This window comes from Homalodisca vitripennis, chromosome 4 (assembly GCF_021130785.1).
Source record: "Homalodisca vitripennis isolate AUS2020 chromosome 4, UT_GWSS_2.1, whole genome shotgun sequence".
Lineage (NCBI taxonomy): Eukaryota > Metazoa > Arthropoda > Insecta > Hemiptera > Cicadellidae > Homalodisca > Homalodisca vitripennis.
The window spans coordinates 149,007,998-149,152,176 of NC_060210.1; the positions used below are offsets into that span (position 1 = coordinate 149,007,998).

General features: G+C 32.7%; 5 protein-coding genes across 9 annotated transcripts in view; 2 read left to right on the plus strand and 3 right to left on the minus strand.

Moving 5' to 3' along the window:
• Window positions 1-376: 376 nt before the first annotated feature.
• LOC124360314 (vang-like protein 2) lies at window positions 377-20,105 on the minus strand. The gene is made up of 9 exons (XM_046813820.1): window positions 19,376-20,105; window positions 15,956-16,070; window positions 12,335-12,542; window positions 8,410-8,667; window positions 7,806-7,957; window positions 6,966-7,178; window positions 5,068-5,242; window positions 3,506-3,714; window positions 377-2,775 (listed from the first exon to the last, which is right to left on the minus strand). The coding sequence occupies exons 1-9, from the start codon at window positions 19,522-19,524 to the stop codon at window positions 2,557-2,559; spliced, it is 1,698 nt and encodes a 565-aa protein (XP_046669776.1). The 5' UTR covers window positions 19,525-20,105; the 3' UTR covers window positions 377-2,556.
• A 7,906-nt stretch (window positions 20,106-28,011) lies between these two features.
• Window positions 28,012-63,581, plus strand: LOC124360315 (regulator of G-protein signaling 7). 2 transcript variants are annotated; one of them, XM_046813822.1, is made up of 14 exons: window positions 28,012-28,154; window positions 37,390-37,557; window positions 38,657-38,753; window positions 39,137-39,187; window positions 39,677-39,783; window positions 41,167-41,218; window positions 42,563-42,786; window positions 43,828-44,021; window positions 46,731-46,844; window positions 49,869-49,994; window positions 55,460-55,646; window positions 57,301-57,393; window positions 59,191-59,236; window positions 63,404-63,581. In XM_046813822.1, the coding sequence occupies exons 2-13, from the start codon at window positions 37,435-37,437 to the stop codon at window positions 59,206-59,208; spliced, it is 1,386 nt and encodes a 461-aa protein (XP_046669778.1). In that variant the 5' UTR covers window positions 28,012-28,154; window positions 37,390-37,434; the 3' UTR covers window positions 59,209-59,236; window positions 63,404-63,581. The 2 variants fall into 2 exon arrangements, with proteins under 2 accessions (XP_046669778.1, XP_046669777.1); XM_046813821.1 differs by lacking the exon at window positions 59,191-59,236.
• Window positions 63,582-74,152: 10,571 nt separating this feature from the next.
• LOC124360316 (heat shock protein 70 A1-like) lies at window positions 74,153-76,595 on the minus strand. Its single transcript, XM_046813824.1, has one exon. The coding sequence runs from the start codon at window positions 76,406-76,408 to the stop codon at window positions 74,501-74,503; it is 1,908 nt and encodes a 635-aa protein (XP_046669780.1). The 5' UTR covers window positions 76,409-76,595; the 3' UTR covers window positions 74,153-74,500.
• A 10,311-nt stretch (window positions 76,596-86,906) lies between these two features.
• Window positions 86,907-104,112, minus strand: LOC124360317 (copper chaperone for superoxide dismutase). Its single transcript, XM_046813825.1, has 6 exons — window positions 103,762-104,112; window positions 103,335-103,542; window positions 91,994-92,189; window positions 91,102-91,168; window positions 88,908-89,089; window positions 86,907-87,708 (listed from the first exon to the last, which is right to left on the minus strand). The coding sequence occupies exons 1-6, from the start codon at window positions 103,774-103,776 to the stop codon at window positions 87,552-87,554; spliced, it is 825 nt and encodes a 274-aa protein (XP_046669781.1). The 5' UTR covers window positions 103,777-104,112; the 3' UTR covers window positions 86,907-87,551.
• A 2,471-nt stretch (window positions 104,113-106,583) lies between these two features.
• The window catches only part of LOC124360318 (protein crumbs-like), an 83,632-nt gene continuing 46,036 nt past the window's right edge, over window positions 106,584-144,179 (plus strand). For all 4 annotated transcript variants that reach the window (XM_046813826.1, XM_046813828.1, XM_046813827.1 and 1 more), the window contains exon 1: window positions 106,584-106,860. In XM_046813826.1, coding sequence (XP_046669782.1) covers window positions 106,830-106,860 — 31 coding nt within the window. In that variant the 5' untranslated portion in view covers window positions 106,584-106,829. The remainder of the gene's footprint in view (window positions 106,861-144,179) is intronic.

Below are 144,179 nucleotides of genomic sequence, written 5' to 3' on the forward strand. Positions count from 1 at the left end.
TACTGCATGAACAGTGGATGTCCACAAGATATGTAGTTACGCTGTCAGAGCAGTGTTTGTTCTCATATTTCCATGCTATCAAGTCAGTAGACATGATGCATGTGACATATATACTGCATGAACAGTGGATGTCCACAAGATATGTAGTTACGCTGTCAGAGCAGTGTTTGTTCTCATATTTCCATGCTATCAAGTCAGTAGACATGATGCATGTGACATATACTGCATGAACAGTGGATGTCCACAAGATATGTAGTTACGCTGTCAGAGCAGTGTTTGTTCTCATATTTCCATGCTATCAAGTCAGTAGACATGATGCATGTGACATATACTGCATGAACAGTGGATGTCCACAAGATATGTAGTTACACTGTCAGAGCAGTGTTTGTTCTCATATTTCCATGCTATCAAGTCAGTAGACATGATGCATGTGACATATACTGCATGAACAGTGGATGTCCACAAGATCTGGGCTAACAGCTAAGTTCAATAATACCTTATATTAGTTACATACAGCTAGAAAACTATACTTAGTTAGTATAAAGACAAGATTGGGAGCATATAACAGAATTCAAACATCATTCTAACACATCTAATTTCTATTATTTACTAAAACAATACTGTGTAATACAAGAGTTAACAGTAAGATCTTTTCAAATCTATGAAACATAGAAAAATCCAAAATAAAACATATTAAGTACCTGTTTCCTGGTAAATAATTTTACCATTCATAAAATTACCTGATACAGGCTAAAAAATTGATGTAATAACTAATAGAAGTTTGTTAAAGGTGTTTAACATAAACAATGTAATTAAACTAATAAAAATTAGATAATAAAATATAAAATGTTATAAAAATTTAAATCCAAAAATTAAGTTAACAAACTTATTATAGTATAAAAATATAAAAGTAAACAAGTAAAGGATTCAGTCTTGGTTGCAAAGAGATATTGTTACAACCCAAATATTGGGCATCAATATTTGATGATGTTGCCGAATTGAATTTTACTAATTTACATCTTATCTTAAATCTATCACCAACTAATAATGTTTCAAATTCAACCACAATACAAAAATTGGATCTATTGAAAATTTAAAATAAAAATTAGATATCTTGAAATATACTCAGGTTTCAGACCTTGTGCTTATACAAATACATGTACAAATCAAAACTCCTCTAAAAATGTTCACTTTAACCATTACATTTGTATTTATCAGTTAACTGATAACAATAAAACTGATTTGTCACAAAAATCAGAACCATATTGCAAACATATTGAAGTTAAATATTTAACTGACTTTAGTACAGAAGAATCCTGTTTAGATGACACTCTGAAAAAATTTCTGTTTGGATTAACCGAGTTCATTGTACAATAATTTTCTTAACCGTCATTATGTTTACTTGTAATTGTCTACAATAAATTAAAGTTTTGATTGTTATTGTGCAATACAAAGTACTGTCACTTATTTGTTACTACATTTATTGTTGGAACAAAGCTGGTTTACAAGAATGCACAACACCAAATTTTAGAGTTACTTATAAATACATGCCTACATGGTAAGAGGAAATATGGAACCTCAAATTCAATATTACATCAGTCCTAACACATTTTAAAGCATCTTGTACCTGTTGTTATCATAATATCAGAGGTGTTCCTCACACAAACCAGAATAATGTATTGAACTAAACTAAGATTATATCATTTTAAAATAACATAACTTATCTATATGAACTATTTGTGGTTGGAGGTCGGTTTGAGGTGCCTATCGGTCTGTTTACAAATGTTGAATTGTTTATAATAAATAATACTGTGAAAGCAAACAATTACATTTTATTTTTTATTACTAAAGATAACCAATAATATCCATTGTTGTTAAAGATAATTTTTCTTTAAATAATCTCTACTTTTGTGTTTTATTCTCTAGCTGAAGGTGCTCAGATTAGCTATATTTGGCTAGTGGATCTCAATGTAACAATAAGGTATGAATATACCTATGATTGTTTCTGAAAAGTATGGTTTTCTTTCAATACAAAAATAAGAAATATACAATAATAAGTGTTAATATAAAGTATTAAACATATAAAACTATGTACAAATATTAGAATAAAGAATTTGGGCATAATACAAGGCAACTCTTTAAGACAACTGGCCTTCTATGTAGAAACGAAAAACAAAAGAAAACAAATAACACTATGAGGCTCAATTTGAAACACAAGTTTTTTTATATTAATTGTAACAAAAAAAAAGTTTAATTCTTCATTGAATCAATCAATTTGTGTATTGTGGCTGAGAAAGAATACCTGCCTAAGAAGGAACCCCAGACATTGAGGTCAGATAGAGTATTTTGTTACATACGAGACGATAAGGAAACGTGAGTGATGTACGTAGTAGAGTATATACAAAACAGATGTCTTAAGTGAAGCACTTATCATCATTCAGATAAAATATACAAACCCTTGTTCTTGTTCAATACCATAACCCGTTAACAGTACGAAGTGCGCTAGTAGAAGTGGGGCTGCATGTTAATGTGGACATCCCCACAGTGAGCGTGGGGTCAGACCGACGTCTCAGAGTTGAGTCTCAACACAAACTTATTGGATTTGGGGTCCACCACCTCCTCCGTGAGATTGAAGTGTGGCAACTCACGCACCTGACACAGCAGTGATACGTCGTTCTGTCGCAACTGGAATATGGTGTTGGGTCCCAATGGCCGTGACAGCAGCTCGTCACAAATCAGTGACCATGATTGTACACTTTTCTGTTCCTTTTCATTCTGCAACAAAATATATTGGAATGTGATAATTTTTATAGCATTGTAAATAAATAACACAAAATAAATGGGACAAATCAATGAACAATGTTAAATATAAATTAAATATGTCATAACTATAATAAATCTCCACTGTTTGTAAATACCAGGTAGGAGTACGCCACACCACATGTCATGTAACAGCTTCGCTGAGGTTGGATGTACATTTTCTAAGTCTATGGCTATGGTTAATTCTAAAGATGTCCATCTGACAGACAGACAGACCAAGAGACAGACAACCATACAGAAGAAAAGAAATATTTACATCACAAAGCAGACAAAAGAGAAATTGTGTTAGCCTACTGAATAATAAGCTTCAATGATGTTCAGCCAAATCACATTGATGGGCAATAAATGTACCATAATAGAGCTCATTCTTGTATATGTACAAATGAAGTTTCATGCAAAAAGTAAAGTCTATGATTTATGGCTTTCTTCAGATATCTTGCGGATAGTTAGGCAACATCTATTACACATTACATGTTCAAATTTCATATGGTACATTAACACAAATTTATATGTAGTTACATAAAAATTATTTATAAAGTAAAAAAAATTGTATTATTAATTAGTATTAAAAAATTTGAGTGAAAAAGAACTAAAACACTTTGGAAAATGTATTGCCACATCAACCAATTTCCCAACATCTTAGTTATTAAGGTTATATCTAGAGATAGAGTGAAATGATCTCTACCTGCAGAACTGGAGCTGGGATGAGGAATGGCTCAAGGAAGGCGCGAGGCGATAGATCGTGGCTCAGACAAGAGGCAAGATGTGCGAGGATAGACTCCACAGTATGTCTGGGCTGCTGCCGAGTCACCCTCAGGTACTTTTGAAGTGCTCGTGCCAGAGATGGGAACACAGCCTGCGCCGCTTCATGTGGGTCCATTGGAATTGCAGGCACTGTTAATTCACAAATTTTGATCAATAACAAATTTTTCCAAAACCCATCAAACTTATTACTAAAAAGAGTGTAATATACATAATGATTACAGAAATTATGCAATAAAAAAATTAAATACTGTGAATTTCAAAGCCAAATCTCTCTATTCGTCTAAGATGTATAGGCCTTCATTAACAACATCAAAATGCATCATAAACTACAAGATTTGAACAATAGACACTCTGTATCTGGGACTGTTTGGAAATGTAAAATATAAAATAGAACAATGCACATTTTAAAATATTACTACAAAAATAAATTACTACTGTGCATAACTTTATTCTTGACTGAAACACAAAAAGATGTTACAGTGAAATGGTACACCTGAAAATATACTACAGTTACACAAGTTCTATTTATATGAAAACATCATTTTGAAAAATAATTTACCAGCGGTAATGCTATTAATATCTAAGACAGCATGCTTCATGTGGAATTTAAAGCACTTGATACCTTATCGTCTTTGATTAAAGTTTTAGATAACAGCATCATTTGTTTCCCGCTTTAGAAATGTTCATACAATAATTAGGTATGATTTCAAAAGTGATTTGACTGTTGTGATTAAAGAGAATATCACTGCTATTGAGAAAATGATAAAGGGATCCAAGATCACCATACAAAAATATTAGAACTCCCTGTAGATCGGTATGCCAAGTGTATGCCACTATTCTTCATGAACACTTCGATGAAAGGAAAGTTTCTTATCGGTGAGTTGGCCACACTGGCCAACTGAACCATATTAAAATATGTGTGAAATGAAGTCAAGAAATGCTGAATAAATAAATGGAGCACTGGTGATGAGTCTTTGATTTATCAGTTTCACTGAGAAACAAAGCCTCAGTCAACAGTTTGGCTCTTTCCTGATGATCCTTTTACCAATTGCAAGTACCTTCAAAGTTAAGAAATAATGGTCAAAATTAATATGAACATATGTCAATGTCATTTTTGGAAACCAGTGTATTACTGCTGAATGGTACACCAATACTTACATATTGTATTAAATTGTAAAACATTATTTGATAAAGGATATTTTTATCCAAAAACATTAAAACTGTTCACTTTACATGCAACAAAAAAGAGTTGTTTGAACCAATGTTAGCTTTTGATGCAAATCGTACAATGTGAGGTGTCCAGACATGTGATTAGAGTATGCTTCACATGTGCTAACAGGTGAATCACCAACAGCCTAATGAATAAAACACAAAACATTGAGTTAATTGCTCATAAGTCAAATATTCACAAGCATAAAATAAATATTTTATTGATTTATTTACAATATGGTCTATACACAATACCACAAAGTTACCACTAACCTGGCTCATGATGAAGGCGCTTGATATGAGTGAAAGCCTCTTCAGCTGCTGTGATGAGTCTTGCTCTTCTTTTTTTAACTCGTCTTTCATAATCATGTTCTTCATAAAAACGCTCATTATGGCTGGAGTCTCGCCTCCTAGCATGAGCAGTCAACACTGCCCGGGACTGGCTTTGCTGTTACAGGTTCAAAACAAAATTAGTACCATTTTATTTATTTATACCTTATTTAAGTAAATAATGCACATCTTTTATTATTACAAACTTACTCCTTTAAATGCTACAGGCATTTCCCAACGTCTTATGCATAAAGTATTTTCTTTAATTTACAAGCCTTTATAAAAATGTTTCTACTACAAAACTATTCAAAACTATTCTTTATTTTTTACACACTAAAGTAAAGATTATTATAACACATATCCCATTACACCAGAAAATATTTAAAAACCATTTTTGAATGAATTTATTACAAAATATTTTTAACTCATCAAGTTTTAACCAAAAGAGTGTGTGCCTAATATATTTTTAGATTTTTGGATTATATCAAGCGAAAATCATGGAAACTAACTAAATTTCAAGTACGTTTTTCTACAGCAAACATAAAATTGTAATGTAAGGGAAAGTTAAAATTAACTTCAAAACATGGCTTCAAAATTGGTTCTTTCTTAAGTTCGAGAAAAATGTAAAATACATATCCAAATGATATTATTTTGTTATTTTATAACAGGATGGCCACTACCAGTTTTCCTGGTCGAACATTTCTGATTCTCTAGTCCATTTTCAAATTAAATATAAAAATGTATTAAACCGTTACACAGAGTACAATAGTGACAGTTTCTCATCAAGTAATTTTCAGGAAATGCCACAAATTGCGGTAGTCCAGCAAATTTTGTCCCTAGCGGTATAAGCGAGAAATTTACTGATAAGTAGATGCAAGAGACTCACGGCGATGCACAAAAATAAACATAGAAAATATTAATTATACACCAAATAATATTAGTAAATTTTGTTATATATATCAATTTTTCATACAAAAAATGAAATAATAACACGTTAGCAATAGGTAATTTGTGTACTAATGCATAGTTATCATCCGTGGTTAGACTATTTGGATTTGAGATTCAGGTTCGACACATTACTAGTAACAATCTTTTATTTTCTCAAATATGTTCAGTTGTTTTACATACATTAATGTGCCTTTATAAATTTAGCATAGTTTAAATAGCTTTTAAACTATAGATTAAAACAATTTTGAACTATAAATAGCTACAAACTATATATTTTGCAAATTTACTTTTAATTGTTGCTCTATATAAAACTACGCACAGAAAAAGAAATATCGGTTTAAAAATGAAAGTAATAAATCGTTCTGACTCAGGTTGCAATATTTTGAAATTGGCTTTACATTTAACAATTTTGAGTCAACCCCCTCTCCCCAAAATGAAATTTTGGGGAAATGGGTAAAGTTATTACAGTGACTAAAAAGTTCACTTCTATTTCCTAGAAAGGTGTCCCGTGGTCAATTCCTCCATTTTCATCCATCAAAAACTAAACGGAGTATATCCATATTCTAACTCACATTGTATATACAACTCACACAGACTATATAAATTGCTTAGATTTTAAAAAGAAGCTGAAACCAGGTTAAATAGCTGTAATAACTTACTACAATAAATATTATTAATATTGGTGACTGGCATTGTATGCATAATCTAAGTTGGGAACACAGTGTGGCACTTAACATGTTATTTGCTTCTCTACTTGAAAATAGCTTAAATACAGTACACCAAACCATTCATTTAATTCCCTTGTTTGTAAGATGGGTTTACATATTTTGCTTATTAGAAGGCGTTTTAAGTTGGCTGGATTTTTAATGCTTTCATCGACAATCGATACTCACAGGTATTGTTGTGTTATTGATTCCATCAACATCATAAAACTTGAAGCTAGACGACTGCTTGCGAGATGACTTGGAGACAGGTATGCGCTCCAGATACGGGTTATAGATGGGGAACTCTGTGTAGTAGCGCTCCAACACCCACACAGCCGCTCGTTGGATACTTAGCTGACCGATGCAGTACGCTCTGCTCTCCCCGTCTGGGCTTCTTACAACCTGCACACACATTACAAAACCATCTAACACTATACAAAATGACTTACACGTTTACATGAATAAGAATTATCTTGTATAGTACATTATCATTGACATTATAGCAGTAAAAATAGTTAATTGTTGATTATTACTTACTGTAATCACTTATCATTGAGTATTGTACGAAAGTCCTAGGAATTTAAGTCACTACTTTTTACTTAGTTTTTGTAAAACAAGCCAAACAGATCTGTATAACTCTAAAAATAGAATTTGTATAAATTATCTCACAAACCCTCTGGCATTTATTACATGGTAACATCATCAATATTCCAGTACTCCTCCCATCATAGAGAATTTTCCCCTCCTGACACTGAATATTTATCACATCTGTTTATGTGAATTAATTGTAATCTTCTAGAAACCTAAAATATTGAATCCACAATGTTCTATTATACTAAGGTTTTAATTTTCTTAAAAATTACTATTATTTATTCGTTGGTCTGCTATTTAAATTGAATTGTATTCTTACAATTTTAAAAGTTTTAAAAAACAATAAAATTAATCAAAAATTATAGTTTTTTAAAATTATTTACGGCTGACTGAAACTGCACTCTTTGAAGAACAACTCATGTACTAGACAAATCATACCTTGATATAATACGTAGGCTGTAGATGTCTAACTTCAATCAGTACGACTGCCAAGTAATGAATAAACAGCAATGTGTCAGTAAGGTTGGAGGAGTAGGCAACCAATGCCCTGTACTCCAACACATCCTCTCCGGTTACTGACGCTCTCACACCTTCAACAAAACATTATTATGGTGTACAGCTTTACTGTATCTCAGGATAATTCAGAATAGCTAACAAAAAATAAAAATTACTAGGTCATAAACATATAAAGATCAGCTAGCAATACCTTCACACACACACACACACTCCTTCACATTTCTTTGATAATATTATTGATATCTCCTCTTAAATCAATGTTTTATGAGACATAATCATAACATTCGAATAACAAATCACTCTAATACCTCAAAATAAATCTCTTATATATTTAACATAGTCTACAAGTTTCCCTTTTTGGTTGCATCAACTAAAAAATAGTCAATACACTGTGGAAAACGTCAAAAATGTTCTTATATCACTGCTTCCACAATGTCTCATTAATTTAAAACAAAACACGCTTCCCACATTCTCTTTACAAATAATATTTGTTGGAGTAGGTATAAGAAATTTGATTTGCCATTACCTTCAGTTATCTGTACAATGTAGAAAAGCCAGTAGGAAAATATGCAGACCAGAACGAGTAGAAGCACAGTAGCTCGGAAGAGAAAAATGCGAGGCATGGTGGAGCGAGGCTTGCGCAGGAACACACCCCATGTGCCAGCTGCCAGCAAGACCAGCTTGAACACCAGTGACACAAGGAGTCCCTTGCACTCAGCCCCACAGGACAGTAGCTGTTGCCGCTGATGTGCACTCATGTTGGGCGCCAGCTCGGGGAAAAACCCTGCACATGAGGTATTATGTAAACATGATAGTTCAGAAGAGGAAGAATGCAAGGCATTGTGGAGCAATAATGTATACTGAATCAAGAGAAATAAATTGTAATGTCAACCTCGTAAGATCCTGCTGCTGTAGTAAGGTACTCTGTGACTAAGGATGAGACTGAACAGTGTACAAATGTACATATGCAACTGTTACGTATATAGATGCACGAAGTACGTTCTTAAACACCTAATCAAAAAGAGTGAATTTCCAGTACAATTTGGTAATATATCTAATAATGATATTAAATTTATCTACCATTTTTGTAGGGTAAAAAATGAGCTATTAAGAAGTCAATATATATATTTAATTTCTGGTAAAATCACAATTTAACACCCTTGTTATTATATAGTGTCACAAAATCGACCGCCTGTATTTGAAATTGGCTGTCACAGTTTTGTATAGCCCAGTGATCTTTACTGCACAACATTTATTTACCTATATCATCTTGAACACCCTTACATGCCATATTTGCCTAGGCAGCAGACTGTTCAAGTAAGTGCTCTTAACCCTTTAAGGGGTATGGATGTCATAAGACGTCTTCCTTTGACAGTCTAAAATGAGTAATGGATGAAATAAAAAAAAAAAAAAAAATACCAAAAGGAGTAAAAAATTAAAATCTTTAAAATCACTTAAAAATGTTTATTTACATTGAAAGTTTAATAAAAAAGGACTATGTGTTCAACAAGTCAATATTTCAGTACTTTTTCAAAATCAAATGTCTTATTTCCTCAGCAGCAAACTCAATCAGTATTGTCTGCCATTTGGACAACAGTAACAAACTAGATGGTTGTTTAACAAATATGTCACTCTCACAAGATAAATATGGCCACAGTATGCAGTATACAAGGAATGGCTAGTATAATGTGGCATATTCTGACAGCAAAGCGATGCGTGCGCGACGCGACCTTGAGTCGGTGGCTTCTACCGGGTTTCTACTGCGATCTGGTGGTAAAATCAGATTACAAGTAAATGTGAGTACCAACAAGGAAGTTAAGTATGTTGCGGATAGATGGAACCACTTTACAGACTAATCTACCTAAAGGTAATCAGTAATAGCAATGCATTTACGATAATACAAAAATACAGAGGCTAAACGTCATATGACATCCTTACTCATTATGTAGCGTTTACACGCACTCCTTAAAGGGTTAAGTAAAACTTTAACATGTGAACAACAATACAAAAAGAGATGTGCTAAAACCAAAGATTACAATTTTAACATGTACTTAAAATACATGTCACGCAACAAAACTAAAAATAGAAGTTTGCCATATAAAACTGTAATAATACCAAAACAACATACAGACATAACAAAACAAAAGTTAATGTTTGAATCTGAGTTAAGCTTCCAGCTGAGGAAAAAGTTTTCTACACTTTTAATCAGATGTCCAAACAGACTACGGTGACTGAGATACTCAGAGAGACTGTAGAAACAGTTTTAAAGAAGAAATTCAGCAGCAAGCTTTCTGAGACATGACTCGTGTTTTATATGGTCTGGGCAATTATTACACATTTTTAAGCAGATGTGCGATAAACATTTTTCAAAACATGTGTTTCTGTGGATGGGATATTGCAAGATGTTAGAATTTCTGATTGAATAATTATGATGGTAATTCCTTTCAAAACATCTACGGGAGTGTGGTTTGACAAATACGAGCCACAGGAGGATAAACAATGGAGGAAGTGGAAGTATTTGAGTTTTTTTATGCTGCTTACAGGTTTCCCTTGGTCCTAATCCACAAAGAATTCTAATATCTCTTTTCTCCATTCTGAAGACTCTCAGTGCTTCCATGCAATTTCTCTCAAATATGAGGCCGTAAGAGATGAGTGAGTAAAATTACTCAAAGTAAACCTGTCTCAATAACTGAGAAATCAACAGATGAAGATAGTAATGCAAGATAAGCTTTAATGAGGTGAGGGAGTAAAGAATTGACCTACTGCTACATTTTGAGTACATTGCAAATACTCATTTTTTCCTTTGTTTCATGTGTATTATTAAAAGGATATGAGCATTAATTCCACAACAAATATTACAAATATCTATAGATCATTTAATATCTTAGGTTTACAGAAGAAACTCAAGATGAACAATGATCTTACAATATGAACATCCTGAACAACTCTTGCAGTTAGCATTAGTTAGTTAGCTAACTCAAGAGAGTTAGCATTTGGCAATACAATACTTACTCTTTTTTTGAATCAACAGCATCAAAATCTATCAGTACACTGATAAAAGGTGATAGAATGCTCATGTACTGGCAATTTCATTGATTATTAGACGCTGATCATTCTCAATTAGTTCACAAATAGCACAAATTCTATACTGGGACATCTATTGTGACTTCTGTTTTCCAATGTTACATACACTTCTTTGAACTTTTTACCCAACTCATACACTAAACACGTGATAGTCTTATTCCTAGACTGATTAGTCAGTCTAACAAAAATTTCAATTGGTTTGACACCTTTTTTTGTTAAATATTTATAATAATGTCATGTGCAACTGCAGGATTAATTTTGTGTTTTTTTTTAATTTCTAGACATGGCTACAACGACAAAAAACAGCATTGATATTGCATTTTTCTAGTTTTTCCCTACCCTAGCTCCCCACTACCACTATTACTGTATGGCATTCTGCTTCAAAATGTACACTTTCTACCGCAACAAAAATGTTGTTTACATTTCACTGACCCTCATACATGAACATTACAAAATTAATGTCTACATAACAAAATGTTTTATAAAAACAGGCAGAATTGTGCCAAGTTGTTGTCAGTAGAGGGTGGATCAAACATCAACAAAACTTTTACACAATATCTTTTATAACAACCAAGTGTATGAGTGGACTTAAATGTTCAAAGACAGGTGTGAAACGGTGGAAAACGAGTCACAATAGGCGTCCAAGTACTAGTTTGACTGACTAGTACATTTGTGCTGTTCATTAACTTCTTAAGAGTGATCAGCATCTAACAATTAATGAAATTGTCAGTAAAATAGAAATTACCCTTGGTAATGTGCATTCCATCATCACAGAATATCTAAAAAGTTTGTGCAAGAAAGGTTCCAAAGCTTCTGACTAACTAATAAAAAAAGATTCAAAAAGGCATTTTCCAAAGACTTCTGAATCGATTTATTAGAGAATGGAGTGTTTTTGTTTTTTGTTTTTTTTTTTTTTTTTGTTTTTACCGGATAGTAATCTTTGATGAGGGCCTATCACTACACCCCTGAATCCAAAATGGTGAATTAAAGACTATGCTCGACCTGTGAAATCCAAACATGGCTATCAGCTGGAAAAGTTCTCAAAATATCTTCTTTGACTAGGAAGCCGTTTTTCTCACTGACTATTTATGTGAACATCCTAATGTAAACACTACAATAATACGGACGTCAGGGTTAAAAATCACTCATTAGTATTCAAGTCTGCTTTATATGATTTTGTAAATCATGCTTGCATTGTAAAGGTGTGTATCATAGCAATAATTAAACACACAAGTAACTAAACTCACAAGCAATATTCTCTTCAAAGTCCTCATAGAAATCGGAATTAATACTTAATTGTAAAATAGAAATTTAAACATATTTATATACTCTATAGCACATACAAGTAGGATAAGACAATTGAGAACCTAATTTAGGCAGGACGACCATAGCCAGAGGGGAGACGAATGCTACAGCTGACAGGATGACAGTCAACACTGAGCCCATGTAACGGTGACAGAGGAAGCCCATCCCAGTGTCAGGATCTGTGGGCCATAGACTCACGTCTTCCACCGATCCCGACTGCTCCGATGTGTTGCCTGTCACTGCTGTCGTATTTTCACCCCAATTTTCATCCTGAAACAGATGTTTTTAGACATCAATACAATAAGATCAATTATCTTGTTAATTTATCTACATTTGTGAAGAGTCATTACGTGTCCAGAATATTTCACCATTAAAGTAAATAATTAATAGTCAGTAATAATTGTGATTTGTATAATGAGATATAAATACAAGGGAGTATCGAAAAGCTTCTAGAAGAGCTTTGCTGTGAGTGGGGCTTATGCAGTAAAATATTCTGCTGCTATGTATCAGCTCATTGCCATTTTAGTGCCGTCTGAATAAGTGACCTGGCTTGTTCTGTTCTGTAGTAACAGTTTTGGCTGTTGTTTTTTTGTGCTATTTTCTTTTTTTATGATAGCTGTTTTAGGTGAACAGCATGCAGCTGTGTATTATTGTCTCCTGCTCGGTAAAAATACCGTTGAAATTGTTTTAATGTTGAACACAGCCTACAAGATGCCGCTACGAGGAAAAACTCGTGTACAAGTGGTTTACTTGGTTTAAAAATGATGACATGTCCTTTGGTGACAAGCCTCGTTCTGGACGTTCATCTACTGCCCAAACAGATGAAGAAATTGTGCTTGAAGAAAACACTAGAGATTAGTGGGTTATCTTAGAGCTTAGTTCAGAAAATTTTATCTGAAAATTTAGGAATAAGATAAGTCCCTGCCAAGTTTGTCTTACGTTCCGACTTACAATCAAAAAGAATGTCGAGTGAAACAGGTCGTGATTTGAAAGAAAATTTTAAACCCGAAACTATTTGTGTTCAAAATTAAAACCATTTCAACGATATCTTTACTGAGCAGTAAATGAAAATTTACAGCTGCGCACTTTTCATTCAAACTTGACATCTTAAAAAAGGAAAATAGCACAAAACAAACAGCAAATACTGTCACTACAGAAGAACAGAACAAGCCAGGTCGACATTCCAGGTGGCACTGAAATGGCAACGAGTTGCACTGCCGACACCTAGCAGCAGAAGTTTATACTGCATAAGCCCTGCTCAAAGCAGAGCTATTCCGGGAACTTTTGGATATCCCTTGTAAATTTTTAATTGTTGAAAATGTTAATTTTATTACTTAAAAATATTTTACCTCATCTGAATATGTACGAATAAAAAAATCCAATTACCTTAAATCCTGTATAATTTTAAAAAATTATTAAAATATATAAAATTAAATACTACCAAATTACAAAACTAAATAACAAATTTGTGGAATTTCAAAAAGATTTCAGTGTACTGTAGGATGAATACATTTTTTGATCAATCAGATATCTCATAGAACTACAAAACAAGTTCCCATCTCAGTTTACTGTCATTAAGTAATGAAATGTAACAGTAGGTAGGTTACTAGGAGGACCTAGAAGTAGAATTTTAATTGTGAACTATGAAAGTAGTTATCAATTTCAAATATTATTTACCCTCAACTCTTGGCAATGTTACAACAGTTAATTAGATAACTCATATGTAATTTTATTAAAATCTTTTTATTAATTACTCAAATTTAGACAGTAATACAATAAAAATACAAAGTGCATGCCAATTCTAAATTGGCAAATGGAAGGAGGGGTTGTGAGAGAGAGAGAAAAAGAGACTAAAATATATAAAAATATGGTTTTCTAGCACTAAAAATAAGTGATTAAAAACACTCAGAATCTGTGCTCCAATTCTGATCAGTTTTTGCTACGAATGTCAGCATACCAAACATGCTCTGTGATTAAAACATACCACTAATGGAACAAATTTCACTCCCAGCAGCATCATTTTCCATTACTTACCCACTCATCGGTAATCTCCAACAATAAGTAACCTAATCACAATACAATTATAACAATGTATTACAGCTGCGACACAATAGTCTCGATCAGTGTAGGAATATCTGGCCTTACACATAAGGTTAACCTTAGAATTTTGCATGTTGAGATTTATTTTCATGGTGATTTACATTTTAGGCTACAGTTTCATGTTAATCTTGGGTAATTCTTCTTCGAAAAATATGAGCACAAAAATTTTAAACTAATTTAAACCATGAATAATGTTTAAAAATAATAAATTAAAAGTTAGCTGTTAACAATAGGGTTCTTACTACTTAAAACTAACTGTAACTCTAGTTAGATTTTAATTAGAGCTTAAATCTTAATTTTGGTCTTTCAGATTGATGTCAGTAACTTTTTTTAATCTTACACTTGAAATTGTTGATAGGGCTTAACTACTATATGACAGGTTGTAGAGTCTTAGTTTTAATGGGTGATGGGAATAAAAAGTAGTAGCCTACTTGCTGCTGCATTATGCTGATCTTGTAGCAATTACTTTGTTTACAGTGAATAAAAATGAAAGTGCTACTTACTAAGGATAGTACTTTCTTCAAATTTTCCGGACCTGGTAGTATTTGCTCCAGAGTCATGTGACTAAAACAAAAGGTATTATCTTGCTATAGAAACTGCTTTGTATTTAGAGTGTGACGTAGGTCAAAACTTTTACAGTTTCAGGAAGAATGTGTAAATTTTTAACTGCTGAGTTTCTGCCTGAAAGTGATGACACAGGAAGCTTTGACACAAAATTATTAAATTTCATCTCGTTGTGGTTAATCTAGAATTTTAAGTTGGAGTGGCTGAACCTATGTTGAAGTCCAAGATTTTTTTGGATGCTATTATACTTGATATTTTTGACTTTTCAATGAGGTTTTTTCCGAGTACATTCAGGACCTCCAGCTTAATTATTGGACAATCATCATAAAGTGATTTTGAGTGTCTCTTATGGCAATTGAGCCTTATATGCTTATCTGAATTGGAGAAGGAGCCAGAAGTCCAAAAATGTAGAGTAACTGTGATGTAGTAGATGATAAGGAAGTAACAACAACCATCTGTTCTGGACACCCTGTAGTATCAACTACCTGGTGACACATTTGTTTTATTCACTTTGTTTCAAATTTCTATTACTTCATAGTAGTTGATGCGAATATATTCACTTCTTTTTATTCACTTCACCCAATATATACATATTTATATTAGTCAATGTTATGTTATAAAACATTTAAATCTTGTAAATGATTTATTTTTGATAGTTTAAAAACATTTGGTTAGACGATTTAATGATAAAAATCTTGAAATTGTTTAATTTCTTACTTATTTCCCTCAATGCCCACTACCATTATAATTACAATTAAGAAAATAATTTACTATAATTAAATACAAAAATGGTAAAAATACATTTTTATTTATAAAAATAAATAAGAAATACATTATATATCTCCATTATACATTTAATAATAATACATTATGAACTGCATACAATTAAATTACTTTAAAATACAATAATTGCAACAAATAACAGTAAAACTTTAATAACATTACAAATGTATTTCCAGATAGTATAACATGTATTATTATACTTTAAATTGTGATCATTTTATGTATCCAGAACTAACCTGTGGCAAGATCTGAACTTCAATTACTTCTTGTCCATCTCTATTATCATCGGCTAATGTAACCGCAGTCTGAAATGGAGCCATGATTTCACCTTTTCGTTGACTTTTACTAGTTCTACAAACAAACAAATTTAATTAATTATTTGGTTTCATTAAAAAAGTAATCAACATATATTACACATATTTAAACCAAGAAACTATTAACTTTTCTTAATATGCTAAACTGCAGGTATTTAACCCATTAATCACTTATTAAGGTACTGTTCCATGACATACGAAGCCGTATTAAAACAACCAACACAAGATAGCGACTTGGTGGCTATTATGTGTGTAAATATTTCTTTACTTTTATTATGGACTCAAGTTAAACAAAAAACAAAAATACTATGGGTACTTTGGGATTATACCGACCACACCTAGACATTAATCGTTATTTGACATTTTGCTTCTACAAATTACTAGATTAGTGTAGAACAATATTTCGTCAATATAAAACAGGAATTGTCTTATCGCAAACCTTATAACGGGATCTCACCCCATTAACAATTGATAATCGTTGTAAGTTTGTAATTTTGTAATTAAAGAGTTGTTTTTTCGTTCTATCATGTTTGTTTCTATAACTTTATATTTTTGGGTTCTTCATACTGGTGTGGTCGGTATAATCCCAAAGTACCATACTATGTATATGTAAACTGAAAAAAACACAGAATTTAAATCAAGGTACAATACTATATTTTTGCACTTTTTCTGACTATTTGGGTAATTGAATTGTCGTCAATATGATATTTTGGTAAAATTATCAACCTGTGTTTTATACTATAGAAACTAAGTTAGTACTTATACTTTGGATAGTTACAAATTATTATATTCTTTTCTACATTTATTTAATTTGCTAAAAAAATAGTAGCTCAGTTAACGAAATCAATATAAAATTAAATTTTTGTGAGACTTTACCAAATCCTTAAGCTTACTAACAGCCTACCACTTTGCATGATTTAACTTTTAGTGGAAAGTATTTTAAAAGTGTTAAGGATAGCAATACTAAACAAAATAAGTGAGATGAGCCGATTAAGAAAAATTCCTGCACAAAAGTAAATCCCTCAATATAAGAAATTTGGGCATTTTAGTATTAACCAAAGGACACTATTTTTTAAAACTTTGTCTGACCCGTGATCTAAAAAGGCTGCAGTATAATAAGCAGCTACCATGACAATCAAATCACAGTACCAAATTATCAATTAGAAATACCTAAACTATCTAATACAAAAATATTCTTATTATAGTTATTTACAAATACTTCTGGCTTACTATTCGTAATGTACTGTGTTATTTGTATCACAAGCTGTCAGACATGTTTATCTTAAAAATAGTAAAAGGTAATAAAATGTTAGACTTTTTTACATTTTATAAACACACATAGTCTAGCCTATATCTAGTTTTTTTGTTCATCATTAAATTATTAGGTAAATCTTAAGATCAGCGACTACCGCTCCGATCGCCGTAATTTTTTGCATACTAACACAGGTTAACGTAATTTCACCCAAAAAAATAGTCCCGATTATTGCTAACATATAAAAAACCCCTTTTTTCGGCAGTACAATGTTGGCAATACAAAACACATAAATAACAAGATTTTCGACTATCAAACTAAAAACAATGGCTGACCATGGTTGTTTTTATGAGTTGACAGTAGTCACGTGACAAACAGGAAAGTTTCCGATTGGCCAGGCGGATCATGTGACCTATAGGACGGCTTCGATTGACCGCCAGACGTAAACAAACAAACCCACATGGACAAGGAATAATTAGTGAAGTTATTGACATGGCGTGCGATGGTTCTTGTCACACGCTAAAAAGACCCTAGCTTGCCTATAAGATTCAAAACTCAGATGCTTGCCCGCTGCGCAGCGCTTTGCGCTGCTTGCTCTTTTAGAAAAAAATTAACTCGAGCTTGCAAAGTCCAAGCCCAGATCACGGCATGACTGCTTACACACACAAAACTCAGACAGAACTAACGCAGGTTTCATTACAGGCAAAAGATAAGCGGTGTGCGTTTATCACTGATAAGATAAGACGAGTTTATGCTAGAAGTAGTACCTGGACTACTGCCCTACGAACTAATAAGACCAAAAAAACGAATAAATGCACTGTCAGTCCAAGGTTTTTTTTTTTAATTTTATTTTTTTCAAAATTTTTTTTTGGGGGGGAGTAAACGGCTACGGCGATAATCGGGACTATTTTTTTCGGTGAAATTACGTTAACTGGTGTTAGAATGCAAAAAATTACGGCGATCGGATCGGAGCGGTAGTTGCTGATCTAAAGATTTACCAATTATTACCTTATGTTAGATATAAAAATATCTGAACCATAGCCTATTGTAATTTGAATGACCTAGGTATATAACATAATAATTTCTTTAGACAGTTTTGTTTAGGTACTTAGGATAATCATGAATATCGACGATTTGATTGTGGTGGTGGACGCTTATTATACTGCAGCCGCATTTTCAGTAAAATTAATAATTTTATGAATTTTCAAGAAACCTCCTGTGGAAAACTTCAAATACACCTATCATTTACAATAAACATAGTACTCATCACTGGGAGGATTAAAAAATCGGCTATATAGGCTACCTTACTTAAATACCAAAATCCCAATTAATGATTTGAACCATGAGGGGTAGGGTATGATAAGCGGACCCGGTTTTTTATATCAAAATTGGCAAACGATATTACTTAATCAAACCATCAATATAATCAATCGATACTGATTAATTATTTTGAACAATTAACTTTTAATAATCTGTATCAACAGCTGTAAACACTTTCAAATAATACTCGTAGTATAATGTAATATTTCAACTAAATATAGGCTAAGTAACATTTGATTATTAAAAATGGCAGTCAATTTTAGAAAACTACATGACATTGCTTTGAAAGATGATAAGACATTCTTTTGTGACTTCAACATGTGGGACTCATACCAAAAAACCCATTATGTGAAATTTGTGGGAAAGAAACAACTGTAACTGTGAGAGGAGCAAATATGGTCGTCTTCAGTTTTCCTAATTTTGGTTATAATAATTTGTTTGATCACTGTAAATATTAAATTCATATTTTAATTTAAAACATGATTGTTATTGAGGCCTATAGGTACTTTTAAATTGATTGATAGTCTTAGGATTTGACATACAAATATTAGGTATCGATGATTACATTCTTCGATATAAAAAAGCCGGGTCCGCTTATCGTACCCTACCCACCATAAGAATTGTACAAAACCATCTAACCCTCGATCATTTTTGGCCTAACTTACACTACAGATATCTTATTCTACAACCTATAGATGCCCACGATAGGCCTAAAAAGCTGAAACTAAACATATAACTATACATATAAGAATATGTGAAATGTAACTTACCTGTTACTTCTATGGGAATGGCTTCGATGACTAGAACGATGACCATGTGATCGTGACCTTTTAGATCTTGAACTTTGTTCACTCAAAGCAGACTTTACAGATTCTGTCTCCATTGCTTGGTTAATTGAACATTCCAAAAGATCATACATGGAGTTTTTCTAATAGTGTTGCACACCTTCATTAGAAGAGTTTTCTATTAAAATATGCGTTTTAAACAATGAAACCCATGAGCTAGTTATAAGACAATTTTAACATATACACAATTAGAAGCAGACATAACCACCAAAATTCTTAATTAGCTAAGTGCCTCCCTGGTATAAGTAATAAAAATTACTAGCTCATCCTGAGCAGGAATATAATAATGTACTTTAAATTTTAATATTATATCGTAAGGCTTCTGGTTTAAACGTTTAAAAGTTGATAAACATAAATGGGTCCACTCTTCTATTCAACCCAAAATCCATAGATGTCTTCGGCTATACCTCCAACAATCACCAGAATTTTACACTATTTCCAATAATTTCACATCACCTATTCAAGAAAATACTCACTCAATGTATAATAATCACTATTATTTGAGTTTCGAAACACTAAAATATTGAAAACACCCTCCCCTCAACTTTAGTATTCTTTAGTGCTCACCAGTCCCGTCAATTCCCTTCCATAAATTTCTGAAATGTCAAGTTGATTGTGTAGTGTGTTCAGTGTTCACAATTAATTCAGCCCACCAATGCCTGCCACCACCAACCACCAATGGCCGATAGGCATTCGGCAGTCTGAGCTCAGAACATACAACCAAATATTTTAATAGGAATAATATGATCCAATTCTGAGATTAATCAACAACGAATCCAATCCAATGCTTATCTAGAGAGGAAACATTGTTAAGGTAAACCTGGATACCTATATATTTTACTCACGTTTTAAATTTGATCAATAGTGCGGAACACGAGGGCCAATTTGCATATTATAAGAACATCATTATATCTATGAAATAGATATATTGTCATTCACAGAGTATAGTATAAATTCAAATGGGGGGTAGAAAAAGGGATCCAAATTTAAAAGATTGCCAAAATTTATGTGGTCTTTACATTGACTTAGGTCATAAATTTAAGTAACACGATATTTATAGACATTACGAAGCAAGAAGTATTTATTTACTATGAGAAACTCCATTTAAAATTGAGATTACGACTGTTTGTTGCAATAGCTGTGTTCATTACTAGGTTACTGTAAATAAACTAATATGAAGCAAAATAGCTTAGTGTCGAGAACGACGGTAAAATATCTAACCTAAAGTGATAGTGATACAATGGTGTTGATATTACACAACTGTAAACATATAAACTAAACCAACAAAAATAATAACAACTTATAATAAATAATATAACAACAACAGCGATAACGGTAATAAACAGAGACAGATGTAACCGACAGTAAAACAACTACAAACAACTCTATAATAACATAAAGATAACTATATGTCAACAAAATATAATAATAATTAGAATATTAGGAACGAACAGTTGGACATAAAATTATTTTAAAAGCACCGACCATAATATAAACTGCAATCAATGTACAAATATTGTTCTGTAGTAGTATACTGAATACTTATATAAGTGTATAAAGATACAGTCAGTTCCTGCTGGTATCCTGAAGGATGGTCTTGAGTTTACGCTTGAAACTGGTGCTGCTGTGGTTCTGAAAGACGTCGACATAGAGGGAAACAGCATTGCCCAACTTCAAAAGTCTCGGGAATGGGAGCATGTTGTAGGTAATGCGTTTGGTGAGACCGTTTGACGAAGAGGTCTTAGGATATTGTGTTGAGCAGTATTTTGAACTTTATGAGGGATAATAACTCGGAACAGCCCACCTCGCCGATAAGTATCTTGTAGAGATTAAATCAGTCCACAATCTTACAACGCAAGTGGAGAGGATCATGTCCGAGCTGGACCTCAATTTCAGAAATGAGGGAGTTCAGGTGCCGATAGCCTAATTGCAGTACTATGAACTGAAAGAATCTGGGCTGAAATGATTGTACTCCTTTGGTGAGTGAAAGGTAGGAGTGAGTATATTTTAATCCTAGAGTAATAAGTCGCTATAAGACGAGGTGTGAGGCGAAAATTATTACAAACAATAAATTAGCAGAAAGCCATTACCATTGGATCCTGTCCGAAGAAAGACATTGTTAGCATCAATATTATACTGCGAATGCTGAGTTTAGCTCCAGACCTTCCGCTTAATGTGGCGTCCGAAATCTGACGTTTTCACAGACTTGGCTCATAGGATCTGGAGTACACATCTGTCTGAAGAGATCTAAAAAGAACTCGGCAACGGAGAAGCTTAAAACGAACTCTTGGAAGCGTAAAGGTGGAAAGGGTTGATTTAATGCGAACTCCAAATTCCAGGGTCAAGTCTGTGTGACAGCGTCAGAGATGCTGCATAGAGTGGAAGGTGAAATTGGGCTAAACCTCAACATTCCCACCATAGCTACGTTCGTACTACTACTAGAAGAAATACTTGTAGAATACTTGAAGTGGCATTGCCGTTGGTAAATAAATATCATACTGTCGAAATAAGCCCAGGATCGTATACTGGTTATTTCAAAGTGTAGTAGACTTCATGATGTGTATTCAACTCCTGGGTATAAACAATACACAAGTTTTTGCAAACACTCCGATTTGCAAACTGAATTGGTTTTATAGAGTTCCTTGAGAGGCTAGTTAGGAAACACTTGCGTTTTGTTTAATTGGGCTCCGTAACACTAATACTGCAGTTTATCTTTCCTCTGACTTCTTGGTTTTTAGTATCTTCTGTGTATACAATCTTAACCAAATCTATATGCAGATGGTAATGTGTCGATTTCCGGACTAAGGACCCTATGCAAACGTGGTCGGTTTTCCAACCTTTTATTTGTTTAACTATTTTGGTGATATGATACTGTGGTGTGTATTAAAACTGTTGATAATTAAATAACAGTTTAACAATATCTGTCTGGAAAATTTGCGGTTAAGCCTGTTTATGAGAGTACAATAATTTTAAGAAATAAAAAACGAATATTTAAATTAAATCCTTATAATATCTTTAGAGCAAATAAATATACCTATCTTCGTTGATATAATAATTTGTTAAGAACTGAATAAAATACTGTAATTATTTATATTATGTGTATATCTATGTGCATTAAACCCATTTGAAATAAATATTGTATGTTTTATGAAGCTAGGATTGAAAACAAATGCATTTAGGGTGAAAGTACTAGAGTCTCAGAGTGAAAAGAATTTTCATTATTTTTAAGGCACTATTTTGGGGCCTTTTTAGTGAAGATTACTTTATAAAACATGCCATCGTAATGTGATCCTAAAGTAACGTTCTTACTGTTAAAATGTTGTCAAAGGGGTTGAAATTTTACTATAAAACCTGCTAAACATGCAAAAGACTTTTATTAAGTGGCGCACCCACAAATGTTCTCTAGGCGGAGGTGTCCGGAACACCGGGGAGTCGGGGATATGAAAAACCCTCCAGGTCAGTAGGGGGTCCGAGGGAAATTATTTTAACTTTAGGTCCTAAAATCAATATTTTACATTACTTCTGAAGTAATAAAAGAGGGGCATATATCAGGGCAAAGTGTATAAAGTTTAAGGTAAACCCACTCTACTACCAATCACTAGGAAGCTTATAGATATATACTAAAGTATTCTACAACAAATACAGTTTATGTGAAGCATATTCAGCTAAAGCAAAATTTAATCACACAGTTACTGATGACCCTCATGTCATGTGCAATCTTTTGCTGGCTTCTTCGCCTCAACTTTCAATCCCAGGGATGACACAACTTTAGACTTTCATTTTGCTAGCAACTTCAATGTAAATCGCTTCCATGTAAGTGAGGAAAGAGTACGGAAGGAGCTGAGTCACTTGATGTCAACAAAGGTAATGGTCCTGATCTCATCCCACCTATAGTTTCTCAAGAAATGTAGCGTTCCGCTTTCAAAGCCTCTCACCAATTTACTTAACAGACTATTTATGGACGGCATCTTTCCCACAGGCACTCAAGTCCAGTTATGTTGTGTGCCGATTCCTAAAACACCAAATGCTACTGATGTCACCAGCTTCAGGCCAGTCGTCATCCAGCCTGCTTTGCTAAGGTTGTGGAAGGTTTAGTGCTGGAATTGATATCTAATGACATAAAGAGTATCATTGTCCCCCAACAACATGGGTTTTGCAAGGGTCGTTCCACCCAGACCAACCTTGTCATCTACACAGACTATATTCTTTCTGCGTTTAATCGAAGACATCAAGTGGACAGCATTTATTTAGACCTTTCCAAGGCATTTGACAAGATTAGTCACTCACTTCTGATTTCCAAGCTCGAAGGATATGGTTTCTGCGGACTCTCTCTAGAATGGTTCAAGAGCTATTTAAGTGGACGCTCGCTGAGGGTCAAACTTGGAAACCATTTGTCCTGAAAGAATTTCCTCCCACCTCAGGTGTCCCACAGGGGTCCAAGCTTGGCCCTATTCTTTTCAACTTGTTTTGTCAACGACATCATCAGCCACCTATCATCGGAATATCTCCTCTTCGCAGATGACCTCAAGATATTCAAAGAAATCTACTCTCGTGATGACTGTCTCAATCTTCAACGTGATCTGAACCTAATTGCTGAGTGGTGCGATGATAATAAGATGGTCATTAACTCAACCAAATGTCTTACAATCACCTTCTGTCGTCTGAAGAATCCTGTTGCTTTCATTACAACTGTATCCGGCGACATCAAGCGAGTGACCTCGATAAACGACCTTGGAGTAAGTTTGACTACAAATTTGTCACCCGATGCACACATTGATGCGGTATCTTTGAAGGCAAACAAAATGCTAGGATTCATTTTTTCGAATGTCTAGAGGGACGTTCGGTGACGAGACACTACTGCTCTTGTACAAGGCTTTAGTTCGGTCTAATCTGGAATATTGTACTCTTGTTTGGTCCCCCTCATTACGGTTCACAAACTACAGAGTATTCAAAACAAATTTTGCAGACTTCAAGGAGTCCGAGAGGTATGCCAGCCTATCGGGAGGTCTCTGTCCCCGCACTTGAGCAGGAATTTCTTCTGCCTACGCTGGAGTGCAGAAGGAGAATGTTTGATATTATTTTCCTGCACAAGCTTATCAACGGGGCGATCGATTCACCAGAGCTTCTGAGTAGGATATCCTCTTGGTGCCTGCTGGAACCAGATCCAGGAATATGTTTTTCAACCTGCCACCACTCAAACAATTACAGCTATCACGGTCCTATTGCTCGACTTCATAGGCGTGGAAACAGCATTCCTTCCGATGGTGATATGTTTTATGACAGCATCGCACACCTTAAAAAGAGACTGCAACAGTAATGAGTGATAGAGTTTTTTCCCCTTAATATCAGTTGGAGATGATGTTTGTGATTTTTCACTATTATAACATTATTTCACAAATCTTAATACTTATTTATTATTCCACTGCATAATTACTACTTTCTGTAATTTAATTAGTTGTTATTTATTTTGTTGATGTTATATTTAAGTTGCATGAAAATGTTGTGAAATTATTGTATATTGGCGGATGCCGTTGAAATAATAATAAATAAATAAATAAATAAATAAATCGTAGCATAAATAAAATATTGAACAAAATAGATTAAATCACAAATCAAAATCAAAACAAAATATTGATGTCTACTCTCGATTACCGTAACCGTTACCGTAAATCGAAAGTACCTGGTACAGATTGCTGTTATAGGTACTATTAGGCGATATATTATTTAAAATAAAATGCTCTTGGAGGGGGACGAGTCCCGTTGCCTGTCAGAACGCCCCTGCTCCTATTATTGGATGGGTCTTATCAAACATGGCATTGACTTTCCATAGCTTAATACGGCCCCGTTGTATTATATTACCATAATACATAAAATATACCATGCACGATATTCCTTTGTGTGTGAAATCTAAATAAATAAAATCAGTATTGCAAAAAGATATACATACAAATGGAGCGTTCAAACATAAATAAAATATAATTTTATACAACTACATAATAATGAATAAGCAGCCCTTGGCGGTAACAGAAAGTCATTTTTATATTTTGATAATAACACAAACTGCCAACTGATCTATATAGAAGTCTATAATGTAAAGTTGTTATTTTAGTAAGAATAAAATATATTACGCATGATTGTATTAAAATATTCTGGGAGATCAAGTGAAACCTGAATCATTTCAAACAGTTGTATTTAATGTAGAATCTTGGAGCATTGGAAAAACTAGTTATTGTAGTATCACTAGATAAAGAAATACGACGTTTTCCAATATATATTTTTTTATTTTGTGCAAGGCCTTTCTGAATCAAAGATTCCATCATTTGTGAACTGCCTGATGATGGAATCTTTGATTCAGAAAGGCCTTGCACAAAATAAAAAAAATATATATTGGAAAACGTCGTATTTCTTTATCTAGTGATACTACAATAAGTTGTATTTAAGTTGTTACTTGGTCTAGACTTTTGATTGTTGCAACGATTAACACTTTGTAGCCTGGGCTCTTAATACATGTTTCGGCGTGGCTCCCTGGGGGTTTTATGATGCTTTTAAAAATTCTGTGTTATTACAGTAATTATGTTATAAACTCATACTGTATATCATTTTAAAGATAGAGAAACATACTTTTTTTACAAAAATAAGGTTTATTTTCTAAATAAAATTACTGCATAATATTGAATGTTACGTAAAAAATACAAAAAAGTTTTTGCTACATAGCTTGTTAGTTCAGGTAATTTGCCTTAGTGTGGTAATTTTTAAAACACAATGGTACACAAAGTGGCACTGTATAGTCTGAGCAACGCCAGGATGTTTCCTTCCTTCCAGCTTTGCTAGTTGCTTCCTTGTTTTTTTGTGAGCATACTTGCAGTCACGAATTGCATCACTTTTGATTTCATCACCCAGAAAATAATAAGTAAAGAATATAAAAGAAAATCGACGGAAAGTCGAGAAGAAAGAACAAAGCGAGTGTAAATACAGAACAAAACACACTGATAACCTCACATTGTTTGCATTTGCCTTTACTTCATTCAGTAAGAAACTAAAGTTCTAATTATTTACAAACAGTTAAATTCACATTTAGAATACATTATAATAACATTTGCTTCAGTATTTGTCGGCAAGATTTGTAGAAACTTAGTAAAACATCACTAAGACTCACAACACACAACGTGAAACACTACAAAGCAATCTGACGATACCGACGATCAGCCGCGGCGCGTACGATCAGCCGCGGAGCGTACGATCAGCTGTCTAGACTCGCTTGTAGTACGATGATAAATATACGTATTTCATTACTAAAACCAACAAATACGAACTTAGACAACCAATGAACATAATAAAAATGTTTGAATCCAAAAATAAGATGACTGAGCTAAATAATACTATTAAATAACACGACCCGAGCGATACTCGGGCGCCGGTAGCAGGCGCTACCGACGCGGCCCGACCTATACTCGGGCTCAGGGTACAAAGTGTTAATATCACAACATATTCAATTTCAGAAATAGCGTTCCATATGGATAGATTCTGGGTCCTCTCTTCTTGGTTCATGTAAATGATATAACCAAGAAGATTCAAATGGCAAACCTTCCTATGTTTATGTACTTATGACACTACTTATGTTACCATGCGCCGTGACTTGAGGACCCTTGAATTAGACTTATTTATCACAGCAAATGGTGCCTAAAGTTTTCGGAGAAAATTGCTTAAAACTAATACCCCAAAAAACCAAAAGCATTTACATTGGAACTCACCAAAAAAGAAAACAAACAATAATTCCTGAACTCCTAGCCTATGCATAGGTGATTCGAGATAGTTGTAGCAAAGCCAGCTGAGTTGCTAGCACTGATATTGGTCCATTTCCTGGACTGAAGTGAGCAGATATCCAAAATTAAAGGAAATTTTTCAAAACACACACACACACACACACACACACACACATATATATATTTCCACGCAGATCTTATTGCAGTGAACGTTTCACAGCGTTGGAGATATTAACTGTTCCATTTGTATGAGTGTATCTAGTATATCAAGTTAAAAATTTTAAACATCTTAACGAAGCACACTGTCATAACACTGGATTAAAAAAAACAGAGTTGCTATTTATCATAGGCTCATTCTTAAAAATGTATCTGCTTTTAAAATATTTTAAGCACTACCTTGCAATCTGAGAACTATAAACTGTAACAACAAATTAAAGAATTAAATACAGAAATATTTTTATTAATTAATGTTTTTATAGCTTGCAACAATTTTTTATTATTGCAAAAAGTAAAATATTAGCTTTCCTTCCTCTAATCAGACCCCTGGTCCCTCCTAATACGACCGTATTGTTTTGATCATTAGAAGCCCAATTATGGGCCAACTCCTTTGGAACACACAGTATAAAACTAAGTAAGTATTCTGGAAGATTTAGTGTGTAGACATTTTCCGTGGTAGAGTTCCCTTTCTAGTCGCCGTGACGGTCGTATGTTCTACCTCGTGTGTTGGTTGTATCTTCGCCATAAACTAACAGCACAGCTCTGCTACAAATCTTGCAAAAAATTCGAAGAAGTAAAACTAGCAGACCCAGTTCTGTCTTCTGCTAGAGAATATTTGTCAGGGAGAACGCCATTATTTTTCAATGCGAAATGATTGTGAAGTATTAAACAAACCGTTTACAACATCACAAACTGTGCAGTTATATCAAATACACTAGATGGTGGTAAGTAATTCTCTAGCAGAATTTTTCTATTTACATTATTTCAAAAGATACAGAGGAGAATTATTAAGTAGCTTGACATAATTATATTAGAACAAGATATGTCAATAATTGAAGATCACTTGGTCTCCTTGCTAGAAGTAAGATAGGCATATTAATCTTTAATTTTAGTTAGGTTATCACCTTTAACGTCTTATAGAATACCTTTATGTATTCTAAATTGCAGAAGTATTTGAGTAAAGGAGGAGGATTGAAGTATATAACTAGAAGGAAATAAAAATAAGTTTACTTGCCTATGATGATAAACATTTTATTTTAGCTTTGATTACGTGTTTTGATTAAATGACAAGTTATATTAGGCCTATGTCGTTCAAAACTGAATTAGTAGTAAGCCATAGTTATCTACAGAATGTTTAACTATTGTGTTGATTACAGCATTTGTATTAATATAGTAATCAATGATGAAAAATGCAAGTGACAAAATTGCTCTAAATAAGTTTTAACTTATAGATAAGACGGCCTACATTATTAAGACTTATTATTCCCTACTTTTTTTTGTAGTAGAACAATGTGTCAATAATGAAAGCAATAGTAAATTTAATAAAGGTTTCCTTCAATTATATATATAAAACTAAAATAAAATTTTTATTGTCATAGGCAAGTAAACTTAATTTTATTTTCTTCTAATTATATATTTCAATCCTCTTCATTTACTCAAATATTTCTGTAATTTAGAATACGTGTTTCTATAAGACGTTAGAGTAGGTTTCCTTCATATATATATATATATACTAGCAGGTGCCCGCGGCTTCACACGCAATTTCCCGTTGAAAAACAGTACACTATATTCACGTATTCTTTTTCTATCACATTCTAAACATTGCTGAGATAATTGATAGTCGTTCCTTCGTGAGCCTCTTGGGCGCATTATGAACCATATATTTCCTGCCTCTACCTTTCGTGGTTTTTACTAGGTGTTGATAAGTTATTCAGAACAATTAATTTATATGGATGAATCTCGATAAACTAATTAGGTTATAAAGAATCAAATTCGGTCTGTTAAAATTAATTTTCGGTCTAAGATATTTCTAGTATTATTGAGGAGTGTGCCTTCAAGAAAATGTATCAACGAAAACCAATTTCGATCATAAAGCGTCTTCTTTCGGCTTACCTTCGATCTAACCAAATTCAATTACAAACCTTATGTGCAAACATTCACGGATTTGTACAATGAGGTTGTTTTCATAATAGCTTTAATAGTTTTTTCATTGCATTATATAGTTTATTGATCATTGGTGGAATATAAATTTAAAATTAGGCAATGATGTCTTCTATGCAACCTGCATTACACTACTGATCAAGCACTATACAATAACAATTTTCTAAATTTTAAATGTAAACAAATGTTTCTGCCTCTCTGATGAACTTCAGCTGAAAGTATTAACAGCTGCTGTTAAGTATCAGTTCGCTTTGTATTACGTGTCGTAGCGCAGTCTGTCGGATCCAATCTAAAACACTCCAACATCAACAACAATTTATAATTAAAAAATTAATTAAATAAACAATTTAAATTGGACCAAATTGTGAATCTAAACCATTCTCGAATTCCATTGAAAACACACACAAAATTTAATCAAAATCGGTCCAGTCGTTTAGGAGGAGTTCAATCACATACACACGAATACAAGAAATATATATATATATATATAAAGATGTGTGTGTGTGCGTGCGTGCGTGCGTGCGTGTGTGTGTGTGTGTGTGTGTGTGTGTGTAAATAGATAGGTTAAATTGTTTACCCTGTTCAAATCCAAAATTCAAAATTACAAAATGGCTCCAACATAGCTTAGTCAGACCTACTTTCTCCACTATATTATGACCCAAACTTGCACCATTTTTTTGTCACATAAATTTAAGGAATTGACAAAATAGGACATATAAAGGTACTTTGGGATTATACCGACCACACCCAGACATGAATCGTTATTTGACATTTTGCTTCTACTGATTACTAGATTAGCGTAGAACAATATTTCGTGAATATAAAACAGGAATTGTCTTATCGCAAACCCCTCCACACCCTCAGACAGAGGTCAAAGTCGAACAGTCTAGTAGATAACGTGATTGCAGAGTCTCGCCGCCCGTTCAGCTGGTGCGTCGCTTTGTTGTACTTCCGTGTTTTACCTCTACATTTCTCCAAACACAAAAATTCAACAAAAACAATCATTACCAAACTAAAACTAAACTCTTTATTGAAAAAAACACTCAAAACTTGTTTTTATTCTTGATCACACTCCGCCACCCAAAATGCGAGTGCCTCCGGCCATCAGCGCGGGCTTCGGCAGCACCGAAGGTGCCCGCGCTGATGTCGACGAAAGAAAAACATCCCTCGAGATAGTACCTATCAGTAAAATATCAAATTCTAGAGGGGCTGATCAGAAATATAAATTGAATTGTAATGGAAAGGCAATTATGTATACCGTGCAAATCATGTGATGCCGCGCCCTTCCCTAATCGGGATTATCGAGAAAGATAAGATAACAGCGACAACAATACCGATCACAATACCTGGAAATGCTTGTAATTATGTAATTAAACAGTTGTTTTTTCGTTATATCATGTTTGTTTCTATAAATTTATATTTTTGTGTTTTTCATACTGGTGTGGTCGGTATAATCCCAAAGTACCCATATAAAAAATCTAAACATTATTTGATACTAATATCAAATTGCTCAAATTTATTTACAGCATAAACTTATAATTAATCTTACAACTGGCTTTAAGCATTATCGACGCATTAACTACATTTTCAAATGCCATTACACTATTTTCGGTGCATTAACTATGTTGTAATATGTTCTCTCACAAATTTTTACTTTGTTTTTAAATTAAATATAAAAATTGAAGGTTTTGTAATATACCGTAAAACATTCTATAGTTCTATTAAATGTTATTAGAAAATTTAAAACTTGGATGTTCACATTTCCGATCGTGATTTGCTTATATAATTGCCGAACACATAAAATTACTGAATGTTTATCAAAATTCCCTGTAGAGAATTCACATTCCACACGATCGTTTATTGTTATTGGAAAAGGTCTATTCTAGTCTTTCAGAAACACTGTTACAATAGCCTGTAAGCAAATAAATGTTTTTATAATAGTTGTTTGAAAAGGTTATGTTTGATAAAATCTCAAAAAGAGCTTCACTAATTTTTTTAATTTTTTTACTCTATCGTTGTCTGGAAGTAGTAAAAATCACATCAAAACAAAAGGAAAACGTACCTAAGCACCAGTATTGTCACTGATGGAGATAAAAACTCTTATTTTATTTTTGTACTGTTGCACAATCACCAAATCACCTAGCAGTTAAGAATTACACATTGTGTTGTTGCCACAGTGATTTCTTATTTGTTATTACACTATTCGTCAATACCAGTGTATTGTTTGCTATTTATTGTATCTTTTAGATTTTTAATTGTTTAGTGTGTATAAATAAACGTTTGTGAAGTGTTTTATAAATTATTGAAGTGAAAAATGTTAGGTTTTACCTGCAGGTTGGCCTATCTCCATATAAGTTCAATATTTTTTTGCTGAGTAAATAATTTATAATACATTTCAAAATGAATGTTAATTTGAACAGTACTAGTATTAGGAATGTATTGGATAGTGATTCAGAAGACAATGGTGGTTTGGCAGATACGGATGAAGTTTTATCTGACTTGTATAAACTATTGCCTATTGAATTAATTGTGCCTGATTCTATTTCCTTTGAAAATAGTAAAGATAAAAATACATTTTTGCAAACTTATATAAATTTACTTTCTATTGTCGTATAAATAACTGTTGGATGAAAACAAAATAGTTACCTAAAAAAGGTTAGGCCTTTATTTCATAGTTTTTATTTTCGTAAAAATGTTTTTTAAATTGTAGCTATATAAAAAATTTGTGTAACGTAAACTTCTATAAATATAATTTTTTCTTCTACACATATTTACATTTTTGCGAGAGCGCAATAAGAGAGTTTTGCAGATTTTGTTGTTTTTATAGATATATTATTAAAAAGTACCAATAAACTCCTTTTACTTAAATATTTTTTTATAATTTGTGAGTTAGATAACTTATATCACAAAACTTTTGTATATTTTGGACTTATTCAAACAACTTTCACATTCAAATGTTGAAGATGGAACTTTTATTAGCTATCCTTAATTTATTCACTACATTGAGAAAACACCAACTAATACAAATAACTTTTTTATTTTTGTGGTGCCTGCTATCGAAAGACCTCACACAAATAAAAAGTTATTAGTATATCGGTTGGTGTGCTCTCAATGTAGCTAATAAATTAATAGCTGTAAGGTTGTCAGGTTATAAATTAAAGAAAAAATTATTTTTTACTGCTTTTTTATTTTTATTTTTTAAAGTAAAGTTCAAATTTTTCAATATTAAATTCTTTTGTTATAAACTACAATTATTTCCAAAAACACTGATATTTTTAAAATGTCTGTATCTTAATAAATAAGCAGTATCAGATATTATAAAAAAAACCTTACAAAATCACAAAAAGTGCCTGCTGTTTTGGGGAAAATAATGATCAATTCTAGGGTTAAAGGAATTGTTTAACAAATCTTAGTGTCATGAAACATACATTTAATCATATTACAGGCCTACTATATTAGAAAGTAAGTTATGGCTTGTAAATATAGTAATACAATTTGCGTGACTTTTGTACCTATTTTACAATCTTACTCTTGTTTTACTGAAAATTCTACTATAATTTACTCCAAGTAGAGCAAACAGACTTAATGCCTTATCTAAGTTGCTCTAGTAATCTGAGTTGCTCACAGCACAGCAAATAAGATAAACAATATGAAAATATTGGTTATCCATCCCTGTAATGTATTTAGTTTACACCTGTTATAGTTTTACATATTAACAACTAGTTAGAGAAGAAAGTTCGTTAAAAAATATTATTTCTTGAACACCTCAGAAAGATGGTCTTAGTAATTTTATCAGGAGAAAGTATTTTTTATTCAGTCTTTAAATTGGCAATACATTGGTGGAATAGCCAATTCTTTGGTTTGAGTCAAATAGTGAATTCATGTATCATCCACAGTTGATAGAAGTTTCTCTATTTCATTAAATAGCTACAAATTGGCCTTCAAACATTAGTTTTTGTCTTATTTTATGTAAATGTATGTCTCATTGTGTGAATAATGTACAATCTGTACATGGTACAATCCTGAACTTCTCAATACATTAGAAAAGTTTCCAAATTAATAAACTTAATCTTGACCGTATATTTTTCAGATATTCCAAATATAAACTATGTAAATCTTCATAGAAAAATTATTTAGTTCTAGATGATTATTTGGCCGCAGTATAATAAGCGTCCAACACTTGAATTAGCGATATTCATTATTATTGAATCATCGACATTCATGAGTAACGAATCCTCGATATAAATACTTAAACTAAATTACATTATAGATATTTCAAAGTACGTATAGCCTAGTTCAGCTTTTTTTATATCTTAAAAGTTAATAACTTATGATGAATTAAAAGAGCTATATAGGTTATTTGAATATATATAAAATGTAACAGTAGCATTTACTTACTTTTTACTATTTTAAAGGATTAACGTATCTGATACAAATAAAGCATATAGGGCCATTGTTGCGGCCATTACAGATGGGCAGTATTAATGTGTGTAACAGGTTAATCAGTGATAACCTATTACATGGATACTGTTATTTCCGTAACAGTTGGGCTGAAAGATTTGGTATCTCATAACAACTTTCTGGTATTAGGTTACTCAGTACCTAACCTAACCTGTAACAGCTGAGGTGACTTTATGCAAGCATTGAGGCTAGGAATGAAATATTACGCAATGGAATAAATATGTGACTAGTAGTACCAAAGTTTAAAAAAAAAAAACATTTACAAGTGGTCACGTGATCTGAGCTTGAATTTAGGTTCTATCTCAAGAGATGTTTTTCTTTTTTTGCCAGAAGTGTAGGCAGCACTGAAGTCCATGCTGATGACCAGGGGAATTTCCATTTTGTACTTTCCCAACCTCAGATCACGTTGGACATTCTGGGACTTGAATATATGTACTATATATATAAATTTGTGACCTTGGGTTATTATAAAATTTTACAAAACCCAAAAACATTATTAGAATAACTGCTTTTATCAGGTATTGTCCTTTTTTTGAAAAAAATACTATACAAATTTTGGTTTCTACTAACCATAAAAAATAAAACCTTAAGTTTACTCAAAAAATTTATTATTATAGTGTTCTCTAGTTTATTGTAAATGAAATGGTACCAAATATAGTTAGGTTTATGGTTTATAATATTCTATAAACAATCAGTGTTGGGCGCTTATCATACTGCAGCCGTTTTTGAGATAGTGGTGTAAAACTGTACCTTTAAACACTCCTCCTCTCATTCACTAACCCCACACCACGGGGACTTTTTAGTATGTTTATCAGGTTCTTTTTAAATATACCAATTATTTTAAATATTAGAATTTTGTCTAATTTTGTTAACTTGACTGGGCTATTTTAAGTAATGTATAATGATGATTATTATGTACATGAATGATAATAAATATTTTTTGTCAAAATACTATAAAGATAAAGGTATAAAGATTTGTATTTTATTTTATTCAAAAAGTATATAATTTAAAAATGTGTCCTCGAATACCTTACTAAGTATTATTTTAAATAATACAGTAAAATATAAATATGGGATGATAATATTTTTTAAATATTTCTTACATCCTTTTTTAGATGTAGCCAATTTTTACTCAAAAAATTAAAATACATTTGGTATTGTTCTCCTAATGAATGTATAATTTAAAAATCCTTCTAGGTTACATTTATGATTAGTAAATTTCATGTGTGGCTATTTTCTCAAAATATACTGAAGAAGCATTATTAGTTTATGAGGTTAATCCTTATAAACACCACAAGACTGCCAGAGCAGTAATACCTGTCCTGATTTGGGTATTTGTTCACTAAATAGTAGTTTTTAGTATTATAATTCCATATTATTTCAATTATGTACTTTGTCACAGTAACTTTCTCTAATGTTTGGTAGATCTATAAGCTTATACTTAGAAATAAATTCAACTATCTTCATCTAGAACTTGTTTGTGACTTGGTGACATAATTTATTTATATAAAATAACTAGGTGAAAGCTTCAAAATATCAGTTAATAAAAAAAGTGATCATAAAGACAGAAACAACCAAATACACTAAGGAAATGTCCAATCATTCTCGAACAATTCCAAATCTAATACATTCAAAAAAGGAACTGATTAATTGATATTTCATAATTCGCAGCACATACCATAGTAAGCATTGTTTGGAAGTTTGTTTTTTTTTTATCACAGTGTCAGTATTTCATACTGCTTAGATAATTTTGTGTGTTTTTACAGCAGGCGAAAGCAGAAACCCCATACTTGCAATAATTAGTTGTAAAAAAAATTACAAGAAGTTTCATCAAATAACTGTTTAGGTTTAATTGTTGACCATAATATATTGGCCAAGTTAGTTAATGGAGAACTTCAGGAATAATAAATGTACAGTAAGTCTTAATTCTATTTTAAAGACACATTGAAAATGCTCTATTTTTGTTATGGAATCATAGCTTTTGTTATCAGCTTTTTTCTAAAAAACAATCTAATCAGAATTCTTATTCTCCAAAAAAAAAAAAAAAAATATGAACAATACTAAATGTATACATTTTACCAGCTTTTTCTTATTGGAAACTAAATGCTTAATATATGATCAAACACTCCAATAAATGAAAAATTTTTATTTTGTGAGGCCTTTCGTGCTCAAAGAACACATCGTCAGACACCGTTACTGCCTTTAATCTAATTAAATATTAATTTTTATATATACAGTAGACATACTTCCTGGCCTTTAAAATCTTATCTCTTTGTATTTTTTCAAGTCAAATGTTTTTTATTTAAATCTAAATTGTTTGTATTATTACTTTACTTTTATTTCAGTTTTGTGGGTCTAACGATGTGTTCTTTGAGCACGAAAGGCCTCACAAAATAAAAATTTTTCATTTATTGGAGTGTTTGATCATATATTAAGCAATACTAAATGTAACCTGATATCTTTGTTCATTTGTTCAAATATATATATATATATATGGATATTATAACCCCATATGTGGGCTCTAACTTATGTCCATCATCACACTGACTTACATGTAAAACATCTACCTAATGCTAATATGATACAGAAGTTGGTTCATACACATATAATTATAATATCATACCAGGCATAAGAATGAAACTGCTACTGCTACTCATTACTGCAATATTATAATTTTTTAATCTGGCACGAGAAAGGAGTTTTGGGATTAGCTGCAAAAGTTCTGATTTGAAAAAATATTAATGAGTACAGATTTTAAAAAGTCTTTAAAAATATTATGTATGATAATTAAATAGTTTATACTTGAAGAATAACGTGATGTTTAATTCAATTCCTTTCAGTATCACTGTACCTGCTATAATGTGCACTATTATTTTACTGAAATAGTTTTGTCCACTTAGTGGGAACAAACGTCAAAATATGGAAAGAAGTATATTCTCATCATATTAGACACCTACTTGAGGATGAATCTTCATATATTACTATGAGCTGGGAAACACAATTGAACGGAGCTAACAACTATTGTAAATTCACCTTTTAACCTTAACTTCCTTTGCTCTTGCAAGTAGTTCCACTTTCACTGTTCTACAAGCTTATTATTTGTGATCATCAACCCCTTAAATCTTATATTGTTTTGTTCTGGAGATGATCGCCATAAGTTAATAACATAAAACTCTTTAGTCCTACCGATGTGGATAAAAGTTCTTTTTAAATTTTATTAATAAGCATATTATCTTTGTATGTCCTTAACAGTATTTAACACATGTGGATAATGATGGAACTAAGGCTGTCCCAGATCTCCTGATGAGAATTATATCATAAATCTGATGCCTGAATTATTCTATTTAATGCATCAAACTAATGTATATAATAATATGTAAGTGGTTTCAATATTGATTAATTAAACACAATGTTGTCCATAGTGTTATGGTATTAAAGTAAAAGAAATGTGATTAGTTTTTAAGCAAAGTAACTTTAAAATTAACCCTATAGTGCTGACGCTCTGTTTTTTTCAGAATGTTATACTTTCTTGAATTCATTTTAAATATGATTTTACAGCCATGGAAAATTGAGTTGTAAAAGTCAAATGCAGAAACATTGAGTATGGTCACCATGAGCTCCGAAAAAGCCGTCAGGCGCAAACAAGATACAAATGGGGGACAACAGACCACTGCTCCACACACTCCCAACTCTGACGACACACCCAATCACCTGGTGTATAAAAAAGTAGGTAGCCTCTGTCAAAATATTACTTTGTCAGCAAACATAATTTACGTATTACCTTTCATTTTCAGCATTATTGTTATATAATTCTAAATGTTTTGCATGTTTCAATATGAACTAGCCGTGTTATAATTGGTGTAAGCTGTTACATTAAACTTATGAGCTTTAAATTAAACTGTATTTAAACTTTTTGCATGGCAGTGATGCATATTTGGTAAAAACCTTACAAGTGTCTACTGTTGAATAATGTTATAAAATAGGTGTCACCCTATGTTTTGTCTAAATATGGCAGTATCTTTTTTCTTTTATTCCGTTTGAGTTCCTATCAAATCCGGTGGATCGATGTTCTTTATTACTCTCCTTAAAACCGATCTTTAATTTATTTGCAATTCTATAGAGTATGGTTGGTCAGGTTTTGTTTTACTGCACAGGACATACAAGCTCAAATTTCTGCATAATACAAAGTATTGCTATTCAAAAGTAACATAAATTTTGTACAAAATAAAATCGGTTTCCAATTTTTTTTCTCTCTTGTCCTAGAAGAGTTTTCATATAATTAACACTAAACCTATTATTATATGTTTCAAATTAACTAACTTTAATCAATTTAAACTGCAATTCCGAAAGGAAATGTATTACTTAAATTATAAATAGTTTGTAGGAGTTTGTATACAAATTAAAAATACAGAAAACCATTTTTAAATCATGAATTAAAAATACAGTTTACCGATGATGATAGCATTTTAATTAATCACAAAACATCACTGATATTTACAAATTAATGATGGATTTTTTACAACAGATGAGGAAAGAGGAACCAACTAGATAGCTTATGGTTACAAAATATTGTTCAGCGACATGTATCTTCCTATGGTTAATAAACAATACTCTTTTAAAGAGGTTTAAAATAATTATTTTTTTGTACATTTATTATCATTAATCGAATTATTATGATTCATTCAGTCTTATTAATTAATTATTAATTATTATTTATTAAATTTAATCATAACAGTTTTTGTAAGTTAGATGATTTTCTTTAGTAAATGCTTACTTACAAATTAAAGCTGTGAACATTTTTCACTGATTGTTTGTTTTTATCCAGATGGAACAGATTGTTGAAAAAATGCAAGATGAAAACTCCGGGGTTCCTGTCCGTACTGTAAAAAGTTTCATGTCCAAAATACCTTCAGTGTTTACTGGTAAGTTAATTCAGCAATGTTTACTGTAACTTGGAAGTAAAAGAATTTCAATTTTATCTTAGGTAAAATTCATTACATTTTGATCCAGTTATTTTTCATCTTTTTGTTTCTAATTCACATTTATTTTAAGTTTTAAATGTCAGCGAGCTAATGAAATATTGATACTTACTTTAACTGATTGTCACCTTTTTAAAATATTAAAAGGTTTAAAAACATTGAGTAACTTTTGTGACATTGACAGTAATAAAATTATGAATTTGGCATATATAAATACATATTTTAGTGAATGAAACATACAAGTTTATATTATATTAGTATTAGTTAATATTTCTGTAATGTATTATTCTTCATTCTTCTATTTACATTTTGACACCATTTTTCAGGATCTGATCTTATTCTTTGGATGATAAAGAATTTGGATGTGGAAGATCAAGGTATAGTATACTAGATGCATAATATTGGTTACAAGAGCATCTTGTTAGTTTATTTAGTTAAACATATTTTAATGTACTAACCATAATTAATTATTAGTAATAAGTACACATTGCTTATTAAGATTAGAAAACAATTTTTGTAATTAGAGTAAACAATAAGCTAGTAATGGCTGCCCTATGTGATTTTTGTCTCAGATACTTGTAGGATATTTTAAAGAACTATACATAAAACTAATTTTCAGATAATTATTTTCTGTAATACATTGTGTTTTTTAAATATAAAAAACTAATATCTGTTTTTCATGAAGTATAAAGAAAATGTTTGGTACTCACACATGTATTTTTCCTCCATACCATATAAACCTAGGTCTCGCACATTAAATGTCTGCTTCCATGCCTTATAACGTAATATTATATTGTAAAATTCGTGGTCCTTAAGCCACAAAAGACCACTATAAAAAATCTTATAATATTATTAATATTTTCCAGGTGAAGCCCTTCACCTTGGGCACTTGATGTCAGCACATGGTTATTTTTTTCCTATCGATGATCATATGCTTACAGTGAAAAATGACAACACATTTTACAGGTTCCAGGTTAGCACTTCATTGTATTTAGAGACTAAGCATGTTTTATGTCCAGATTACTTACTATTAATAGTACCTATGAAATTTAAATAAGTTTTTCAAGTAAACCGATTGATTATGAATCTAACTAAAACAAGTTATAAAGAATTTAGTACTTATCAATGCAAAATTAAATCAGAATTCAGAAATTGACGAGGAGTCTCCAGTGAGGCTGTAACATTGGCCAGTATGCTGATATGGGAAAACGATTTGTATAAAATAGCTTCAAAACTAACTCAACTTTATTACGCTCTATGTAGGATGTCCGAAATATGCTCAAATGAAATTTTAAAGTTGATATATTTTAGATATTTTTTGTATGTACATTAATACAATATTTAATTTAGTGCCTCCTCCCATTAATCATTTAAATTCATTTTTAATAATACAAAAAAACTATTTGTGTTATTTTTAAATTACTTTGGAACGAATTTATAAAAGTCCATTTCTCTCATTTAGAAATCATGACTGTTTACAGTGCATGTATTCTTTATGATAAAATATTCTAAGGTATAGATTGAACCAGTCTGGTGAGAACCACATGTACAATACTAGAAGTAGAAATAATATGGCAGTTGTTCAATACAATTTACTTTTTTCTGTAAAAAAATACGTAAGAGCTACATTTTTAACTTGCTATCTAACAAAACAAAATTTTGTTTAAAGTTTGTTGTTGACAATGGATGGTTTGAAAGGATAGTAAAATTTCATTGTAGAACATATATGTTATATTAGTATTATTAGTGTTATACTTTTTGTAACATGTAATTATGGCAAATGTCCGAAATCCTAATATCCTTTCAAAATAAAATCATTGAAAAATAATAATAAATTTAAAACTAGACATAAATGTTATCTAACTGTTTGTAATATTCCTTTTCCGAGATTTATGAATTTCACAATTTAATTTAATGCTTGTAAGAATATACATTCTTGGTTGTGTGAAACTAATCGTGTACACAGTGTGTATCTAATAAATATAGTTTCTGATTCTGTCAATTAAACTTTTAATTTGAAAGGTCCTACACTGGTTGATAACTGTAGTAATATTATGTAATAACAATCATAATTAAAACCAAATAGGTTGTACCAGTTGTACTATTTTAAAAAGTAAATTTTAGTATTCATTAAACTGTTGAAATTTTTACAGGATAATTTTATTGTGTTTTTAATTGCTACTTACGGTATTCTTTATTTATTATTCAGCATTTATTCCCTTTATAATCAATAAAGTACTATTTTTTTCCTATTTCAAGGAGTTCATTTTTATATAGTTTTAACCATTCAATAAAGTTACTTCTTTTCTCCATTTTGTGGTGTGTAAATAGTAACAGTATTATGTCTGTATTGTAGACACCATACTTTTGGCCTTCAAATTGCTGGGAACCCGAGAATACTGATTATGGTAAGTACCCTTTTAGATAATTTTTATTTTATCTATACATTGTATTTTTTGTTGTACATAAATAGATTCTCTCTAAATGTAAATATATCAATACATTTTTACGTACATAGAATATATTCTGGAAGCTCATTTTATAATCTAACATTTCTATTATTTAAAAAGATGGTGACTTGTAATTTTTTCCTCCCCCAAAGGATAAATTGATTAAGTATAGTTCAGATGAAAGTATTTGATGAAATATAATGGACCGACCCTCTGTATCATTGTCAAGGTACCGAAAGTTCGTCCACCTCAAATCTCTTTACCTGCAATGCTGGACTGCAGTCTGTCCCACAGTAGCACTGTGTTAGTATTTTTTATCTTTGTTTTTTCTGTATTGGATATATGTATTTTTAAAACATAATAGAAAGGAAAGCTATTAGGTATACTCAGTGTTATGTTGACACATTAAAATACACAAAGATAAAAACTAAGTAGGTGATAGCAATAAATCGTCACTAAGTTTTTCGCATTCCGCTAGTGACGAAATTTGGTAGATTACCGCATTTCTTGCAAATACAACTGGTTATAATAAACCGTCACCGTTGCATTCAGTGAAAAGAAAAAAGAAAAAGAAATACGTAAGGGTTAAATATAGTATTACAGTTATTATTCGGTTTGAAAATAGACTAGAGAATCAAAAATCTTTTACCAGGAAAAATCGAGAATTTGAGAAAAGGTTTTGAGTGGCCACCCTGAAATATATATAATTATTTAATTTACATATTCCATCAGGTTATCTTTAATGATTTAAAACATTTTCTTTGAACTATATTTACAGAAAGTTACTTTATGATATAAAAGAAATGTTCAATAAGTTTTACAACAGTACTCCATTATCAGAGAATATATTTAGCAACACAGGAATTCTTTTACATGTAGCAGTTTTATCAGTAACAAACTTGACATTTATTTAAAAACAAGAGTCAATTGATCAACACTTTTACCCCCATGATAGGTTCTTAAACTGTTATGAGTTGATGCCTTTTAAGATAAATTAGTAACAGGTTTAATTTTATTTTGAAATAATTGAAAAGACTTATTCTTGTTGACTGCATAAGACAAAAATATCAAAGCATGATAAAAACTGGTTTTTTGTATTAACCAAAATAAACAATAAACAGTTCATAATAATAGTGGTTCTTATTATACCTTTAACTGAATTTAAACTCATGGATAACTTACCCATAATACTGTACTTTATCATTTCTCTAATAAAATACAATCCAAAATAATTGTTTTTTCCTAGAAACTCGAATGAACTGTCTTTTCTTAGATGAAATGTCCAAACCACTTTTGTTCCAGCTGTATATCTTTGCAAACGCACCATGCAGAACAAGACAAGGCTGGAGTTGGCTGACTACGAAGCTGAGAGCTTAGCTAGGCTACAGAAGATGTTTTCCCGGAAATGGGAGTTCATTTTCATGCAGGCAGAAGCTCAAAGCAAGGTCGATAAGAAAAGGGACAAACTTGAGCGCAAAGTTCTTGACAGTCAAGAAAGGGCATTCTGGGATGTTCATCGTCCAATGGTAAATAGTTTGCAAATATTAGTTTATCAATGATTTTAGTGATTAACGTTTTTCCAAATTAAATTAATAAGTTATTAAACAATACTGTTTAAGTTTGTTTATCATCAAGTGGTGTCACATAATCTATACAAAACTAACTTGGTTCATAACAATTTTTTTTACTTAAATCAATTTATTACTTGAAACTATGAAAGTAGAAGTAAGATACATTTTGCAATCACCCCTCCACAGAACATTACTTACTATAGTTCGTAAGTAAACAAGTTTGGTGTATTTAGGATTAAAATTTAGATGGGGAAGGCTGAGTTAATCTAGAGAGTCTTGGGAACACCATAAGCAGAGGAAGTTCAGAGATGCTTTCCCAAGAAATATTTTGAAAATTAAGGTCAAAAATCTAAAGTTTTAGTTTCTTATTAAATTAAAATTCTAAAAATTGTACTTTTTTGAGCTGAAACGAAAAATTACATTAAATAGTATAGTTAAAACCCGAACTACTTAATAAATTATTATTTCTGATAAAGATGAATTCAGTAGCATAATTTATGAAAATGTAAGATGTAATTGGCTGAGTGTTACTGAAGCCTATCACTTGAGGGACTGAAAAAATTTCATTTTTATTCATATATCTGTTCGCATGATATCTCAAAAACGAATGAGATAAAGGCTTTATTTCTGTATAGACAACACTGTGTTACGACAGTGCATGTCATTCCTTTGGATTTGGATGAGCATTAATAAACATTTTACATTGGTTTTATTGGTAACAATGATGGCAACAATAAAATAGCAGAATACATATATATGTAAACAAAATTACTATAATCAAGAAAATATGTTTCTTTAATTATAATCGTTTTGTACGTTTTTGTCATTTTTAGCAGAAAAAGTACAAAAGGTATGTGGGGTCCATATAATGGATAAGCACCATATGTTTCCAAATTTTCAAGTTGTATTGTTATGTCAATGATTGTTTACTAAAAGTGTCAACCAATTTCTACATGTAGATATCAAAACTTGTAAATTTTACTTTTGTACTTGCAGCCTGGCTGTGTGAACACAACGGAGCTGGATATCAAGAAGGCGTGTCGCATGAACAAGACAGTGGCGGCACCCCAGCAGCCTTCTTCCAATATGGCCAACAGTTCAGCCACTGTTGAAGCCCTCAACAGAGAGATCTCCTTGCTGAAAACCCGCATAGATCGGAGGAATTTCAAAATTTCGAAAGTTGCTGAGTCGTAAGTGAATTGGTCATTGATTTTAAACATACTACCTATTAAATATACTGTGTGAAGTTGTTTTAAAACACAGGTAACTCTTCCAGCGTGTCTAATGTCTACAAACACAGAACTGATGTATTCCGAGGTTCGGCTGATGGTTGCTGGCTTGTGGAGGAATGGCGCGTCTAACGCGAGCCATGGCGCCATCACTGAAGCTGTAAACCCAAGCGCTAATCTCGAAATGGTCTCCGACACAATGAGAACGGAGTTCGTATTCAATAAGCCATTTTCTGTTGACTTCTACTCCAGAGATGAGTGGAAATCGCAAGATAACATCCCAACAATAAGAAAGAGCTTTGTCTGGTACATGGATGGCTCGCTTATTAAGGGTAGAACTGGATATGGAGTGTTTAGTCAATCCCCTAGAACTGCCCTTAGCGGCAGTTTGGGTCGGAACTGCTCCATATTTCAAGCCGAAATCTATGGTATCCTAGCCTGTGCCAACCTAGGCCTCACCAGAAGGTACCAGGGAATGAACATCTGTATAATGTCAGACAGTCAGGCAGCTCTTAAAGCTCTTGACTCCAACAGCATTTCATCCAGGCTTGTGTGGGAGTGCTTTAACACTCTCTGCAAGCTTGGATCACGCAACTGTGTGCGTCTTGGTTGGGTACCGGGCCACACAGGCATAGGTGGCAACGAATGCGCCGACAGGCTTGCCAAAAGCGGAGCAAGCATGCCATACACCGGTCCAGAACCGAGTTGTGGTATAAGCAAGTCAGCCGCTTACCAAAGTATAAACAAATGGTCCAGGAAGACACACCGCTTGCGGTGGCAGAGTCACCAAGGGCAAGCACTCGGCAAAAGACTGCTTGCCGATTCTAGCTCTCCGGATTCACCAGATGGCTGATGGGGCTGGGCAGGGATCGGGTTAAGCAAGTGATTGCCTTGATCACTGGACACGGCCACTTCAGGAAACACCTAAACACTCTAGGTTTACGAAATGAGGACTCGGAGTGTAGACTCTGCAATAAGTCTGAAGAGACTGCAAAACACATAATACTGGACTGTGAGAGACTGGGAGCAAGGAGAAGGGCTCTTTTCGGTGATAAACAACCAGGCGACGAACCAGATGCTAGTATCGGGGAAAAGCTTCTTAGCCTAATTAAGGGCACGAAGATAGGCTTACCCCTCTAACATCAAAGGGGCACACAATAAGCTCAGGTTGACGTGTGAGGATCTATGAATCCACCCCAATATCCCAAAGGAAAAAAAAAAAAAAAAAAAAAACAGAACTGACAATGCTTGAAATGCGGATATCGTCTATAAACGCAAAAAGCTTTAATTTTGAAATGGCTAAGAATTAGTTCTCAAAACATCCATAAGAGAGCAGGTCAATATTCCTTTTGACTGTTGGCACTAGACAAAGCACTTTGTGGACGTTTAACGGTCGCCATTTCTCGTATAGCCAGACGCAATATACGCCTATAGACACTTTCATTTTATTCAGCTGCTAAATTGGGTGTGTGTTGGAAAACAACCTTTTCATCGCTTTTGAAACAAACTGTTGTTATTCTAATGGTGTTTTAGTTTGTTTTTACTGAGTTGTAGTTATTTGTTTGATATAATAGCTAATCTAAATGATACACATTTTGATGAATTTGTAAGTAATATTATGAACACTTCATTCTCTAGTGCGATTGATTTTTATGCTAGGTTATAATCTTTTAATAACCTAAGTGAAAGTGATGAGGACATGAATGTTAGTCAACGGTCTGTTTTATTCAAAAATTATTCAGATTTTCCAATTTTATCATTTTACTAAGAACAACGTAGTTTGAACGCATTTTTTTTTTATTTTGTGTGCAATATTTTGTGGATGTTTTGTGTTTTTATATTATAACAATTTGATTAAACAACTCAAATTTATTTATAGTAAATAAATAAGGTTTTATAATATTTCAGTTTTTCCTCTATAAGCGTATGAATTTTATATTATTGCATGTAAATATTTATGCAAATTTCACCAAATTGATTTATTTTTGTGTATTAATCATGCAAAAACTTAAGTTACAATTTCCTCATTGTAAATACCCTATATAAATGTAGTGTAACCTGTCATGTAGTGTTTCTTTGTGCATTATCCTGCAATGTAGTTTGTTCTTAATTTCAAATGTTTTCATTGCTTATAAAAATGTCAGAAATATATAAAGCATTTTTATATTTTTCTAATAAAGGTAATCCCAAGGAATCTTAAAGGAAGTTTTTGAAAATATTTTAGTGTTAGGTAGTAAATTTAACTATCATTTTAAGGGTTAATATACCTCATACTGTGTAAAGAAGAACTGAGTCCTTAGCAAACTCTTCTAGATATACTGGTATACTATATTACATCAGGTACCAGCTTCTGATAGCTCCCAGCTCCTACAATCTTCCTGCCCCCGGCAGGTCCCAGCCTTTGACAGCCCCTCAACCTCTTCCAGGTCTCAGCTTCTGGAAGCTTTCAACCTAAATAATTTTCATAATTTAAAGATTACTCTGAATGCATAAACAAATATTTATTCAGGAAAACAAAAATAGCTTGGATTAATGACAAATGTAATAACACTTTTGTAGCTCGTTGCCTTATTTATATTTAAGATTGGTTGTCATTGTTAACATTTTTATGTTACAATATTTTTTATTATTTCTTAATTTATATGGTTATAATTTAGGTTTATTTTTCAGGTATATTAGCTATTTTGAGCAGTATGCAGAATACGATTCATTCTTCACTCCACCAGAAATAGCAAATCCTTGGATCTCTGACAGTCCTGAATTCTGGGATCAGTACAAAGAAACGTAAGTCATTGTTTCTTAAATTTAATCTTGAATATGTTTTCAAAGAATATAATTAATTTATATTTAAAATTACTTATAATTTCTCACTAAGTTTATTGTTATTTTTCTTATTTAACCCTTTGAGTGCCAACGTCCGATTTTACCGAACGTTCGGGAAAAAGTAACTAAAAATTGTAACCTTTAATATTTTTAAATAATATTATATTGAAATGTTTGTGAAGAATCGTTCTTTTCAAAATAAATTGTTATAGTACACTTCCGATCAAACTTTAAATTATGAAACTCACATATACACATTTTTGGTTGCCATAGCTACCGAAAACAAAGTGATAATAGTTTGTTAAAAGTTGTATAACTTACTCATTATCGAAGATAATGATATAAATTTTTCAAGATTTACAGACAATTGCATACACTTTCCAGTGATATGGACTAAGAAAAGGATATGAATTTTTTTGGTCATAATAATTTGGTTGAAAAATTGAATTTTAAAAAATGTTTGAATTTTTTTAGGTAAGTCCAATTTTGGTATTCCTAAATTTAGTGTTATGGTAACTTTGTTATTTTATGTTAATTAAACAGAGTTTTCAGAGAAAAATAAAAAAAGAATCATGTTGATAGCTTATTAAATAATCGAACTGTGAATTTTTTACTAAAACCTTGCAAAATTCCTGCAAAAGGGCTGGCACTTTTAGGTACACCCACTAGAAAAATACCTGGCACTTTTCAGTATACCCACTCAATAAATACTTGGCACTCAAAGGGTTAAGGATGTGATTGGAGAAGTTTTCTAATTGTTCATTATGTTTATTATTAGAGTTTTTTTTTAAATAAAGGGATGATTGGTTCTTAAACAAAGTCAAAGTCAAAGTCTTTATTGCACATTACATTTGAACATTATTACAATTTGTAATACAAACAGGTGCATTGTCATAATTTAATAAACAATGTTAAATTTAAAAGTAAAACAGTGAAATTTCCTAAAAGTAAGACAGAAGTATTCAACATACACACTTATTATGCTTGTGCATGTTCTGGGATGTTTATATAAATTTATTTATTTAAAATATAATTGTCTTGTCATTTAATAGCTCATCTGTACTATAATAGGCTTTTTTCAATAATATTTTTTTAATACATTTATGAAATTGAGCTTCTTCAAGATGTTTTAATGGTGTTGGAAAACTATTGTACACACGAATACCCATATATAAAGGACTTTTCTCTAATAAGGTAGTTTTATGAATTGGAAACAACAAAAGATCCTTATGTCTGGTGTTATAGGTATGCTGGTTTGTGTATGAACTATAAAGATTTGGATGTTTGTGGACCAGATTTAAAATGTCCAATATGTATAAACATGGCAGTGTAAGTATTTTTGCTTTTTTAAATATAGGATGGCAGCCTTCTCTGAAGTTTGCTCCCATCATTGCTCTTACCACTGCTTTTTGTACCATGAAAACTTTTTCAAAATCAGGAGATGATCCCCATATTACTATACCATACTTAAGAATTGACTGAATATATGCAAAGTATACAATTTTACATGTGTTTATAGATACGGATTCTACCAAAATCTTCATTGCAAATCGGAACGAACTCAATTTGTTTACAAGGTGGTTTACATGGCATTTCCAATTTAAGTTTTTGTCAATTTTGATACCTAAAAATTTGTGAGAGTCCACTAGATTTAATCCAGAATTTTCTAAGAAGCTATTACCATTGTTACTAGGTCTGAAATTTATTATATTGGTTTTAGTTTGATTTAACAGAAGTCCAGTAGAATTAAACCAATTTTCTAACAACTGAAAAGTTCTTGTTATAGATTCCTCCATATTGAAAAAGTTTTTTTTCTGTAATAAGAACATTTGTATCATCTGCAAATAAAATAAATTGTTTGTTTGGTATGTCGATTGGTAAATTATTAATATATATAAGAAAAAGGGTAGGCCCTAAAATAGAGCCTTGAGGGACACCATAAAAAATATTTTCCCAATCTGATGTGACTCTATGCGAATTCTCATTGATAATGGTTCTTTGTTTCCTGTTATTTAGATATGATTGCAGATAATCCAAAGCTAGACCCCTAATTCCAATTCTAGACCCCTAATAACAATAAATAGGTTTTAAAAACTTGACTCAAGATTATATTACAGGAAATTAAAACAAAATTATTTTCTAGTATGTCATTGATTAGAATGATCTGTGTAACACAGCATTAATCGACTAGTATTAAACTATCAAGAATCGGGAAAAGCGATACTACAATCATGCTGTGATGAGACGATCTCGTTACGAAACATTGACTATGTATGTGTAATGTTGTCTGCTAGATAGCAGCACTGGGTAGGCTGTGTATTCTTCCTAACACTATCCATCATTTATTTAATGTTTCTGGTTGGCTTAAATGTATGAAACATTACTTTTGTATTACTGTAGCAAGCTGATATTTGTTGTTGTTTGGATAGGGGATCACTCACAACTGTAGTCTGAGTTGTGTAAAATGGCATGTCTGCATAGCAGTGGAAGCTAAATGTTGGTCACTGTAAATAATGAAATACTACTGTCTCTAAAGAAGAATTAATTGACATTTTTAATTTAATTTTTATAAATAACACTGGATTACTTATGAGTATTATTGTTCAGTTCGGTACACTATTGATGTTATTGCTGATGGTAAATAAAAGTGAGATGGAACAGAGATTCTGCTTTAGTTATGATTGATTACAACAGAGTACATAATTTATCGAGCACTTTATTGGACTATAGAAAACAAAATGATAAAATGGGTGTGGCCTGTAGCCTTTGGTTGTTAGAACTTTCCATACTAAGTACAGTTTTTGCTGGAAAGGGTTAATTAACAGTTAGGACAAGAGAATGAAACAGATGAGGGACAGAATTAAGACACCATATTCACATGAGTTCAATATATGTCTTTCAACACTGTTTTTTCTAGACAAATTAAATGTCTTATCAGAGGTAATTGAGTGTTGAGTTTTAATATATTTATTGATGTGTTTCTAGGAAAGATATTTCTGCAAGAAGAGTAAAACGTTGGGCTTTCAGTTTACAAGAACTCCTTGCTGATCCAGTAGGAAGAGAACATTTTATCAAGTTTCTTGACAAGGAATTCAGTGGAGAGAACTTAAAGTAAGGCTGTGTTTTTATGTGGTCCTTATTTTTCACACACTGACACATAAGTATTGAACTGAGTATAAATATAAATACACGTAAAATAAACCAACGAGCCAAAGATAAATCAGGGAACTTGTTTGTCAGTTAAGAAGCAAAGGTTTTTAAACATCCAATACAATAACATGCATGCCTGATTGTTTTAAATTTTTGCTGTATTTTAGGCAGGTACACTTTTGTGTATATAGCCTAATCTACTGGCTGAGGTCAATAATCAAACCAAACTAAGCTGCATGAGTCTTTAGAAATTGCCTTAATAACCTTTATTTGCCTGAAATAGTTTAAAAAAATATTCCAGTGAACATCTTTATGATATATGAGTACAATCAATTCATAACGATTCACCCAAATAAATCAGTTATTAACTATTAATGAATACATTTTTAGTTACACTTTAAAATAATAATGTTTTATAAATATTATTTGGCTTAAATAAACTCTACTATCATTGTGCGTTAAATCCTCAGTCACATAACTTGTTTTTGATTAATGTGTTGATTAACTAGGTCAAAAAGCATCTAGTTTCGGCGCTTGTAATCTACTTCTGGTGTAAGGGGAAGAGTGTAATCTTTACGAAGTTTATGCTACATTTCATAATTATTGTTCATTATAATTGAAAGTCTTGCGTTATATAAGTCTTGTTGTTTTTTTTTAATTAAAGTCTGAGAAAGAATGGTTCACTAAGGCATGTTAACCCTCTAGCTGGTATGAAATGAATTTTCGTTGCCAAAGACCCGTCCGATTTGGCAACAACGAATATTCGTCGCCAAAATAGACATGTACAGTTATTAAAATTTTAGGCATTTAAGGTCATATAAATGATTTTTATTTTATATATTCTGGAACAGAATTAACTATAGTACCGATTTACTGTTCTTACTTCGATTATTGTCTTCTTTGTTTACCGTAAAACATCGTTCTCTATGGACAGCTGACGTGAACGTAGTACGGGTCAACCACATTGTTGTGAAACTGTAAACAAGTGCCGGGTTTTGTGTTTGAGGTAACGAATCCAATAGTATTTGTGGAAATAGTATTTTATAGTGTTTTAGTGTTATTATTGTTTTTTTAGCTTTCTTAGGTTATAGTTTTAGTATGGGTGAAAACTTTAGAGACCGATAAATCTAGTGACGCTGAGTGAAAAATGAAACTTTGTATATATTGTACATATGTAAATAAGGTAAGATTACAATTTATTATTTTATTTTATTTTTGTTTTATCTGTCATACTTATATAAGTAAAAATGCAGTCATGAGATTATGTTTACCCTCGAAAAATAATATTTATTTAGAAATCTACGCATTTTTGAAAATAAGTAAATATGCGTGATTTTTCATACAAAGCCCTGTAACACATACGTTTTGAGGTAAAAGTTACAATAGTTATATATTTTTGGAATCAGGACAAAATTTTGAATAAGTTATACATTTACAGTTTTGATGTAAAGCTTATTGCTAAGCAGTTACACAACGGAATATTTACAAAAATAATGTCCAAAAAAATGTTTTCTTACATTTTGTAAAAAAAAAAAACAAAAATATGTTTCCATGGAAACAATAAGATATTGTTATTTTAATGCTCTCCATATAGTTGTGAATACATTGACATATAATAGTTTATATTTGGACTAACAGTTATGAAATGTGATACATTATAAGAAACGTCTGCGAGGCTGTTAAAATAGAGCCGCCAGTACAGAGTGACACCATTGCCAGTCCTAGGGTTAATGAATACTCCTGTGTTTTTCCTTAAGCCACTTTAAAAATACAGTATCTCAATGTCAAGATAGCCAACCAATTTTGAGTACTTTGTGTTCAACCATTCATAGCTTTATTCATTTAGGACTGTATTTTAAGTTAGATTGTTACTTTGTCATTGCTGTCTGCATTGCACTACTGACCAAGCATTGCATACTTAGTCTATATATACAGGGTGAGTTTTTTAAAGTGATCCAATAGCTAACCTTTTAATTACACGACTTAGCACCACACTTTAAATTTGGAACTTGCTCAATTTCAAGTTTCACGCAGGGATACACTTTCAAATTCTTTGAAGATGGCCGCCATTTTCCAATATGGCGGTCAACTTTAAAATCTCTTATGGAACACCCTGTATTTTATGTTGTTTTTAAATTCTACTCAACAAAATAATACATTTTTGCTTTTGAGAGTTTTTCAATATCTAATGGTTCAGGAGATACGTGGACTGGAAGTTTTCATAATTTTTGCCAATATGGCGGCTAACTTTAAAATATTTTATGGAACACCCTGTATTTTATGTTGTTTTATATTCTACACTACAAAATAAGACATTTTTGCATTTTAGAGTTTTTCTATATCTCTAATGGTTCAGGAGCTACGTGGACTGCAAGTTTTCGGACTGATGATAAAAACTTGCAGTCCACATAGCTCCTGAACCATTAGAGATATAGAAAAACTCTAAAACGCAAAAATGTCTTATTTTGTAGTGTAGAATATAAAATCAACATAAAATACAGGGTGTTCCATAAAATATTTTAAAGTTGGCCGCCATATTGGCAAAAATTATGAAAACTTCCAGTCCACGTATCTCCTGAACCATTAGAGATATTGAAAAACTCTCAAAAGCAAAAATGTATTATTTTGTTGAGTAGAATTTAAAAACAACATAAAATACAGGGTGTTCCATAAGAGATTTTAAAGTTGACCGCCATATTGGAAAATGGCGGCCATCTTCAAAAAATTTGAAAGTGTATCCCTGAGTGAAACTTAAAATTGAGCAAGTTCCAAATTTAAAGTGTGGTGCTAAGTCGTGTAATTAAAAAGTTAGCTATTGGATCACTTTAAAAAACTCACCCTGTATATATCGGACAAATAGTTTACGATTCTATAAAGGACAAACACACAAACATTCATTTATATATATATATATATATATATATATATATATATATATGTCCTTTATAGAATCGTAAACTATATATATATATATCTATATATATAAAAATGAATGTTTGTATGTTTGTCCTTTATGGAATCGTGAACTATTGGACCGATCATGATGAAAATTTGTACGTATATGTATTTTTCCACGGAGAAGGTTTATAAGCTATGCCCATCCCTTTCCCGATTCAGGATTCCGCCCCACTGGTTACAGAAATACCCATAAGAAATGCATTGCAGCAAACATATGTTAACGTCTTTTCAAATTTTTAATCAGCTGTTCTTTGTAAACATATATTACACTTATAGTTTTAAAGCATAGAGTAAGCTTAAGAGAAACGACAAATTTTGTTTAAACTGTTTTTGCAATCACTGTTAAACATAGACTTTACTATCCAGATAATACAATTCAAATTTGACGTAAAAATTCACCTTTAACTGCAATATTTATTTAATATAAACCATGCTCATGCTTGATCAGAAGAGTAATGCAGATATCATAATTACTATCTTACGTTGGCTACAAATATAAAGAATGTTATAAAATCAACCTTAGTTGTTTTTTTTGACAGAAGTATGGTTCTCAAAACTCCGTGTGTACATATTCTCTCGATCGAGACAACAAAGCAAGCTCAATCGTGGCATCGGAGATATAACTAATTTAATCTAAAATTTATTATAGTAAAAAAAAAATTTACTAAGTAATATAAGGACTTCGGTTCTTAAGATTTGCGTGCGAAGCCGTGGGTAACAGCTAGATAGAGGCAGGAATATGGTACATACCTTCATAATACGCCCAAGAGGCTCACGAAGGAACGACTATCAATTATCTCAGCAATGTTTAGAATGTGATAGAAAAAGAATAAGTGAATATAGTGTACTGTTTTCAACGGGAAATTGCGTGCGAAGCCGCGGGCAACTTTTGCAAAAAATTATTGAAATGCGCAGCAAAGCGCGCCGGGTCCGCTAGTATATATATATAAATGAATGTTTGTGTGTTTGTCCTTTATAGAATCGTAAACTATTTGTCCGATCATTATGAAAATTTGTATGTACGTGTATTTTTCCACATAGAAGGTTTATATGCTATGCCCATTGATGTAACTTGCCACCAGGAGGCACTGCAATAGATAAAAATTTTCAAAGCGCCTGCACATTATAAACTGCAATTACAAGACAGTTACGTATATTAAATAGCCAGACACTATTTGAAGGCGCTAAATTATTATGTATATTTGTCTTTAAAATAACTTTCTGGTTGAACTTAAAGCTTGAGGTTTGGACCACTTTATAATAAAGTACATGTACGTGTACAATGGCTGTAAACATACACGTTTGACAAATTTCCTTGGTTGTGACAACAAGACAAACTCTACATCGGCATTGGAAATATAATTCACTTGAACCAGAAGTGCTCATATACAGGCAAAGTTTACGAAAAGCGTGCGAAGCCGCGGGAAATAGCTAGTATTTTATAAAATTTAGATCTAAACAACTGCTTGTTTTAGCCTCTGTGACAAACTTCAGCTGAAAGCCTCAACAGCTGTTTTGTGTCAGTTAAATTTGGAATATGTTTCATGAAAATCATCATTATTTCATTGAATTTAAAAATATTCTACGAAATTTTTTCCAATTTCTTTTTATAAAAACTTTCCTTGGACTTCAATAAACATTTTTCAAAAGAAATTAGCCTTTTTGACCCAGCCGTTATCGAGATTAGCGCTTAGCAACACATTTAGCAATCATTTTTATTTATAAGATAATATTCTTTATTTACATATTCATAGAGAATAGTAACAGCATCCTTAAAACTAACAATATTAAAATTTGTATACAATAAATTGGTCTTGTTTTTTCCATCAAACATCTCTTTCTAGATATTCTTCAATGGCGTAGAAGAGATTTTCTAGCAACCACTTCTTTACTTCACTCCTGAAAGCCTTTGTGTTACTCTTCTTCAGATCTTCTGGTAAATAGTTCCACAGCTTCATACCCATGTATGATGGCTTCTCCTCAAACAGGGCAATTCGATGCACAGAAAGATGAAAGTTTTCTGCCCTTTGAGTGTTGTAATGATGGATGTCACGACCTCTTGGTATTCCGTTATTGTGGACAAAGGTAACTGGTTCCAGAATATAGAGAGCCGTGACCGTCAATATTAATAAGTTGACAAAGAATGGACGACAACAGTGCTCTTATTCTGGATTACTAAGATGCGATGTAGGTTGCCTATTGAAGAGTTTCCCCATACTAAGATACCATAACGGAGATGAGATTCTAAAAGAGCATGATATGCTATTTTAGCCGTGGCAGTGTCTGTAATTTTTGTTAATTTTCTTATGACATAGATCCCAGTATTTAGTTTCTTACACAAACTGTCACCATGAGCTGTCCAGCTGAGATCTTAATTAATTATTTCTCTTGGAATTGTTTGGCTTGCACAGATTATATAAACTGAATGTATGGTTTATAATTGTTAAAGAATTACTATCTTTTTTTAGGTTTTGGGAATCTGTACAGGAACTGAAAGCGTTACCTCAAAAAGATGTTTTACAAAGAGTAAATGAGATTTGGGCAGAGTACCTGGCACCGGATGCTAGTTGTCCAGTCAATGTGGACTCCCACTCCCATGAGATCACTAAGCGAAACATGGCACAACCCGACAGGTGGACATTTGACACTGCGGCTGTAAGTATCACTTTACAAATGTATAATATAAATATTAAACATTTTCATTATGTTAGATTTAATTAGTATATGAGTCAATTATATTCCAAGTAAAAGATCTCCAGTGTAAAGTTGTGAGAAATTTTGAAACCATAACAGTATTTAAAGGTATCTTTAGGGTGTGATCTTGAAAGTTAAATTATATTACTGAAATATTGACAATTCATCATACACCAATTTAACACCTTCACTGCAGCCAGTGATTGTGATGAGAGAATAAAATAGTATTTGAATACCTCAGAATAAGTTCAAATACTTTTGAAATATGATTTCTCTGGAAGAATTCAATTCAAACCTCCAGTATTTGTTTATTGGAATAATAGTATTCAAATAAAATATTTAAGAGCTATATTTGCATTCTACACAAGTGTTCATTGGAGGGTTTTAAATTAATATGTATCTGGACATTAAAAATAAACTTAATTATAATAATTTACCTCAACAAAATGTACTTGTACATACATACACAGTTCTAAGAAGCCTGCTTCTGCCAAAAAAACAACTAAGATTGGTTTTATAACAGTCTTAAAATCTGCAATCCCAAATTAAACAGTAATTTTGTCCTTGATATCGGCATTTCACTGCTTACCAAATACTGCATTCTAAATGTTTGCTTACCGTAATATTTGCATCTGAAGACCATATGTCAGTTGTAATACCAACACTATTGCTTTCATTGAACATTTCCCTAATTGAAATAGTAATTTCACTGATCTATATTGGAATTAAACTGTCAGTTAAAATCTTTCTAGATAATAGACAGTACAGAGGCTGTAGTTTACGAGAATACTCTACGAAACCCTGATTTTCTACTACTGAGAATGGTTGGAGATTTTATTCAATCATTTTGACTAAATTTCTGTCAATCGACACATCCAGCCTTAGTAAGAGTCCCTGATTTAGCAACCAGGTTTAGTTGTCGAGATTGTTTTTTTTTCTTACAATTTCTTTAGTCAATGAAGAAACAAACCTTTTTGAGGCACTGTGGTTGGTTTCACATTCACTGCTAGCACCTTGTACAGGTACAGGATCAACATATATAACATTACTTACTTTAAGTGCATTTTCATGTTACTAGTGTCACTTTGGTATTTAAACTGTTTTTTTACATATTTTGCAAATTATGAAATATTTATTCACTATCAAAATGTTCCCACACAGCTCTAAGCTTTCGGGAGGCATATTGCAAAAGCACTAACACAAACAAACACACATGAACTTATCTAAAATTACTAAACTACAATACTGTACTGTGTTACATAAATTTCCACTACTAGCTGACAAAGAGACAAAGACAAAGAAAGAGTGAAATAACAAGGGTTTATCCGATTCTTTTAAGTATTTGATTCTCTCATCACTACTATACTGAATGCGACATACTACTCTCAATCAGATTCTGCAATGTAAGGTGGCTGCTGCAATCAACATGTTATGGAGAGAAATTGTACTGTTTTTTTGTAGTTTTAATTTGGATTCCTATCAAATAATTTTCAATGTGAATTTGTTAAAATTTGTATTGGGCTTCTTAAAAGTGGTTAAATTTAAGAAACATTATGAATCACTTTGTAAACTATTCTATTAGCAAATGTTGTAAGGTAACTTCTGTTGTTTACAGGCTCATGTGTACCATTTAATGAAGAGTGATAGTTATTCTAGATATTTGCGCTCGGAAATGTACAAAGACTTCCTGAATGGATCAAAGAAAAAGGTGAGCTTTAAAAAATCTTACCATTAGAAATTATTTTTCATGACATAACCAATAGTTTTAAAATATACCCAAGCCAACATAAAGATCATAACTTGAAAAAATTAAAGTGGTTAATTTGCTTTTTAAAATGTTTACCAACAATTAACTTAGTATTTTGGTAACAGTATAAAACTCTAAGAATACCGAATAATACAAATTTATTTAGCGCACTACAAAATTTATTAAATACAAATAAAAACTGTACTAACTAAATCATTTAAAATTTATTGAGAAAATGATTATAAGGTCTTAAACAAAACAATTATAAATAATTAACACTTCTGGATCAAAAACTGATACAGAAAAATTGAAAATGTATAATCTAATTTATTGTTAATTGATTTTTCAGTTTTTGTATCACTATTGTTCATCGTTGATATGCGTATTTTTCTTGTGGAGCAATGGGTTTACCACAAGGTTTCCTCTTATTTTCGTGCCACAATCATTTGTTTCCTATTGAATTGCATCTTTGTGCTTTGATCATCCCTTGTCACACAGCATCACATTATTTACTGGCCCCTCAGTTTATTAAATTTGTACAGCAGGTCATGTTTAATCATTCTAACTTTTTTTGTATTAAGATATCTCTGATTTTACTTACATACTGGAAAGAATCAATGAAAAAACTATACAAGTTATCAGAAATGAGAAAAATGAGTGTTGGGATCAAAATTTGTCCAAATCTTAAACAACTCAGAATTAAATTTTAAAACCTAAATTAATGAGCTAATTGTTTTATATTGTTTGTGAAGATTACTTTTTATACTTTAAAAATCAGGTTTTAAATTAAACTAGTATTGTAAATAAAGTGAAGTCAATAGAACAACTTTTCTGTGGGCTCTTGAAATGAAACTTTAAGGCTGAAAAACTTCATATAATATAAACAAGTGTTTTGAATAACAACACAAGAGTATAAATATATCTTTTAATCTCGTGTTGTAAAGTTTTTTTTATTTGTTCCATAACATTTTCGTAGAATTTTCAAAATTATATTTTTCAGATTTAACTTAAATATTTTATTAGAATTAATATTTGTTCTAGACTCATTTTTATGTTACAAGAAGACTATGTTTGTATTGTATATTAACAGTAAGTTGTTCTTTATCTTGCATTGGTATAAAACGCATATACGTAGTTTAATGTTATGAAATGAAATGTCTCTATGTTATTGACAATATTTATTCATACATACACAACTCATGATAAATTCATATTCAGTTTTCTTTTCATACAAAATGTGTAAATAAAGTGATTTTCTCAGTGAGTAGCTATTAACTTCTCTTTGAGAATATAAGGCAAGAGATATTCCAGTAAAGCTTTGAAATGTTTTCATTTTCCAACACATTTATTACCTCATGAAGCTCATTAACCAATAAATGCCTTTATTTACTTGTAATATTTTTTGCATTTATGTCACTAGATCATAAATAAACATTCTTTATATTAAATATAAATAAGAGTATTTTTCCTTTAATATTTTAATAGTAATATTATTTAATTTACATAAATAACTATTATTAATAAAATAATTATTTAATTTTTGCAAGGCATTTAATTAATTCAGAAAGATAGCAGAACTGAACAGAAACTTGTGATTGTTATTTACAATTACACACACATGACTATGGCAAATGTCAAAAACAATCCTGTTGCCTTTGTAAAACTAGCAGTTGTTATTCAGCAATATCCAGTAGTTCAGCAATAGCTCCACATACGTTTAATTCTTATTACTGATGTACATGTGTTCATTTCCTTTAGAAAAGGAGAACTAAGTAAGAGAAGTGGACGACATTTAGAGGTTCAGGTCAGAATCTGGTTTCAGTGTTTTTTTTTTTTCTATAGCATGTTGCACATCACACATACACTCAGAAAATATAGTTATTGTATATACTAACTGATGCCTAAATCCTGTATTTTCAGAGGACAGTGAAAATATATATTTTCTCTATTACCTAATACAGGGTCATCGAAAAATAATGCCTAGATTTTAAATAACTGTCATAAAAAAACTATTAAAGGTAATTTAAAGGTTGTAGTCTTAAAATGTGCGGAAAGAAATAAAATTTTTTTTCATACCTTAGTATGTTTCAATGTGAGCACCGTTCGTTGCCCTGCAGATATCAAGTCTGTAGTCAACTTCCTGCCATGTGCGTCCAATCATATCTGGCGTAACAGTTATGATTGCGGAAGAAATTCGCTCCCGAAGATGGTCCAAATCCCGAATCTTTTCTGCGTAAACTATATTTTTTAAGCTTTGGAAAAAGAAATCCAAAGGGGTAAGATCAGGACTTCTAGGAGGCCATGAAATGGGGGCTGCTCTACCAATCCAACCGTTTGGGAAGCGTGCGTTTAGTGCAGCGCGTACCTCGCGATGGTAGTGAGGTGGAGCCCCATCTTGCATAAAAATTATTCGCTGTCCAGTCTGTTGTTCGATATTGTCTAATTGGGGGAACACAAACAGTTCAAGCATGTCCAGGTAAACTAGGCCTGTAATGGTTTTTTCTACAAAAAAAAAGGTCCAATAACTTTGTCATGAAATAACGCGCACCACACATTGAGTTTGGGAGAATCAGGCACATACTCGTGGATTTCGTTTGGCTGTTGCGATCCCCATACACGGCAATTGTGACGATTTACACATCCATTTATGTGAAACGTAGCTTCATCACTAAACAACACTCTCTGTAGAAAATGTGGATTATCATCAATTCCATTTAACATAAAACTTGCAAATTCAGTTCGTTTAGGGCGGTCGGTAGGTTTTATTTGCTGTTTTATCTGAATTTTATACGCATGAAGTCTTAGCCGTTTGTGCAGTACATTTTGTATTGTTGTTTTTGGAATGTTTAGTTGAAGACTTCGTCGAGCAATGGATTTTTTTGGGCTCCTAACACAAGATTGCCGGATACGCTCAACATTCTCTTCTGATGTTCTTGGTCGGCCTGGTCTAGATTTTTTGCCGACGGTCCCTGTTTCCCTAAACTGGTTAAACCATCGAACGATAGCTTTGTTATCAGGTGCTGTTTGATCCGGATATGTTCTCCGAAAGAGCCGCTGTACACTGACAATTGACTTTGACTCCGCGTACCAAATCACGCACTGTGCTTTTTGTTGCACGGTCAACATCGTACTGAGCGGCGGCGCGTCTGTGGCCGGCTGACCTTGACGATTGCGCAGCTTGTCTGCGCATCACAAAGACAGGGAAACACAATCAGACGAACTAAAAACAAAACTTGCGTTCACCAGTTATCGTCCAGTGAAAGAATTACTCATTTAACATGAAAGGTTTTGATGTTATAATTTTATTAAATCTAGGCATTATTTTTCGATGACACTGTACTTAAATTTACATTTGAATGAGTGAAAATTCCCTGTAATATTTAGTGAGTTATCATAAATTATTTTACAGGTTGCATGAGAGTTTTTTAAGTTGGTAGTAGTTTAAGTTTGTGGGAGATTTCTTTACAATTTTTTACCTTGCCAGTAAAATGAAAAACTGCCACTAAAAAAAACTATAGAATTCTGCTGATTGAGATAACGTAGATATCATGTGCCAAAACATACTAACTGCTAATAGTAGTGATTGATTTCACTTTTTAAGCTAATATACTATTTTATGCTTCATAAAAGTTTATACTGTCGCTACTTGAAATCTACTTAAAAACTGAAATGAACGGAATTTTTGTAATTAACTTAGTTTCAAAAACCTTTTCACTTTAGTACTATGACACATCGTAGCTTACATATTACTACTACTCTTATATACTAAAAGTTTAAATGGCCACCATCTTAAAAAATCAAGAGGAAATTTGCAATTGCAAAATTTCTATTGTTTTATAAAATTATATTTTCATTCTAACTACATTTTTAATAGAGATATGATTTTTGGAGATTACCTAACCTCAACCATTTTAAAGTTTTCTAGGTAAAACTATAGTACATCTAAGGTGTCCCTTTTATCAGGATAAATGAATGTTTGTGTCAAGTTTCATCCAAATCAGTAAACTATTTCAGGATTATTGTGTTTAAAAGAAGAAAACTTTTGAATTAATGGTTACTTTTATTTTGGAATTACAAGGGAAGTAGATGAACCAAAAGTTTCCCTAAGTTTAAGCTTGAGACATCACAATATATAGACTCATAGGAATCTACCAAAAATAATGTTTTAATTCATGCTTTACTACCAGCCAATCTACACATTTTTATCTTTCATTCTAAAAGTTCTAGAAGATGTTCACTTATAATACTGTATTATTGCTATTACTGAACACTATTACACTTTTTATACCTAAAATTATTTTTACTCTAGAAAAGTTACAGGTTTAGGCATCAGTTAATATTCACCTATATCTTCACAATTTATATAACACTTTTATACTGCATTTTTATTTGTTCATATCATTAAATTATATTGGTGTAACTTGATTTACCTTTTCTAAATTGTATTAGTTTTACTGAGTTTTCTTTACACAATTTATAATTATTGATCGAACACTAGTTGTAAGTCTCCATGGTGTTAGCTACAGTAGGATTTATTTTGGAGCTATGTAACATTATTAACTCTGTGGATAGTACTGTATTATTTGTGCTTAGAATAATAAATAGCCTACATTAAATAAATTTTGACTTAGTTTATCTATTTGGTTGTTTATTTCTTCTATACTATTCTATATTATACTTCTATTTATTGTGGATTAAGGTGAGTTCACTTATTGCTGTGTATTTCATAAGGTTTGAATGGTCATTGTTGGTGATTTAGTATAATTTGGTTAATTCATTTCAATATGCCAGTTGAAAAAAGATTGCTTCCTTTTGTGTGAAATTATTAAGCTTAGATTTTGATAGGAGGTGAAGCTTGTTAAAATGTAACTTATTAGAATTTGTTACAAAAGTAAAATAAACAACTTAACAAGTTTTCACCATATTCAACAAGTAGACACACCTGGATTAGAAGCAAAAGGTTATAGTTTCACCACTTATTTTGATTTAATGCCATGTATAAAATAACTGCAATTTACCTGAAAATTTAGAAACTTGTGTTTTTTTTTTTTAAATAAATAGAATAAATATGTTTTGTTGATCAGGATTTCAGTACCTCTCTCCTAAAGTATTTGTATGTTTATGATCCTATATTATTCTACATTACTAATAGTTTATGAAATTTTTAGAACATATACAGGCTGTAAATTAAGTCAGGAACCGGCCTCCTAGATATCAAACAATTACAGAATAAAACACTTGATTAAGAATATAACAATTGGTTTTATCATTACTGTAGTACAATAAAAAAATCCACATTTTCAAGTGCCTTTTAGGTATTCATCACATCAGAGAGACATCCCTGAAAGAAAGTCTTGAAAATCTTAACTGCAAGCATAGATTGAGTTTTACATCAAATTAAATTCACTTTGTTTTAGAACACAATGCTGCAAATCAAACCTCAAAAGGTTTATTTTAGCAAAATGGTGGTAGTTTTAAATGTTTTAAAATTAATTTCAGTCTCTGAAAAACATACAATTATTTTGACTACTTTGGATTTTGAGATTGGATTAATAAACTGAAACAATGAAATACATGTGAAATGTTTATTTTATATTTACGTGATTAATCTATGGGTATATTACTAGTTGATAGGAAACTTAATAGGCTTAACTTGAAAACTATCTTTTAGGGTCACTTGGGTGAAAAAAACACATAAAATTAGACATATTTGACGCATAATTATATACTTTCAATTGTACTGCAATCTTTCTCAACCTGTAGAGACCATTCTCCACATACTTCCAGTGAAATAGAAAATTTCTAATTATGTGTAAAATATGTGTACTCTTGTGTGTTTTTTCAATCAGTAGACCCTAGAAGACATATTTTTCAAGATGACTTGCTGATTTTCCTATCAACTAGCAACAATCCGTGGCTTTCATCCATATTAATTCAAACCTAATCTATGGATATGTTTGTTCTGTTTTAGACTTCAATGAAAGGTATCCGATCAATTGTTTCGTTCTCCACTCGCAAAGAAACTGCCACGTCGTAGAAAGGATTTGGATCAACTCATCAAGTAACTCAGCATTTATGTAAATTAATGATATTTTATATTATATCATGACAATCAGGCAATTATATTTTTACATTATAAGTTCTCGCTAGCATTGTCATCTTTTAACAAGAATTATTCGTGTTATAATTATGATCATATCATTTCTGAGCAAGTTATAGTAGAGACATATCTGCTAGTCTTTTTTTTAAAGTATTGACTTAGTTGGACTTTTATCCAGAAAATGTATAAAGAGATGCAAATGTTTAGAACACTAAGAATAGTGTAACAACTCCGTCGTTCTCCATTTAGTTAATTTATATGCTTGTTTCACACAGTATATTTCATATTTCTTTTAAACATTCATTATTTTAAAGATGTGGTGTATTAGCCATTGTTTTTAGTCCCAATTTTTTTTACCTTTTAAATACTTTTCTAAATTTAAGAATTAGTTTTTCATAATTAAGTACTTTTATAATTGAAAGGCAGTCGCGGGACTGACCAACATAATTGACTACTTCTTGTAACGGGCTGTAAAAAAGTATGTTTAGTTATTAAATGGTTATTTTATAATAACATGAGACAATTGAATTTATCCTTTAAAAAGTCAATTTATGATTTTTATGCTTCTTCAGAAAAATTTGTATTAAAATCTGTTTTTACGCAATTTATTTTTTAAGTGAGTGTAGGATGATGCCCAATGTAATTGAGTAAAGGTGATAATTATAATCAACAGAAAGACTCATTTTCTTCCAGGATTTAACTACACAAGATTTTATTATATATATATATATATATATATATATATATATATATATATATATATATATATATATATATATAAGAGGATGTTTGTATATGTAAGATTGATAGATAAACTATTTGACCGATTATAAGGAAATTTGTATGTATATGTATTTTTGAGAAGGTTTATTTGATATGACCATTGATGTAACTCACCCACAGGCAGTGCTGCAAACGAAAAGTTATAGTTTTAGTTTTTTTCTAAAGCGCCTGCACATTATAAACCAATTACGAGTCAGTTACCAGTTACGTATATTAAATATCAAAACGCTATTTGAAGGTGCTAAGTTATGATGTATATTTGTCTTTAAAATAAATTTCTGGTTGAAGCTTGAGTGTTAGACCACTTTATAATAAAGTAGCATGTGTCTTCTTATAATTTTGTTGTAGTTCGCAAGACACCTCAGCCTACCAAAAATTTTAAATCGTCTATAACTCAATTTATAAATATGAGCAGTAATGACCATCATGAAATAATTTTCATTATTTTATAATTCATCATTTCAGTATTTTCTTGATTAGAAAAGAGACAAAATTAGCAAGGGAACAAAAAATACTAACAGCTAAATAAATTACAATGATTATAAATATACACTTTTTAACATATTTTCTTGCTCTTGGGAAGAAGGCAGGCTCAACATTAGCGTCGGAAATATAATTCACTTATACAGGTGCTCGTACAGGTGCAAAACCTATGAAATTACGTGCAAAGCCGCAGGTAATTGCTAGTTAATAAATAAATTAGTAGATTTATTCAAAACAATCCATAGCCTGTCAAAGAAGTAGTCACTTCAATAAGGAGCGACAGTAAAATCTCACTAGCACGCCTGGATAGCCACTGAACGGAGAAACGCCCGTGGCCTGCCTCACAGCAAAATGGCCGATAGTGATGAAATATTATTGAAGAAGGAGACAAAAGACTAAAATTGTGATCAACAAAGATATTATTATTGGTACTTATTGTGTAGATATTATACATCAACAATTCAATTTAATATATTAAAAGGGTTCTTTAATATAGTTCTACATAAAGATTCAAAAAATGTTAACTAACTCAGCATTTAAATCACTTTTGTTGTAAAAGTAAAAAATAAAATTTAACTTTTCTTTTAAAAGAGTTGTAATAAAATTAAAATTAAAATTGCTCACAGTAGTAAATATCTGGATAAACTGTCCATATTCTCTACGTTATTACTTAGCTTAGAAAAAATTCCAGTTTTAGTCTCATGTAACTTGCTCATTTAAAAAGCCTGTGAAAACTGTTTATTCTGATAGTTGATTTTGATATAAAAATTAAGATTAAATCATTGTCATGTTGTAACATTTTATTATACTACAGAGTGATTTTAATTAAAATCAGTATTTATTGTATTATGGCAAATACAAAAATATTCTCTATTTTTAATATAGTCTTTACGTGGTTGTTACTTTGTTATAAAAGTAAACTACTTAAATATCTTTTGGAAAACAAAGACATTATCATATAAGTTTTATTCTTATTTGTTTGTATATTATATGTAGACTTACATAAATAATATGTATAAATACATATGGACAATGTAAGGCTTTTACATGTTTTTATTATGAGAACATGCATTTAAAGGGTGCATTTCGTTTTTTATTAGTTAAATCTTTTGTTTTATTGTTATTTTAATGGCTGAAACAAACTTTGAGGCAGCAGTGAGGAATTAATTACGTTGTTTTATTACTTTACCCCTTGAAAACAAGCCAAGCCTGTTATATCCTACATCAAATCTTATATATTCCTTCATTTGTATCCTATTAAAACTTCATTTTTCTCAGTAAAACTAAACAGCGAAAAAAAATTTCTGAAAATTCACAATATGAATTATTACATGAAATTCCTGCAATTAGTATCTGTTAAATTATCTATCTGAATCTCTTTACTGAATAAGAGTTTGTTAATTAATTTAAACCTAGTAAAACAATTTAGCCTAGTTTGGGAGATGGTTTTATTATATTTAAGAAGTCCTCGGTTCAATATCAAATTTTAAAAACGAGTCATTGAGATGCAAGTTTCAAAGTATTGTTTTGTCTAGCCAGTTTTATTAAATTTATGTAGTTTTATTGTGCTTGCCTCTTATTTTACACATTACCAAAGAAGTTTATTTTAGTACTTATCATTAATATTTAGGCAATTGTTTAAGTATTTAAAATTAATTATTAGTATATTAAATTCAGTATGTTCAAATATTCTGTTAGTTAGGATGTTAAGTAATCCTGTATCCTTGAGATATTATTTATGTGATATTTAGTTTTGAAAACATAATTAGTGTAATTGTAATGATTACAAATATTGTATATATTAGAATATAGATATGTATAACAGTAAAAGTTTGATGGTACATTCTTGATATTTTATAGGTTGTGCTCATTAATAAATTCATGTACAATTGTTTTTATGAGAATTAATTATAACATATTATTATAAATATTTCACCTTTCAATGAAATTTATGTTTCGAATGCAAAACATCCTAAACCTTTTTATGTGATTTTTATTACATGCATGGTTTTCAATAACATGTATGGTGTTGAGCTGAAAATACAATGAACACTTGCGCTGTGATGTACTTATCCGCTCTACTACAGCTGACTTCAATGTTAATTCATCTTTTTTCCCAGTTTTCAGATTAATCTAGATTGATTCTTTACTAAAGTTAGTTAAGTGGTTGTGAGATTACTTTATGAAAACTATTATTGAAAAGAAGTGCACATACTTTCTTATGGAAATGTAGGTGTAGTGAATGATATTTATACCACTATAAATTCACAAACATTTACACTGAACAAGTTGATTAATATTCATTTAAACAGACTGAGCGATGTAGAAATTTTTCACCAGATGTGTATGATATTGGAACCAACTGGTATTGCACTGCTAATTGGTTGCTTATTGCAGGGGTAAGCAATTAATTCCAGAATGATTTACATGATCCTGGATGTTCATGAATCAATGATAATTCAATTGTGAGGACCGACTGATTACAGAATTAATAGGAAAATATTAATAATCTGTAAATCTACTTTACTTTGGTGTTATTTATTTAAGTGTTATATAGTATTTTCATTTTAATCTTATGTAATAAACGACAGATTTGTTTTGTATCTTCAAATTTGTCTGTAAAATTTAGATAACTGCAAGACATTGTCTTTTAAGAGACCTATTTTACTGCCCATTGTTAAAGATTGTTATTACAGATTTTGTTGTTTAAGTTTTTCCATAACCTATATCTCATTTCCTGCACTCACTCTTCTGAAATCCACTTGAATAAATAAAAGTATTTAATTCATTATGCAAGAGTAACGTGATATGAGTCAGGGGGTGGAACGATCATGAGATAGGCTAGAGAGGAAAGATAATCAGGTGAATAGTTCACAGGCATTACAAGAGGATAACTTATTTATTACACAGCACATTTCTCTTAAATAATAAAAAATAATAACAAACTTTACAAAATAGCTTGCTGGATACGAACTTTTGGGTTTTGAAACACCTACTATTCCTTGGTACATTGTATCATAATCATGTAATAGTGGACTTTTTTGCAAAACCTTTACCCATTTTTAAGTTTTAGTGACAAACCTAATAATCATATTAAATAAAATAAATACAAAAATAAAAAGTAACATCAAGAATAAAGGAAGTAAATAAGATATAAAAAATACCAACTAAAATATCAGGAGTTCTGGTTTTTCTTTTTTATTTTTCTTGAAAATTATATACAATTTGAGATAAAATTGTGTTCTAGAAGTAGTATGTGTTAACTGCTGATTTTATTTTTATTTGGCACATTATAGACTACCATCTAAAGTTGATAGTATTTTAGTAATCTATCTACTGATTAATTGAATGAACAGATTTTGGTTTATTTATTATTTATGTAAATTACTCCCTCATTTGTTTGGGGAGATCAGAAGTTTACTTAGTAGATTAACTTATTGGCTCAAAAGATCAAGCATTTTATAATCTGGAAATACTGCATGTTTAATATATCTTGAATTAGACAGTGCACATTTACAGTTGAGTAATATTTGACCAGAGAAATGCCAGCAACATTCTCCAACACTGTACACTGAGCACAACCAGAAAACAATGCCCAAAACTGCGGAGCCAAAAACTGCGTATGTTTAGACCACCGAATTTGTAATTGTATTTTAATTATATAGTTAAGTCTTAATATGTAAATAGTTAGAACTGTATAGTGATAAGGAAGATTAGAGCTCAAACCGTCAACACTAACTAAATCGGCACATTTGAACACAATAATCACTGGAAACAAACGTTATGTTCTTCCAGATTTTTAAAGTGTGTAGCATATTCTGTGAATAAAGTACTGAAGTTAATATTCAAGTTAATTATGTATTATTAGTTTATTTCTTATAACAGTGAAGTATCAATATTGATACTCTGTGGTATTGTGTTAGATTGGTAATTGGAAGGTCAGTTCATTCCTACTGTTAGGATTATACTCGAACGGGTCAAGAAAGGATGGTATCAGTTGAGTATCTATAACTTAAACATAAATGTTATCAATTGTATGGGTCTAATATAAACATAATTGACAGTTCATCTTCACTGAAATTACACTATGTTTTAAATTGTGACTTCCTAGTCATCATGCTTGTAAACATACATTTAAATAAAATTATAACCTGAAGACTTAAAATTACTTCTATTAATTTCCAGGTATCATTATTATTTATCATTATCATATTAACTAACATTCCCTCACCTGTAAACACGTATTTTGAAACCTCCTAATGCTTTGACAATGTTCATTGTTTATGATAATTAAACAACTTGATATTTATAAATAATAGGTAATTACTTAAAACCTGTATGTGTTCATTGTTAACCCTAGATTTGCTGTTCACTTGTGCAACTGCAGTGAAATGAACACAATGAGCTCTACACCTTCTGTTGGCAATATAGATGTAGTACCATACTGTTAAACTGTTGGATGTACTGTATTATTCTGTGTCCATGACTAGTCTGTCCTACCTGTGTTATCTGATGCGGGTATAAGAGGCTTCCTGCTGTTTCTTGGTTGGCAATGGGAATATATTGACTGTCTATCACTGCCAATCTTCCTTTTTAATCTCATTAACCGTACTGTGTAGTCACTTTATAGGTTTTTTTGTGATTATACTTAATTTTAGCATAGTTGTTTATGTTCTGTAATGTTACTTTGATCCTAATAAAATATAAGCACGCCTTCTAGTCAACATAGAAGTGTAGACAATGTTAAGGTTTCAGTTAAACTTATATAATGAAACATTACAATTTTTACAAAATTGTTATAAGAAAGAACAATTATTTTTAACACATAAACATTCCTTTGTGACTAAATTGTAAACATTTACATAGATTATTATAAAGAATGTAAAATAAGTATGTGTAAGTTGGGCATAGTGAATTGAATAGACAGTAAATTCCGTTTTCCCAAGGACCTGTTAATTTTTTGAATTTATGTTTTCCTGATATATTAAATATTACTTGAAAAAATATTTAAGTAAAATTTAACTATAAAAAAATGGGTCATGCTGGTAACTTAAATTACACATGAACTTTACACTTATTTAGTCCAATTACCATATGGACTAAACTCAAGACATTAAATTTAATGTTTTAATGATATATTTTATCAATTAATTTTATAGTAACAGTAAATCTTCTTCAAGAATTAATTACCTCAGTGGTATTTGTTTATTTACAGAATAAAAAATAATAAATTTGATTTCAAACAACTGTTCAAAGGTGAAATCCTGATGAGTTTTGTTATTGTTTTTATTTCTTTATGAATTTTCTACATGCCTTATTGTCCCAAAAGTTTCGTTTACTCCTTTCCACTCTGATGTTGCTGATCCAGTGACGTTGGTTACGTTCTACTCTGGCATCGAAATGTTACCGCTCTGCTCTGATGAAAATTGTGCTTCATCAGATATTGTGTTGATATTCTACAACAGTATGGCTTTATTATAGTATCCCGTTATTGTTGTAACCTGTCAATCTGGTTATCAACTTTGCCAAAGCTGTTCTAAACTTGATATTAAAAAATGGGCAAAATATTTATTTATTTCCGGCCTGCAGTAACATAAAATATTAGTTACAACTCTATGTGACCAGTCAATAAAAGGGAGAAATATTGTTGAATCCCAAATTGGAAAATTAGAGAGGAGCTGAATTTCTATATATAATTAGTATGACCCAATTTGAGGAGCATTTCTAAAAGTATCTATCCCTCCCTTTTGTGCTACCCCTATAAACTTTGAACATGCATTCTTCAAGCATGTTGGAGTAAAGATCCAGAAAATACGAGTGGAAAAGGTCAAGGTCGGAAAAGGTCAAGGTCGTGTCTGTCCACAACAGATGTATGTTGTATTTCATTGAGGGAAATAATACAGTTTTAATAATAAACTGTAATTTTTCTTGTTATACCTTTATGAGTCAATTATCTCCACTTAATCATAAAAAGTCAAAAATGTAAACAAGTAACTAATGTTGGGTTGTGTATAACTATTACCTCGACTGTTAACACTGGTATTGAACACATTAGAATAACACTTTATACTTGTCTACATGGTGTAAAAACAATAATATAAAATTAAACTGTATACTATATTGGATCACAACCATTTTTTATTAAACATTTTTTTATTTCGCAGTACTGAAATCAACAATAAAAAAAACTTAAAACAAGTAACTAGAAAAATTTATGTTGACCCGTCTAATTCTAATTGTTTGTGTAAGTTGACTGATTTACCATTACATAAATCGTAATTCAGATTGTTTAGTAGACCCTTTCAGTAAATCATCTTTTATATTTAAAAGAAGTTATTAGTTACACACCTTCTGAGTTATAATGTGTATTAATATAGATTTAGTAAAAATGGCTATTATGTATGATTGTCAACTATGTGTTTTGTTTAAATAAGTACTTTATATTCGATTATTGTATTTAGTTCCTTAGTGGTAATTAATACGTAATTGCGTAAGTACTGCAGATATTTGTAAATAAATTTCCATTCCAACTTAGGAGCAATTACAGTTGCACACTTATTAAGGCACAATATTGAAGTAGTTGAATAATGTTAAAGCTGTAAGTAGCTACAACATTGTGATGTTACCTAATATTGAATGTTATGTAAAAATAATATTTTATTGAGACAATTTTAAAACTAGATTTATAAATATCTGTACATAGAATTAATCAATCTTTGAAAGATTAATTTGTAAAGTTTGCACAATTGTGCAGGAATAACGTTACATGTTGTCCATCATTATATTTGTCTGTAAAAATAAATCTAGTCTCAATTACCATGAATTGAAAGAATTAATTACTTATTTCTTGCCTTTGAACTTCCTACCTACATAGCCTTTCATATTTCACTTTATTCCATTTCTTTTATGTCATACATTTATAGTATTGAAAAATAAATACAGTACATTTTTGTACTTAGTATTTTTTAGTTCATCCCATTTAAAAACCTTGAACTAATATGTTCTTCTTTTTAAATGTTAACTTTTTAACCCAGTGGCGTTTTAGCACTTAGGAATTCCTATTTTACAACAAATCACAATAGTTTGGTCAAATTACACTGAAGTTTAATTCATTGTAAAAATGAAAAAAACTTATACGATTACATACAAATAAATACAACATTTACATATAGGGTTAATAAAAAGCCTAGAGACCCCATGTTAATATTATTTTTTTTGTTATTTTTTAACAGCAGATTTTAAATATAGGGTTTCTATGGAAAATGTTCAATTAAATAAATATTTCACTTGATTGCATGATATAATATGATCACCACAACAATGTAATACATCCTGTTCAACTCCATGATGAAGGTAAAAAACAATATGACTCTGGTCAGTGTGTCAGGTAATCCCACAGCTAAACATTGATTACTCTTATCCAGTATAGCAAGACAATGATGGTAGTTAAGCTAATAAGCCTCTGATGATAACTCTTATTAAATTGGGTAACATATGTAATCAGTAAAAGCAACTGATTACATTGGACAAAGCCTATAACTTGTGGAATGTAGTTTTCCTGCAGTTAAGAATTCTCAATTCTTTTAACTTTTGTTATTTCCTAGGATTGATATTTAGACCCATAATTTGCTTTGATTTTCCCTTTTAATGTCTTAAAAATGATAAGTCACTGAGTGGTGCCTAAAATTTACAATTTTTAGCTGCTCCAAAAGAATTTCTGCCTAGGTTGTGTGTAGTTAATTATGACATCTAAAACTTTCAATTGGCCGCTATTTTGTACTGAGTTAAAATAGAGACCTCTAGTTTGCGTTGTTAATTTTATTCTATCAGGACCTTCAAAATAAGAGGTAACTCAATAGGGCATATCTTTGAAATTTTTATCTGCCCCCAAAATCCCCCATTTTGGGTTTATGAATTAAGTAGTAATTATGCCCAAAAAGTACTTCATAACATGACATAAAGGTGTGAGGTTTCTAGTGTGAGCCACAATATTAACATGGGGACTCTGAGGTCTCCAGCGTTTTATAAGTAACCCTGTTAATTCAAAAAGTATCAGGAGCTCTATATTTTTTAACCTTTTACAGATAAATAAATAATGACTTGCTATCTTATCTACTCCTAAAAATCTACTTTTTTAAGCAATTATAAAATTTGTATCATCTATGGTGGATGGCTGCCTGCAAAGGGTCAGAATAAAATCTTAAATCAGAGCATAGATTGAGGTGTACATGAAATTAAAGCTCTTTTTGAGTAGAACAATATAACACAAACCTGATCCCAAAATAATTATTCATTTAGACAGTTACAACCATTTGAAGTTTTCTTTTTTAATATCAGGATGGTTGATATGAAACAAATAAGGAAATTACTAACTAATATTTTTGTGATTCTATTTATAAAAGCAAAACTTTGGACTTATAAAGGACATAAAAAACTTCTTTTTGTGCAATCAGGGACTTTCTACCTCCTCCCTATAGGAGTCTGAAGAAACCTTAAATATAAGATAGATCTATGTGCAAAACATTTTAAAGTCCTTGAGATAGAAGAATAGCATGACACAAAAAAATCTAATTTGGACAACCCTAAAGAAAGGCGGCTATTAAGAATTGTTGAGCTTTGAATAATAAATACAAATATTAAGACTGTTTTAAAATTTTAAATAAAGGCATACTGAAGCATTCAGTTTCATTCAGGTACTACACTGCTTACAAGCTACCCATTTTAGTTTCACATCAAATGTATGCTATTTGAGTAACATGTTTCCACAAAATACAAAAGTGAGCTTTTTAAAATTACAATTTTTTAGGTCATGCTTTTTGTCACTGATTCCAACAGACACTTGAGACATTACTATGTACCACAATAAGTCTTCTAACATGTGAGGTAAGTTAAGGTTATTGGCACAAGGAGAACTGAAATATATTCTCTTCATCAAGTGCCAACAAATCTTAAGCCATAAGGTTAATCATGCACAAAACATTTCAAACTAGTAAACATGTGGTAATTATTGATAACAACTGAAAAAATAGTAGATCAAAACAACTTTATAAATACTGAGGGTCTATGTTGTAAATGGCGTAAAACAACTGAGAGTCTATGTTGTAAAACAACTGAACTGTATTTTAAATTAGATTAGTATGAGGTCTTAACAAATTAATACACTTTCAAATTACTATATTAATACAATCAAATTTGTAAATTAATAATAATCTTATTTTAAATATTTCTATTTTATTTCCTTATTTTGAACTCTGAGGTAATTAATAATTCTGATTCTGTCCCTTTAAAACACTTTTTTTCAACATGAAAAATTTTTAACAACGATAAAAATAATTCAATAATTGTTTAATAGATCCATGAAATCCAAAAATTCAACTTTGTTGATTTTATAGTGGTAATAGCAATGGAAGTCCATTAATTTGTCAAGACCTTATACTAACCACAAGTACTGTAACTACTCTTTAGTCTCTAAATTAAAATACTGATTGCTTCTTAATGTACTGTTGTATAAATTTACTGAACTATTAACTGTTTTGGTTAAAAGGAAACAAAAATAAAAACACTGTTTTAAAAAATACTAAAATTTATTGATTATACACAATATTTACAAAATATACACTATTACATATAATAATTAAACACAAATATCACATTGATTTAACTTATAGGAACTTATGAACATTTATGACATTTTATGGTAATTTAATCAACCTCTTCGATGGTAGGTCCATTGCTGGCTTTACTCTGATGTCCTTGAGGCTGGGTTTGTCCTGCTCCATGGAGTTTTGCCATAATAGGAGAACACTGTCGCTGTAGCTCCTGCAGGCGATGTTCATACTCATCCTTCTCTGCCAGGCTGTTGTTGTCAAGCCATAGTAGAGTTTCGTTACACTCTCTTCTCACAGTTGTCTTATCCTCCTCACTCAACCTCTCTCCTGCCTCGTCCAAGGCCTGCTTCACGTTGAAGGTATATCCTTCCAGGTTGTTCCTTGCAGCAATCTTTTCCCGCTGCTTGTCGTCCTCCTCCTTGTACTTCTCTGCCTCGTTCACCATCCTATCAATCTCCTCCTTGGACAGCCGACCTTTGTTGTTCTGGATTGTGATATTCTTGGATTTACCGGAACTGTTGTCCTTGGCAGAGACATTAAGGATACCATTGGCATCAAGATCAAAGGTAACATCAATTTTCGGCACACCACGAGGAGCAGGAGGAATTCCAGTCAGGTCGAAGGTACCCAAAAGGTTGTTATCTTTGGTCATGGCTCGCTCACCTTCGAATACCTGAATAGTGACAGCTGGCTGGTTGTCTGCATAAGTGCTGAAAGTCTGTGTCTGCTTACAGGGAATTCTTGAGTTCCTCTCAATGATTTTTGTCATAACTCCTCCTGCTGTCTCAATGCCCAGAGAGAGAGGAGTTACATCAACCAGCAGAACGTCTTGAATCGCTGAACTCTGGTCTCCTGACAAAATGGCAGCCTGGACAGCTGCACCGTAGGCCACAGCTTCGTCTGGGTTAATGGACAGATTGAGTTGTTTGCCTGAAAAGAAGTTTTGTAGAAGACTTTGAATTTTAGGAATTCGAGTTGAACCTCCCACCAGAACTACATCATGAATAGAAGATTTGTCCATTTTGGCATCATTCAGAGCTTTTTCTACTGGTTGAAGAGTGTTACGGAACAGGTCTGAGCAGAGTTCTTCAAACCTCGCCCTCGAGACTTTGGTGTAGAAGTCGATTCCCTCGTAGAGAGCGTCAATTTCTATACTGGCCTCTGTGCTAGATGAGAGGGTTCGCTTGGCTCTCTCAGCTGCAGTCCTCAATCTACGGAGAGCTCTTGGGTTAGACCGCATATCTTTGCGGAACTTCCTCTTGAACTCATCTGCCAAGTGGTTGACGAGACGGTTGTCAAAGTCTTCACCTCCTAAGTGAGTATCACCAGCAGTTGCCTTCACTTCAAACAGAGATCCTTCATCAATGGTCAAAATAGATACATCAAAGGTTCCACCTCCAAGATCAAAGATTAAAACATTCCTTTCACCTTTCAGATTTTTATCAAGTCCATAAGCAAGAGCAGCTGCTGTAGGCTCGTTGATAATCCTGAGAACATTAAGACCAGCAATTGCTCCAGCGTCTTTCGTGGCTTGTCTCTGTGAATCGTTGAAATATGCTGGTACAGTAATAACAGCATCCTTCACGGGGCCGCCAAGATAGGCCTCTGCAGTCTCCTTCATTTTTGTTAATACCATTGAGCTGATTTCTTCAGGTGCAAAACTCTTACTTTCTCCCTTAAATTCTACTTGAATTTTTGGTTTTCCATAATCACTGATTACTTTAAAGGGCCAATGTTTCATGTCTGATTGAATTTTGGGATCATCAAATTTCCTCCCGATTAGCCTTTTGGCGTCAAAAACTGTATTCTGTGGGTTGATGGCTACCTGGTTCTTGGCGGCGTCCCCGATGAGTCGCTCGGTGTCGGTGAAGGCGACGTAACTGGGTGTCGTTCTATTCCCTTGGTCGTTGGCAATAATCTCCACTTTTCCCTGCTGCCAAACACCGACGCAAGAGTAGGTCGTTCCCAAGTCGATTCCAATAGCTGGCATTTTTCCTGGCATATTCACTCACTAGTAATATCACGATCACAAAATCGAAACACTTGAAAACTGTAAACTCGCTTCGAGTACTCACAACTGCACTGAAGTCTGATTCAAACTGAGGAGACAGCCGCGGCTTTGCGTATTTATAGATAGCTGATTGGCTCTAGAAGCTTCTCAGCTGTTCCACTCTCTCAGTCTAGAGCTACGTTCCCATTGGTTCTCAGAGTTTCTAGAAACCGTATCTGATTGGTCGACGCGCTAGACTATTGATTTTGGCGTCGCGAAGTTTCTAGATGATCCTAGACGTTCATTTACGTTAATGTCAACAGGTCATTTGACATAATTAAATTGGGTTATATATTTTATTTTAAATTCGTTTATACAAACGAATCTACAAATAATCAATATTGTAACAAAAATAGCTGTTTGTTCTGTTTTTTGCCATTAAACACTCAGTTTTAGTAGTAAGTCACCTATTTTTAAATTGTATATCTAGTATTTTCATATTTAAAAAGCGAAAACTAACATTTTGAGTTTTATTACGAACAATACTGCATAATAATATAATATGAAAGGCAGTAATTACTTAAAAATTACTGAATTGACTGAGCCATAATGTAGGCTATACGAAACTGTAAAATAAAGAATAAAATTTATATACAAAAAAATATATAAATATTATCTTCAGTTGTGTAGTATGCCACATAAAAATATACAAACAAAATTGTTATCACATACCACAGAGTTGTCAACGTTCTTCTAATTAACTATTAAATAAAGATGTAGCCTTGGCTGTAAACACAATAAATCAACAACAAAATTATAGATTTGTTTCTCAGAAGTATTTAATTTAATATTTTAATTCCATGGCCATAAAAGTATTATACAGTCACATTTTTTACGTTATTTGTGTAATGAAACATAAAATACTCTATGGCAAGAACTAATTGTCATAATGCCATTCAATTTTCACAGTAGGCTAAGTAAAATAAAGTCTATTCTTTCCCATACCATGTGTAGATGAGCAAGGCCAATCCGAATGTTGTATAGCTTAATTTCACTTTGAATGAGTTCTATGATGATGCATGCCCACATGGTATTTGGCTGAGCGTCATTGGAGCCTATTACCACAGACAATGGATACGTTTCTATAGAAACGTATCCATTGTCTGTGCTATTACTAAGAATAGACTGATGCAATTTCTTTCATTTCTCTTTAGTCTACCGTGAGTATGTACAACAAATTATTTTCTGTCCAACTGTCTATCTGTCTGTGGATTCTCAAGATTGAAATTAACAATAGATTTAAAATTTTACAAACAATCCCAGCAAAGCGAAGCCTGTTGTACGACAAACGGTGTAGCATACTCTTCTTGTTAATATTTTAGGCAACTGTTAGACTGAAATTATGTTTTGAAGATGGGTTTGAAATGTACACAATAGGCTTAAGAGCTAGCTATACTGATGGGTATCTTGATTGTAAAATACAAATCTTGATTGTAAGCACCTCTTGATGTGTTAAACTTCATGCACTTTTACAACCTTATTTTTAGTCATAGAATTCTGGGAGATGTCTCATTTTAAAGGTATAATTAACACAGACTTTTTGCCTGGAAATGTAAAGTACCCATGGAAATAACACGGCTTGTATAGTTAGTTATAAAAACATTTTCTTGTAAATTTGGTTGTCACAACAGTTGTCCTTATATTTTACTAAGGGAATACTTTACTGGTGTTGTCAAAGGTAATGTGTACATTTCGTAAACACAATCAGATAGCCACTACCAGTCATACAAAATATATTAAACTAACCGAGTTCAAAATTTAATATAATTATATTATTGATACATTTTAACTATTGACTCAACAGATCTAAAATGCCAAGTTATACTTAAAAATAGTATGTTACCGCATATCAATCTACAACAATACTGCCTGTTTATTTACATCAGTTTTAAGACAAATAAAAAAAGCATAATAAAAGCAATACAGTTCAAGTATTACTGCCAGCAAAGTTGTGTAACACTGGTTTGTACTATGTGTGTTTAAATTGTAAGGACATTCACGCATAAGAAAATATTAATTTCATGAATCTTTTCATAAATAACATGATTTGTGGTGAAGTATAAGTAAAATTTTCACAAATCACAATTACTGTAAGTATTACTCAAACTATCTTTACTTGTTTCACTCCAAAAGATACAATAGTTTTACCAAACAAAGTTGTATGATAAAGTAACCTTTTAATTTTTTTACAAAATGTAGCTATACATACATGTTGAATTGACTCTTATAACCAATGTTCATTTGAAATAAATAAATACATAATGAAAATTAATTATTCCATAGATTTAAACGAGCAAGTTAAAATTTTCAGTAAGACATTATTGTGAACGATCCACAGCAGGTATTGAGGATGAGGAAACACATTGGAACACTGAAAATTGAAATACAAAAATGTAGTTATATCAATTATTTGTATTACGAATAATTTGGGAAGTATTATTTGCAAACCAAACATTTTGGTGAACGAATTACATATAAACAAAAAATATTGATTTCGAAATGGTGAGCCCAAATGTCAAAAATCAAGTTGACATTCACAGAACATATTGACTGTGGTTATAAAGGAGGTTATAATTAATAAGATGAAACAAAATAAGATAATAATCCATTAAAAAGAAATAAAATTCCCATCATGCAAATTTTAATTTTTAAAAAACTTCACATGTGTTTTTCACATTTGCAGATTAACCCACAAGATGTCAATGTCATTGGCCCATGGCTCTGGATACACCGGTAGGCAACATTGGCTGAAGTTACCTGAAGCTGATAGAGGTCATTTTGAGATGGTTATTAGTGGTTTACCCTGCATAATCAATAAAATAACATGATTTAAAACCAAAAAACCTCTTCAACTCAATTCTTCCCACTAGTTCATTATTCACTCCCCAACATAATGTATATAGTTATTTGAAAAGGTTCGTTCACATATATAATGCCCACATTCAGAGTTTCTTACAGTACCTTTAAACTACTGAGATTTTGTCCATGTATTATGAACATATTTAAAAAGGTAGTTATTAAAAGGCAGTTTTTAGCTAAAATTGCCCAATATTGCCTGTCTGAAAATCATGAAATGAAGTGGAACAAAGCCAATATAATTCACAATAAAGACAATTTTTCAAACAAAAACTAATTTATGCTTGACACATAAATTAGCAAATCAATCCTTAAGTTGACCTTCTGTTGAAATTAAGCCACTTTGGCTTCGGAAGAACAACTAGAAAACTTAAATAGATTGTAATAATGATAGAAACCTCACCAAATAAAATTCAGACACACCATGACTTTGAGACCAAGAGCACACTTAACTTATTCATGGTTTTAGGTGTAATATTATGTTCATAGTGCTTTCAAGTTACCTACTGATTTAATATTATGCATCGTTATACTGTTCCAGTTTTATTCTGATGTCTGCAGTAATATTGCACAAGAAGCATTTCTATGGCATTTTCTACTAGATGTCCACACTTTCTTAGTCCTCTGTCATGAGTGCTTACACCTAAGTGAGTTCGCTGTGGTCACACATTGCAGAGAGCTACTGCGTGTTGATGCATGTCACCGTCCTGGAGTATTTTATGGTTTTATTTCTAGTGATATTGTACTATGAAAATATCCAATGCACAAATAGATGATTGGCATTGTTTGTGTAATGACGACTTGAATACAGATAGTAACAATGACAGTGGACAATATACAGGGTGAGTCAGAAATATGGTAAAATATTTTAAGACGTGATTTTATAGCTAAAAATAAGAAAAAAATGTTATATAAAGGTAGGTCCGGAAACGCTCCATTACTGAGTAATGACTGGCGAAAGATTTTGCTTTGTTTTCAGTTCACCTGGTGAAATTAAGTGATTCTGAAAGGTTTTGTTCTTACTTTTTAACTCAAATAAGATGGATGTATAAAGAAAACCACCTGAAAAATCAAATAAAACCACTCTAGAGGTTTTAGTGTGAACAGTTTTTGAGAAAAAGTTTGAAATTTGCCAAAAATCTAATAACAAACATACCGTCTTAAATGTTTGAAGTCGAATAACATTGTTAAATGACCAATAAAAAAATTGTTTTTCTTCATACAGATTGTAGAGAATTTAATTCTGAAAACAACCGTAATAAAAAGTTAACTAAATGTGTAAAAAAGTTATGAAATTGTCTCCTCACGTATTACACTACACAGCAATTTTTTGCTGTTTTATAATAAGGAATGAGTATCTGATTGGTAACAGCTGGTAATAATTAATTATTTAAACAACAACTGTTTAAACCTTTTTAAACAATAAATAATCAGCTGGGCATTTATTAATAGATGGCATATGTCACCTCATTGTTGAACAAAACAACAAACTGTAAAGATACTTTGTGCTTGTGTTAAGTATTTTAACTAGTTATTTCCATCCATTTTATTAGTGATTTTGTGTTGTGTGTTTCATTAATTAAAAATGGAAGGTAATATTCATGTGTATTCAAACTCTGATTTAGCAGACATGCATTTTAATGTATGGTTTGGAACGCTGCAATAGTACTTCAGCAAGACGTCTGTCTAGCAAAAGAACTTTCCTAACCGCAGGTGTCAAACCGCAAGATTTTTGCCACTATTCATCAACGTCTATCTGAAACAGGTTCTTTGAAGTCTTCGGAGCGTAGTAATGCAGGCATCGCCCGATCATGTAGGACTGTTGAATTAGAAGAGTTGGTTCTTAATAAAATTTCTGATTATCCTGAAAAGAGCACTAGAGAGTTGTCACTACAGTTCAATGTCAGCCAATCTAGTATTCGGAGAATACTACACGAGTACCAGTTACACCCATACCACTTCCAGCATGTCCAAGCAACTCCATGTTCCAGCAACTCTTTTGCCACAAGACTACGCTCCCCATGTTGTTTTTGTCGATGGCTTCTGTTAAAATGTGCTGATCCAAACTTTTTGAATACAATTTTGTTTACCAATGAGGCTCACTTTACAAGAACAGCTATCATTAACTTCCATAACAACCACATTTGGGCAGACAGAAATCCTCATGCTATCAAACCTAATCGCCTACAACATCAGTTTTCAGTAAATGTTTGGGATGGAATCTTAGCAGATCATTTTGTCGTATTCGTGCTTCCTCCCAGGCTTAATGGCGTGGTGTACTTGAACTTTTTAAGAGACGAGCTACCTAACCTGCTTGATGATGTACCTCTGCATTTGCGCCAAAACATGTGGTTTATGCATGACGGGGCACCTGCGCACTACTCTCTGGCTGTTCGTGGACAAATGAGAGTTTCACAAATCAATGGATAGGCCGAGGTGGACCAGTTTCATGGCCAGCTAGATCACCAGACTCAAATTTGGACTTTTACCTTTGGGGACATTTAAAAACATTAGTTTACTCTTCCCTAATAGATACCATTGAGGAACTCCGATGAAACATTTATAATGGAATAGAAACCATTAAGCAGACACCTGGAGTTTTTGAACGGGTCCGAAATTCGATGAGAAGACGCCTGAACGCGTGCATTTTGAACAATGGAGGTCATTTAGAGCATCCTTTTTAATCTTCCGATGAGACTAAAAGCGATTGCAGATGTTTATTGTATTTAAAAATATAATTTTGAATTAAAAATGTTTATTTTTCACCAGCTGTTACCAATCAGATACTCATTCCTTATTATAAAACAGCAAAAGTTTGCTGTGTAGTGTGATACGTGAGGAGTCAATATCATAACTTTTTTACAAATTTAGTTAACTTTGTTTATTATGGTTGTTTTCAGAATTAAATTCCCTACAATCTGTATCAGGAAAAACAATTTGTTTATTGGTCATTTAACAATGTTATTCGACTTCAAACATTTAAGAAGGTATGTTTGTTATTAGATTTTTGGCAAATTTCATACTTTTTCTCAAAAACTGTTCACACTACAACCTCTAGAGTGGTTTTATTTGATTTTTCAGGTGATTTTCTTTATACATCCATCTTATTTGAGTTAAAAAGTAAGAACAAAACCTTTCAGAATCACTTAATTTCACCAGGTGAACTGAAAACAAAGCAAAATCTTTCGCCAGCCATTACTCAGTAATGGAGCGTTTCCGGACCTACCTTTATATAACATTTTTTTCTTATTTTTAGCTCTAAAATCACGTCTTAAAATATTTTATCATATTTCTGACTCACCCTGTATAAAAAATTTGAAAAAAGACACTAAAAATAACTTTTTTTTGCATAAGCCATGATATCAGATGCTACAATATTTGAAGTAATGTCTTTTCTTCATTCACTACTCACCTGCGGTGTGAGCAACATGCGTTGTTAGTGATATAACTTGTGTGAAAATACTTTACAATTACAAAAAATAGCAAATTTAATTCTAAAATATGAAATTGCTTGTATTACTAATTAAATTCTATTGTATTATTATTTGACTTTTTGTTTATCATTGGATTAGTAAGTATAATTTTATCAGAAAAACAGCTTTAAATTTTATAAGCATAGAAACAAAATTTAAGTGATTATATTGATTATTTAATTATTAAATTATTATAAAGATATATCTGGTTATATCGATAAAATGATCAGTTTGAAGGCCATAACATGTATATAAAAAGTGAATTCTTGATCTAGATTTGTTTTGAAACATGTTCAATTATATACACTTCTATAAAAAAATGTACTCTTCTATTCTAAAATAATTTACAATAATGTTGTAGAAATATGTACTCAGTGATAGACGTATTTCAAAACATGATTTTCAATTGGTTGATTTAATTTGTCAATTTTTTGTCTCTAATTATTGGTACCTGTAGTCCTTATAATCATATGTTTACTAAAAGTTACACATCTTTTTTATATTACCCATTTGTTTCTTTATTTACAAAAGTGCACTTATTTACAGAGCCACAGCTACATATTTTTCCAGGGGTGTTGTTCAAATAATAAACATTCAGGTAAGCTAGTGAGGTTACTATAACGCAAGAGTGAAATATTGTCACAAATTTTTTACATTAATTCCAGTCTATTATACTTTCTTTTTACTCTATGAATAAAAATGTCACTTATTTAAATCTTGTATGATTATACACAGTTTGTTTGCATAATTTATTTGTTCTGCTATTTTCTTGCCATCATTAGAATCAATAAGACTAATGTAAAATTATTCGCTAACTCTCAGCCAAATCTTATGGAGTGACAGTAATCATCATCGAACTCAGTGTTGCTAATATTAAAATGAAACTTTATGCTAAATGTCAAGTGTATAGGCCAGTTTGTTTTAAGACACTGTGTGGATAGATACACAGACATACAAACAGATAGAGATAAATACATATTTATAGAAGTTGTAACGCCACGACTCGGACCTTCTATAATTTTGGCGCCCCTGCAACTTTGCTGCCCGTGGCAAACAACCCCCCCTGCCCCCTCTAGCTGCGGTTCTGCTTATTTATTTATATCAATGAAAAGGTTGATGTAGTCTTTAGCATTTTGTATGAAGGGTATAGATCTAATTCCTTGCTATTAACCCATTAAAATAAAAACGGTTTTGTACAAAAAATATTATATTGCTCTTACTTTTTTGTTATTGCATACAATTCGTTATAGAATAACAGGCATCTCCTTTATGAATGGCACATCTATAGAATTATATTAGTTATTGGAGTATATTCATATATGCACATAAATAGGCCAATATATTGTTCTAGTGTTCAACACGTTCACTACCTCAGCTGAGATACTTGCCACTTGATGGTCAAAGTCACAAATCAATACAAAATTCAAATTTTGAATAATTAGACAATTAAGGTTAAATGATGTGTCAGAGCCATAAAGTCGAAGATCAAAACAAGCCCTATGAGCACAGTGAAATTCAATGATCGTTTGTTGTTATGTCCTTAGGTTTCAATAATGCTATTGAATCATTTAAGGCAAATGGAGTTCATAGTAGTTTGAAAACGTAAATAGACCAATACGAGATATTACTTTTTAGAAGATGCATATACAATGAAAAAGAATATATTAAGGTTTCTGAGTTTAACACAAGTTTTCTATATGGACACAAAATAAATTTGTTCCTTAAAACAAAAACAACAAATTATGAGAATATTTAGAAGTAAATATTACAATTTACAATGATTTACTACTTTGTAAATTATATGAGAGCCAGAGGGTTCTATTTTCAAATTTTAATATTTTACAGTACAGCATGTTACAGTTTCATATTCTCTGTGAGATAATGTTTCAAAATAATAATTTTGGTAATCATCTATGACAAAAATACATATAAAAATGATAAAAAATTTAATTTATTATTATTATAGTAACACATATATTGTATAAATAATTTTAACAAAAATTACAATCAAATAGTACATTTTAGCTCTGAAAAATTGTGAAAACTTTAGTTCCAAAAACTTTTTATGACCTCAGTTGGTTATAGCAACCTAGTCCATATCAATTCATGGCTTCCATTTATCGTTTATTTCAGGTCTTGTACTTCTTTGTGAAGTAATTTTTTCTTCTCTTGTACAACTCTAGCACTAAGCCAGTAATCAGTTTGTGAAATTCCCTTGGCAGTGATGGTTAAAGGTTGTTTTTAAATTTTATTTTTAACTCTGAATCAAGATATTTTTCTGTTTTAGCTCTACAATAATGAGACTCAACTTGAGCAAAGTACGTATTGCCTTACAAGATTCTTGATGGTGCCAGATATCCGGTATTTTTTTTTTTTTACCCCTTTAACCACTTATAAGGATTTCACTTTTATAGTCTGTATTGAAGTAACCATTATAAGGAGTTCTTTGACTAACTAGAAAAGTTACAATAAACACTTCTTGTAAACAATTTTCTCCTAATACAAATAAAATCAGGAAAATTGTATTTCTTTTGGAATTTTCTTTGGACTTTACTTTCAATGGTGTCATGCATGTCTGATTTTTTAATATTTGAATGTTTTTTATGTTATAAATACTGTAAAAATGCATTATTGAACAATCTCTTATCACCTTTGTTTATTTTAACAATTGAACTTACAGCAGTTTCTGTGACACTTTGCCAACTATATTTTCTACCGTTTTCTTCTATCCATGTTTAAGGCCTTCTTTGCTTTTTTCAAGGTTTTTTCTTCTCCTTCATATAAGATAATTCCTCAGATACATTGCTATGTTACGAATCACTCTATATGATTAATCTAACAACTTGTGACCTATTAGCTTGATCAATTAGGGTTACTAGTAGGTAATGAAGTGGATCACTCTATAGGACCAATTCAACTATTTGTGAGTATTAGCTTTATCATAATTAGAGTTATTAGTAGGTAATGGTGTAATGACAAAAAACTAAGTTCTTTCAGAAGTGGATTGTTATCTTCATACAATTATCAGTTTAATTTCACCTTTAGTACATTTAGTTTCTATTTTTTTTTAACATTGAAGAAGATGTAATTAAATATTTATTGTATTAACCATTTAAAGATTTAATAATATGAAAATTCACAGAAAATTGTAGATAGAACCCTCTGGTTCTGACAATCTTGGTATCTTGATGTTTTGGTAAAAATAAAAGTATGAGCTGGCACAAAAATCAAATACCAACTGCAATCAGTAATTTCAACTTCAAAGTTTATAATTATTTCTTGTAATATATAACACAGTTGTAGAATTTTTCATATTTTATTAAATGTTAAACCTTCTCTTTCAGCTGACATTATTTTTTGTTACTGTGAGGATTTATCAAAAGGGTACTTATACATGCAGAAGTATTGTAGTACTTATAATACTGAGCGTATAATGCCATCATAAACTGGATGCAATATGCACAATGATTTGCCACATCTGAAAGGCTCAGTGGGAAGAATCTCAAGAGAAGTCTACAAGATTTTCTGGTGCAACAACCACTATATAAATTCAAAGTAACTATTTTTTAAAGCAAGATACTATATTTCTTTGACACCATTAAATGTTTTTATGGACATATAAATAAAAATATGCAAATAGTAAATCCCTTACATTTGCCCTTCTTAATCGGATCTCAGAGGTGCTAGAGTTAACATACCTTTAGACCAATGGGTTAATATTGCACTATTTCATGAGAACCAAAGCTATAGCAATATTTGCAAATAAAAAATGATTTCATAGAGCAGCTTTAATTTTGTAATAGATCTCCACATCACATACCTTCTTTTACCAATTCCGTTATTAGACCCTTCACTACATTTAATGGTTAAGTGTGTACCATGCCTCCATCAATGGATACCTAAGAAGGTCCATATAATATTGAGAATCATAATTGTGCAAGTGTGCAAATTACTGGGAGTAAAAAAGTTCAAAATACAGCATATAGTCTTAAAAAATTGCTTTTGCCAAGCAAATAATTAAATTTACTACAACACATTTAATTTATATTCATGATTATAACATCCTCCTCCTTACAGTCTAATCAATAAAACCAGGGAGTTATAAAAAACTTACAATAATATAAGCTTAAAATATTTAATAATTATTTACAAACTTAACACATGATAAAAATATACAAAATTCTTGATCTGAATAAGTAAATATCACACCATAATATTATCTTTTAACCTACAACCACACTAAATGATGAATTAAACCCAACTGTACATTGTATCACAAAGAATGTTTAACACTTTGGCAGCAACATTATCTATATTAAAATTACAGAACAGAATCCTTTTGACACTAAAGACAGCTTGTAAACTTTTGAAATTAATTTTTTTTAATAAAAAAGATTTTGTAATGAATGTTTACTATAACTTTGCTATAAGGATAAAAACAACACTTCTACCATTGAATTAGTCATAATGGATTTTTTTACTAATTACTAAAAAATTTACTTTTATCATGCATTTAAATAGTTTATTACAAGTTGAGATATGAACTCCTACCAGTTAAATAAAATTTTCTCTATGATTAAACTAAACAATAGTTTAGTCTAAAGTACTGTATGTCTAACTTTTGGAAGCAAAAGAGGTTCTTCGATTCTTGGCTTTGTAAATTCAGAATAAAAATAAATGAGACTCAAAATGAACATAATAGTAAAAATATAAAGTAAAAAGAGGATGAGAATGAAGATGAGGAACAACATGAAATCAACCAGGTGTCATATGTACGCACACAGGGAACTCTGAGTAACCCGACGTCCAGCACCTACAACGGGTCGATCTCGCTCATCCCAGATGGTGACTCCATCACATGCACAGATTTGTTTTTGGTTCTCAAATAGTCCTGCAGACCGAGAGATGATTCCACAAGACAACCTGCAATAAGAACATCTTATATCATACAAAGAACTCTAGATGATCAGACATGTAACAACTATAGTCAGGGTTATCCTTCTTGACTCTCTTCTGTCCAATTCAATATCTACCACCTACAACAGGGCAATGTCTCTCATTTCAAATAATGACTACATCTCTCATACATTTATTTCTTAATCTCTGACAGTCCCCTGCAAACCAGATAATTCTATATGAGTATCTGCAATATAAACATATTATAACACACAGAGAACTGTAAGTGACATCTAGCATTTGTGTTGCAACAATCCTTCTCGTACTTGATAATGTGAAATGTGTAAATATTGCAAGTAAATTGATAAGCTTGTTTTTGTTCTACATTGTTGTATGTGATGACTAACATTAAGTATTTCCTGTTCACTCCCATTCCCTTCTTGGGTTTATAAACAAAACAGGAACACTGTGGTAGCACAATATTTCTAGCTTTCAATAAAAACAGATCATATTGCCTTCAAATAAATCACCATCTGTTATTATTTACACCACTTACAGCTATGACATTGCTGGAACAAAATTAAATACTAACTGGAAATTAAGTAATAGCTTTTTGTTCAAACTTTTAATTGTAAATATATAATATTTTATCAGCATGCATTTTGACCTAGACCAGTCGCAGTGCCCACAAGCCCATTTCATTTGCATTTTGACATTTCAAAAAGACCGGACTCCTCTTTCACACCTGAGCCTCTCAAGCACTTTACACACTTGACTTTAGCTATCCAGAGTTATAACTATAACACAGGGTTTAAAGCTCTTGTTGAGGGATACAAAAGGAAACCATCAATAATAGCTAAAAACTTCTAAAACATTTACATTAGACTAAAATAAATAGCACTCTTCCCAAAACCTTCATTGAGGCAATGTTCTTTTAATCGATTTGAACAAACTACAATCAGAAATTCATTGTAGACGTAAACCTTGCCATCATATTATATTGTATGCTTCACTACTCAAGACTTCAGAGTTACTCTCAAATTAAAGGTGTTATGTTGTACAAGTCACATATTATAACTTTTGTATGATGATTTATTTTGTCCTAATAACCAGAAGATTGTGTTTGGGTATTCCTAATACACAGGGTGGGACAGCTATGGTCTGCTACTTCCAACAATATGTAAGTTAGTATCACTTTCTGCCACAGAGAAAATGTCTCTACTGACCTTTCACCAGAATTGCCATCCTTAAGTGAATTCGGTGAGTTGCCCTTGCCCAGGTCGTCAGCACCCTCAGTCACCACCACAGACCGACCAATCACGTCCCACACTTTCAGCACCTTGTCCACCAGTCTGAACGTAGCTCTTCCACTCTCATCAGCCTCTATATTGCCCAGGTCTCCGGTATGCTAAACAAAGCAGGAATAATAATGGTATGATAACACAAGAGTGATGAAGATAATGCTAAGTTGTTATCTTACTGTTTGGTGACAATAAGCAAACCACATTGAGTGATGATTATGTCATGATCGCCTCCATTAATTAGCCAAGATCTCCTCAAGTTCTTTCTTTCACTCTTACACAACTGTTAACTCTCCAGAGTCACTAAATCTATTGAGAAAAAATATGACACTAGCAAGAAGCACACCTTGGCAATTAAATATTGTACTTAACATTAAACTTTATTTTCAAAGAAAGTGTTGAAGGAGGAATAACGAAGTACCAACTCATGGCAAATAGTACTTGAATAAGAAAATTGAAGAATTCCCATCTTGTTATTGTAAACTTTCAAAAGTATAACATTGTGTATATCATTGTTATGATCTGGTTTTTTTGTGCCACTATAATTTATTCACCTTCGGGTAAGTTCTCTGGGATTCTTTTTCTCTTAGATACACATTAGAAGAACCTTCAATAGGCTTGAAGGTTATCTCGATAAAACTGAGTGTTCATAATATACAGACGTTGGCTCTGAAAGAGTTAAAACCGTTTTTCTAAAGTATTTGGCAAATAGATTTTAGTACATCTATATTAATATCTCCCATCACAGGACTAGCGCATATGACCTGATCCTTCAATTTCACTTCATGGAGAACTTACTTCTTAATAGACAACATAAAAGTGATTGAGAGTCAGTCTCATTTTGTGTCGGAGCTGAAGAAACATTTTCTTAACCATGTGACAGCGGACCGGAATCCTATTGCTTACTCGGTATACCTGTGCTAATAATATTAATGAATGTTGTTTTATAATTAACTTTAAAAAACAATATATATATATATATATATAATTTAATTATTTATTTGATCATTATTGTTCAAAGTTATATTTAGGATAAAGCTCTTCTAATTGCCTCAATAAAGAAACACATACTACCCTATTCTATTTTTTTCTTGGCTGCATATCTCTATTGGCGTTCCACACTATGTATATATATATATATATATATATATATATATATATATGCCATTTATATAGTATATATATATATATATATAGTAATAATTACAATAGCAATGAGATTCTTAGAATAACTGTTTTTGTTATACTACGTACACAATATTTTGTTAATTTTATGGTATATTTATTAAACATTATGCATACATGCCTCACAGTTCTAAATGTTTATTGGGTTACATGTTGTTTTTTGTTCATCTGCATATTCATTTTTAACCATCTTAAATTGTAAACTATTTGCTATTATAATCTTACAGTCATAATATCTAGTCAATGTCATAAAGAAAGATTATAATGGCTTCTAAAACTCACACCTTATGAAAGATGTAGTAAAGATAATGAGTGTTTTCACACTACACAACATGTCAACTGCACTGCATCACCAGCAATGTAATGTTATGAGTGTGTTCACACATGTGCTGTGCTGTCGACGTGTCGGGACTTGCTGTCAAGCTGTAGTCCCCTCGTCGTGACTGTTGCCATGCAGTCACATTTCAGTCTTGCCCTCTGTCAACTTTGCAAAATGCGTCATTATGCAAAATGGAAAAGAAGGAAAGTGCCTCATTAAGGTACGATATAGTTTCGCTAATTGAAATTAAACTTGTTGAAGCACATCCGTGTCTATGGGATAAATCAAATGAGGATAATGAAAATAAAATAGAGAGAAAAACAATTGGTTGTTGGTCAGTAAATAATCATTATGTTGTTTCTCGTATGGAAGAAATTTAAAAAGCTAATTGAGATAACAGATTAACTTTTCAAATAAATTACAGTATGCATCATCTAAGTAGTAGTACTCTTTCAATAACCTACTAATTTCTCTATGACTGACATTTTTATTTTAAATACCACTGTTGTTGCTGTTGCTGTGCTGTTGCAATGCTATTGAGATGTCAGCTGGTGTGAAAATGCTCAATAATGTTTTGAGATAACAAAAACATTAATGTCATATAATTAGACCTACCCTGTTCTGTGGGTCATCATCAGGTCCTCCATGTCGTGTATTTTGCAAACTGAAGTGTTCACCCACACTGAAACACACATACAAATGAATCTCAAAGGTTAAATTACATTCTGTGAAATTGGTTTGAAATTAAAAGGGGAAAGAGCCAAAAGTAAGATATAAATTAAAATGTGAAAAATAAATATGAACCCTATTTACTATTCTATAAAACTACTATTTAGTAGAATTCACTTGGTCTATCAATACGGAAAACAAAATTATCCATTCTTCTGTAAAAAAATATTTCCTCCTGATCTAAAAATCAATAAAAAACTAGTCTAAGATACTGGAGGATTGTCATAAATCATGAGGATGGCTTTGCTGATCATTTGTAGTCTTTTCACGATTACTGCTTGAATTCCGAAAACTAGCCACAAATTGGTCAATAGCCTTGGAAGTCTGAATTTTAGTTGATCTGAGCATTTATCTTGTTTTGCTGAATTAAATGTGCACTTGTTTTAACTTTTATGTGCATAAACCAATATGACCATCATACTCATATTGTACTACACTCAGAAAGAAAGATGAATTTAACAGTACCTATGCTTTTTTGCTATATTTACAATGGTGAATGTGTCTATAAAAGAAATGCTAGAAAGTGTTTTGATACTTCTATGATTCCAAATTGTAATAGAAATTCAGTGTTACAGTATAGCTTTTAGCAAGATATAACATTTGTATTTTAAAATTATGACATGATGTGCCCACTTGAAATTGTTTTTTCTAAACATTTTGTGAGGGAATTTATTTTGATTATGAAAAGTTTTATTCATCAAACTAACTTTAAACCGTCCTTATGAAAAAATGGATGGATTTATGTATATTTAATAAATAAAATGAAGAAGGATGCTACCTGCCACAGCCTTGAGAGATATCTCCACACTCATGTATATGCAGGCCATGTCTGCCTGGGCTTAGACCATCTATGGTTCCATCGATAACGCAGTGATCATTGTCTAGTTGAACCAGTCTCACCACACCCTTCACTTTCCCGTAGCTGTATCCTGTGTCTCCTCCAAGCATTGCCACTGCAGCATGCTGCTCCCCACCTGCAAATAGTACACTCTTTTTAAAAAACCTTAAATATTGCTATTTTTTATCTTAATAATTTCAAATTACTTTTGTAATTGGATTTTGAGGATTTAAATAAAGCTTGATAAACAAATATAATTAAATGTGTGTAACAATTTAAATTTTTAAAAACTATCTTTACTTTAAACAAAATTAAAAAATTGAAAAACATTTCTGGCTGTAAGAATAGTTAATTTCTGAGTGTAAAATACCCTTTACCATAAGGATTTCCCCATGTCATCTACTTTGATAAATAATCCTTGTACTACACTTTTATGAAAACTATTATAAAAATATTCCTTGAATTTATACCAAAATGGCAATATAGTAGGTGTACACAACAATTCTAGATGTCTGCCTGTCATATACAAATTACCGTTAAATACAAATCTTATACCAACAAAGAGTATATTATATTCCCTCAATCTTTTGAATATCATTGTTCACAATTTAAAATAAAGTTGATAAATTATATAGAAATCTAAGTGTATGAGTTACATCAGTCTGAGACTTAACCCTTTGAATGTTTTACAATATATTGTTGTTCATTTTTTCCGAAAACTGTTTTGAAAAATATTTTGTTGTTGTGTAACTATTTTCTGTAACATTATTTTTTTGTTAAACAAGCGTATTTATACTCAAATGGTTGAAGAATTAAATTCTCTTCACCGTAAAAATAACATTTTGTACTTTTCTTGAAGTTTTCATACAATATTGAGGGCAATAACAACCCAGTGATTAGAATGGCCATAGCATGCAATCAGTTGCTATAGCAGTGGAGTGACTATTGTTTCTCCAAATTACTTGAAATGTTTAGGATGTGTTCATATATTATATTTACTTTCTACATACATATATATATATATATATATATATATAGACAACCTATTTTGATGAAATTTTGTGTGTGTGTTGAAGGGGATTCGAGAATGGTTTAGATTCATGATTTGGTCCGATTTAAATAGTTTAATTTAATTAATTTTTTATTTATAAATTGTTATTGATGTTAAGAGTGTTTTATACTGGGTCCGGCAGATTGCGCTACGACACGTAATACAAAGTGAACTACTTTCAGATGTTAATACTTTCAGCTGAAGTTCATCGAAGAGGCAGAAACATTTGTTTACATTGAAATTTTAGTAACTATTAAATTACTGTAAACTGCTTGATCAGTTGTGTAATGCAGATTGCAGAGACGAAGTTAATAATTTTAAATTTTGATTGCACCAATGATCAATAACCCATCTAATGCCATGGAAATGCTATTTATACGCTCCGAAACCAACATATGAGACCATTGTTTTGGTTAGTGCAACAGCATAAATCAATTGTGGAACTGTAAATAGATTAGACCGGGGTGAATTTAAACGAACAGAACACTCATATTGACTGCAGCAACTTTTTAGTTAGACGATACACTTTCGTCACTGGGATAAAAATGCTAACTCTTATTGTTACTGAAATCGTTGGAGCACTTTTTACAAATTTTATAAAAACTGTTTCACTTTACGACTTCAGGACCCCAAAACACTGTTCTTTAAACTTAAATCTAAAATGAATCAGGAGATTGGAATAGCTTTGAGTGACTATCGATTATTTCAGGAGTGTTTATTATGTCATAGATAAAGAATACATGAATATATTGTCTGAGTTTTCAACAGGAAAATGCGTGCGAAGGCGCGGGTAACTGCTAGTTACAATATAGAATATTAATATTACTCACCTGACATTACCATCTTATTATTTTATGTTTTTATTTGACAGAGTTAGGACTAAAACAATACAATTTAGAGTTACTGGTAAAGAACAATCTGTATCTTATAACGAAAAGAAAGTTTTTAAAGGCCTTAAATTTAAATTTTATTTCTTAATTTTACCCGTGTTACAAAGCATCCATAAAATTGTTGCTATGCAATATTATCATAGATTGTTTCTTTCTGAAAATAACAATATTGGCAACATGATGGGTAAGAATAAAACTGTTATTACTTATTTTTATATAGCTTGCAAAGCGTGAAACATGGCTCAGCTGTTACACACCTTTCGGATGCCAAATAGAAAGGGGCAATATTTCTTTTTTAGATAATATCCAAAAGTGATTAGGCATAAACCTGAATTGAATATTTTATAGGTCTAAACAAACATTCGCCACAAAATTAAAATATATTGTTCTAAAATTTTATTTTTTTAGATACAATTTACTTATCTAATAAGTAAATCGTATCTAATAAAGAATCCAGACAGGATAGAAATGGATTTTGTGACACTCTCTACTCAAAACCTTACCTTAAATCTCCTTAGTAATCTATAATACACTGTCAAGATTGTATTAATAATTGTTTAATAACTGCCCCAAAACCTCCACATTGCTTTTGAATGGGTAAGAAAAGAGGCATTTCATTTTTGTAAGCAATCCTAAATTAACTTGTTTATGAGGAGTCCACTGAGCAATAATGGACTTCCTGCTCAGTCTTCTCTTGCCTGCTGTAGTGCTTGCTTGCATTATGCTCATAGTTGTGGAATGTTGTTAATTTCCCTTGGCGTTTAACCCTTCAACTAATGACTGACGGCACAGACGTTCATTAATACTGTATGTGAACTAATAAAGACGGCACAGCCGTCGGTCAACTTTCAGCTATTAACCCTTTAAGGAGTATGGACGTCATATGACATCTTCTTTTGATAGGCTAAAATGAGTAAAGGATGGAATCCAAAAAGTTACCAAAAAGAGTAAAAAATAAAAAACTTTAAAATCTCTTAAAATATGTTTATTTACATTTGAAAGCTTAATAAAAAATGATTACATGTTCCACAAGTCAATATTTCAGTACTCTTTCAAAATCAAATGTCTTATTTCCTCACTACGACAGACTCGATCAATATTGTCCGCCATTTGGACTACAGTAACAAGCTAGATGGTTGATCAACAAATATACGTCACTCTCACAGGATAAATATAGCCACAGTATGAAGTATACAAGGAATGGTTAGTATATGTGGCGGCATATTCTGACAGCAAGTGATGCGCGCTCAACACGACCTTTCGAGTCAGTGACTTCTACCAGGTGGCTACTGCGATCTGGTGGTAAAATCAGATTACAAGTGAATGCAAGCACAAAGATGGAAGTTAAGTATGTTGCCAATAGATGGAACCACTTTACAGACAATATACTTAAAGGCAATCAGTAATAACATTGCATTTACGATAATACAAAAATACAGAGGCAAAACGTCATATGACATTTTGGGCCACTAAAAGAATATACGTCATATGACGTCCTTACTCATTACGTTGAGTTTACACGCACTCCTTAAAGGGTTAATTTGCAAAAACCGTTTAAGTTATAAAGACATAACTTGTACCAGTCGAATCCTCTACTGATAAATACCAATTTACTTTTAATTTAAAAGAGGACATTACTTCGACCAAAAACACTTATTATTCCCAACAAATCAGTAAGTGTGATGGAGATGTTTCAGGACAATGGAAAATAATAAATAGTCTAACTGGGGTGAGTAAGGGCAAGTCAGTTGATAAAGTTATTTTAGATAACGGTGAGGTAATCACTGATAGCAAGGAGGTAGCCAGAGAGATTAATTCTTATCTTGTCAGTGCTCAAGGCTTGCAGTTAGCTCAGGGGCTACAGGCCGACAATCATTTTCCCTTAGTAACTAGTTTGGACTCCTTTTAACTCTCAGAAACAAACGCTCACGAAATAATTGACATTATAGGGAAATTAAAAAATATAAACTCGTCAGGCTATGACCAATTTAATGTTATTTTGTTAAAAAATATCGTGGTTAATATTGCGCCAATACTAGCTTATATAGTAAATTTAAGTTTTAGCAGTGGAATATTTCCGGATGCGTTAAAAGTAAGTGTCATAGTGCCATTGTTAAAAAAAAACAGAATTGCTATAAGCTAGAAAATATAAGGCCTATTAGTCTGTTGTCAATTTTTTCTAAAATAATGGAAAAGGTTATAAAATCTAGACTGTTATCATATCTAAACAAAAAGGCTTTTTTCAGTAACGCGCATTATGGCTTTAGGAAGGGTAGATCTACTGAGAATGCGTTAACAGTTTTCGTAGAAAACATTTATTCTAGTCTTAACAGTGGTAAAAAAACTACAGGGCTATTTATAGATTTTAGAAAGACATTTGATCTAGTGAATCATGAATTATTATTTAAGAAATTGGAGGCGGCTGGTGTGAGAGGTAGAGCCCTAGATTGGTTTATTAGTTTTCTCTCAAACAGAACACAGAAGGTTCGGATTGGTGATCACCTGGGTTCACCCTGCATGTGAGAACCGGGGTGCCTCAGGGGTCGGTGTTGTCCGATGCACTCTTCCAATTTTAGCAATGATCTATTGAAGCTTAACTTTCATGGTAGCGTGTGTGTTTGCTGATGATGTTGCTTTTCTTTACTCACAGCAGGACAAGCAACTGATACAGGCGCATGCATGTAATGATATGTTCTTACTGAGGAGGTAGTGTTTGCAGAAAAAAATGATAGTCAATACTAATAAAACTAAGTATATAAATTTTGATATTAGAGGATTTTGCTTTGACACTCCATTGATTTATCATTCAGAAGTTTGTAAAATAAATAACTGTAAATGTACACCTTTAGAAAAAGTAAAGTCATTTAAGTATCTGGGGATTATTTTAGATGAGAAAGTTACATGGGAAAAACATATATTTGAACTTCACAACAAGATTAAATTCTCGATTAGAAAGTTTTTTTATCTAAGAAATTTTTGTGATCCATCCTTATTGAGAAATTTATACTTTGCGTTAGCACATTCCCCTTTATAATAACTTGGGGTGGAACTTTTAAAGTGCATATAGATAAACTAAGAATATCACAAAATAAACTTATACGCGTCATAGCAAGTAAAAGCTTCAGAGAGAGTTCTTTTCCTCTTTATTCGCAACTAAAAATTTTGCCAATACAACATCTTTATGTTTTTAAAGTTTTGAGGGAGTTTTACTTGAGAAGTGGTAATAGAGGTAACAATTTAATTTATTCTACCAGAAGTATAAATCATAAACTGTTTAGGTTACCAAAAGTCAATAAATCACAATTCAGACAATCTTTTTCCTACGCTGGTCCAAAAATATTTAATCAGTTGCCTTTGCACATTAAGCAGATAGAAAACTTTAAGGCATTCTGTGCACAAGTAAAAAAGTGGCTTTTTAGAAAACCAGAATTAAGTTGCTTATTTAGAATACTATCATAACTATATCTGTAAATTTTTGACATGTTAATAACTGTATAATTTAATAAATTTTAATAAGAAAATAAGTAAAATTAATGTAAATAATTAACTATTAGTATAATATAATAATTGATTTAGGTTCGCAGAATGATTGTGGACGCTGCAGAAGCTCATATTTTTAGATATGTTTTAAGAAGCTAGACATAGAAATTCATTTTGTTTTAAACCTGTAAGTAGGATATTAATATTGTTGTATATATTTTAGATTTTTATTTATTTTTTTTCTCGCTGACCTCACTACTTGTAAAAGAGGTCAGTGTATTTTTCCTATCATTGTTAAGTTAATTCAATTTTGTAAGTTTATAGAAAAAAAATCATTTATTCAATTTATTTTGTATAATTTATATTCATTATATTACTTGTGCTGTAAACATGTGAGACAATCTTACCTGCCTAGGAATTTTAACCCATTAACCACTCACCATGGTACCATCTCGTAATGGTCGTTGCGGTACCAAAACAGACTACCACGATGACACATGTTATGAAGCATATATTTTTAAACTTTTTTACGAGCCTAATAATAAAGTTTATGTATTAAAATTAAACATAAGAACATGTACTATACATGTAAATATGTTTTAACTCCAGAAAAACAACGTGAATCAAGGTAAATTACTATTTTGTACTTTTTGTAACGAGTTACGTAATTGGTGTCTTATTTTGTAAAATTTTGAAATTTTATTTTATGTCATGTTTCTGCAGTATAGTCTATGGTTTGAGTAAACAAACACGGTAATGATTGACATACTTTCTGGTTTTTTTTTTTTCATTGGTGTAGTTTTAATTTTGCGAGCATGGCAAAATCATGTATTCTCAAAAATTATATTACATTTTAACCTATTTCAATAGCCAAAAAGTAGTAGCTCAGTCAACCAAATCACAATAAAATTGAATCTTTTGTGAGTTTGCAGAAACATTTGTGACCCGTTTAAAGTTAACTGAATGCAATACTTAAAACTGAATTATCAATTCATAATACCACGTGTCATCCCTGATACCAACCATCCACGATTTGGACACCTGTCTCCATGTCATCCTAGCGATAAATTGATTACAACATTTTATTTCCGAAGAGCTACAGGATTATATGTCCATGGCTTCATTTACCATATGTTGTGTGTCATGACATCAATCAATCAATCAATCAATAAATACTTTATTCAAGTAAAAAATGCACACTGTACATTGAATAGGGTCAAAATAACATTAATTAGTTTAACATAATTTATGCTTAGTAATTAACAGTTTACAATTAATTGTTCAAAGTATTATACACTACTACTATTTTACCAATAAAGTTTACATGAACATATCGCTTTAGAGTAAAAAAATTTTGCTATCTGTGATGCCATGATCTTGACACTAATCAAGGAGAATATAAGGAACACCACTTGGCACCTATGCTGCTGCCACGTTGGTTGAACATAAACAGATAAAATTATGATGCTAATATACACAACAGGGAATCTGTTGATGGCTTAGTTAAACAGTGCAATATCACGTTGAATAGGTAGCATTTGACTAACACATTGACTGTGGTAGACGTATACTAATACCACTATGACTCACTCATCAAGATCACTCAGTATAGAACAGTCTTAAAGATATTAAGTTATATTTGGAAGAACCACAATAAACATTATATATATATATATATATATATATATATATATATATATATATATATATGAATTATATACATGAATTATATGTATCTTTATTCTTAAATATCTCTCGTCAGGACACTTTTAACAATTTATTAAAACACACACACACACACACACACACATATATATATATATATATATATATATATATATACGGGGTGTCTATAAAAGAACTCCGGGGTTTTAAGACAAAATATTTTAATAAAGTAAAAAACGTACATACATGTTTTATACATGATTAGTAAGATTACATTTTCAAGATTTTTTAACAACTTTGTAAAGTTCAATGTGAGCTCCGTTAGTGGCACGGCACACGTCGAAACGGTATTCTACCTCTTCCCATGTCCTGGCGAGCATGTCTGGGGGAACGGACGCCACGCAATTCACTATTCGTTCCCTGAGATGGCGAACATTTCGAATTTTCTCCGCATAAACAAGATTCTTGATATGCCCCCAGAAGAAAAAGTCCAACGGAGTCATATCAGGGCTCCTTGGTGGCCATGGAATAGGTCTTTCCCTTCCAATCCACCTGTTACCGAAACGAGCGTCCAGTGACTCACGCACACGCAAACTGAAGTGTGGCGGCGCCCCATCTTGTTGGAAGTAAACTAAACCTTTCTCCGCCTCAATGTCATCCAACTGAGGATAAACATACTCCTCTAACATGTCACAATAGACATCACCGTTGATATTCCTTTCGGCAAAAAAGAAGGGACCTATGACTCTGTCATGCATAAGAGCACACCAAACATTCACTTTGGGCGTGTCACGTTCGTACTCAATAAACTCATGGGGCGGCTGTGAACCCCAAATTCTGCAATCATGCCTGTTTACAGTTTCCGTTCACATAAAAAGTAGCTTCATCACTAAAAACCACACTTAAAAAAAAATCATTATCTTCATCAATTTTAGCCAGCATGGAAACAGAAAAGTCGAATCTCTTAACCTTGTCTGCCGGTTTGATATGGTGTAAAAGTTGAATCTTATAGGCAGTTAAACGAAGTCTTTTATGAATTACCTTATGGACTGTTGATCTTGGTAACCCCAATTCCAGACTGCGTCTTGTTACCGATTTCTTAGGGCTTCGAGTGCATGAAGCTCGGATTCTGTCTACATTCTCTTGAGACACACGCGGCCTACCCGGCAACTTTTGCTTCAAAACACTTCCTGTTTCCTTGAACGCACTTAACCACTGACGAATTGTTTTGTCTGTAGGCGGGTCAACACCATAGCTACGTCAAAAGTTTCTTTGTACAGTAACAACAGAATTAGTTTCTATGAGCCAAATAACACACTGAGCCTTTTGTTGAGGGGTCGCCATAGCGCGGCAGTCCAGATGACACTGACTGCCTGCCGCAGCCGCTACGTCATTTCAAGGTCAACGCTCCGCAGTGCTGCCAACTATTGAGAGAAACATTCCCAATTGGTATGAGTAAAACTCTTTGAGCTGCTTGTTTCAAAGGAATTGATCAAATGTTCCTATCTTTTAAAGTTTTAAAAATATTAATTTTTTAAACCCCGGAGTTCTTTTATAGACACCCTGTATATATATATATATATATATATATATATATATATATATATATTGTTTCAGTCTTATTCATGCCTGATATATATGTGTGTGTGTGTGTGTGTGTGTGTGTGTGTGTTTTAAATTGTTAAAAGTGTCCTGACGAGAGATATTTAAGAATAAGGATACATATAATTCATAGAGGAAACAAATTATAAATTGTAATAAACACTGATTTTAACGTTTTAAATCCTAAATGGTGAAATAGAATGTAAATATATATATTAATTTGGATATTCATCAGAACTGTAAGTCTGAATTTAAACGCATTTTGCATTAACATTAACCCTATTAGATTCGCGTTTGCAATAACAATAAATAATAATAACACAATAAACACAATAAATAATAATAATAAATAACAATAAACTATGTCTGTTTGCAGCTATGATTTGGGCACACTACGTGTGGGAAACCATTGAGCTTATTGTGTTGGCTTAAGAATAAAATTCCAACACTACTTTAGTATTATATAAATGTACATGCTGTGCAAAAATTAGAGTATTATACCATGTCCTTCAAGAGATAAAGGGCTTCAACTTTAAATAATTTTTAAAATTTCAGATTTTGACGTGACAACGTCTTAAATTAGGTTGCGGCTCGGAGTCACTCATGAAAAAGTGTAACGCCCGGTAACGTTACGATGCCCGTCCAGTGGGTCCGCCGCACGGGATAAAGCAGATAACTATGTTTAATCGTGAAAATGTGGAGTGCTTAGATTCGTCATTTACAACAACTACAACAATAAAGGTAAATAACTGTACACTGATATTTCATTATCGTAAACTATGATTGATTGATTAATTGTTAGATTGACACAAAAGTTGAGAAACTGAGTTTATAGGTTATGTCATACTATTGACAAATGTTGATAGTGTTAAGTAAATTATTAGTTTAAATCACTCTGCAATCAATCGTAATTCAGTCGATTGAGAAGAAACAGCGCGTATTGCTAGTCAAACATTTAAAATAACAAATTATAACCTCTAACCTGTCATAACAGTGCGACCAAACAAACGAACTAAACCGACCAATCACCACGCGCGGAGTTAGAATTTAACTGTGTTTAGCAAGAATTTCAAATTCCAATTTTAGTAAATGTTTTATTCAACTTTACCATTTACAATAACAAATTTTAATTAATTTCAAATTATGTACAATGTTTTAGTAAACAAAATATATTTCTATAGTTAAAATTTGTGCAATTCTTATTTTCATTCAATTCCTTGTTCCTATTGTGCAATTTAATAATATTCATATCAATAAATATTCTACCAAGAAAAAGACGTTGTCACGTAAAATCTTCGCCCGTAAAACCGACTTTACAGGCAACCATAATTTTTTTTTTTAATTACTCAGTAGATTGAGACATAATTTCTGTTTGTTGTGAGGTCGTCGCCTTAGGACTTTGGCTACATGCAATATATCTGAAAATGACTACTGACTGATCTAGTGGCTCTGTCACTAAAACTACAAAGTTGCAGAGGAGTCTAAGTGGTGGATTCAGGATGTTCTTTTCTTCTTCCACAGTGAATATGTGATAAACTATATTTATGAACAAAAAAATCATTCACTGTAGGTAATCAGTCTGATAAATTAAAAGTAGCTATTGGTTATAGGAATAAAATTGAAACTGGTGGACAGACATTTTGCGTTTCGGTATATTGTATTCTTATAATCTATATGATCTATCATTGGCTGCTTTCATCACAATAGAGAGATGTAGTCCATTTATTGGTCTAATAACCTATCCGGTTTAGATCTATCAGCCATCACCGCTAAATATAAATGGTACTCACTGTGGTTGCTACATCATCATCGATTAAAATCAATGCAGAGTAAACACATGCTAATTCGGCTTTTTAGTTAAGGAAACATGTTTCAAGACTAATACTCTATTTTATGTTAGTACGCTATGCCATCTAACTGAACAAATAGTTTGAACCATGATAAATCACTCCTTGTTTGCTTCAAAAAAAAATTAAATTTCCCAATTTATTACAGCAAACTTTGGAGGCTGTTTAGGGAACAAAACTTTACATTTAGAGATATAAAGAAAATAACAAATCTTGTAGAAGTGATCTTTCCAAAAATAAATGGAGTTGGTTTGAAAGCTCTAGCATAATAAAATACAGAAACAATCAATTTGACACTAATTTCTGCAAAGCTAAAAATTGACAGATTATCATACACAAAAAAGCCCACCACGCATAAAGGGTAAAAGATAAAATTCTTAAAAATCATTTTTAATTCTCCTATGAGTATGGTAAAAACATATTAGAAAATGAAAATATTTTTAAATGGTTAAGCAACTAATTTAATTTTTATTGGATCACATCATATGGAGTGGCCCATTACTCAAATACCACACAAATGATTTTACTTAGTTTGAATTTATTTCAACCAATATTGTTATATATAGTACATAAAACGCAGTTGCCTCTATTAGCCTTATATCTGAATAGCCTAACTATAATTATTATGCTTTTATATTAATAATACATAATTTGGTTTGCTGATTTTACTGTTGTGGTGGCCGCTTATTATACTAGTCATAAGTAAATATTACAAATAATACACTTAAATAAATTACATATATTACCAGATTGAAAACCATATCCTCTAAGGATAGCTCTCAAGCCAGTTGACTCAATGTGGGACTGTATTACACTGGATGGTAAACTGGTGTCTACAACAACGGTCTTTTGTTGCAGGTCTACATCTACATTATCAACACCATCCACTGACACTAAACTGTTTTTTATCTTGGAAACACATGATTGACAAGTCATGTTCACAGCAAACTCAATCTGAAAACAAGAAAATTATTAATCCACACCAATGTTTCATTTGTTTGGCTAGGTTACTTAGCTTTATTAAACTACTTATTTACTGCATAACTGTAAGCTTACACTATTATTTAAAAGTAGGGATAGCCTAAGCCTAGTTTACAAATGTTTGTGTTTTACGCCCATTGGCCTGCTATACAAGGAAAACGTACTCCTTAGAAATATGCACAATCATCATACCTTTGAACTTGCCATCTTTTTAAATCGGCTACTAAGTGTTGATTTTAACTACCATAAATTAATTTTCACTTCTCTTGTAATATGTATCTACAAAAACATTAACAAGTCTTTTAATTCCCACCAAAGCAACAAGCAATAGTGGTACTGAACACAATACAGTGATATCGTAATAATCAGTAAAAGCACTTAATGTTTACATAACTAATTACACAATCATTCCTCGTTGTTTAAACAAAACAATATAGCGAAACCCATCGAGACAGTGCCGACAATGTCAATGTCAACTTGTCAAGTCTATAGGACAGATGCTTACAATTGCAATTCAATATTTCTGTCACTCATTACTGAACGAACACAAACAATCGCTAACTATCGATTTGTCAGTCAATGAATTAAAACAATTTGAATATCGATAGTTATTTTCTGTGGTAGGATGAACAATTTTATTCTTTTTTATCATTTGACTCTATGATACCTTCGACAAGCGGGTTTCTTAGTCCATTAGGTTATTTTTTTATTTTCTTAACATTAAATCATATGGGCTATCTTACAGAAGATTATACTAATGATTTTGATAGTTATTGAATCTGTTCCTAAAGCCTCGACCTTAATATTATTTGAGATGTTAGGAATGATACAAAGTATTAAAACGTTATTTAAGAGAATATGCCCTTTAACTTCAAAACTTCATTTTCTTGCATGTGACATTTAAGATATTCTATAAAAACATAATACAACATTTAAAATGCGATATCTACATTTTTTCGGTGGATTTTTGAGTGACTACTTATCACTTGGTAACAATCCTCGTGAGAAATTTAGGCGACCTCCTTGGGCAGTGAGCCAATTAAGTGTGGTTTAGGGATATGAGTTGAGCAGTATACACCATGAGATTATGCCTCGATTATTTTAGGGGTTCAAGTGGAATTGAGGAACCAAACAGTTAAGAAATCGGCCAATATCGGAAGGAGATAAGTCCCTCTAAGAGGGCAAGGTAGTCGGTTCAAGCTGTATAGGTAGAGACAGAAACCTTTTCAGCAAGCAAAACGCTTATGTAAGACGGTCCAGTGGTGGATGAAATGTAGGTCTACTGCAAGGTGCAAGAGAAGCAGTTTACATTCAGAAAAGCCGTGATGGAACATTAAATGGTCATTAATCTTGTAATTTATTCCTAAGGATACTCCTAGCACAAAGAGACTTTCGAGATGGTAAAAAGCATTTTTGGAAAAAAAGTATACCTAGTTGACGGTGTATGACTGCTCTTCATGAAATGCTTTAGCGAAAAAGGATATTTTAATCTTCTCTGTAATATTGATGGAACTATAAATTGCTTACACTTGATTCAAAGCTGTGTTTGTAACACTAAAAGAGGGGAAGGACGTGGTCTTTGAATATTAGTCTTGATTCGATCCACGAATGAATTTCTTAGGGTCAGGAGCCTTCTAGACCGTAAAGAATTATAGGACCATAGTTACCTCTTGAATAGTCTGCTACCACCCTAAGGTGGCACTGAAAGGTGCTTTTTGGGAATAAACAGATACAACTAAGGTCGCGGATACGTGAGAGGATGAGCGTGGAACTCAAGGTTTTCAAAGCTATCTTCAGCATAATTAAGCGGCATAAGTTGTATTTTTTTAGTATATGCTTTATAGAAGAATTTGATTTGTTTATAGGTAAGGAATTCTGCTGAGTTGAGGCTATTTATAATAGGAGTCATATTCTCCCATTAAAAATGCTAGGCTAAAAATAATTGTTAGAAATAGATGGAATACAATTTCTGAGATATATTATTATTATTATTATTTTAATGACCTTCCTCCGTCAAATTATCTGAGTCTGACATTAGACGGCCCTTGTTGGTCTCGTCAACGTATTTTCCACATGAAGACGTAGATACTCCACTCTCAAGAAATCTAGTTAGGAGATTGATGGGATGAGAACTCTTTACTGGGTGAACTCTTTACAAAGCCTATCACTGAAGAGACTACTGAGAGCAATTTTATTTGTATCTGCTGACTAATTAACTACGTCTATCTTTTGGTTCACAATAACATTAAAGTGTCACTTTCGCTTGTTTGAGTATAGGATATGTATAAACAATTGAAAATTGTCTATCAATCAAACTATCTCTCCTTTTTTATATTATTTAAAATGTATTTTGGAAAATCTTGATGTCTATATGTTTAGAGTCAAGATCTAGGTTTACAATATTGAATGTGTTCCTTTTCCTTTCCTGTTTTGTTTCATATTCGACAAGTATTGCATAATATTACGGTATAAAGTGGGACATTGATAACTTGTAAGACTTTTAGGAACGAATCGTCGTTATTAACACCGTGTAAAAAATATAATACCAGGGGCAATTTGAAGTATGTATTTCTCTACAAGACAAAGCTTAAAGCAAATTGCAGCTTCGTAAAATTTTCCTCTAAGAGATTTAAGACAAGCCGGTTCATCATTGCTGCAGATAGTGAATCAACTTCTCGAGACTGTGCCGGGAATTATTCTCATCTAAAATTTATGCTATTTGTAATACTGTTTTTTAATAAGCTATTTTAAACTTTGAAAATTAAATGTTACATTTTTGGTAACTTGTACATTGTCAAAAATTCAGTTCTTTACTATGTGTATGTGTGCATATTACTTAGAATAAATTGATTAATTGAATAAGCGTAATCTTGAACTATATTCCGTATGTTACTAATATAATCAAGGTGTAATATAAAACAAAAAGTAAAGTTTTTGACTGGCCATTTTATGTTTCGTTGTCCACAATGTATAACAGATGCAGCGCATTCTGTTGGCTGTTGTGAGAACTCAAATGAATCCCGACAAGGTGGTCGGTTGGTTTGTCGTTGAAAGTTGAGTGAGAGTTGACTCGTTGACTCAGTTCTGTTGACTGTCAGTGTAATACTAACGTTGTTGTGTGGATGTAGTTCGATTCTTCAAATTAGTTCCTAAGGCAGTGTGTATTGTATTTATTATCTTCGTACTAAAGGAGATCTTAAACTACGTTCTTATTATGGTCTAGAAGTGCTAGTGCTGAATTTTTATATTGATACTGTGAAATGATTGGATTATCAACTACATGGATTTTGTGTAAGTTGCATTAATTATCCTTTCTAGGTTAGGGAGTTATAGTCGTGTTCAATTTAACATGATTTATCGAATGATGTTTATTAGGAGCCTCACAATCATGACTTGTTATATGCATTAATTTACAAGTTAACAGAATTTGAAATTGAAAAAAGTTGAAACTTATTTTCATGTAACATGGATGATTCCTTACTGGAAGCTAATGAAAATTAATCCTTAATAACCAATTACATTAGAAAACGCCTTAATTCTAAAGTAAGTATTGTTTTGTTCCATAAACATGTTAGGCCTGGACTTTCCTACAGAAATTTATTAAACAGGCAGTTCTAGGTTCACAACCCAAATTATATGGGATTCATAGGAAAACATGTGAATCACTGGTAACAATAGCTTTATTGTCTTATATGTTTTAAGGATTTAATGCACTCATCATTGACAGGTAAGTTAGGCCTAAAAGCCACAACAGTATCAGTGCGGTCTTTTTGGGGGTAACATTTTAAATTTGAAACATCCATTGTCTACTGAAGTATTGAGGTGTAACTCACTGGTGACCAACACTGATCTTGCTTCACAATAAGAATGCATAGAAAAGTTTTAGGCTGCAGCCACTATGACAATCGAATCATTTATATTTCTATGTATATATATATATATATATATATATATATATATATATATATATACAACAGAATTACGTTATAGGTATTTCATGTTATGGTATAGTTCAGCTCTTTTTAAATCTAGTATGTATTTATTTTATTTTATGATGAGTTAAAAACTATGGGTAGGCTTTAATAAACGGTCTACACTCGTTATTCGGTTGTTTTTATCAAATGGTTCGATGTTTTTATCCAAAGGAATAATTCAATATTACTCTTTATTTAACTTAGCATATGATTTCAGCTTATCAGTTAAATAGTAATTTGAATTTAAGCAATAAACAGCTAGGAGTAACTAATATTTTGACACTTTGAAAATACCTAGCGATGAATGAGGAAAATATGTGAGGTATTTCTCACAAGTGACAAGATTTGTTTAATTCGGTTCAACATGTGGGTTTGGCTTCTGGTAACCCAAGGGGAGGATTCTTTCCTCCATTTCTCAAAAGCGGTTACTCATTGATATCTAGCTGGGCAAGTTATTAATATTGTAGGATTTCTTTGATATCTAAACCTAGGGCGTAGTTGGCTTTAATGTTTTGTAATGTTAGTGTTAAATTTATGTTTTTTAAATTGTAATTTACGAGATTCTTCTTGTTCCTGTATTTTATTAAAACTTATTGTGAACAAACGACTTGTACATATCGAAGTTGGATAATATATCGAATTGCCTAATAAAAACAACCGAATAACGAGTGTAAGTTAGGCCGCTTATTAAAGTCTCCCCAAAACTAAATATCTGTATACAAAAAGCAACTTGTAAAACTTGCTTCTTATTATTTTAACGTAATGCGTAACTGATAGCTCACAAGTTACTATGTCGTCATAGTAACCATTGTAGTTGTGGTCATTGCTAAAATATCATACAAATGATTTGACATTGTTTGATAACAGTAACCTATATTGTTATAATACATTAAAAACAGCATGAAATTGATTTTAAAAAACTGTAATAAGAATGGTCTTTTTATTCAATATAGTTTAATTATTTCTAGTCAATGATTTGGTTCGCTGATTCATTGATATGGTAGCCGCTTATTATACTGCATCCAAGTTTTAAGTTATATATCATTCATGCTGGCTAGGTAAGCTTTATGCGCAATGATTTCTAGTCTAAAATGGCACAAGGTGTTGAACACGGATGCAGTTAAGCTTTTTTGGTTTTATTTCGAATCAAGTCTGCTATGGAATGAACATAAGTTAACAACGTCTGCAGGAGTTTCTCATGAGTAGTCTACTTGTTGCGAAGACTTAAGCTTCTGTTAGAGGATCCCCTCGTTATTATATATCACAGACTCTTCGTCCGCTACCTTAGTTATAGCCTTCTGTTTCCCCAAAAGAAGGCTGTCAGGATAGTTTATTCGGTATCAATTTACAATAACGTGACCATGGAAAGGTATGTTCATTTTTTTCCCCTGAAAACTACAATTTTTCCTGAAAACAATAGTGAAGAAAAAATTCGTCGGCAACGAAAATCAAAGGAGTTACGATTTTTTGAAAACTCTGTTTTTGACAGTATTTCTGGCAATTTTACTGAAATGATGCTGACAAGTACGTTAATTCTGTCAACGATGCCTGCCCGCTGTGCAGTGCTGCGCACTGCTTGCTCTTTTAGAAAAAAAAAATTAACTCGAGCTTGCAAAAGTCGAATCCCAGATCACGTGATGCCCCTGATCCTTAACCCTCCAAGTGTTGTTCGACAAAATTTTGTCTGTTATTTTCCATTTTTAACGCAATAATGCCCAAAAGGCATCAATATAATACAATAATATACTTTCCCCCCAGTTTATATGCACCTGTGATAATAATACTTGGCTATAAATGCCCAACCCATGAAAAAAAGTCCATTTTTCACAGTTTATTCAACTGGTAGTTTGGAACACTGCAGACATATTTTCGATCCTTTTATAAAAGAACTGAGCTACACATGGGGCAACTTTAGACGAGGTAATGAAGTCAGCATTCCATGATGCAGGCTGAGTAAGAAGAAAGACTACTTCTCCATATTTGCTATGGGAATGTTGAAAAGTCTGATATGGTAAAAGGCCTGAACTATAGCAAATTCAAAACTAAAGTTAAGACCTGGTTAACTGAGAGAAATTTTTTACTTGCTGAAGAGTATTTTGACAGAGAATAGTAACCTTGTTTAGCCACCACCATTCTGGTATTAGTTTTAAATAATTTTATATATTACTTTTTGTTGTTACTAATTTATTTAATTTATAAATTTATTTATTTTGACGCAAGCTCTCCTGCTCTGCAACAATAAAAGCATCTCCGAAGCCCTGTTGAATTTTTCAAATAGTTTCCACAAGGTACAATATGAAATGAAATATATCACTTTTCCACAAGTTCTCAGACAGTTCAAAACAAATATTTAATGAGCCCTCAGTGGAGGGTTTGAGATAATTTGGTAATTTAATAACAAAATCTGCCCTTATATTTCTAATCTTAAATACTAAAAAAAGTACACTTGTATCTGTCTTATTTAGTTAGTCTTAGTCGGTTTACAAATTACTGAATTATGAATTTTCAAAGTCGCAATTTGGTAAAGCACCACAACCATTATCTCTTTTTGTTCTTACCGATATAAAAACTAGAAGTTATTGTTTGTAAATAATTTGCTTTATATTTCAAATATAAACAAACACAAAAATAAACAAGCCGCATTTGAATTTAACTCCCATTATTAATGGAGTTAACAACAAGCTCTACAAGTTAGTTTGTGGTTAACTTAACTTAGCCATCTATACTTTTTAATCCAAGAGTAGGTTTTTACCTAGATTGACCTAGATGTACTCACCAAGTTGGCTTTATCCATACAATATGCTATCTTAAAAATAATATCTAGAGACTAAATATTAGATTACCTTGCATTTGAAAATGAATCACCAGAATTTTTTCTATAGTATAATTGCAATATAACACTTAATTCATGTTCCCTGGGTCAACTAGGTAGCAGTTTACTATGGTATAAATTATTAAAGTAGGTCTTTTAATTACCTGGTTCCTGATATAGATTAAGAGTCCTTTCGAATAATCCACTAATCTTAAAAAGCAACAAGGAAGTTCAGTATGTGTGGATCATAATATTTACTTCTAAGGTATTGTGAATTTACGATTTTAACTGAGCCTTTTCTTGGCTAAATGTTGGAGTTGTATGTGCATATTCTATTGAGATTACTTTAAGTTAAAATATTTAGTTTTGATAAATTTTTCAGTTATTTTAGAACATTTATTATTGATGTTACTAATGAAACAATTGCATTTTAAACACAATTTTCCTTGCTCCAAATAACCCCACAAATATTAGCCTACATGAGGATTTTAAAACGATTTTCTGAAATATATACACGTCTCCCAGATTCACATACGTTAACCATGCCAAATGATATGTTATTCTAATGAGTAATAATTTAAGGTTAACATGAAATAAGAGAATAAATTAGCTAAATTTATATTGGATTTTGTTATTTAAGTAGTGATTTTGTTTTTACGTAGTAACAAGTAGGAGTGCCTATGCCATAACTCATACAACAGACTTCACTCAACTCAAGTCTGTAGCTCATTTTATTCCCGGGATGTCCTACAGCAAACAGTCAAAGACAAAGAAAATAATTTTTACAGTCCCTGGAAGACGATAAAATTTGCCAGCCTAGTGAGACTCAAATGACGCTCAATCGAATCCAGATAGACATGCACTTTCATCGCATTATTTCATCTGTATAGTAATGATGTTTAATGAAAACCTAGTCTACATATGACATCTTTTCAAAATATTTTGCGAACAGTTAGGCTATGTAAACGCTCAGCCACTTACCATCAATCACGACGTTGCATAAATAGAAATGACGTTACCTGCAAAATTTCAAATCCATAGTTCAGTTCATTAAGATATCTAGTGGGATATAGACACACAGGTAAGGAGATAAAACATAATTAATTTGTAGATGCCTTTAGCGATGGCTAAACAAGATATACAAAGTTTATAGCCCATTTTATTCTTTATTTACCACCCTAGGTTGATGGCTTTGTTAATCCTCAGCCAAATAAATACCATGGAGAGACATGCGCAATTATCGAACTCAATCTTGGCCAAAAATAACCAATCCAATTTTAATCTGTATATTATATAAATACAGAATGATAAGATGGAGTATTGACGGGCCCGATGGAATGTAACGGAAGTCTTACCAACCAACCCATCATAAATCACGTTTAAGTGTCACATGGTTGAGGTTAGTTTGTTCAGAAATTTGTTTATTCTATGATTTTCTCGTTGCCACCACAGTTGCAAAATATTCAGTAATGCTCAGCTAAACACCATGGATGAGTGACATGCACCATCATTAATGGTCGATGTTCCTTGTATACAAAATAAAGCTTCGTGCAAAATTTGAAGTCTACAACAGGTCTTTGTTTTCGAGATATTATACGGATAGAAAGACAGACAGATAGGTAAATCATAGACAGGCGGACAAAAATGATTCCATTCATTGAGTTGGCTTTGCTAACACTCAGCCTGTAAGAAAAACTGTGCAAGTATGAATACGATTTATGAAATAAAGCTTACAAGTTTACAAGTGTTTATAGTTTTAAAACAGTTCCTCCTGCCCTATTTCACAACAATGATGTCATTGCTTACTAAAAACAGCAAGAAATGAATGAATGGAAACGAAGTGTCACTTGAAACGTGAGGAGAAACCCAACCTCTTATGCTACCACAAATGTAGAAAGTCAAACACTAGTGTAGAAAGTTGAGCAGTGTTGAAAAGTGTTTGTAACCTTCGGCTAAAATGTCGTAACTCCAAACTTAGCAAATTAACATTAGTTTAATATGGATAAATATAATCTGGACTATGAGAAGCCATACTCGTAGCTTTAGACTCATCCATGTATCGCCATTAATTACTTCAAATCGTAACGAAAAAGATCAACAAGACTGAATTAGATTTACCTTGAATCATACACTTGAAATGGAAGATACATGAAAGGTTATTTCAATCCATATATGAATGGTAGTTAATTATTCGTTGCTTCATAATATCAGTGACTCATTAATGAAGGGTGTCTTGAAGGTTTTTGTGAAGACAGTTCTAAAACTTTAACTGTGTATTTCCCTATAGTTGTTGAGGTTTAGGAAATGAATAATTTTTATTGGTTATATCAAACTTGTTATTTTTCTCACCAATATGAGTTATTCAACAAATAAACTTTGTGTATTCACTGTGTAAAATCGGTTCTAAAGACATGACCTTAATTGTTATACAAAAATGTTTTGCCCTTATTTTTTTGTTATTGAACTATGGGAATCTCCAATTTAAAAATAATTCAATAAGCATCTAAACGTAAATGAGTTTTTTGTAAACGTATTCTTTTAATTGCTGATTCTGTATATAATACTATTTCCTTGGTTCGGTATAGAAATTATATCAATATTTATATAGGCGAACCTAATCAGTATCGTATCCTTCATCGGTGAAAAACGGATGCGATATCCCCTCTACGAGTCTTTGTCTTAAAAATTGGATTTATTGTCTGGTATATTGCTTTGTGATTCCATTTGCTATGGTCTCGGGCTCACTGCGCTCGATTATTACTAAAATTGTGGGTAGGCCTACGGAGCGAATTGTTCGTTGAATTATGTTAGTGCCCGTTCTCTCCGTGTTTGTTCCTTCAGCTACGGTGAACATGGCGTTCCACAATGACAAAGGAAACCAATTTCGAGTACGGTACATGTATATATTTACGGTTGATCAATAAGTAAAAGTCTAGTATGGTCTAGATTAAACTAATTGGTCTTAATTCGTCATTTATGCCATATATAATAACAAATATCAAATACCACAGATAGTATTTATTCGTAAACATGTAAATTACTGCGACACTTTGTGGTTACGTTCTGTGATTACATCAGCTGTCAAAACTTTTCTATTTTTACAGTACGTAAATTTTCATAAAATTACTATAGTAGAGTACTTGTGGGTGGTATTTCAGAATAAAAGTATCCCTATATTTTATTCTAATGTCTAAGTAATGTACATAATACATTTCGTCCAAATCTGTTCCCTAAGTTTTGTGTGATTGAGTGTTAAACATTTTTACAAACTTTCGCATTTATAATATTACTAAGGTTTAATGTTATAAAGTGTACTCTATGATAAAAAGATTTTGCGGTGCGTATTAATTATATCTTTAAAACGCGCCATCACCCATAGTTCGATAATCGAAAATAATGTAGTGTCGAGGTTCAACATTGTCCTTACTGGACTAGCAAAAAGATCATATAGGTCTGTTTCATTAAGCAAACTAAGTACTCAGTACACACATATATTGGGTTACCTAATATCGCATCTTAAAATCTGCAAAATTATACAACCAAAATATGGTTGTATATATTAAACCATATAGGTTTAAGATTCGCCTTTATTCTTTGGAGGAAAACCCAGTTCGTTTCAACACGGTCAGGTCTAAAGCGTATAAATTTAATGGGTGGTTTAATGATTGGCGAACTTACAAAGCTAACCAGAACTTACAAAGCTAACCAGTTTGGCAGAGCTATTGTTTCGGGTCTTCTTAAAATAAAGAATACTTTAATTTTAGACCGTTTTAAAATAATATCATATATTTGGAGTTGACCAAAATAGTCGACAACCGTCTCCCGACATTGGAGTCGGCGCATGTTCTTTCTAACCTGATGTTGTTATCAAACGATTTGGATCGTTACTTCTTTCTTTGTGAACGTGTCAAATGAGATATTCCGAGGAATTGGTTCGGAATCACGGAGGAAGGAATATAACTACTCCGTGGTTTGAATGCTGTTTCAAGTAGAATCAAAAACAGGCAGAGCAATTACTGGGCAATATATGGTTGATTACTTCAACCAGAATAACCTGATAGCCACCCCGAAGTTGTATTGGGGGAGGGTGAAGATAAATACCTACCGGAAGCCAGACGGAGACGAGACGTGGCCTGCAGGTGAAAGCAAACACCGGTGTCCAGTCCACTATCTCCCCATTCCCCAGTTATGAGACGGCTGCTGTCTGCGCGAGTGTGACCCACTTATTTGCTGTAATCATTACTTCCATATCCGATATATCTTTACGTGACTCTTCACCACGGCCGTGCCCTCGGCAACTCTTGTTGGAAAACGAGCGAAGCTTGTGCAGCACAAAATACCACATAGTCGTGTTCCTCATGACAGCCTACTCCAAAGCGATGTGTAACACTCTCTATACACTGGACGATTTGTAATTTACTAATGATTGAGTGTACACTCAAGTATGCTCAAGCACAGAGAAGCAGAAGACCACTAGTAGTCACAGCAAGGCCATATATCCGGTTGCCTGATGGGGGTTGTGGTCAATGAATGTAGGGCTTCCACACGAGACGAGCTATCTTTTATTGGTTTAGCTACTCGGTATAGGCTGACGGATAATCCACCCTTCTTGTATCGTTTTACCTTCAAAACACGCACCAAAATGTTTATCAAACGGCAGTCAATTTTTACTGTTTTCAAGCAGACTGTGTGCTTTTTATTAAAAGACCCTACATGGTCTTCTTAAAACCACGTTGTTGTTCGCCCGTCTCTGTGATATCTCTTGTAAGAAAATTCCTATAGAATAGAAATTTGGTATATAGGTTCCTCTTGGTCAAAGAGAGAACCCTATTGATTTTGGGAACAAAAAGTCAAATGGTCGTTCATATGCCCGTCTGTCTCTTGATAGAAAGACCCTAGAGACTTGAAACTTGGTACATTGGTTCTGGTAGGTCACAGAAGATTTGTATTGATATGGGGTCAAAAGATACAAGAGTAGTCTGTTCGTCTACGCGTTAAATATTTCGTTACGTTCTGTCTGGTCACTCGATACTCTGTTGCATTACTAAACTATTTTTCACATAAGAAAGTACTCAGTTAATAATACAATTTGGTGGATAAATAAATGGACTTGACTCCTAATTACTTGAACTTTAATTAGGGTATTAACTAACGACGATTCTGAACCATTGAATGTGAACACTTGAATAGTGAAATACTGTGTCAGTAATACAGTTATATATTGTTAGCGAGCATAAAGATGTTTTGTGTAATTGCATTCTGTTCCGTGAAGTTATAGTTATTACTTCTTGTCAGAAATTTATTATGAATGACAGCAATGAAATATAGGCTGCACCAACTATAAATATTGAAACCTCGTACTCCTTTATATTCTACTAGGACAAGAATATATGTGGCAGTTATGGTTTATCACAGTGCATTTATAGAGTATGACAAGGTTACGTTATACGTTTCATCTACGACGCCGCGTCGATTTTAATAAATATCAAAAAGTAGCAAATACCTGCGGCTTCACCCGCTATTGTCATATTCCGTGTTTTTGATTGAATAGCCCCCACAATTTCAGTGGCACTTGAACTATTTTATATCAATGTAGAGGTACTCCAAAGTTGAAGTTCATATCGTATTACTTGTGGGAATACGATAGGTTCCTTTGATATTTAAAAATGGAATTAGTCATATATAATGCTAAAAGGTAGAACTTTGAGCGTGTTATATGGTTCATGTAACTAGTCATGTAATCAACATCATTAACGCATAGTAGTTGTTGTTTGACATTTGGAATCAAATGTTGCTTTCACAACTGAAGGTTCAAAGGAAAAAAATAATAGCCTCTCGTTAACTGCGGCATTGGAATGCCCGAGGACCAGATGTTTCCAGGGGTGGCAGGTGGCTCTCCCCATGCCGCAGCCTGGTGCCAGCCTCCCCCAAACTACAATGTAATTATGGCGAGTCTTCAGTGTCCCGGGCTGGTCAGATCTCGCAGTTAGAGCTTGAGTTTTGTATATCATCACTGTCATATCAGGGGCTTACAATTACTAGTGCAAGCAATTGTAAAATGGATAGCAGCAATGGGTGAGGGTGCTCTGTGATAAGGTCAGGTGGTCAAAGTATTCGAGGTTCTTGTTAATGATAATCTATATTGTTAACACCATCCGAAGATTCAAACAAGTTATGTACCGCCAAGTAATGTAAGATTTTAACCATCTTTGGTATTATTTTCGTGTTAAATATATTGTTGACCCAGATATAATAACAATCAGCAAGCATTGGATGACAATAGTAACAACGGTCCTCCGTAAAGTATAACTGCAGGCAATCAGCATTGTAATATTTTTTATCTATCAACATCATCACTGTATATACAGCCTACGCAAATTTAACACACCTTTTGTTGAATATTGTGTGACGTTTTATGCTGAACAATAATTTAGTGTCATCGTGAAAAGGGAGTTTGATCCAAAGAGACATTCATGAACAAACAATTGGGTTTCAATTACAGTGAAAGTTATTGGAAAGAGTATGTTTAAATAATTTATGAAGACTGTCAATAAACAGTATTGTCATGATTTTTGGCCCAAACTAACGATGCACTACATTAATATGCGTAATAGTAATGGTAATTTAGGCGTCGATATTTTGGAATGAAATGGGGACACGATGCTTGCAACAAATTGTTTGATTAAGCCCAATCGTTAAATTGTGATATGGGCGTTGGTAGAATAGAGGAGAAACAATCGATTTATTTTATACGAAGCTAGTTGTAGTCTTAGGCTGTAGAGTACACAGTTCAGAATATACTTAACGACTACGAATTATAGACTTGTGCTAATTTACTGATTACTGAACACATTGGATTATGTGTTGAAAAAGACTAATATGTGGATGATATGAACTCTAGCCCGGAGCCGATATCTCATTAGTTCAGGCTGTGTTCAGTAGCGTGTGACGAACAACGTGCCAAAACCAGCCTCGAATCCGGGCTCCTGAATGATAAACTGAGATACTCCAAGTATCCTTGAAAAAACCTGGAGTTATATGCTATTTTTAGTTAACTCATATAACAAAGCTTTGTGAGAACATATAACATTTAGGTAATTTCATTGTCCTCTGTTAAAACATAGATGGCAGTGGTTTATCAAAACTCGGATAAAAAAATCTAAGGGTTTCTCGCATGATTTCTTCCGGACCGGAACGTCTTTGGTTCAGTTAAACAAAAGATGTCCCATTCAGAAGGAGGGCCTATGGAGTAGAACTTTCTGTTAAACAATTGATTCTAATTATGAAATAATGGAACAAATTTGAGAGAGCTTCCTTTTGAACTTGTGGGAGAATACATGTAGACGCTTTCTCTTGTCGGCAGATGGATGCAAATTCGCTGGCACGATGAAAGTCGGAAGTGATTTGTGAGTTCCCACCAATAAAGTGACTATGATTGTCGCTGATTAGTCTAATTGTTGTAGCACGGCATCGAAAGTGGTGCCTGACGCTATCTCCCCATTTTTCTTGCTTGTACATGTTAACCTTCAACAGAAGACAAATGGTTTTGTTGCTGTATAATCACTATAGGTGTTAACTCTTTTGTACTAATTACAGTATTACAAATTCACATTTCCAATTGTATTGTTAACAGTTATGAAATTGGTTTGGGTATATAAGGGGGGCGATGAGGAGGGTTTAGAGTTCTTTGAGCCGATATAGTGTAGTCTACTATTGGAATAAACTAATTGCTTTTATCTTATACATTGAAAAGCAACGAAATAAAATCAGCAAACATGCAATGTTATAGCACAGAGTTTACAATATTCTGCATCCTGTATGGATACACAGAGGTCAGTGTAACTACCGTGGTTCCAGCAAGAAGATAACAATCTAGTGTTAAAATGTATCTGCTCTGATCTGGTTTATTTCTGTGAAAACACTGATTGAATTTCATCGATACATATACGTAGCCATGTGTTTTGTAAATAAAACAAACGCTCATATAACAAACTAAGCTGAAATGATTGAACCAATACTAGTGTTTTTGCTGTGGAGGAGACAGTTAAATGTTTCCGAAGCACGGTATAAATGGAACATGAGATCGGAGTACGAGTTGGCAGTGTGCCGCGCTGTGCGTATATAACAGACACGCCTCCTCACAGGAACACGCACAGGAATGTCACATTGTTCCTTCTCGGTCCTCCAGCGTCTGTTGTCATTGTGGAGGTGAAGGAAGAAGAGGACGAGATTGCTGTATTGTACACCATGCTCTGTATACGGCTAGTGTCCTTAGATCTGACTTGATTATAAAACATACCACGATAAATCCGTATCGTTATTTATCTGTACGAGGATTTGTGTTAAATTCCACACATTTTTATTTTTCACGCTTTTGCCAGGTGAAACCCTACGGCAGCCGCGTTTTATGGCTTAATTACCTTTTAATTTAATGAGTATTATAGCAAAATTACGATATTGAAATAAAGAGAGAAGTCAAATGTAACAAGGCGATCCAATGCTTATTGATCTTATAAACGAATTCGGCTCTTAGGAGGATTAGAGTGAGAGAAGGGTATAAAAGCTATTCACCTCGATAAAGAGATCGAGTAACTATCATAAATGTAACTAGCATAAAGCTTAGCACGAGATAAAGCGCAAGGGACAATGTCTGTCGCGTTGGAAGCCGAAAACTCTATCCGCCCAAATTCGAACCGAGAGGGGCTCGGGATATTACACGTTCAGAACATAGTGTGATCTCATACCTTTCAAAGACAAGACAAGGAAAGAGATCAGGTGATCATTCGTGTAGGTCATTAGAGTTATATAAAAAATACATGTTAATCAGGGTAACAAAATAATTTTATAGTGAAAATTATATAAGGAACAATGTTAAAAATAGTACTACTTTAATTTCACAAATCAATTTAGGCGACTTTTTAAAAACCATCTGAGCCTTTTGATTCTGTCCAATAATTGTTCTTGAGTCATGTCTGATAGTCATTTTCGGCAGCTTGGAAATACTTCTTATCTACGACGGAGGAGTAGAGTAGAAAGAGGAAAGGAAAGTAATGATAGAAAATGATTCCCACAAAAGAGATGGAATACAGTATCTGACTCATACAGCCCTACCAGCTCTAAGGCAAGACTTCCTCCATGTCCAATAAGGTAGTGACTGTACTGTGATTTTCCTAATCATCCCAGACATCAGACATTGTCACTGACATAATTCGTTATCTTTGCCTTTTTCCTTCTCATTCATACGACTTAGTTTTCCAATTGTGAGTTAATGGAAACCCTCCTGATTTGAAAAACAGTTTTGGTTTTGTAAACATTTTGGCGTTAGAAGTAATTGCCAAATACTATAATGCCAAGCAAGTTACACATGATGATTAAATATAAACTGTCCTCTTATATATATAATTTATGCAATATTAGGTTAAATAACTTATATTTTCTTAATTCTAGACAATTTTTAACAAATATGTTTAAGTTTCCTCTTAGTCAATAATTGAAATTTATTTTGTTTCTCTGAAGATGTTTCTATTGAGTTTAGATTAAATTTAGGGTATAAGGTAAACGCGATATCGTATTGTAACAGTTTTCTGCTAGTAATACCAGATTTACAGAGGGTTTTCCCTAGTCATCCAAATTACAAGCCAAAAAGTGGAACACAAAAATCCTATCAGCTTTTCTGGTGGCTTTATAAACTGAAAATAATAGTTTCTCTTTTTGAAACGAATAGTAGAAATATTTCTTTTTCGCGTTTACTTTGACTACTGTGCGTCTTCTGGGCAAGGGCAATGAAGTTACCATACGACCGAGGGAGTCGTATCTATGCAAAAGGTACTACAGAAGCTACCATAATTCACAGGTCAAAGTTAATTGCATGGCAATTTTCCTTGACAAAGTTTTGTATTATCTGCTAATTCGTAGGGAATGAGTGTTGTATCTATTCTCTATGGATCATCGTTTGTGTGTCTTTACTAATGACTTGATAAGCGGTGAGTCCCTGGTCAGTCTTACATGTGCTAATACAATACAGCTCTGAGTACACAGTATGTTGTTCGTGTTCTAGCAGAGTGTGTTGTATAACAAAAATGCCACTCTCATCTTCCCATCAAACATCCTCTATCTCTTATGTTTTTTAGAGTCAAAATAACATCTAATGTTCAATAGGCATGTCACACGAAGTTTCAGGATATAATGGATCACGACATAATGGCTATTCCATGCAGGTTTGTGTATGCACTAAAATGTATGCACTGTTTGTGTGTATATATCCAATAACAAACATTAGTGTAAGGAAGCAAACAAAAAGTGATGTGTATATTTAGTTAATAATTACTTTATAGATTACAGTTCGTGAATTCTTCAAGAGCATAGCAGCAGTTATGTGTAAAAACGTGTTGATAAAATGTACGGTATTCCATTGTATCAGTAATAAAAATATATGTTCGTCCAATATGTTGTCCAGTTATCTTCGTGACCAAGCTTTGTGCTTTCCGTATATAGACGTTCAGACCGTACTGTTTTATAAAAAACCCTTCAGTTTATCTGTAAGAGAGTCAGTTACTTAGCGTCCATCTAAGTAGGCACTGTTTGTTAAAAGGTTTCTTTTCCGATGACTCATTTTCTTTTCCGTCAATTACCTCTTCCTCGTCCTCATCCGTGAGAAAGTCACTGTGACTTATCAGCGCCCGCTCTCTAGCGAACGTTGCACTGATTTTCTTCGATTGTGTAATCGAGACAATTATTATACAATTTCCTCGGACCTGGTATTATAGTACTGTTGGTGTGATTAGTTTTGGTTTAAATATACAATTTAATTTTGGTATATATATGTCACAGTTGTTAAGATTACGTCACTATTTAAAATGACCTCCCTGAAGGCAGCAATAGTAGAAATATATTTTGGATTATTCCTCAATGCATTGTAAGCATTTAAAGTAAAGTAATTTAGCCTATTTTGAAATTAGGCTACAAAACACTTAAAGAATTGCAATATTCATTTAAATTCATTCATTGTAACCTATATTAAATATGAACTAGGAGAATAAAGTGTTTTATACTAAAACTCGTAGTTAATTCAAAAACGTATTAACAAGTAATATTTCATTAAAATATTTATTATCACCTTAATTTCAATAAATAATGAATCGCAAATAGTACTTGCTCAGCCGGGACTCGAACCCGGATCTCCTCTTAAGTCAGACTTCAGAGACGTGCTGTAAAGTCTAACTATAATCAACGTTTTCTTGGGCCTGATTAAAAATTGCTCAATATGGATTATAGTTCCTATAATCGTCTCTAATTCCTGGTGATGTGATCAGCAATTTTCTAATATATTTTTACTACATTCAATAAAAGTATCTTCAACGCCACTGTCATTAAGAAAAAAAATCCAACCAAATTAAAACCATTTTCCAGAGGAAAAGTAAGCGTAACTTAAATACCTATTTTGATGATCTTGAATAACTATTATGAATCAATCCCTTATCATAAACAAAATGTGTATCAATATAAAGTTCTGTTTAATACACTAAAATTTGTTAGTAAAAAGAATAACGTCTTTGAATTAATTCAAGACATACCTTAAAATATTTTTAACAAAATATGACATGCTTATTTAAGCTTATGCTAATATGAATTTTCTTGTATTCAATTTTTCGAACGTGTTGACATTGTTTGCAGTCTTGTAGAGCATCCAAATATTTTAATTTCATAAACGAGACCTCCGCAGTTTATAAGTGCAATGGCTCAAAAAATATATTTGTACATTTACGTTACTGGTTTATAACGAAAATCAACTTAACAAATTTCTAGACTATCGTATAAATTTTTCAAACAGTGTCCAAAATTCTCTCTCTAATTTTAATTGGTATTTATTTAATCCCGCCACCCACTAAAACATCGTTAGTACAGTGTTATAAACGAGGTAATAACGCTGCAGCACCTGAGCGGCATGTTTATTATTCAGCACAATCTCTACTACAGGGCTGTATCAATATTGTTATATTCGACAACATTGAACGTGCAAACACATTGTCACTGCTTAGTTAAATGTAATCCCGCACCCACTAAAAAATCGTTAGTACAGTGTTACAAACGAGGTAATAACGCTGCAGCACCTGAGCGGCATGTTTATTATTCAGCACAATCTCTACTACAGGGCTGTATCAATATTGTTATATTCGACAACATTGAACATGCAAACACATTGTCACTGCTTAGTTAAATGTAATCCCGCACCCACTAAAAAATCGTTAGTACAGTGTTACAAACGAGGTAATAACGCTGCAGCACCTGAGCGGCATGTTTATTATTCAGCACAATCTCTACTACAGGGCTGTATCAATATTGTTATATTCGACAACATTGAACGTGCAAACACATTGTCACTGCTTAGTTAAATGTAATCCCGCACCCACTAAAAAATCGTTAGTACAGTGTTACAAACGAGGTAATAACGCTGCAGCACCTGAGCGGCATGTTTATTATTCAGCACAATCTCTACTACAGGGCTGTATCAATATTGTTATATTCGACAACATTGAACGTGCAAACACATTGTCACTGCTTAGTTAAATGTAATCCCGCACCCACTAAAAAATCGTTAGTACAGTGTTACAAACGAGGTAATAACGCTGCAGCACCTGAGCGGCATGTTTATTATTCAGCACAATCTCTACTACAGGACTAGTGTCGATATTGTTATATTCGGTAAAATTGAACCAGCAAACTTACTGGCCTTGCCTTGTTAAAGATTTGGTCTGGTTTATTTATAGTCTGAAAACACGCATGAAAACCATTATGTAATTTCAGAACAGAAATTTATAGATCAGTTTATCATGTTGCAATACAGAATAGTATCCGTTACACATGGTGCACTATACTGCGTGTCCAATAATATTTTAAAACTAATAAATTATAACCATCGGACACAATATCCTAGCGTTGTTTTCTATGTAGGAAAGGCTCCACACAGGAAATTCTTACAAAAGTGTCATTACAAGAAATTCTTGTTGGAGTGAAACACTTGAAGTAATATACCATTCTGATTCAAAATTTTCCATCAAACGTTATAAAACTTAGTTACCACACTAGCGATCAAGGCTGTTCCAGTTTACTGTTTTGTGTCAGTTTTTTGTCTCAATCTAACTTTTAACAAAATTGTACCGTGATTCACTGTGTATTTGTTTAAGATTGTTTACTCCGTTCGCATGGGGAAGCAAAATGCGAAGTTACTTAAATCATAGGCCTACAAAGTTTCGCGCTATTCAATACTTGCATAAAGCACTGGCCATTAGTAATATTTATGTTGTGCAATGCATAAACTAAATTAGAAAGCGTTTTTAACGGTGTTTTGCCGTTTTACTTAGTCAGTGTAAGTGGCACAGCGAAACGATTACTCTGCAGTTAGAGTAGTGTATCTTGTGCTCTGCAGACGCGGCAATACCGTGACCCGGTCACCGATATTTCGCCATTTATAGCATACCGTGGCACTATATAAAATGTGATACGGTCTACTTCATCAGTTAACTTGAAAATATATTCAAAATTGTAGATATGTCGTACACATTTGAATTTATATTCCTTTGCAGTGGATCTCTGCACTTGAATAGTTGAAAAAATAAACACCTGCTCTAATAAGACGAAATGGTTTTGAATAAGAAAGATTGTTCTGTTGATTCTCGAGTATGTTGTTTTTACACCAAGACGCGTATCAAAAAGAGGCTACGTTAGATTTTTATGATGATTTTCGAGTTTGTTATTTCTATACAAAGTGGCTACGATAGATTGTTATGTTGATTTTCGAGTGTGTTATTTCTATACAAGGAGGCTACGTTAGATTGTTATGTTGATTTTCGAGTGTGTTATTTCTATACAAAGAGGCTGCGTTATATTGTATTGTTGATTCTCGAATATTTTGTTTTTACAGGAAGACGCGCGTCACATAGACGATATATTAGATAGCACTGTTGCTGTAACACTCGAGTATGTTGCCGAGTATGTAGAAACACAACAAAGATAGTGTCTTCGGTATGGTCTAGGTAGGATGTATATTTTTGTTATTGACCGTGAAGTGGGGAGTGTTAACTTGAATAGGTTATGAAGAAAACAGTAACTGTTCACACTGCAGTATCAATAACATATACGGTTTAACACTGGCGGTTAGCTGCTTCATTTCATGTCATGTCAGTCATCTAATGTATTTTCTTATATTATTTTTATTTGTTGGATGTTACACAAGACTGTGGTCAATTTAGTTTATAATTTAGGCAGAAGAAAGTTGTCACACAGGGTTTCATTTCGCCACAGAAATAATTATTTGCGACGCCAATTTGTGCGTTATTGAATCAAACAGCATACATGGAAAAACACGATGGACGCATGGAATGTGTGAGTTGTAGAAAAACATTATCGAACATTAGTATTATTAAGCAACACTTGATTACATTAAATAAAACCGTTGTGTAATATACAAATCTTTGAATTGACCCATGGTTCATGAGTATTTTAATTAGAATCTTACGAAATGAAAATTCATACAAATGAATTTTTACAATTTGCAGATAAATCTCTATGGACTCACAAGGTTGTGCTTATCGAAAAATACATCCTACAGAGTTTGTGATATGATCACGCACGCGTGAGGACGTTGTGTAACGGTTGTGTTAATTATGGTGTATGTTAATGTCACTTAAAAAAACTAATGAATAATCTCATCAAAATCTCATACCTATAAATACCTGAATTAACCACAAAAATAGTTTGAAATTTACGGTAATGTAATTTTTTAAAGTCTCTTCGCAGTTTGTTTTTTGTAGAACTTGAAATTATATTAAATCAAACCTACATCTAAGATTAGTTTTCTTCTTATCTTAACCCTCAGAGTGCCAAAGCGTAGTGTAGACTGTGAGGAAAATCAAGATAGTGTCTCAAGTAGCGTGAGGCGTGGCACTCAAGGTGTTATACCGCGACAGTCGACTGACTATTCTATGTGTAGTTAAGCAATAGAGGAGTTTTTCTTAAAAAGAAATTAATCGTCAGCCGCGCCAATTTTAATAGACGTTGAAATGAAATTGCATCAAATCGGTTAAATATATGAAGCGATGATTTTTTTCTCAAGTTATATTTTTGTTAGCTTGATACACATAAAACCGACCGTAAAGACATAAATAACAGTTATACGAGTATACCATAGTTAGAGAATTCGTGACTATTTTCGAAATAGTCGGTCTGTATATGGTTCGTTGACGCTGATTTGACTTTTATGTACGGTTGACGGTTGGTTTTCAGTGTGTTAATTTAAACATTTTGACATTTATAACTCTTTTGATACACGTCTATTTCGACCTCCTCGAAAACGAGCGTGGCTGATGATCGGTATCTTTATTAGGGAAAAGTCTTCTATTCTAAGAAAAATCAGGTCGTGTGCTAATACAGTGCACATTGGCTCTTGGCTCATGTACTATGAACACAGATGTTTTATATTATGTTTTGATTTTTAATATTCAAAATTTATTGGATAATTCAATTCGCTCATAACCTTTAAAAATACTTGTATAAATCATTTCCGTGTAATTTAATATCTTCAGTTATACCCTATAACAGTATTACCGTGTTTAGTGTAATCATTGCTTTCTTGAGCGTCTCTGCAGACTCGTGACATCGAAGAATGCGCTTGAAATGGTTGTCTATGAGCTTAACGACAAAAGATAATGAGGGGACCCCAGGGTTGCCGGCATTTGCGCCAAGTACTACGTCTGTAAATGGAGTATATAACCTCGTTATGCCCTTATAAGGTGCAAAGTTACTGTACTCTCTTGGTTGTTTAATTTAAACTACAGTGATTTTAAACCATTGTTTCGCATTGAAACTGTATAATTTGAAATATGCTCAGCCGGCAAAACAGTCCAACGCCGCTTTAATGTTTGACTGAATGTTGTTTTGAACATTACCGTAGAAAGCGGGTTAAGCACATGAGCATTAGTCTGGCAGTGATAACAGGTAGTCGACATAATAAACAATACCCGCTCAGTGGAGCTCGGATGAAATAAATAATGAAAGCTGAATTAAAAGAAGATCTTAGATAAAGCAAACCAACTCACTAACGATGATTAATGAATACCTATGTGATGTGCGCCACATAACAAGAACACATGAACACACGCAATAAGAAGTCATTATCTCCCATCAACGAACTAGTTGTGCATCTCAGATGTTAAACTTCCTACCTGGGTGAAATACTGATGATTTTGTTGCTTTAAAATAAAGCTATGTCAGTACCGTCGTTTTTCATGTTTTGTATTATTATTTTGCCTATGGAAAATTATCATTATTAATTTTTATTTGCACTAACTTTATTCCATTATATACTCAGTATCAACTAGACTACATTTGTAGTTTGTCAGCTGTCTGTTAATAATGATTTTAGGTTATGTTGAAATAAGTAAATTATTATTAGATTGATTTTATATGAGAGTTAAAATGATAATTTATGAGTTTTGGCTCACCCTGAGTTAAGAGGAGAAAAGCTTAGAATTTAAGTCCGTCTCTACAAAGTTACAATTGAAGTGCAGCCAGGCAAGAACGAAATGCTTCTGAAGTTTAGTATTAACTAGCGGACCCGGCGCGCTTCGCTGCGCATTTCAATAAGTTTCCCGCGGCTTCGCACGCAATTTCCCGTTGAATGCAGAAACAGTTTAAACAAAATTTGTCGTTTCTCTTAAGCTTACTCTATGCTTTAAAACTATAAGTGTAGTAATTAAATTATTATATAAATATATTTTTTGTCGCATTATATATGTTTACAAAGAACAGCTGATTAAAAATTTGAAAAGACTCTTTCACTTAATAACATATGTTTGCTGCAATGCATTTCTTACGGGTATTTCTGTAACCAGTGGGGCGGAATCCAGAATCGGGAAAGGGATAAGTAAAAATGTAAAAAGTAATGTAATAAGTAAAAAGTATCCTATAACCTTCTACAGATCAAGACGAACAAATTAAAAAAAAAATTAGGCGAATCCGTCCAGCCGTTTGTGAGTGATGCTGTTACACACGAACAGTTTCATTTTTATATAATAGATTAACTTCGAAGAGACTAATAAAACTGTGCTTGATCATCTACGTCATACCAAAGCTACTGCTTAATTAAGTCAAATGCAAATTAAACAACTTTGAAGGTCATTTTAAAGTAGCTTTAATTTTCTCATGCAATAAAAGCATAAAATGACGAATTAATATTGTTAATTTACGAGTAAAATGTGGAATGGGTGTAGAAAACTTTCTATTCTTCCTTATTGGCGGATTTGTGTAGGGAAAACGTTATTAATACCCATTAATCACTGCCAACATAAGGAAATCCGCTTCCCTAGTTTAGTTGCACAAGCAATGTCCGCAAACTCGATCACAATTCTCTATTTTATGATAAGATAATTAGCATAAAATCTCGTAGCATTCAAGACCAAACAATGCTAGAAATGAAATACATATTAATTTCATTTACCGAACTCTGAAAGTTTTATACTGGAAGAATTAAACCGAAGAGCTGATTATTCAACAGTGGACCATTGTATAAGAAGACGCTAGTGTATTACTACTCCAGTTTCCGTAAACATAAACAGTATCGAAAGACCCGACAGAACGTAATGAGACTTATCACCAAGAAAGATTTAAACCGAAGAGCTGATTATTCAACAGTGGACCATTGTATAAGAAGACGCTAGTGTATTACTACTCCAGTTTCCGTAAACATAAACAGTATCGAAAGACCCGACAGAACGTAATGAGACTTATCACCAAGAAAGAATTAAACCGAAGAGCTGATTATTCAACAGTGGACCATTGTATAAGAAGACGCTAGTGTATTACTACTCCAGTTTCCTTAAACATAAACAGTATCGAAAGACCCGACAGAACGTAATGAGACTTATCACCAAGAAAGAATTAAACCGAAGAGCTGATTATTCCAACAGTGGACCATTGTATAAGAAGACGCTAGTGTATTACTACTCCAGTTTCCGTAAACATAAACAGTATCGAAAGACCCGACAGAACGTAATGAGACTTATCACCAAGAAAGAATTAAACCGAAGAGCTGATTATTCAACAGTGGACATTGTATAAGAAGACGCTAGTGTATTACTACTCCAGTTTCCGTAAACATAAACAGTATCGAAAGACCCGACAGAACGTAATGAGACTTATCACCAAGAAAGAATTAAACCGAAGAGCTGATTATTCAACAGTGGACCATTGTATAAGAAGAACGCTAGTGTATTACTACTCCAGTTTCCTTAAACATAAACAGTATCGAAAGACCCGACAGAACGTAATGAGACTTATCACCAAGAAAGAATTAAACCGAAGAGCTGATTATTCAACAGTGGACCATTGTATAAGAAGACGCTAGTGTATTACTACTTCCAGTTTCCGTAAACATAAACAGTATCGAAAAGACCCGACAGAATGTAATGAGACTTATCACCAAGAAAGAATTAAACCGAAGAGCTGATTATTCAACAGTGGACCATTGTATAAGAAGACGCTAGTGTATTACTACTACTCCAGTTTCCGTAAACATAAACAGTATCGAAAGACCCGACAGAACGTAATGAGACTTATCACCAAGAAAGAATTAAACCGAAGAGCTGATTATTCAACAGTGGACCATTGTATAAGAAGACGCAAGTGTATTACTACTCCAGTTTCCGTAAACATAAACAGTATCGAAAGACCCGACAGAACGTAATGAGACTTATCACCAAGAAAGAATTAAACCGAAGAGCTGATTATTCAACAGTGGACCATTGTATAAGAAGACGCTAGTGTATTACTACTCCAGTTTCCTTAAACATAAACAGTATCGAAAGACCCGACAGAACGTAATGAGACTTATCACCAAGAAAGAATTAAACCGAAGAGCTGATTATTCAACAGTGGACCATTGTATAAGAAGACGCTTGTGTATTTACTACTCCAGTTTCCGTAAACATAAACAGTATCGAAAGACCCGACAGAACGTAATGAGACTTATCACCAAGAAAGAATTAAACCGAAGAGCTGATTATTCAACAGTGGGACCATTGTTTAAGAAGACGCTAGTGTATTACTACTCCAGTTTCCTTAAACATAAACAGTATCGAAAGACCCGACAGAACGTAATGAGACTTATCACCAAGAAAGAATTAAACCGAAAGAGCTGATTATTCAACAGTGGACCATTGTATAAGAAGACGCTAGTGTATTACTACTCCAGTTTCCGTAAACATAAACAGTATCGAAAGACCCGACAGAACGTAATGAGACTTATCACCAAGAAAGAATTAAACCGAAGAGCTGATTATTCAACAGTGGACCCATTGTATAAGAAGACGCTAGTGTATTACTTACTCCAGTTTCCGTAAACATAAACAGTATCGAAAGACCCGACAGAACGTAATGAGACTTATCACCAAGAAAGAATTAAACCGAAGAGCTGATTATTTCAACAGTGGACCATTGTATAAGAAGACGCTAGTGTATTACTACTCAGTTTCCGTTAAACATAAACAGTATCGAAAGACCCGACAGAACGTAATGAGACTTATCACCAAGAAAGAATTAAACCGAAGAGCTGATTATTCAACAGTGGACCATTGTATAAGAAGACGCTAGTGTATTACTACTCCAGTTTCCGTAAAACATAAACAGTATCGAAAGACCCGACAGAACGTAATGAGACTTATCACCAAGAAAGAATTAAACCGAAGAGCTGATTATTCAACAGTGGACCATTGTATAAGAAGACGCTAGTGTATTACTACTCCAGTTTCCTTAAACATAAACAGTATCGAAAGACCCGACAGAACGTAATGAGACTTATCACCAAGAAAGAATTAAACCGAAGAGCTGATTATTCAAACAGTGGACCATTGTTATAAGAAGACGCTAGTGTATTACTACTCCAGTTTTCCGTAAACATAAACAGTATCGAAAGACCCGACAGAACGTAATGAGACTTATCACCAAGAAAGAATTAAAACCGAAGAGCTGATTATTCAACAGTGGACCATTGTATAAGAAGACGCTAGTGTATTACTACTCCAGTTTCCTTAAACATAAACAGTATCGAAAGACCCGACAGAACGTAATGAGACTTATCAACCAAGAAAGAATTAAACCGAAGAGCTGATTATTCAACAGTGGACCATTGTATAAGAAGACGCTAGTGTATTACTACTCCAGTTTCCGTAAACATAAAACAGTATCGAAAGACCCGACAGAATGTAATGAGAACTTATCACCAAGAAAGAATTAAACCGAAGAGCTGATTATTCAACAGTGGACCATTGTATAAGAAGACGCTAGTGTATTACTACTCCAGTTTCCGTAAACATAAACAGTATCGAAAGACCCGACAGAACGTAATGAGACTTATCACCAAGAAAGATTTAAACCGAAGAGCTGATTATTCAACAGTGGACCATTGTATAAGAAGACGCTAGTGTATTACTACTCCAGTTTCCGTAAACATAAACAGTATCGAAAGACCCGACAGAACGTAATGAGACTTATCACCAAGAAAGAATTAAACCGAAGAGCTGATTATTCAACAGTGGACCATTGTATAAGAAGACGCTAGTGTATTACTACTCCAGTTTCCGTAAACATAAACAGTATCGAAAGACCCGACAGAACGTAATGAGAACTTATCACCAAGAAAGAATTAAACCGAAGAGCTGATTATTCAACAGTGGACCATTGTATAAGAAGACGCTAGTGTATTACTACTCCAGTTTCCGTAAACATAAACAGTATCGAAAGACCCGACAGAAACGTAATGAGACTTATCACCAAGAAAGAATTTAAACCGAAGAGCTGATTATTCAACAGTGGACCATTGTATAAGAAGCGCTAGTGTATTACTACTCCAGTTTCCGTAAACATAAACAGTATCGAAAGACCCGACAGAACGTAATGAGACTTATCACCAAGAAAGAATTAAACCGAAGAGCTGATTATTCAACAGTGGACCATTGTATAAGAAGACGCTAGTGTATTACTACTCCAGTTTCCTTAAACATAAACAGTATCGAAAGACCCGACAGAACGTAATGAGACTTATCACCAAGAAAGAATTAAACGAAGAGCTGATTATTCAACAGTGGACCATTGTATAAGAAGACGCTAGTGTATTTACTACTCCAGTTTCCGTAAACATAAACAGTATCGAAAGACCCGACAGAATGTAATGAGACTTATCACCATGAAAGAATTAAACCGAAGAGCTGATTATTCAACAACAGTGGACCATTGTATAAGAAGACGCTAGGTGTATTACTACTCCAGTTTTCCGTAAACCGTAAAATAAACAGTATCGAAAGACCCGACAGAACGTAATGAGACTTATCACCAAGAAAGAATTAAACCGAAGAGCTGATTATTCAACAGTGGACCATTGTATAAGAAGACGCTAGTGTATTACTACTCCAGTTTCCGTAAACATAAACAGTATCGAAAGACCCGACAGAACGTAATGAGACTTATCACCAAGAAAGATTTAAACCGAAGAGCTGATTATTCAACAGTGGACCATTGTATAAGAAGACGCTAGTGTATTACTACTCCAGTTTCCGTAAACATAAACAGTATCGAAAGACCCGACAGAACGTAATGAGACTTATCACCAAGAAAGAATTAAACCGAAGAGCTGATTATTCAACAGTGGACCATTGTATAAGAAGACGCTAGTGTATTACTACTCCAGTTTCCGTAAACATAAACAGTATCGAAAGACCCGACAGAACGTAATGAGACTTATCACCAAGAAAGATTTAAACCGAAGAGCTGATTATTCAACAGTGGACCATTGTATAAGAAGACGCTAGTGTATTACTACTCCAGTTTCCGTAAACATAAACAGTATCGAAAGACCCGACAGAACGTAATGAGACTTATCACCAAGAAAGATTTAAACCGAAGAGCTGATTATTCAACAGTGGACCATTGTATAAGAAGACGCTAGTGTATTACTACTCCAGTTTCCGTAAACATAAACAGTATCGAAAGACCCGACAGAACGTAATGAGACTTATCACCAACTCGAACAAAGTAACTTCATCACAAGTGTCAAATGATATTATGTAATAGGATTGTATTCAGTTTGTTTGAAAATTTGTTAGTTCTGTTATTTTTTCATCGGTTACCCATAAGAACTATGTAGAAATTGAGAAATATATATTTATACTTTAATTTTTTCGTTTGACTCCAAAAACAATAGAGTTCTTCCTTGAACAAACAAAAACCTGTGTACGAAGTTCAAGATACACAATTTGGCAGGAAGATGGACATATAAATGGTACGATGAATGTCAAAGCCTTGTAGGGGGAAATACAAATACGAATGCAAATTTTCGGAAGCAACTTTGTGGATTGTGCAATTTCCTTTCACTCAGGATTGTGTTGGGAATTTCAAATATTTTATTATTTTAGTGGCTATTTTATATTTGCACTGTTTTGCAATTGGATTGGTGTTACCTCCTTATTTCTCGGTCGGTAATTTTCCATTCTGTTTTAATTTATTGGACTTTAAGCTTATAAGTAATGGTTGCAATTTAATTCATAACGAAACTGTGTAAACTATCGGCGTATGTGCAACCATAACTAAATAGGTGGCAACTTATGGATATGGCTGAGGTGCGATGTGCAGCATGTCGAATTAATGAAACTCGTCTAACCACCGGGAAGTGACAATAGTGAGGGTCGTGGAAGACAATGCGCCAGTGGGTGTCTCGCTTGAGTTGTGAACAAAATATATTCTCATTATTATAATAACCGCCATCCTGGCTGGTAGAGTAAACTTACCGTAAACCGGAAGTACAGAACAGCCTTCCGCCGTTGGAGGTCTGGGCCTTCACGTCTACCGGGCCATCTCCTTCCTGCCATCCGTCATCTCCAGTCCAGACAGAACAGCTTTAAAACAATAAGTGCAATTTTCTTCATGCACCGTAATTTGCTAATCCGAGGTGACGATTTTCGTCCGCGTTTTTGCGCCTTTCACAGATAAAACTGTGTTAATTGTAACATAATGCGTGTTTCAAAATGTTGGGAATGAGAACTAAAATTGTGCAGAAAAAGTATCTTGGCTTCGTAAAATCGAAGAATCATTTCATCTTCGACTATAAATTATGCCTAACGAAAAAATTACATACAGGGATTTTTACAATAGGTATGTTATGTGTATTTCATATTTTATATTTAAAATAACCCAATATTATTTATTAAATTGGCCCAATTCAATGTACTTTAGATATATTGATTTTTTAATTTGTTATTGGTGGCAAAGGTTGTGCGACAAAATGATCACAAACCGCTTGTTGGTGCAATCTTCACGATAACATAGTGGACGTCTGGTTAATTGGTGAGACTCGGGTCTCCTGGACAATGATATTGTTACAAACGTGTTGGAACAGATTGGCTGAGGACATCCATCTTGGCGTGACCGCGACACGTGCATTATCTCATCTGAGAATGGTAATAGCTCATTAGCGATTGACTGGTTGGCTGATATCTCTGATCTGACTAATGTTCACAGCTACAAGCTACAAGGTCGTTAGTCCCCTAAAGTGTAGTTCTCGTGTAATAATAGCCAATAAATGTTGACAAGACTCTTAAAACTGTTATCTCGGTTAGGAGTAAACAGTGTTACTGACATATTTTGAAAGGTGTTCTAAGATTTGTATTATGTTTAACAAAATACCGTTAGCCATCCTAGAAGGTGCTGCTGTCGCAGATGAGTTTGTGTAATACAATAATTTAATCGGCTAGTTCAACTATTATCTCGCTAAATAATAAGTGTTCAGCGATCTCAATATTCAAATGATCTAATACCCTACTGCTGCTATAACATCCAAAATCTAATGCGAGTACCATTTCCCGTAGATGATTTCTTGAGACAACTGAATAGAGCGACCAGAACGTTATTTATTTAAATAGGATACTGATGCACAAGTTGATCTCATCGCCAAAATTTGTTGTCAGTCTCAGTCAATACAGTGTTTAGCATTCGCTGAGAAAAATGTACACTGGAAAAGAGTTTATCACATTGTCACAAATACCATGTTTATTTCGACAATCGCACTAAATTTTCAATTAATTGAAAATACTGTACCAAGTTTAAAATATTTGCCTTATTTTCTCAACTGAACTCGTCCCACCAAAAGGATTTTACTCTATAAATACGTAGGAAACAATTATTATTTTATGCTATTTGAATTGGATTAGTACTACGTCGTATTTCCTCGTATTTAGCATTCAGTAAATAAGAGCTAATTGTATATTAAAATCCCCTTTTCTTTCATTCATAATGATAGGCTATACATATTAACTGTCAACATCAAATCAGAATTTAGCCTAAATACTTTTTGTTACTAAAATTAAATTAAATATACTTTTACAGTTAGCCTACCTACAGTTAATATGATTACAAGGAGTATTGAAATTAACTAAATGTGTTAGTATTTTGTCAATTGAGTAATGAGCGTGTATTGCATTTTGTGTAATTCCATACATTCTTTTTGTAGAATTTTTCAGTTAAATTATTTTGCCAATAAAATTGTCTGGATCCAAAACAAGTCAAGACACAACCATAGGCACGTTTGTAACCAATAGCTAAGCCACAAAAGCGGAATCCTCAGACCTTACGATCAGTTCCGTAATCTGTAATGAGTTATTGGGCAAACATTTCAAGTTGATTGAATCTTAAATTACCCTCCCCCTCCCCCACGGCTCTACGAATACTAGATAACATTAATTAGTTAGGTGTTAGCGGTGCTGTGTGCGCAACTGAAAGTCAATGATGTCAGCAAAAAGTATTTCCTCAGTTTTTCTTCAATTAACATGATAAATATCCTTGTCGTCTGGTATTACCCACTACAGACCCTGCGGTAACCACATCGAAGGTTACGGCCAATGATTCACTAGATGGTTAGTCCGTAGTAACGGAACAGCGCCGAAAGAGCAATCGAAGAAACAGCGATGGTCACAGTGATTTGTGACGCAACAGTGAAGAGACGGTCACGACACGGCGCCCTCGACGTCACGGCGGCTGTGACTGTGACCTGGCTATTGACGTGACGAGATGACGCCAGAGTCGTGACCTCTCCCGTTCTCTATCTGTTGTCGACTACTTACTGAAGATTTACGGGGATGTGTTGGTCAAGGAATTTCAAAAGAACTGTAGATCCTGTTTTACGGTTTTCAAGACGATCCAGAACTCGACTATAGAGGTCTTATAAGTACGGTGAGAATCAACTCATAATATAGTTAAATTCTTACGTCTAACATCAGTCGAAACTATTTAATAACCAACATTACATTTAGGATATCTATATTTTTAAATTCAATTCCAATATGTCTAAGGTTGTACGTAGGTTATGTTTTAATAATGATTTATTGGATGAAATTATTTCATTAGTTTTATAAAATAATTTAAACCTGGTTGTAGTTACATTTTTGATGACAATATTATTATTTTTTTTTTGTTATAACATTATGTTATCATAAATAATTGATTTTGTACATAATTAATTGCTATATTCTACAAAATTGCTGGTGCCTTTTTGAGTAGTTGTCATTATCACTCTTCTTGACGTACCGTAGCTTATCATATTATACGCAACCGCCACCAGGTGATATAAGCGGGTAGAAAATCAGGGGAATGTCGTGAACTTAAAATGCCATCAACATCAGTGATTGTGTTAACAATCTCAGTATGACCTTCTCTCTCGATACGGGCAAGTCTCGACAATACAAGGATGGGCAGATGGGCGCCCGCGGTGGGCAGAGACAAAGGCCGTGCTGCGGCCAAGTACCCGGTGATTACTACGGGCCAGGATTGAGCAAGACTACGACGCGGTGCGTTGGCCACCACTGACATCGTGAGAATCGATCTGGAATGTGCCGTAACCATCGATTGCGACGATTTTCTTCATTTAAAGAGATCAGCGTAAGTGAGCAATGGGCAATGGCAATTCGTTTGTCCGTTTTTGTTTTGTCGCCATGGGTCTTAAGTGTCTTCGGTCATTGGTTTGGTGTGGTTCGTATCGACAATGAGTCAAGGCTATAAGCCACCTATAGTATTACTGTATTTATCCCTTGACAAAATATAGGGTTGTCACACCATCTAGGCAACAATACATTTATGTTTATAAATCACTCCAAGCCATTACTACTGACATTATAAGACGAGCTTTCGTGGACAGTGTTGTATAGGCTACCAGCTATTCCAAGACAATGCAGCAGTGGCACTATACAATAGTCTGGTGCTACCGCGAAATTGTGTGTGTCTGAATCATTCTTAAGAAACTACACAATACATGCGAGATCACATTTTTGACAGGCATTTCAAGAGACGAATCAATTGGTATTGAAAAACAAACAAAACATATACTGTCTTGAAATTTCTAAAAATTCTCAGACAAATGTATTGTTAGCTAAAGAGAACTTTTTATTTGAAAGTTAGAGTACCATATTATACGTCTAATTTAATTGTACTGCCTTAATTCATTGCCGTTCTGAGTTAGAAATGAACAGCTCTTATTCAAGACCAGGTTCCGTTTGGGACGTGAAGATATACTCGTATTATATGAATAAAAGCAACATTGAATGGCTCGTACATTGTGTCTTAAAATTTAACATGCCTTAAAATTACAACAATTTAAAGTTTGCAATTTGGAGGAAGTAATAAACCTGACGATTACACGTTCGGGTTTTAACTATTGAATTGACGAATCGTTACAAGAACGATTATTTATTCATAATTACGGCAAGATATTTTACAGTTCAGTACTACAATAGAAGGCTGTTGATGCTGTTAACGGTATGTCAGGCCAGATTAGAACACCACTGACAACGCAATCTGGCAGGGGCGGCGCCAGGCCAGGCATGTTCTGTGCTGTAACCTCGCTACCGCGAGAATGTCCAGCCAATCAATTTCACTTATGTAAACCCGATAACCGCCCGGCAAACTGAGCTGTTTGCGGAAGTGGGTGCGACTTTTTAAATTATAGGAAAATGTCGTTGACTCGATCAAGCGCTTATTAGGGCAATCGGTACATTATAGGTAGTCGGTTGACTTATTTTATTAAAAGACTTTCACACTTTTACTGGTTTACTGTACTGTATTGGTGAATTACTGGCGAATTACATATAACACTGACAGTTTAGTTGAAATTATTTATATTATTTCTTATTGTAATGTACAATTTTGATAGTTTTTGTGTTAGTGTTTTTGAAATATTTATGTTTAACATAATTAATTACTATGCCGTTTGGGAGTTAATTTCAATGTATGTTGGTTTTAATTTGAGATTAATAATAATATAATGTTTCATTATTAATGTTCTTGTTTCATACCGTACGTTATATTGTGGTACAAAATATTTTTTTTGTTAAGTAAACGGAGGAAACATGAAAACTTTACTTTTATCGATTTGAAGTTCCAAAGATATTTAATTACGTATTGTCAGTAGGCATTTTTTCAATATTAGTCGATGTGGCGATTAAGTTTTCTAAGGCATTTTACTTTGACCCCCAAACTACACGTAAAACTTAACAAATTCCAAATAATGTGTCGGTTGTTGTTTATTTCCATTGCTGAACTGTAATTTAATGTGTAGAAACTTGAGACATACGTGGTTGAATTAAACTTGCAATAGGTTAGTAATCATATTTAAAACAAAAAATGCCATTCGATTTGTTGCAAAACCTTCTAAAAATAGTAATTTTTGTAACTTTTCGTAAAATTAATACTGTTTTGGATATTCGGGATTAAATATTTTAGATGGCGTAGTCTTGAAATGTAATTGTTAAATTCGACTGTAATTTTTTTTTATTCTATTGAAATAAAGAATTTACCAAAGTTTGGTTACAACTGATATATTTTTTAATACACTTAAAAAAAAATTAAAATCGCCATTGCTTGCGTTTATTGTTTTGCTGAGTTGGTCCATGAAACACTATTCTAAAAATTATAGCTAGAATTTTGAAACTTAACGTAAAAGGCCTATGATTATCGTCAGTCTATTTGTACGCAGTATTTTTACCTGTGTGCTAACAACTTATGTATCCAATATACCACCATTCCTAAGGGCGTTGTTTTTTTCGTATACATATTTATAAAACATCATTAGTACATAGGTATCATTGGTTGTCGTGGAATGATCTAATGAAAATAAAGAATTGAGAGCCAATTGTACTGGAAGCCATCTTGATTTAAACCCAAACAAACAATGCTAAAAGTCAAAATTACATATTTTGTACGTATGATTAATTCAGCCTTTAGTAAATATAGATATAACGAGTGCGTAGAGTGAATCGATGACAATAAATTGCAGCATAATGGCCCAATACTGTACAGGCACAGCCGGTTTGGTCTCAGTTCTGCACAGTTCAGTTATGTAATGTAAAACACCTTGAGTAGCTGACTCACCCTTTGTCTTGCCTTTAGCTTCACTTCTCCTACTTCCTCATGTCTATCGGTATCCAGTCTCTCCTCTCGGTCGTATCTTATTCACTATTCCTCAACCATTCTCTCGCGATGGTTAGTTTGTTCACTGAGAGGTATAGAAATAGTGAATGTATTAGTTGCTAGTTTTTGATATTTATGGTACAGAGACAACATAATTTGTGAAAGTAGTAAACATCTTCTGCAGCTCCTACTTACTGTATTTAAATTATTTGGATTTTAAACACAATTGTAGTAGAAGTAATGATAAAATAAACAAATGCTTTGTTTGGTTGTACAGTGGAGTCCAGCTAATCCGAACACGTGTAATCCGAACGTCGGTTAATCCGAACAGGTCCAGGAGGAATTATTTATAACGATAATGAACAGTTATAGGAACTAGTTACATAAAAAATGAAAATGGGTGCATCATTTCGTACGTAAACAAAGAAAACTTTAATTAAATAGACATACAGTATTTTATTAAGACAAATTGTGTACGGTACAGTACATAAATAATGAAGTTAAATACAGTACCAAATTGAAACTTATAGGTTAAGTATGAGTTAAATTACTGTATTAAGAAGTGAAATCAAACAAAAATTGGACGTACAGTACTGATATTATTATTGAGTACAATATTAATTGTTAAAAGACATAAATTCAGTTACTGTATTCTCTTCTGTCGCATTGAAGGGAGTCTATTGGATGACGCGTAGTTTCGTACAACTATTGAACGCGTGGACCCGTACAATATCCCAGTACGCTCACATTGCTTAACAATAGAACTCTCACACTAAATACGGTAAATGTGCTTAGTATTCGCAAACACGTTTATTTGTCAAGAAATACAATGCAACAGTCAGAAAACATATTTTAATAAAAAATGTTGATAATTCTATAACAAAATAGACCCATTCTCAAGTTTAAAACCGTATTTTTCTGTAATTCTGGCTAATCCGAACAATCACATAATCCGAATAGGGCTCGGTCCCAATTAGGTCGGATTAACGGGACTCTACTGTATAGCAATAAAATCGGAAACCAGAGTAAGTAAAGATAACAAATATGAAAGGAATAATAGATAGGCGCTGGTACCCGCAATACCGAAACTTGTGTAATGGAAAATTCTGAAATGGATTCACCGAGTGTTGATAGTGAGGTCCCGCCCACGTCGTGGCGAGCCTATGGGGTTCTTGGAGATACCACGTGAACTGTGCGATTTCCAAGAATTTTGACAAGCTCTTTTCACAACGGGCCACTCTAGTCTTGCTCTCCTCCATAGAAACAGAGACCCCTGACAAGATGGAAGAAGTTGACGTTTCTTTAGAGTCTCGTTTACAAACTATCCATCGGTTATGAAATGTTTACTAATAATATAAAGGATCGAGCACTTAAGTTAGTGCTTCTGTTGACGTCACCACGTCACGACAGAGGTGGGCGGCGCGTCACTGTCACACTCAATGGATACAGTATAGACATGTAGTAACGTATTTGCAAAATTAATTATTTTTCAATTTTTTTTGCAGAGTTACTTCCGATTTCAATCCCAGTATACGTTGCAAAACATCGATTAAGGTGGAGTGAAATAAATAAATAAATAAATGATTGCGACGTGTGTTGCGTGGCAGTGCCAGCAGCAGTGCGACTACCATCTCAGATCAATGAAGAGATTTGTGTAGCAGCCGCATGCGGTGCCGCCTTGCCTCGTTTGTTTTGGCAGCATGTTTGTCTCAGAGTTGGGTTGTAAACAGTCCAGTTCGTACCCAAATCTTACACACAACATCACCTCGTTACTACAAAAATATTTGAATATATATTTGGTTAATTTGTGAAAGTTAGGATCGTAAGTTTAAGGACTTATGATTGATTGTCACCAAGTTTGACAGTTGTCCTCTAGCGGAGCAAGTACTTTTTGTGATTCATTGTTTATTGAAAAAACTAAATTCGGCTATTGCCATTTATACAAATTTAATTAATGTAAATGAAAGTCGTTTGACAGGTATTTGGCTTTCCGATCATATGTTAGTTTGGTTATTTAAACGCATATGTGACAGTTACGGCCAAATACAAAATAATTGAATCGTAAAAAGTAAGGGCTCTGTGGTGTAATGGTAGCACATTCACCTGGCAAGTGAGAGATCCGGGTTCGAGTCCCGGCGGAACAAGTACTTTTTGTGATTCAATGTTTATTGAAACAATTGTCTTGGACACGCATCAGGTAGCAGTTTCTACCTATCTCTAATATATAAATTTTACCATTTACTCAATACCTCTAAAATAATAACTGTATTTAGGGAATATGGGCTTTAATGTGTGTATTATTAAAAACGCCAAGATTATGGTTAAATAATGTTAGACAAGTTACAACAGAATTGTAACATTTATGTTATGCCACCGTAAACTGGGATTAAACTATTAGGTTAGAATTTTTCCAGCTGCATTGGCTATTTTCATAAATATATAATTGCAAAAATAGTAAGTTATATAATGCTTTAATTGTGGGGTACAGGAATGTTTAAATTATAAAGACTTTAGTGTTTAGGTGGCATATGCTAGATTTGATTATAGTATTTGATTTCCCTGCCCTTGAAAATCTCGTGACCCACTGTAGTATCCGCCAATGTGCGAACGTGGGATTTCCTACGGCCAGTGGTTGATCACCTTGTGCAGAGCAACATAATTCACAGTGAGCGTACGCTTTAATCCTCGCATTCAGTGGTCCCTGTCTCGAAGTGTTGCTCAATATGGACAACTAATCGTAGCCTGCAGTCTGTTACATATTTACCGGGCCGCGAGATGTGCGGTTCGGCTCGCAGGCCTCGGCCTCGCCTTGACACCGCCGCAGGTAATGTGGGGGACGTCCTCTGCGGATGTGGCGAGATGAAACTACGATTAGATTGTGTTTTCAGAGGACGGAGAGAAAGTGGTGGCCCGTTGTGTGGATCGCTTTCTTTCATTGAATTATTGCTAATGGCAGGGTTTATCAATTAGTGAGGGCAAGGATGCGGTACAGGTGTGAAGGGAAAGTGGCGTGTCACTGTCAGTACACACTACACAGTAGTCGGTACTCTGTACGTGACACGACAATTATCGCCTGCTGTGTATGTGATAGTCTACCTGTCCTTCAGCTGTTCCCTGTCGCTCTGTGGCAGAAAACATGCTGATGCAGTGTGTGTAATATGATAAATAAAGCAAAACACGTTAAAATAGAGCGTATTTGCAGCTTGCATAATCGCGAATTGAATAGTGAGAAACAGTTTGGGGAACGTAAGAACATGATGGAGACTCATACCTGGATGGAGAAAGTGCATGATAAAAAGACCCAGTGCACATGCAACTGCAATGCAAGGCTTTAAATATTTGATTGTGAATAAACAAAACCAGTGTACTGAAAGAAAATCTAATAACAAGTAAATAGTTTCACGAAAAAGGGGCGGATCCACTCGGGTAACGCTACAAACAATAAGTTGAAACCAGTCTTATATTTGATTAATTGTAACTATACAACCCCTTAGATTAACATTCTCGGGATTAAATTAAAGAACATATTATGTAACAATTGTGGAAAAATAAAATTTTTTTAAATGTCTTTTTCTTAAAACTGCCATTGGTATAGAAAGAAATCCCTAAACAAGCAAGCCAGGATTTGCATTCAAGTATAAACACGGTATTATAATCCACCTATGATAGTGATATTCTTTAGAATGCGCAGTTTGAGAAAACAAGTGAGCCCAAGAAGCTGATTATTGGTACTTTAAGACACCACCAAATCTCTGTTTTCCCCAACGTCGCTCGCTGTTGTCGTTTGGTTTTTGAATTTTAGTTTCCCACAATTTTTATTGTTAAAAGTTAAATTCCCAATGGTCTAGAAGTTGTGCCGGTGGTGGAGGATATATACAGTGATAATCACCTGTCTCGGAAATGCTTAGCATGTCAAGAGGTTGGTTACGACACGCGTTATATTGTGGGAACATGTGTGCGAATGTTTGGGTAACAAGTAGTCAACTATACTTGTACAATGATGAGACTTAATTTGTTACAATAGGAGACATGAGAATACGTTTGTGAGCGATGTATAGCGAAGAGTAAATGGTGAAGCAAGAAACTGCAGCATCAGAATATTTGCGAAGTAAGATTCAGTGTATAAAAATAAGGATAGGTTTTAACCTGATTAAAATAATTTGTGACATTTAGAGAAAGGAGAAAGGCAATAAGAGCATGTTCTTTTGCAATTAAGAACTGAAGAAGGAAAGAAAATTCCGTAAACGAGTTTTAAAAACAATAAACGCAAATCCTTGGATAATCGAAAAAACGGTGTATTCATAATTGTGACTTCATCTATTAATACATATTTATTTGCAATTTTATTTTAATGCCAACATTAAAAAGCACATGCCGTCTAGCAGAGGCATACATTAGACTATTTGTAGGCCACATATTCCAGTAGGGTACGTGTTCCAGTATAGTTTCTTATTTATTCTTAATTTGGAATTGGCATCTTAATACATAATGTCACTAGAGTGAATGGTCACTGTTTGATTTTTGTTCTCTTGATATCTCTAAGAAAATGTAAATTTGTACTCTATAATCTTTGGAACAACTGAAACTCCATGAAATGTTTCATGAACATTCAAAAGATTTGATCATGCAATTCGATAGCATTCATGTGTGGCCCCATGCTCACATTTAGAAATTCGTAATGTTGTGTAGATAAGTTGACACGTCATCCCTTACACGCCGATTGTCAGATGTCGGGTTCCCAGGTGATAAGTCATGCTCTCTAATGATCGGTTGATATTGTGGCAGTCACTATTGTATCGATCGTGGCGTCGCGTGCACGGGTCAGCACACGTGCTATAGCCCCACCGGTGCTTGATCTATTGCTGCACCGCCTTCTTGCATAAGGGGAGTTTGGCTTGTGACTCAGGACCATGAATCAGAACATATTATTTGTACGATGAACAGCTCGAAACTTTTGGACTGTAACGATATCATTGCTATCGCACGTATACATTAAATAGCACTTTACATTAGCAGTTTACATTAAATAGCACTAATAAATCTGTGTAAGTTCTACACGCCATAATTAATATTCTTAGTTTTGTATAATGTTAATACTATCTGCACTGGAAAATCTTCACTCGTTTTGGAAGATCAAATAGCATTAATAGAGTTTGGTTTCAAATAAGTTACAAGAATATAATTTACTGCATTATTAAGATTCAATACTACTAAATAATAAGTGTTATCTTAAAAGTTTTACCCCCTCTCCCTTTTTATGTATCAACATTTTTGACCACCCCTTCTCAAAATAGGGTATTTTGGGGTTAAGTTAAAATTTGTAAATT

What these genes read in the sequence shown, in the direction of transcription:
- LOC124360314 (XM_046813820.1), bottom strand. Translation starts at nt 19,524, where the DNA reads ATGTATGATCTTTTGGAATGTTCAATTAACCAAGCAATGGAGACAGAA. An exon ending in CATTGTACAGATAACTGAAG is followed by an intron (nt 7,958 to 8,409) that starts GTAATGGCAAAT and finishes GTTTTGTTGAAG; the next exon opens with GTGTGAGAGCGTCAGTAACC. An exon ending in GCGCCTTCATCATGAGCCAG is followed by an intron (nt 3,715 to 5,067) that starts GTTAGTGGTAAC and finishes GTGAATTAACAG; the next exon opens with TGCCTGCAATTCCAATGGAC.
- LOC124360315 (XM_046813821.1), top strand. Translation starts at nt 37,435, where the DNA reads ATGGTCACCATGAGCTCCGAAAAAGCCGTCAGGCGCAAACAAGATACA. An exon ending in AATACCTTCAGTGTTTACTG is followed by an intron (nt 38,754 to 39,136) that starts GTAAGTTAATTC and finishes ACCATTTTTCAG; the next exon opens with GATCTGATCTTATTCTTTGG. An exon ending in ACACATTTTACAGGTTCCAG is followed by an intron (nt 39,784 to 41,166) that starts GTTAGCACTTCA and finishes TCTGTATTGTAG; the next exon opens with ACACCATACTTTTGGCCTTC.
- LOC124360316 (XM_046813824.1), bottom strand. Translation starts at nt 76,408, where the DNA reads ATGCCAGGAAAAATGCCAGCTATTGGAATCGACTTGGGAACGACCTAC.
- LOC124360317 (XM_046813825.1), bottom strand. An exon ending in AGGATATGGTTTTCAATCTG is followed by an intron (nt 92,190 to 103,334) that starts GTAATATATGTA and finishes TACTATTTGCAG; the next exon opens with GTGGGGAGCAGCATGCTGCA. An exon ending in GATGGCAATTCTGGTGAAAG is followed by an intron (nt 87,709 to 88,907) that starts GTCAGTAGAGAC and finishes TTCTTATTGCAG; the next exon opens with GTTGTCTTGTGGAATCATCT.